The sequence below is a fragment of the Balaenoptera ricei genome, chromosome 6 (genome assembly GCF_028023285.1).
Source record: "Balaenoptera ricei isolate mBalRic1 chromosome 6, mBalRic1.hap2, whole genome shotgun sequence".
Lineage (NCBI taxonomy): Eukaryota > Metazoa > Chordata > Mammalia > Artiodactyla > Balaenopteridae > Balaenoptera > Balaenoptera ricei.
In genome coordinates this window covers 28,720,772-28,864,950 of record NC_082644.1, presented here as the reverse complement: position 1 = coordinate 28,864,950, position 144,179 = coordinate 28,720,772, and the positions used below count along the sequence as shown (strand labels likewise).

At 40.5% G+C, this 144,179-nt stretch overlaps 2 protein-coding genes and 1 pseudogene across 7 annotated transcripts; 1 reads left to right on the top strand and 2 right to left on the bottom strand.

Moving 5' to 3' along the window:
• Positions 1-10,372: 10,372 nt before the first annotated feature.
• Positions 10,373-21,515, top strand: LOC132367816 (NUT family member 2G-like). The gene is made up of 9 exons (XM_059926405.1): positions 10,373-10,388; positions 12,344-13,058; positions 14,012-14,140; positions 15,187-15,310; positions 15,863-16,108; positions 16,520-16,625; positions 17,147-17,677; positions 19,041-19,204; positions 21,369-21,515. Exons 1-9 carry the CDS (start codon positions 10,373-10,375, stop codon positions 21,513-21,515), a joined length of 2,178 nt encoding a protein of 725 aa, XP_059782388.1.
• A 9,115-nt stretch (positions 21,516-30,630) lies between these two features.
• Positions 30,631-36,237, bottom strand: LOC132367814 (V-type proton ATPase subunit B, brain isoform-like; annotated as a pseudogene).
• Positions 36,238-55,235: 18,998 nt separating this feature from the next.
• LOC132366913 (contactin-associated protein-like 3) lies at positions 55,236-140,177 on the bottom strand. Of its 6 annotated transcripts, none has more exons than XM_059924369.1 (4): positions 125,559-125,815; positions 88,687-88,797; positions 75,273-75,466; positions 55,236-55,738 (listed from the first exon to the last, which is right to left on the bottom strand). In XM_059924369.1, exons 1-4 carry the CDS (start codon positions 125,641-125,643, stop codon positions 55,706-55,708), a joined length of 423 nt encoding a protein of 140 aa, XP_059780352.1. In that variant the 5' UTR covers positions 125,644-125,815; the 3' UTR covers positions 55,236-55,705. The 6 variants fall into 6 exon arrangements, 2 of the variants coding, with proteins under 2 accessions (XP_059780352.1, XP_059780351.1); XR_009503593.1 differs by lacking the exons at positions 55,236-55,738; positions 125,559-125,815 and adding exons at positions 88,191-88,373; positions 125,003-125,116 and having other exon boundaries at positions 75,051-75,466; XR_009503594.1 differs by lacking the exons at positions 55,236-55,738; positions 125,559-125,815 and adding exons at positions 88,191-88,367; positions 125,003-125,116 and having other exon boundaries at positions 75,051-75,466.
• Between the last annotated feature and the right edge of the window lie 4,002 nt (positions 140,178-144,179).

The window sequence follows — 144,179 nt, the reverse complement described above, 5'->3', positions numbered from 1 at the left end:
CCAGGGAAGTCCCAAGACAATTTATTTAAGAAACTGACAATTCGTCCTTATCGTTTTGAGTGCAATTTGAATCCACCCTCACTTCTAAATTCCACTGCCACTTACTTATTGTGAGTCACTTCACCAACCAGAACAATTACTGTGATCCCCAATTCCACTCTTTCAATCTTGCAGTAGTGCCTCAGCTCAGCTTCTAAAACTGCCATTTTCTTGTTTAAAACCTTGCCTGGGAAACTGTCCAGCTACAGATTGTAATGGTGACCACCTGAATCTGAATCTCTTCAACCTTCCAAACCAGAAGATCAACAATGACAAGTAAAACAACACAAATAAAGAACACTAATAAAATTGCTATTGGCCATGTTTTAGATATACTAGGGTACAGAGAATACCACGAACTTCTAATTATTTACAAGTAGAGAAATGAAAAACAAGTTTCAACAGGCTCTCACTGAGACAGGCCTGGGACCTGGGACCTTTTGCTGCAGTGCTGCAATGCTTGCACCTGGACAAACCTCTCCTCAAGCAAAAAAATACAAAGAAACTATAAGGGGCTAAAAATAACTGCATGCATGCGCAGTTGGGACAAATTACGTACAAAAGATACAAAAAGAACAAAAAACCTCCCTACTGTCATTTCTGAAGACCTAGGAGCAAAAAAACAGGGTGTCCGGAGCAAAAGCAGGGTACTGAGCACGCCCCCTGCACTCAACACCACCAGAGGGGTGGACAAAACACTTAAGCCACCCCTCTGGCCCGACCCCTGGACACCCCCTATGCTCACCCCATATAAAGAACCAGCTCACTTCCCCCCCACCAAGTGAGCAAGTGAGCAAGGGAACCGGTAACTTGTTCTGGCTCCCCACTGCTGCAGCAGGGGCCCCAGTAAAGCCTTGCCTGAATTTCTTGTCTGGCCTCTAGTCAATTTCTGTTTATTGAGGAAGGCCAAGAACCCTGGTCGGTATCATCATGGCTGGTAAAAGTCTACAGGCATGAAGAATGAGGGAAGGCGAACTTAAGAGATTCTGTGAAAAAGAAAAGTGGAACAGAAGATGCAGATAAAGATAGACAAAATCACTTCCAGAAAGTGAGATTACAAGAGTAAGTGTCAAAATGTTAAACACAAGTTGAAGAATTGTCAATTTCTGGCATCAGCTATAAGAATTGGGCTTGAAAGTAAGCAGAACTCTAGGTATTAGCCTTTGGGAAGCATTGCTTCTTGGGGGAGAATCTGCCAAATGGAGAAGTGGTGGCAGTGAAAAGAAAGAAGGAAGAAAAAGGAAGAAGTAAAAGTTAAGGATCCTACAGAAACCAAAGACAAACATGTCACACCACCTCTCCTCTCTTTCTGCCGCCATCCCAACCATTACCAACATAATCAAAAATTTTAAATGCATTTGAAAATACTGGTAAAAGAGGGCACTCTTACACCAGGAAAATTATCAACAAAAAGCCTAGGATTGAAAAAAAATTAACTCAATTCAACATAAAGTACTACAAAAAGTAAATAGAAAATTCAAATTAAAATATTTCCTGTGATAGATATTCTTTCCAAAAATTAGTAAGGGAGCAGAAGAATACTGTAACAAACTTCTAAATTGAATTAAATATTCATAAACAAGCAATTAGTTTTAAAACAATAAGTTTTTTAACATTGAATGCATGCATTGAATCAGCAATTTTAAAAACTAATGACAAAACAGGACAAAACACACAAAAAATTCAATGAAAGTCAATCAAGTTCAGAAAACGAATTGAAGAAAAAGACAAATTCCACCAGGGAAGGAAGAACAAATTAGAGGGTGCCCAAGAGAGTACAGATTGGAATAAAATTTTAATAAGGGACTTTGAGGAAAGGCAGGAAGACAACCAAGAGTACATCTGAGATTTTTTTCAAAGAGTAAAAATGTTTAAGGAGAAAGTGGATGAAATGCCAGGCAGGCAAGAAAATAAAATCTGATCTTTATATAATTAGAGTTACTAGAAATGAAAAAGAAACACAACAGAAATAAATATTGATATTTAAATCTGTAAGGCAAGAAAACTACCTGGAAATAAAAGATAACTTAAATTGACATGTTGAGAGGGCCTACCTTGTACCCGGGAAAATGATTCAAAAACAAATCACTTTGAGAAACATGTTAGTAAAACGACTCTAAGGAAAAAAATCATCAGGTCCTCTAAACAAAATAATCAAATTACCTATAATGAGAAGAATATTAGTCTAGCACCAGCCTCTCAAGAGCAGCATACAATGCAAAGCAACAGTGGAACAGCATTCTCAAAATATTCCATAGAACAAAAGTTACCCAAGGTTTTTATATTCAGCCAAGCTGCCTTTAACGTATCAAGTCTATAAGTAAACAGTTTCGACTGTGCAAGAACCCAGGGACTATTGTGCAGGTGAGTCATTCATGAGGAATCTACAATAGGATGAGCTCATGTCAACAGCACACACTGAGGAAACCTTGGTAAATGATTGCTGGTGATTATTTAACATATTTAATTGTAAATCAAATACTAACACAAGAGTAGGGTAGTGGGTGAGAGAATAGTGTTTAATTGTTACATGTTCCGAGTATGTGGAAAGAATTCCATTAAAAATGGGAGGAGAAGAGAGGGAGAAGAGTGAAATTTGAAAAAGGTAACTGACTGTTGTATATATGAGTGTCAGTGAGTACCATTTAAAACTGACAGACTAGATAGCAAAAGCTTTTTAAGAAAAAGGAAAAGTAAGGGCACTGTAACAGGTATACATATAAAGAGTACTTAGAACAAAACAGAATCTAAAAACCTAATAAAATAATAAAAGGATATTTTGTTATATTTATTGTAAATAAAACATATCAATTATAGCATAAAATAATATGTCAGAATTGAAACAAAATGTACTTGTAACATTAAAAGTACATGGGCAAGGAAAAAAAAAAAAAGAATGCACCAACTTGATCGACCAGGGTCAAGGCACAAATACCAAGGCCCACAGCCCCTGAATGCCCCATTCAAAATTCTCATAGAGTCTCCCATATACGTACGCACTGATGCCTGAATATTCTTACTTCACACACACACACACACACACACACACACACACACACACACACCAGTGATAAATGCTGATGAATGCTTAATAAAATGCTTTCCAAGGGCAAGTAGGAAAGCTTTGATTTACGGAGCTTCACAACTTACGTGGTGTAACTATTCTCAGCATGACTAATTTCAACCTGACGTCACAGAGCTGGGAAGAGATATGCACCATTGACTATACCAAGCTAGTACGGGCCACTTCCAGCACACCCTATCCCCTTTCATGTGAATATGTGCACACAGTCTGACTGCACCCTGAGTAACACCCTGAACTCTCACCCCAAATATACAAACAAAACCACACTACATATCTCCAGAACATATCTCAGAACATACAATCTTTCATATACACTAAACACACCCATACAACTGCTACCTGAAACCTGAATGTACATACAAAACACCTCTCACTACCTGATTTTTACACAAAACCACTCACCTTGAATGTGCTCAAATACCAACATATGCAACCAACACACTACCTGTATATTCACAACAAATAACCTGTAGACACATAGGCTCTCAAAAAACACCAAGTATACAGTTGTTTCATGAACCACCAAAAAAATACCCACACACAATCCCACAGTCCCAAAATACATATACTCCACAATTCCTGAACACACAACCTATACAGCCTCTCTGTTTCCAAATACATACACTGAAGCTCTCCCATATCTCAGAATACACACCCCATAAGCCCCATGAACCTAAAGACACACACACAGGCACAAAACAACCAAACTTACCAAATATATACAGGACCATCCCACGAACATTGAAAATACACATATAAGCAACTCCACCAAGTTCTTCAACCAGTACATTCCAGAAGTGACACAAAGAGGATCCCTGAATACTTTAATACACACACAAAGCCCTTATGCACACTCTCATAAACTAACCATGAACATACACCCCTCATGCTCAGATACATACAAGACACAAAAACACCAACAATCCCTCAACTGTAGCTACTATACACTCATGACCTCCACACACTCATGGACACACACACCAGCAAATATTCCCAATCTCTAAATATATATATCCCCCCAAACACTATACATCATCCTTACATTTCCAGAATCCAACATTACCACCACAATCCCCAAACATTTCCAAACACAAAAATCCCAGCATTCCGGGAAACCACTGTGACCATTTCTGACAACCTCAAACCCTATGAATTCACCCATGCCCTGATGGATATACACACAAACCAGTACACACTCCTAAGACACATGGACACATCTCCAGCATATCATATATAAATACACATAAAACCCCTTCCAAGTCCCAAATTACACACCTTAAACCTCCATACCCCTAAATACTTACTTAGAACCATATCATATACTTCCAGTACCAATAAATTCTCCCATTCTCCTGTATACACATAACTCCATTACTATATCAACACAAAAATACTCACTTCCAGATACAAATAACCCCCAATGAAAAATGTAAACACATACTCTAGTAAATATTCATCTAATCGGCTACGCTCCTTGAATACACACACAAACTCAACATACATGTTTCTCACCACAAGCCCCAAATATACCCCCAATTACTCAGCATACTACACATATGGAAATATACCAACCTATAACCAAAAATAAACATAAGGCTTCACACTATCTGCATATACATAATCCCACACTCCCAAATACTCACACTGAAATAACACCACCTGCTTCCAGAACACAGATTCATATAAACCCCACACCAAACAACACATTCATATGCACATATACATTATACCACCAGTCCCATAAAATAGTCTTAAACCTGCCCTCACACACCCCAAAACACACAATTCCTGAAAACCACCAAAAGAAACGCACATAATACAGCATGCCCTAAATATACAAATGATCCCTCTACATTTCAAAAATAGGCAAAACACATGACCCTACACCAAAAATAATAAACACAAGTACTTTTTCCAACTTTTCCACTATGTACATGCAGCTAACCCTTCAAAACCCACCATCAGACACGCATTTCTAACATGCTGGGAGAAAACACACAAATAAACGCACATTCCCAAAGTCTTACACTACAAATACATAACCCAAACAACTTGACTACATCTGAATTACATCTCAAACCCTCTACATAAACTCAAATACATCCACTCTCACAACAACACACTCATGTCTTCCACTTAACCCCAAATATCCACACAGACATCACCAACCCACAAATACAAATACACTACTCAGATTCTCACCAACTCCATAAATACACAAATAAACCTCACGCCAGGAATTCATGGAAACACATTCCCAATAGACTCCCAAATAATGATATACATAAAACCACCCACTGCCCATGAGGTCCTACAATCCCTGGAAGATCTACAAATACGCATATACAACATGACACTTCCAGATACACATAAACACCCACAACTCCGCAACTGCCAAAAACAAGGATGTAACTTCTTAATATCCTTAAATACAGACACTGAACTCCAACAAGCCACAAACGCACATATATGTAATTCACACTACAAACACACCCACACAGTACTTTCACAACCTCAGAATACAAACATAAACTACCTTAAGCCCCATACGCACCTGCAGTGGTGTGTCATCAAGCAAAGCCTTAATAACCTGAATCAGCACTCCCTAAAGAAATGTGGAGATATATACCATATAATTAATTTTAAAGATATAATGGATGTGTGCACATAATTTACAAATAACTTAAAATGTACACTATTCTTCACTGTAAATTCTATATACCGAATTGATTCTTACCTAATCCTTTCGTTGATTTTTGCTGAACTTTTGCATCACCAGCCAAACTATGCTTGCAATTCCGTCATGATCTGAGAGTATCAGACTACGAATAAATGCTTATTGTTAGATTCAGGAAACTTACTCCTCTCATTGACAAAAGAGTACAGTTTGAACATAAGTGTTGATTGATATTTTTATGTTAAAAAGTTACTAGTGAAGCTGTGAGGATGTTCGCTAGATCTTCACTCATATTCCAGTGACCTGAGCTACACCTTTGGAACCAGATGAGGGTTTTCAACTCGCAAGAACGTCCCTCTAGCTTTTGTACTCTTCAGAACGCGCAGACTAGAACGGCACCTGTTTAATAGCTCACACACACTACTTACCCCCCACCGTAGGCCCCGCAATCACTGAACCCTTCATGCAGCCGGCTCCCCAGTGGAGCCAATAACCCTGGGGTAAACCCCTCAAGGGAATCGAGCTCTATGGGGGCGTGAATCCACATTGTGGGGAGTCTCCTTACACGGACAAGGGCACAAATAACCCACAGGGTGAACACCAGCGCAGAGCGGTGACACCTGAGGGGTGAAAAGTCCCCGTACCCCTTACCTCAGGGTTCCTGGAATTGACTCTCGAGGCCGCCATGACAGGCCCCGCCCCCGCCGGACGGCCTTTGGGGCCCCACCCTCTGCGCTCGCGCATGCGCTCCTGTCTTCTGGAGCCGACTGCCCCAACAGACGCCAGGAGCCATTGGAGGACGGCGGTCCGCGTGCCCGAGAGCCCCGCCCCAGTGGGCGTGCGCAGGCGTGCAGGCGAGGGGCGCGCGGGGATCTGTTCCAGGAGGTCTCTGCAGGAGAGGAGAGAAATGCAGGATCGGGCACGCTATGGAGCATCTCTGGCGACGCTCCTCGCCGGGAACCTTCGTGACGGTCTCTTCTTAAAACCAGCTCTTGTGAGATGTGCACTCCTGATTTTTATACTGCACACGTGAAACCCATGCACTTAGCTACAAATAGTTCTGGAGAGCTCCGCTCTAAGCACAGTAGCCTCAAATTGGGGCAAGTGCTTTCATGCCCTTTGGACTGCAGTTCCTTGGTTCTTCTTTATGCCTTTCAAAAAACAGTAGGTCCTTTTTCCTAGCAAGCCTGAAGTTTCCGTTAAAGAACAATTCTAGCAAAGAATTCAGACCTGGGAAACACTCTTAAGATACTGTCTCCTGACTCCGTTCCTAGAGTTTTTCCAAACGCATTTACTCTACTAGAATATTTTTTCTCAGTGTATTTAATACATGGAGGTTTTTCAATAAATGTTGATTCACAGGTGTTTCCTTTGTACGGTTTTTTTTTTTTTTTTTTTTTTTTTAAATAACTTTGAGAGAGAGTGGACAATCTGGGCCAATTTCAACACAGCAGGTAGTATGGGAACAATTTTACTTTCCCTCCCTCCTTTTTTGTAATATCTTGCAGACTTTCAGTTGGCATTAAAAACAACAACAACAACAAAAATAGTAGCGGGATCAACTTACTGACCTGACTTTGTAATACTTCCCAAAGAAACTTCAATCATCAGATCCTCTTTCTGGTCAATTGCAAGATTAGAGCATTTCTCACTCAACAGGATGCCTCTGAAGACCCCTCACATCTAACAGCACTAAGCGCCTCCAAGTGCCCAGACTTGAAAACTCCACAAGACACAAACATGGTATCTCTTCGTTTCTTTAATGTTTCGTGATTGAGTGGAAGATGAACTGTCTTCTGAGGCTTGTGATGCATGTCCAGAGTTGTTTTTTCTCAGTAGTCAATGCCTGCCCGCAGCCTCTGTGCAGGAATAGTCAGAGATCATGATCCAAAGGACTTTTAGATACTCCCTTCTGTGACTGCTCTTCCCAAATTACATTTGGGCTAATTTGATTATCTCTGTCCCTGGGGTGTAGGATTTTGAAGTATTACAAAAGTGATTGCAGAATTGGGACTGGCTAATTTTTGCACAGCGCAATTTTTGTATCAGTGGCCTTGAGAAGAGTCCTTCAAATACTGTATCAGAATTATGAGTGAGAATCTTGTAAATAATTGGTTGAATGACTGAACAAAGGGAGGAAGCAACAAGGAAGCCTGCCTTTCTCGAGTGCCTGGGTACAATATTTTGCCTCACCATCCCTCTAGTGTGAAGTTATTGGTTGACAATCATTTAAGTTTTCCTTCATTATAAAAGCTCCAGTACTGACCGATATTCCCAAATTGTTTATTTTTTTCAGTCCCCAAGAGGAGTTTCTTTAGGTATAAAGTTCACCATGCTGTTGCTTGAAATATTCTCACCTTATCTTCTCATCTTCTTTTGAGTCAATTTTTCCTGACAAGGGGCAAGGAACTTCTTAAGCACCAACAGGAGTCTCTTTCACACTGTGGAACAGTCCTTCTAAACCTCTGTTTCCTTCCAACACGCCACAATCAGTAGGAGTTGTACTGCTGCTACAGCAGTGAGTGAATCTCATCTCCCAAGAGATTTGGTTGCCATCCTCTGAGGTTTTCAGCCTTCATCTCCCTTGACAAGTTTCCTAACAGTCCTCTCCTCTCACAACACAAAACACAAATACTCTTTCATATCATTTTGATAGTGTTAAACTGACTGACATTGATTCTCAATATGAAAAAAATAATCAAACAAGTTTTTTAAAAGGAATGCTACCATGATTCCCGTGCAGATGGGACCATATGCAATGATGAGGCCTAGATTCTAAAGAGCAAGGGTAAGAAATGCAGACAGGAAATTAACAAACTTGTAAGCAGGGCTTGCAGGCTAGGATTTAGATGGAAGTGGGTTTGTCTGGATGGGGATTGGTAACTGGTAGATAAACTCTTGGCATTGTGTCAAAGTGGACATCCATTTCATGGGTAGTGGATTTTTAACACCTAGAAAAACCAGGGCACTAGGATGTTTAGTCCCTTTACCATAAGGAAAGAGAAAAAGATTTTCTGCCTTCTTGTTCCTTACTTCTGTCCTTACCCCTACTAAGCCAAGATATTCAGTGCTTATATGATGGCTCTTCCAAATCCATTTCATCCAAAGAGCCTGCAGCTTTTATATATGTTTACAGTTGTGTTTCCTGCTGGAGCCAATGTGCACACTTGAGTCTCTTTACTCCAAGTTCTCTTTCTCATAAAGATGAGTAACTAATAATAGCTTGGTATGTTTATACTTTTTTGGTAGTGTTGCCAGATAAAATACAGATTTCAAGTTAAATGTAAATTTCAGATAAACAGGGAAAGAATTTGCAGTAAAAGTATGTCCAAAATTTGCATGGGACACCGTTATACTAAAAACGAATTCATTGTTTATGTGAAATTCAAAAATCAAAATCAGTTAGGCATTTGTTATTTTTCTTTGCTAGATCGAGCCACCCTATTCTTTCAGGTACTTTGAAACGTAAGAGACTGTAGAAATTCTTGTTCTAGGAATCTAGTGCAGAAACAGAGGAGCCACGATACCCATACAATCATTGGAAATATCCTCAGATATATTAGAACATATATGAAATTTCAACTAGAAAAAAAAATGAAGGCATTTTTAAAAATGAAAACAGATTGCCTTCGTTTTTAGTTGCATGGCGTATCCCTGGAAAGATTTTAATGAAACAGGTAACACTGGTTTCCTCCGGGAAAGAGGTGGGAGGAGGACTCGCCACTGCATATTCCATTTTGCACATTTTAATTTTGAACGATGAGAAGGTGTTGCTCGCTTAAAATATTATACTAAAATCATTTAAAAGGTAAAAAACTAAATGTTTTACAACCATGGAATACTATGAGAAAGACATTTAGTGAATTCTGGTCTTGGACATGGGGGCTGCATGACGGTTTTTTGATGGACGGGGGCTTTCCAGCACAAAGGATCATTAGTAAGGCTGGTCCTGCTGGATGTTGGTTGGAGCACAAGGACCACTCCCTTAGGAGTGATGTACATACAGCAGTCAAAGACACTGGATCTGCTGAGACAATCCTAATTTCAAATACTCAGTTCCATGTGGCCACAAATACCCAAGTGTTTATCAGACTAACAGTTCTGAATTTTGTTCAGAAAGTCTAGTCTCTGTTGAAGTAAGTCAAGAGCCAGGTAGGAAGCAGAGTGTGTTGAGGGACACAAAACTAGGTTGATGGAAAAAGAAGTGAAAGGAAGGGACCGTCAAGTCCAACCTCGGTGCCGTGAATCAAAAAAACAGTTTATAAACTGCGTAAAGAGGCACACGCCAATTGTGTTGCCACTGTGTGAGGTGGAAGGAACTTCTGGTTCTTGCCTACCTGCCAGAGCCCTCGTGGAATGTCTCCCCACCCCCACCCTACCCAGACCCACGTGCCCTCTGCCCCTCCCCCACTGCAGAATGTTTCAGCCACATTCTACTGTTATGACTCAAACGTGCCCCTCCTTCAGTTGGATCCTGAGCGTCTGTTGAAGCAGGTCACTCTCTGGGTCCTGGTCTTGACTTTTCTCATTGAGGCTACCAGGCAGCAGTAGTCCGTGCCCAAGCCTGCAGGATGGCTTCAGCAGGAGGTAAGCCTATAGGCTGGGGGTGTGTTCTCAGAGACCCTGCCATCCCTCACATCCTTCGGGTTCACACGTGACACTTCACGGTGGGCACACAGTTGGACTGAAGTAGAGGGAGAGGAGAGCCCTGGACACACGAGGACATTTCACCTGGGGAGACTGGGGAGCCTGAAGAAACCTGAGACTGCACTGGGGAGGAGGGGTCATTGGAGGCGGATCAAGAGGAATTGCCCTGGCTATGGAGAAAGGATGGCAGCAGGCAGGTTGATTCTTTCTAGAAGGGAGACAAGCCACTTTGAAACGTGTGTGTAAGGATGTGTGTGATGTCCTGGTGGTGACACAGGGAGGGTCATGAGGAAAGCCTAGACCTGTCTTGTGTTCCTGAGGCACCTGAAGCTTGCCTCACCATATCTTTCTAAGGGATTTGAACAGGAGCATACTGTATCTAAGGGGGCCGTGGGGAGAGATGGTCTTGGTGAGAAAACTATTCAGTGGGGCTGTGTGTGGCCACACCTGCAGTGAAGTGTCCTCTCCGAGAGCTAGGCAGGAGGTTACTCTAACTGCCGCAGCCCACACCTCGTCCACTCCTCCCAGCCCAGAGCTCACTTCTCAGTTCAGGCAACTGTTGCTTTGGCTTCAACAGGGGATGGGCAACCGTGTAACTTCAGCCAAGAGAGGGCTCAGGTTCCTGAGTTGCTCTGAATTGTTCTTCCTTTTGTGGAATCGCAGTACTTCAGACCTACTTCATCTCGTCCAGTATCTCATGGTGGACCCTCAGGCTGCCTTGAGAGGAAGAGTTTGTTCATATTTCCTGTCACTCCTTCATGGACAGGGGACAGATGTGGAGTGGGGTTGTTTCGGGTGGAATGTCTGTGAAGGCTGCTTCCTCTTTTAAAGGGGGAAGGAGTGTAGCCCAGGGGCAGGAAGACGATCTTCTGTGTTATTATTAAACGTCCTATGACACCTGTTCTGGTTAATTAGGTGCACCGTGGTGTGTACCTTGTTCTCCTGAACAGGGATGTGATCCAGACAACTTGATCGCCATGGCAACTGGCTTCTGCCTGCTTCTCAGATTGTCTTTCCGTTATTGGGAGCTGGAGGGGGAAGGACCACAGGCGGTCTGTAGTCCCATGACCAATGTAACATGACAATTCCCTGGCCCTTGTTTAATCCTCTGCAGCCATCACTGGCTGTGAAATGACAGAATCTAAGGGACACGCGCCTACTTCTCACACACCACTCCCCCCACCCCCGCCACCTAGGAACAGAACTCCTGAGTGATGACAGTGACTCTGGGCACTGGGGAGGGGGTGGCAGGACCTGGCCCATGTTACGTGTCTGCTGTGGGTTGTTCTGAGATGCAGGTGCATTCTGGGCCAGTGTTATGGGTTTGTATCGGGATTCCATTAGAGAGATATTTTCCAGCATTTTGTTTTGTTTTGTGAGGCTAGGAAAGAAAGAGGGGATTTCTACTGAGCATCAGGAAAAGGAGGACTGAGGAGGAGGTGGGGCCCTAATATTTTACACAGTGCCTGTCCACAAAGGGCCTTTGGGTGCCTAGAACTTACCTTGGAGAAGGTCCCTATCTGCTAGTACGCCGGCTGAGGGGCATTTCTCACAGAGCGGATGTCCACACAGTTCCAGATCTTGGGAGACAGCCTGTGAGGCTTAGGTGCCAGGCGGTGCCTTAGGGAGGCTCTCCAAGTCAGTGCTTGCTGAGGCGATTTCTTCTCGGCAGACAGGGGTCAGGGACCTTGGTGGATGGGCACGGGGTCACCAGTGGAATAATTCTCAACTGGAGGTCAGGGCATGAAAATCACTTGAAGACATTTGCACGCTGCACAGTTTCCCTTGTCCAAGTGTCCCTCACCTGTGGAGATGTACACTCTGATGCCACAGAAAGCCTCAGTCCCACTTGCCCATTCTCCTCCTCCATTCACTCCTTTCCTTTGCCTCCACAGCATGGCCAGTGCTGGGAACGGATGTGACCATGAACCCCGGTGCCTCCTTGTCTACTTTCACGGCAGTGCCCTTCCCTCCACCCACTCCTGGCGCCCAGCACCGGCCACCCTGGCAGCAGCACCTGCCACGTCCCCTCACCCCAGCATTCCCTCCTGGCAGCAGCCTGCTGCTGCCAGCTTTCCCCAGGACGCCTTTGGTGGCTAATGGTGGCCGTGGCCCCAGTGCCCCTGGGGCTTGCAACCTCACTGTCCAAGTCAGGTCACAAGGGAGGACAGTGGAGGCCCCCCAGACTCAGACCTTTGTCGTTACTCAGGCCCCCCTCAACTGGAGCACTCCAGGGGCCCTCAGCAGGAGTGCTGCATGTCCTGCACCCGAATTCATAGCAACCCCTGTGATGGGGACCGTTGTGACTGCTCCAGCTGTTGGAGTTAGTCAGGCTGGCAAGGGAGGCTGGACCCCAGGCTTTCCTCCTCAAGCGCCACCACCAGCTGCCCAGCTGGCCCCTATCATTCGCCCAGTGAACTCTGGGCCATGGCCACATGGCACTTCCAGGGAGGGCCGCCTGGCCACCAACCAGCCCAACGCCTCGCAGGATGGCTCCTCTAACACCCAGAGAGAGTACAGTAACTTCCGACGTTGGCAGCGCTTCAAGCCCCTGGCCCGGAGACACTTTCACCTGAGTCCTGATGCAGAAGCTTTTTCCTGCTTTCTCATGTGAGTGAACGCTCAGGGGGTCCTGAGCTTATGGGAGCTTTTAGATAAAGAGGAACTGGGGATGGACTTGCACGTTAGCTTTCTAGGGATACTGGAAGGAAGGTGTGAGGGCGATGTCCATGCTATGAGAAGGCACATTGTCGGTCACATGGGTGGGCCTGCCAGTCCGTGACATCAGGACTGAAATGTGCCCTATCTCAACTGGCCCCACCACCCTGTGAGTCTGGCCAGCTTGCTCTTCCATGATTCTCATGGTAATCTGGACTGAAGACTTGCAGTCAGAGAGGGTCGTGGTGTAAGGTGAGGAGCCAAGGAGTGGATGCCGCACTGTCCTGTGGTGCCGTGTCCTTCATACAGGACTTGAGCGTACATGGCCAGGGGAGGTCACTTCAGAGGAGGGGGAGGAGCGCGGGGCCCAGGAGGGCGCTTTATGCATGCCTCCACTTCGTTGTGGAGAACTCCACGAGGAACAGGGTGATGGTAGAGCTCTCCTAAGGGCGTGGGCTCTCTCCCACTAGACTTGTGAGCCTGGCAGCCATTTCCATCCTAAACCTCCGGTCCCTCGTAAAAAGGGGACAATTACACTTTACTCAGAGGACTGTGCAGAAGACGCCTTGGGCTAATCTATGAAATGTTAGCAGATTGCTTGGCACATGCCATGCCTCATTGATGATGGTGATTTTTATTATGAAAATGCAGCCTTGAGGAGGAAAAGAGCTCCCCAAGGCACAATGTCCCAGCTCTAGCCTGGGAGTGGATGGTCATCCTTGAGTGAGTGTGAGGCGGTGACAGCAGTGGCCGAGAAGGCTTGTCTTTGCCCTCCCAGACGCCCGCCTCTCACCCTCCTGTTGCTCAGTCATGCTGTGTTGAATGATGTGTGGTCCACATGGGCGGGTGGGGTCAGGCAGGTGGGGGCTGGGCTGTGCCCAGAGACTGACCCCGAGGGCTTACAGCCCAGTGCTTCGATCCCTGGCCCGCCTGAAGCCCACCATGATGCAGGAGGAGGGACTGTGGAGGGCCGTGCAGGAATGGCGGCGCTTGAGCAACCTTGACCGGATGATCTACTACGAGAGGGCGGAAAAGTGAGTCAGCGTCCTGGGCCCAGGGGCTGCGTGGAGGGTGAGGCGAGTGGGTGAGAGCAGGGTCTGGCCGTGGGGGTGCTCATCAGAGAGGACAGAGGAGAAGGGCTGTCACCCAGCACAGGGTCCCTGCAGCCCAGGGGCCCTACTGTCCCCCAGAAACCCATCCCTCACCTTGAGAGTTTGAGACTTCTGTCCATCCTCCACCAGGAGCTCTGCCTTCCCCTGATTTTGACCTACCCTTGCCTTGACATGAAGGTCTCAGGACGGGGCAGGGTGAAGCTGTGTGTCCAGTAGGGGTCCAACTCCGGCCATATGGGCTGGGCCGGGGAAAGAGCTCCACCCGCCAGCCTGCTGCTTCCTTAGTGGTGGGTGACTGGCGGCCACTAACATAGATTTGGGACCACCTCTCCTCATGAAAAGTGCCCTGAGTGGGTACCCTGGCATCCCTGAAGAGGCTGGGGAAACCAGCTGTCGTCGGCCCAAGGGTCTCCGGCCCTTCCAGTGTTTGCTCCATGGTAATCCCCTTGGTTTAAGAAACAAAACCAAACAAACGAGCGCCTCTCAGAGGAAGGGAAGGCCTCTCCTCTAAGCTCAGCATCCACATCGTCCAGCCTCTCCTGGGCCCTGTCTCCAGGTCTATGTTCCAGGAGGCTCAGTCCTAGCCCAGGGTCCTGGATTCGGGCAAGGACCCCTGTGGGGAACACATGCCTGTTCCAGCCTCTGGCTGTCAGCCCCTCATGTGGTTCTGGATGGGGACGGGGGCATGAGGAGGGTGCCCCCTGGGTCAGCCATGTGTCCCGTTGACCTGGTTCAATTCAGCGACCTGGGTCTATGCTGTTGAATGCCCTCCAGTGCTGGTGAGGCAGGAAGGGTCCCAGATCTTGTTATCACTTCCAGGAGCAGCTCTCTGCTGTTCACAGCACCTCACAGGGCCTTGACGGCCCCAAGGCACATCCTCTCCCAGTGCCTCATTCTTGGCTGCCTTTGTTGGGCTCCAGAACCCAGGCCTTTTTCTCAGGGTGGCCTGTGCCTCCGTCACCCCCCAGGTTCATGGAATTTGCGGCCGAGGAGGAGACGCACATTCAGCATTTGCACTGGATGCAGTGCGCGCAGGACCTGCCTCCTCCAGCCCCACCGAAGCTGGATCCTCGGGGCCCCCCAGCCCCGAAAGTGGGCCTTCAGCCAGGCACCCAGCTTCCCACTGGAGCTGAAGGCACAGGTAACAGGGGCCTAGGCTTGGCCACCGTCCCCATGTGGATCCTTTTCTTTCAAGACAGGGGCATTGGTCTTTCAACCAAAACAGCCACCGAGGCGGGGGGTGGGGGGGTGGGGTCTCAGCTGCCCTTTGTCACTACGGGGTATTGACTTGGTCAGTTTTATAACTCTTCTCACACCTCCCTGTCAAAGGACCCCACACGAAGTCTGCCTAAGAAGTGAGCTTGATGGGGAGACCCCTAGAAAATTGGAGGTTCCCCACTTCCTTACTTGTGACTCTCTTAGATGACCCCCTAACCTCCCCTCTCCAACTGTGCATGAGGCTTCAGATGGTCCTGACCCCTCCCACACCCACATCAACGTCCCCCAAACAATGCCCTCACCAACGTGCGCTCGGTGGTCAGGAGGTGGACCGGGAGTCCCTCACCTTCCTTCCCTTCCTCCTGCTCTGCCTCAGCCTGTGCTCCCAGGATGTCCGGCCCCAGGGCCCAGCCCTCGCACCCGAAGCCACACAGATCCCAGTGGCCCCCGGAGCCCAAGGCGCCCAAGGAGATTCCCCCTGAGACTGTGAGGGAGTATGTGGACAGGATGGAGGCGCTGGTGGGGCACATCCACTCAGCCACAGGCAAGTCACATGCAGAATGTGGAAAGGACGGAAATGAGCTGAAGCAGGAAGAGGACGACACCTACTTGGACCCGTGTCTCTTGAGCTACACTGACGAGCTGCGTTCCCGGGAACACTCTGTCACCAAGGTAGGCTGGGCCTGGAGCCTGGGGTCTACAAGATGCCAGGGCATGGAACTCTCAGCACCCAAGATCTGGGTTCTGCTCAGGCCGATGGGACTTAAGCTCAGCTCCTTGTTCCTGAGCCTGGTGTTCGGGGAGGTTTACGTAGATGTATGTGTGTATATGTTTGTGTCTGTGTGTATGCCTTTGTGTGTCTGTGTATGTGCATCTGTATATGTGCTCTTTTGTGTGTGACTGTGTATGTGCATGTGTGTGTGTGTGTGTGTGTGTGTGTGTGTGTGTGTGTGTGTGCTGACCATCCCCGCCTTGTGGAGGAGAGTGGGGGTGGGTCTCTGCTTTTCACTTTCCCTCCTGGTCTTCTTGTGTCACAGGCCACTCCTGGCCAAGGATGCTCACAGCCTCTTCTTTCTGTCCGAGGTGGAGGCAGTCATTCATCCTCGATTCCCGGCAGAATTGTTTTCCCCGGACCCACAGCTGGATGTCTTGGCCCTTGCTGAGGAGCTGGAGCAGGAGGAAGGACTCACCCCTGAAGAAGTGAGCCAGGGGAGGGAGAGGGACACTTAGGGAGCCAGGGGACTCCAGGGGAGGGGGGACCCCAGGTGATCCAGGGGACAGGGGAAACCAGGTGGCCCAGGGGAGCCAGAGGAGGGAGGGATCGCAGGTAGAACAGGGGAGACAAGGGACACCCAGGAAGACCAGGGCACGGAGGGACCCCAGTGAGCAGGGGAGAGGTAGGGCCCCAGAACAGGAGGCCCACATGGCTCTGTCCGTCCCTTCCCTGCCTCGGAGTCCTGGCATGGGGAAGGGCCCTCTCTGGGGTGGGTGCAGCGCAGGGTGATAGGAAGGAGAGGATGGGGAGCCGGGAACGGAGGGAAGGACACACAGCTGGGAATAAGGTGCAAGAGGATGGCAGGAATGCCACCGTGTCTGTATTTGGAGTCTAGTCCTGGGGTCACCCGTCCCCTCCTCCCCCCCAGGGCCATTGTCCCACTGCCCAGTGCTCCTCCTCTCACACGTGCGCGTGGAGCCGTCACTGTCCTCCTCCCTCCTACCAACTGGTGCAGAAACGACTCCTGGACTTGAAAGAGGACGAGGGTGGGCCGGCAGCCCCGAGCCACAGTGCACCCGGAATGGGCTCAAGTCCATCTGAGTCCCACGCCGGCCAAGGTGCCCAGAGGCACGACCAAGACCGCCATCGAGGGGTCAGTGATGAAGCCTGCCCACCAGAGATTGATGTTGAGGCTCTTCATAGGCCCATCCGAACAGACACTGGCCCGTTCGTGCTCAGAGTCTTTGTTCCCTGTCGAGGACGTCAGGAGGTCTCTCCATTCCAGGCCGGACGGCCCTCCCCTCCCCAGGGTCAAAAGCGCACTGGCCCTCTACTGGGACCCAGGGATGCGTCTGTTCTCAGAGAGGCTTCTCCTGTTCCGGAGGCCCGAGGGCCCAGGGACGCGTCCAGTGAGAACGAGGAGGCGATCCCCAGCCTGGCCTCCCTCTTGGCCTCTCCGCAGAGCCTGCCGCCTTGCGGTCTGTCCCAGAGTCCTGCCCCTGCCTCAGGCCTGGCCTCCCCTGGAGGTTGGGGGGCCCAGAGTGCTCCCCAGGCCCCCTCCCCTCAGAGAAGAGGCCCCAGCCCAGCTCCACCAGCTGCTCCCAAGTCGAGGAAGCGGGCTCTGTGTGGGCGCCCAGCCGCTGCTGAGAAGCTGCCCATCCCCGGGGCTGGCCACGGGGTCTCTGCGAGGCCAGCCTTGGCTCTGGGGCTGGCTCGCCCCTCACAGCCGAGAAAGAGAAAGCGTGACCCGTTTGTCACAGGGAAGAGGAGGAAGAAGAGGAAGCACTGCAGCCAGTAGCGAACAGCCGGGCCGGCCCTCCAGGGCGAGCCCCCCAGGGCGGCCCCCACGGGAGCCTAGGGGCTCCTCCTCACCCCAGAGCTGATCCTGGGATTGTGGGGGGTTAGGGAGGTGGGGGAGGTGGGTGTGGGCAGGACCTTTGGAGTGATGTATGTAAATTGTGAATAAAGATAGTTTTCGTGGGAAATGCTCTCAGGCCACTGTCATCTTCTTCGTGTGGAGCTGCTCCGCAGAGAGCGATCCTGAGAGGAAGGAAGGGTGAGGGAGGTCACAGGAGCTATGGATCTACAGGTGGCCAAACCTTTCCTCCACATAGACAAGGACTCCTCAGGCTGCCCCTGGGAACGCACAGCTCTCACTTTCCCCAGGGACCCCCTCACCATCCCCTTCTCTAAAGCCTGCTTGGCTAGGGGCCTTCTGGGGCATCTGTAGCATCTTCTGCATCCCTGAACCGTCTGGGGAGGGAGAGCTGCTTTTGTGCCTCTCAGCCCTCTGGACACTAACCAGTTTCTAGGACGGAGCCTGGAGACGGCCCTTGTCTTTATGGAGCTGCTCTCTGCTTCCCTGAAGTGGCCAGGCGATGGCGCTGGGGTGACCCTCCGCTCATCCAGGGTTTCCTGTGTGGGTGGCCTGACCAGAGAGGAAAAGTCTTGGCCATGGGGACAGGACTGTCTGCCTCGTCATAGCGGGAGCGTTCTCTAGTCCCACTGGGATTATTGCAGTGTGGAGAGTGGTTGAGGCAGCTACCTCTTAATCCCAGTGAGGATGCAACGAGGGGAATGGGCGCGGGGAAATTCATGGGGCACCCGTTACAGGTGTGTCTAAGGGAAACGACAGTTGGGCCCCTTTGTGGAACTTGTGGGATTTCTGTGCAGCAGCATCTCGTTCAACTGAGGGAGGAGGACCCATCTGGCTGTGGCTGTGGGGACTGGCCTTAGGGGCCTAGGGGTGTGCAAAGACACCCCAGAACTACTGTCCCTTCCCTTTCCACCCATGGCTGGACATGTGTGTGTATTGGTATCCACACTGATTTGTATTCCCATAGAAAACAGTTCCTCCTGACAAACTATGACCGTGTTTCACAAGAACAGCTTGCTCACAGGAGCAGCAGGGGTGGGGGAGAGGTGTCTGCGGCCCCAGATCTGGGTGGGAGCTGGGATCCATGCTGAGGAGTGTGGAGGCCTCAGTCACCGTCCTGCGGTTGCCGGCAGAGACTTCGAATCATCAGAGCAGGGGAAATGACCCGCTCATAAGGGTGAGACGAGCAAACAATGAGGGGCAGGGAGCAGACCCCTGCTGTCTCCCTGAACTGCCCCCCCTCGCAGCCTGCTTAGCCCCCGTCATGGCCTGTGCTGGCCCACCTCTGAAGCCCCTTCCTCCTAATGCACTCAGATGCTCTGATCCTTTGTGGACCCGCCCTGGGCCTCACCCCCCCTTCCCTGCTGGCCAAAGCCTCTTCTCCCGGTTCTGAGTTCTGACTCCTTCCCCAGGACCCAGGCGGGGGTTGGGACAGCAGAGACTCCCTAATTCTCCCTCCTCCTCCCTGAGATCTTGACAATCACCTTTGTATGTTTCTATGATTTTAACTACTGTAGATACTTCATGTGAGTGGCTATGATATGTCCTTTGATGAGTGGCTTATTTCACTTAGCATAATGTCTTAGAGGTTTATCCATGTTGTAGCATGAGACATGGTTTCCTTTTATTTCAAGGAAGGAAATATTTCCTTGTGTTTTTAGACCCGCATTATCCCTTCATCTGTTGATGGACATTTGGGTTTCTTCACGTCTTGGGTATTTTGGATAATGCTACGACGAATGTGGGTGTGCAAATATCTCTTTGAGATCCTGCTTTGAATTCTTTCGGATACATACCCAGAAGTGGGACTGCTGGATCACATGGTAGTTATATTTTTAATTTTTTGAGGAAACTTCATATTGTTTTCCGTAAGGGTTGTCCCATTTTACACCTCTCACCAACAATGAGAAAGATAGCCACCATCAAGAAGTTGGTATATATCCATCTTATAAAAATGTTTATGCTTTTAGCAGAGCTGTAGATAATCAAAATTATGTATAATAACAATATTTTTGGTTATATATGGTGTCATGTAAATCATATTGCCTTTGGCTTCTTTCAACATTCTTACTTTAAGAAAAATGGATATATTAGATGTTCTTTAATTTCTTAATTATTTATAATTTTGCATTGTATGCATACATTAAAAATAATTTATCAGTTCCCTTGTTGGTGAACTTTTATAAATTATAATGTGACAGGGTAATCAGTTCCAGAGGAAAAGTTTTTCCTTTCAGAACTTTGAGTATTTATTCCATCGAATATGGCTTTTGTTACTGTTTTTTTCAAATTATGCCATCAATACACCCTTTCATGGTGGGTGATCAGTTTCCTTGCTAATTGTTTTTTGGAAGACTGTCTGTTGTCTTTGTGTTCTCCAGTTTCTTGACGTGTGATTAGTTTCAGGTTAAAAAAAATGTATCCTCCATGTGATCTATTTTGCTTCATTCACTGATAATACACATTCTTCATCTCATCTAGAACATAATATTATCTTTTTCATATGTTACTTCTACTCATTCTCTCCTGTCTCTACTTCTAGAACCCTGGATATATGTATATTAGACCATCTTATATATTCTCTGTGTCTTCATCAGCTTGGACGGCTATAACAAAATGCCATAGACCTGGTGGCTTGAAAAACAGACGGTAATTTCTTAACAGTTCTGAAGGTTGGAAGTCCAAGATCAAGGTGCCATATTCAGTTCCTGGTGAGAGCTCTCTTCCTCCTTTTCAGATGGTTGTCTTCTTACCGCGTCCTCACGTGGCAGAGAGAAAGAGGGATCTCTCGTGTGTCTTTTCTTTTAAGGGCACTAAACCCATTATGAAAGCTCCATTCCCATGCCCTAATTACCTCCCAAAGGCCCTATCCCCAAATACATTGAAGGGTAGGGCTTCAACATAAGAATTGGTGGGGGGGATATACGTCCATAGCATTCTGCCCCTGGTACCCCAAATTCGTGTCCTTATTGTATGCAAAATACATTCATTCTATCCCAACAGCCTCAAAAGCCTTAACTCATTCCAACATCAACTGTAAAATTTAAAGTCCAAAGTCTGATCTAAACACCATCTAAATCACATATGGGTGAGACTGGAGGTACTATTCATCCTGAGGCAAAGTTCCTCTGTAGCTGTAAATCTGTGACCCAAACAAGTTAAGTGTTTCCAAATACGATGCTGGGACTGGCATAGAATAGACAGCCCTACTCCAAAAGGCAGAAACAGGAAAGAAGGAAGGGGTGACAGTTTCCAAGCTAGTCCAGAGCCTAGCAAGGCCAATCCCATTAGATCTTAAGGAACGAGAATAACCCTCTTTAGTTTGATGCTTTGCCCTCCAGGCCCGCTGGGGTGGCAGCATCATCCCCACAGCTCGGTGGGGCAGCCCCACTCCTTCAGCTTGGTGGGGTGCCACCCACACTGCAGCTCTCTGTAGGGCCTCCACCTACACCATGACTCTCTGTGAGGGCGACAATCTCACACTTTGAAACTGAGGCCCCCTGGGCCTGTGGTGGGATTGACAGACCCGATGACCTCGGAATCACCTTTGGGGGTCCTTCTTCCCTTTTCGTCAAGAGGAGTACACATTCACAGCCAAATGGCTCTAGTCTCCCATTCTGTAGAATCCAAGAATTCTGACAGCCTTCCTCATTCTGCCTGGCTTTCTCTGTCCCCTTTAGTTCAAACTGGCAGTGTCCCTTCTCTACTCCTGGCCTCTGCTGAGATGACTAATTAAATTAATATCACACCTATGATCTCTTCTTCAAAGGGTTGCTCAGCTGCACCCTTAGAGTTTCTTCAGAACAAGCTTTCTCACTTTCAAATATGGATAGGCTGAGAAGTTTCCAAATCTCTAAGTTCTGATTTCTTTTTGCTTAACAATTTGGTCTTCAATTTATCTTTCTCCTGATGTGTTTTACTAGGAGCGGTGATGAGGAACCAAGCTACTTCTTCCAAACTTTGTTCAGAGATCTCCTCAGATGAATATTCAATATCATCACTTACAAGGTCTACCTCCCCCAAAACGCTAGAACACAGTTCAGTCAAGTTCTTTGCCACTTTATAATAAGAATTGCCTCTCCTCCAATTTCTAATAATGTGTTCCTCATTTCTGTTGGAGACCTCACCAGAATAGCATCTAACGTCCATATTTCTATCTGTTCATGATTATTTCTGTATTCTCTACAAAGATGGAGACTTTCTCTCCAGTGTGCCTCTTTGCTTTCTGAGCCATCACCAGAATCACTTTTAATAGGTATAGGCTGAAAGGACTTTATGGCGATATCAGCTCTTTTTTAGCATGCACTTCAAATCTCTTTCAGCCTTTACCTACTATCCAATTCCAAGGCCACTTCCACATATTTAGGTATTTGCTACTTCTTGGTACTAAAATATGTCTTAGCTCAAAGGGCTATAACAAACTACCACAGACTGGGTGGCTTAAACAAAAGACGTATATTTCTCACAGTTCTGGAGGCTGCAAAGTCCAAAATCAAGCCACCAGCAGACTCTAGGTCCCTAAATTTCTCATTCATAATTTCTGACCGTTTCTTTTCTGTGCTACATTTTAGCTAATTTTTCACATCTATCATCCATGTCATCCACTTCCTCTTTATCAGTATCTGATCTAACTTTTTCCCATTCCCTTTGATATACAGATGTGTGATGTTTGTATGTTGAATTTCATCATCCACTATAAAATATTCAATTTCAATGGTCAAGATTTACTAACATCAATCATTTTTACTGTTGAAGACAGAACATTCTTAACTGGAACTGGCACTGTTAATACAAGTGTATGATAGTGAATACAAGCCCAACTAGTACAGTTTGCTGCTACTCCTTGATTTGGGTTAAGGTGCCAGCACTTCTGCCACCTTTGCTTTTGCACCATCAGTACCTATGTCAACACAATTGTTCCAGAGTAAATCATGAGATTAAAAAAGTTTCACCAACAGTTTGAATATTACAGCATCATGTTGTTTGTGATCAAGCGTGAAGATCGTCAATATTATCTAGTGCTAGTACTAGACAAATTCAAGGAAAACGGCAAAGCCAGTCACTTTTTGTTTCCTTTTCCATGTGAAAAGCTGTAAGCAACATGTTTTTGCCCTTTAAAGGGCTCATATGTCTCTGTTTAAAATATTCCATTCCTCTCTCTCTTTTTTCAAATTCATTAATTGATTTATTTGTTTTTAGCTGCGTTGGGTCTTCGTTGCTGTGCGCAGGCTTTCTCTAGTCGCGGTGAGCAGGCTTCTCATTGCGGTGGCTTCTCTTGTTGCGGAGCACGGGCTCTAGGCGCGCGGGCGTCAGTAGTCGTGGCACACGGGCTCAGTAGTCGTAGTTCGTGGGCTCTAGAGCGCAGGCTCAGTAATTGTGGAGCACGGGCTTAGTTGCTTGGCGGCATGTGGGATCTTCCCAGACCAGGGATCAAACCCATGTCCCCTGCATTGGCAGGCGGATTCCCAACCACTGCACCACCAGGCAAGTCCCAATTCCTCTCTCTTTAAACATAAAGTGATTGGACTTAAAGCAGTGCTTAAAGTTTACCGGTACTATAATCCTTGTTCAAAATTGCTCTGTGGCATAAGCCACAATGCAGTGAATTGTTGACACCTCCAAATCCCAGGGAGGCCCCTGAGTGCTCTCTCAGGAGGAAACTGAGGTCAGGTGTATCTGATGGCCTGTGTGCTCTCTGTGCTTCTGGTGATATGTGGGGGCTTTCAGGTGAGTGCAGTGGGTAGACTCATGGACTCTTAGTCTTGGCTGGGGGAGACAGCACTGTCGGGTTTATGTTTCCACATTTGCCTCCTTTTGTGTTGCCTTTCTCCCAGTTGCATTTAGCCTGATGAGAGGGAAGGAGGACATGTCGGTAGCTGGGCAGGTGGTTCTCCAGGAGCAAATGTCAGGGACGGTTGTGTGGGCAAGATCCCTAGGCCCCGTCCTGGCAATCTTGCTGTGCACTGGGCAGTCCAGATGAATCGGGTCCTGGACCAGAAGTCCATGAAACTTTTGGCAATCTGGGCAAAATTTGGGATCTGAGGATGGGCTCAGAAATTTCAGCAAGGATTTGGCGGTATATTACCCTCGGGCTGTTTAAGAGCCCCTGGTTTTGAATGGCATGAAGCACCAGAGAGCCTTTGATCACATTCTATACAGCTGTCCTGTGTGTGGCCCTCCAGCAGCAAACCTTCTCTGCTGTGACCTCAGGGCCGGCCCCATCCCCCCCCCACCCCAAGGCTCCTGCCCTGTGAAACATGAGGGTGTAACGCAGGCTGCTTGTCAGTGCTTGGCTCCTGGCTTGCCTGACGCAAAGGATGGAGCATCTGTTCACCTTGTGCTGATGCCCTTCCCAGAATCAATGGGCTCACAGCCCAGACATTTATGCTGAGTCTGGGGGCAGCTGTGCCCTGAGAAGCCATGTCTTGTCACTTGGCCCAGGGAGCACCTCCTCAACAGACCACACTTATCATATGGGCCTCCTGCTCTTGTGCCTTCTTGTTTTGTTCTGAGGCAGGTGGTTGTGATGGCCAGTACTGTGGGGTCTTGTGATCTCAGAGCAGACACTGGAGGCTGACTGACCCCACAGAGGTGGACAAGGATGTGGGCTCAGGCGATGGGTCCTTTCTTGGGTTTCTGCCTCTCCTCCCTGCCTCCTGACCCTTGCTCTCAAAAGCTCACCTTTCTGTTGTAGTTGCCTCACCAGGGGGCAGTGACGGGCTTTGCCCCGCTGAACTATACCCTCGGGGTAGGTGGCCACAGCCTGGCTTGTCACACACTGGGGAAATCCTACACTGGGGAAGTCAGGATTGTGCCTTGCTGGGCTTGGAACCCAGGTAGAAAGGTAGATGGTGTGGGTCTGAGGGACTGATGCCCCAGCCCCAGGGCAGGTGACTTCTCCTGGGAGAGGTTGCCCATGGCCCCCTTTGGCCCCTCGACCCTGCAGAGGTGCTGATACACGCCCCCTGCAGGCCACAGCCTCTGTGCATAGGATCTGCCCCAGTATCACATGAGAAGCCGGGGCCAGGAGCCTCGCTCTCTCGGAGAGCAGCTGGTCATCCCACACTGAGGGGCGTCTTCTCGGACACAGGGCCCATAGCTGACCTGCAACTGACATATGGACTCTTCCCTGGGCTTTACCCCTGAATTTACCTCCATTCTTGTCTCCTGTCTCACGGCCCCTGCCTTTTCCCCCAGACACCGAGACCTCCAGGCTTGGGTGGAGTATGGCATGTTGTCAAGCTCAGTGGTGTCCACCTCACCAGCCCACTGGAATCAAGCCCCAGGGAGCCTTTGAGAGAGCAAGACCAAGGACTTTAAGAAGACTACGGTTAATGTTAAGGAGCATAGATTGTAAGATGAGGAATTTCACTAGTGTTTTTCAATCCGTAAGAAGAAGGAAATAGAAATTGCAGAATTGAAACTTGCACAGACATCAAGAAATAATAGTTTATAGGCCTCAAGAAATAATAGTTTAACAAATGCCCCATTCACAGAATCAAGGAAATGAGCACCATCCACAGGGTGTGCAAAGGAGGTGCCTAATCCCAGGAGCAGCATGGCCACGGCTCGGCTGAGAGCGAGGCATGTGCTGGGCAAGCTTTTGTATGTAATGTTCACCAAAGGGAACCTTGGCCAGTGATACCAGGGAAAGGCTATCATGGTGAAGGCCCACTCATCTCCACCACCCTCAACTTGAATCAAAGTATTGGCTGAAGAAACAGACTTGACAGAGACTTTGGCCACCTGGCCTGGGTTCTCCCTACAAAATGTCATGTTCCTCCAAGAACAGGGCAAGGAGTCACAGTTGTCCGAATCACAGACGGCATATCTTAACGGTACAGCTATTACAAAGTTGCACCTTTGTTTGAAGGGAATTGTTAAGTGGTGGGTAGGGAGTGATGTGTTCCAGGGAGGATTTGGGCCCTCTGGCTTGCAGGTGACCCTCTTATCAGACAGGGCAATTCTGCCAATAACTCATCACTGCCTTCATTCCTCAGGTGGTAGGGATACAAAGGGATTAAAAGGGGTGCGGGCAGAGGACAGCCCTCACTGACAGCACAGAGCCATCACCTACTGTCTCCTCAACTCCTCTGCCCATATAGCCACCGAGGGTGCCAGCTGCTTGCTTTCACAGCAGCTGTTGATAGCACACCATCATCCAAGGCGTTCTTGAGCACCAACTTTGCACTACTCAGCAGCATAATGGAGAAATCAAGGATGGTCCATGGAAATAGCTAAGGCTTTTGTTTTAGGGCAAACGAGCTTATTCTGCAATATGTGCTTCTTAGTTAATTGGGGTTCGAATGTCCTTTCTTGTATGAAATGATGTTGATAATGTTTGAAAAATAAAAGGTTGGCCACACCATGAGAAACTATGCTTTTATCTGAGTGGGGTTGGGGAGCAAGAGGGAGTAATGAAAATTTTGGTTGTTGAAGTAGTGACAGGGCAGGGCTAACTTGTTCAAGACTGCCTCCCTGCAGGAGGAAGGCCGGCCTTCCTCAAGACTTCATGGACACTACCCATAGCCAGGGCTTACGGCTGTCTTAGCTGGTGACTCAGCCATGGGCCTACTGAGCAATACAGCTGCAACCGCAGCTTGGCTCAGCCCTGACCAGCAGGAGAGAGGCTGGGCCTCCCTCAGCCTGACTGCTCGTTCCATGGAGAGGGACTGGACCTGGGTCCTGTGTGTCCCAGTGCTGGTCCTAGTTCCTGCCCACACGGGACCTGGGCTTCCCTGATTCTGCAATATAAACACCAGAGCCCAAAGTTTGGGTCCCTCTCCTGGACCCTGGATCCCTACTGGATCCCTGTGTGCTGGCCCAGAACAAAGTGTGCAGTGGGGACCCACAAACTCCCCACTATTCCTGTGACTGTGAACTGCCCCTGATAAACATGGCTCCAGCAGCCAGGGTTACATATTTTTAGGGAACTCTCTTATGGTTACAAGTGCAAAAGACTGAGAACTACTATGTAAAACTAATATTTGAAAACTTCACTCCAGTGATATTTGAAGAACCTCTATAAAATAACTAAACAAACATAATCGCATTTTATTCCACTGTGTCCACAGTCTAAGCTTTAAATTGTATAAAAATGAGAACGAGAAGTAGAATGCCTCCAAACATTTGGAAATTAAGATGCACACTTCTAAATAATCCATGGTTAAAGAGGAATTTCAAGGAAAAATTTTAAGATAAATAGAACTGAGTGAAAATGAAAATACAACACATAAAATGTGGAAGGATCCAGATAAAACATTATTAAGAGGGAAACGAATGGCACTAAATGCTTATAATAGAAAAGAGGGAAGGTCTCAGATTAATAATCTAAGCTTTCACACACGGAAACGGGAAAAAAATTGCACAATAAAATCAACACATGAAGAAGGCAGCAAATAACAATACACTCTGATCAACTGGAGTCTATTCTCGGAACACAAGCTTGGTTTACTATTCAAAAATCATCAGCGTAATTTGCCATATTAATAGATTGAAGAAGAAACTCTACATGGCCACATCAATTAATGAAGAAAAAGCATTTGATGAACTTCAACACACATTCATCTCAGAAACTCTCAGGAATAGAAGGGCTCTACTTCAACCCAGTAAAGAATATCTACAAAAAACCGACAGTGAACATCATACTTCATGGTGAGAGAATGAATGTTTTCCTCCTAAATTCAAAAGAAGGCCAGAATGTCCTCTTTCATCTCTCCTTTTCAACTTAGTACTGTAGGTACTAGCCAGTGCAACATGGCAAGAAAAAGAAAGAAAGACACACAGATTAGAAAGGAAGAAATATTACTGTCCATACTCATGGATAGCATGACTGTCTGCATAGAAAATCCCAAGAAATCTCTAAGAAGCAATTAATAAGTGGCAATTACTTTAACAAAGTCTCAGGATACAAGATCAACACAAAAACATTAGTCATATTTCCAAATATTAACAATGAACAACTGGAAACCAAAACTAAAAACACAATGCCGGGGCTTCCCTGGTGGCGCAGTGGTTGAGAATCTGCCTGCCAATGCAGGGGACACGGGTTTGAGCCCTGGTCTGGGAAGATCCCACATGCCGTGGAGCGACTAGGCCCGTGAGCCACAACTACTGAGCCTGTGCGTCTGGAGCCTGTGCTCTGCAACAAGAGAGGCCGCGACAGTGAGAGGCCCGCGCACCGCGATGAAGAGTGGCCCCCACTCGCCACAACTAGAGAAAGCCCTCGCACAGAAACGAAGACCCAACACAGACAAAAAGAAAAAAAGAAAAATTAAAAAAAACAACAACAACACAATGCCATACACAATGCTTCCAAAACATGAAATATTTGATTATAAATATTTTAATAGAGGATCTGTATGATACAACCAAACAAGACCTAAATCAATGGAGAGACATATCGCATTCATGGATTGGAAGACTCAACATAATGAAAGGTCAACTTCCAACAGAATTTTTTTGTCAACATGGACAAGCTTATTCTAAAATGTATGAACAAAAGGTAAAGGCAAAGGAACCAGAATAAGTAATTTTGAGAAAGCAGAATATAGTTAGAGGATATTAAGACCTACTGTAAAGCTCTAAGTAAGACAGTGTGGTATTGGTGGAAGGATAGATACATAGTTCAATGAATAGGATAGAGAATACAGAAATAGACACATGCCAATACAACAAACTGTGTTTTTTTTTACATAAGTTAAAAAGCGATATAAAAAGCAAAATCTCTAGTCCTTATAATAACCCTAAAAGGAACACAAATCTGTTAAATGACTAAGCAAGACCATACAGCACCAGAATTAGTGGCAGCACCAGAATCAGAACACAGGTCTACCTACTCTTGCTATGACTGAGCCTCTTCCTCTATATCTCCTAAATGTCACTCTGAGTTGAAGAGGGGAAAGAAATGGGAGACCACCGTGATGCCACATCCCTGTGCTTTAACCAGTATGTTTCCTTTATATACTGGACCATCTAGTTCAGATTTTATTTGAAGCAAGTTTTGGCTTGCTTCAGTATGTATTTCATTTTCTATTTATCACCCTCTTTCATTCATGGCAGACAGGCTCTAGAGGTCCTGAGAATGTCTGAAACAAAGAATGCTATAAAACACCTTAGTAACTCTCGAAAATGCTAAGTGGACCCTGAATCAAAACTTCAAGTTTCAGAGAACTTACAGCCACTAACGATCTGCAAAACAAACAAATAAACAAACAAACAACCCCACACCCTAGCAACTCTCAACCTTGGATCAAACTACAATATGTTGGAAGAGGTATTACTGAAAAGAGCTTGAAAGGGCAGCCTAAAAGGCAGAGGGTACAGAACATGGGCCATGTCCCTGTAAAGGGGACATGGTTCATAATATTGTGAATCAAGGGGCTGGTTCACAATATTGGTTATGATGTTCAAAACTGTCAATCAAAGAGAGGTGCATTATTATATATTTGCTTGTTGCTATTGCTTTTCTGATTAGAAGATACAGAGTCACTTTAGGTAACTTCCATTTAATTTAATATTTATTTTCATTTTATATCCAGGTCACATTTTCTACATTAAAATATAATCATGCTGACTCCCCCCACCCCCTATACCCTCAGAGAAAAAAAGTGAAGAACTTTACACAACTTGAAAGAAAGATGGAATGCACAGAGAAGTTGCTACTGCACCCAAGTAACAAAGAACACAGAGAGACCAAACAGTAGACATGTCAGAAGTGCACAGAAGACAGCTCAGGGCTCGCAGCAGGAAGGAGGAGGAATTAAAAGACTAAAGCTTTTAAATGCTATCACTTGTGCCACAAGATTACCCTGAAAAGGCAGATAGGTCAGAAAGCAGGACCAAATAGGGGATTTTCCAAAGGCTGCTATCTAACAGAGTTTAAAATATCCATAGATTATATATACATATAAAAGATTCCATACACAGAAGAGCTTTCTCTTCCCCACCTTGCCTTTAGCATCTGGTCAACACTTTAGAAACTTAAAACCACTGTTAGCATGTCCGAATGTAGAACCGATATAGGTTTTTTCTTTCTTAAAAAATTGTATCCCAACTCTTTCCAACCAAGAATTCTATTAATTATTTTCATTATGATTCCTCTGCATGGAAACCCAGTAAGGGATCATCAAGACAGGGCATCTCACTACTATCAGATCAATGCCAGTTGGGCAAAAGCTGCATGATTCTGTGTTACTCAGAGGGAGGGAGAACAGTAAGACACAGGAGTTGAAACTTATCCGCACCAAAGAGGAAAAGGAAACTCCTTTTCTAACCTATTCATTAAATAGGAAACAGCAGGTGGACAGGAAAAGCCATCTGCTTAGAGCAGACCCAGAGGCAGACCAAAATCTAAAAACAAGCACTCAGGAAAGCGTCTCGACTCGGAGAGGAAGCGTCTTTCAGACCCTATCTTGTCCCTAGTTTGGAGATCAAAGCATTGTAACTTCAGATAGTGATACTCTGGAGGGGGTGGACAGGGAAGGTCTGAGAGACCCAAATAATGAGGACACTAGGCAGCTAACTACACCACTACGTACAAATACACACATCAGTGAGAAAACTTCACCTCCAACCCTCAGCTACTTTAAACAAAGCACTGCAGTTCCAGGTTTTCGGAATAGGGGATATTTTAAAGTCTGTTAGCAGTTTAAAACATTGCAACACTGGCACAATATGTTACCTATTCTTTGTTTTTAATTACAGGGTAACACAGTAAACTCCAACACAAAGGTGGGGATGGGGGAGTGCAAAAGGAATAAAGAAAACAGAACCAGTATTTCACAAGAGCATCGAGCCAGCGATGAAGTAGCAGCTAATGCTTGGCAGAGTCTCGAGGGTAGAATTCGCTCAAGGTGCTCTGAGGGATTCTCTTCAGCATTTCTTTGGGGAAGATTCGGAGCAGTTGCCAGCCAATGTCCAAAGTCTCGTAGACAGTGCGGTTTTCCTAAGGACCTTACAAAAAATTGAGATTAGATGAATAAAGGCCAAGTACTTCCAACTTATCAGCGTTATTCAAAATTTATTGTTATGGGTCTAGCACTGTGAGCATGAAGTATAAAAAAGAGACACAAAGCAGTCAGGTCTCCCAGGACTGGATGTGACCAAATGTGGAAATGAGGGTCTAGACAGTAAGTACCCCTGGGAATCAGAGAAAAGGGAGAAAGCCCGCAGGCGAGACGTTGGGCTCGTGCGTGCGTGCATGCGTGTGTGTGTTTAACAACGGGTGGGATCTAGAAACACTCCACGGAATAATGGAAACTAGACCCAGAGTTTTGTCCAGAGAGTAGTGAGAAAAGCAGTTTCCCAGCAACACAGGCTGACCTGAAGGAGGCTAGTACAGATACTTAGAAGGCCTTAAATGCCAATTAAGCACCTGAATAGGTCCACGTGAAAGTTTTCAAACTTGCTATTGCTATTATTATTTTTAATAGCAGAATCATTCTTATCCTGCAAATAAATCTCATTTTCTAACTAAGGAGTTAGAGTGGCTAGAGTTCTGCATTCTTTTCTCTACCAGAATAATTTTTATCTTTTTAAGATATTAAGGTTCTGCATAAATTTTTTTTTTTTTTTTTTTTTTAGAAAACCCAACAATCATATGTTCTGGGGATTTTAATGTTACTTAAAAAATGTATCACACAAATAGAAAAGTGCACAAATCCTAAGTGTGCAGCTGATGCATTATTCCAAAATAAACACATCGTTTGTAAGTATCACTGAGGTCAAAAATAGAGTTTACCAGCATTAGCAGGGGAGGCAGGGAAGAGACCAAACAAAACAGCTTGAAAGCCCTACACATGCTATGTAATAAAAAACATTATAGACTTTTTAACAGAAGGACAATCAATAAAATTAATACTAAATTTACCCCGGCAATGGCACATAGAGAGTCAGGGAGACTGGTGAAAATGCTGGCACTAACGGCCAAGGATGATGGGACAAAGGCCTGGACTAGGTCTTGGGACACAAAGAGTGGTCAGAGATCAGCAGCTTCAACATCGCCCAGGAACTTGTCAAAATACAGGCTCTCTGGCCCCACCCACACCTACCGAATCAGAATCTGCACTTCAACAGGATCCCTGGTAGATTCAAAAGCATATTCAACTTTGAGAAACACTGGCCTAAGTTTTTTTAATAGGAATGAAAAGAGAACAGGATAAGATGTTTCAAAGGAGAACAATGCAAATTAGCAAATATTTGATGACTGGAGAATAAATGAAGAGGCTTAAGAATGCCCAATTCCTGAGCTTGGGCTAACTAGGGTAATGGTCATGCCAGAGGTAGACAGAAATTGAAAAGGGAATTGCTAGGCAGGTGGTCAGTTGGGAAAAGACTTTGGTTCTCACCACGCTGAGCCAGAGAGGATGGTGGCATAAACACAGGCTTCCTAGCTGGAGATGTGGCATTAGAGCTTCAGAAAGAGGGTAAAGGCTCATACATAGCAAGTTAGTCATCAGCATAGGGGAAAAAAGCACAGAAAGAACAGGTAATGAAGCCTTTGGGAACATTAACAATTAAGAAGCAGGAAGATAAGAAATCAGGAGGATGAAAACAGAGGGACTGGGAAAGTCCAAAACCCCCAAAGCCAGAGGAGAGCATTGCAGAGAGGTTAAGAGCGAGGAGAAGTGGCAGTGGAGGTAGGAGAGCAGAAGGCCGGTTGTAAGGAAGATATAAAATAAGACAGGAGCTAAATAAATGGATAAAGAAATTGAAGGTAGAGGGGAAGGAACCAGAGGGCTAAGAACAAAGACATGGCAGGCGGGCTGGAAGAACCTCTTCTCTAATCAGAAGGAAAATTGTATGGAGACCAATGTAAATTCTCTCAGACTAGGAAAGAAGTCCTCGAAACTACATATGATGCTGTTTCTATTCATAGGAAAATAGTAATCTTACCCTGAGCAATGAAGTTCCTCTCAAACTTCTGCAGAAATTCCAAGTAAAGCACATCATCTGAGGTGAGGGCTTCTTCTCCAACTACAGCTTTCATGGCCTGCACATCCTTACCAATAGCATAGCATGCATACTAAAGAGAAAACAAGGTTTACATGAACCTTTATAAATGGTAACGGTACTCTGGGCATTATAAGTGTATTGCTGTAGCTATCTTCACAGTATTTCACATTATTTCCAAACATAATTCACATATGCAAGTATTGGAAAGACTTTATTATACGGCAGTCTCACTAAGGAAGGAGTCTTCAGGCATGCAATACATAGACATTACTAACACTCTACAAAAAATACACTCCCTCAATATATCAATGAGCTTCCATTTTGTAGAGCATTTAAAAATCACAACTTACGCAATAGGAGAAATCCATCTCTAAATTCTATTCAAAAATAAATATCTGGGTTATCAGTAGGTTTATTTATCATTTCTACTTTAAGGTCAAATGTATTTTTCTTTAATTATGCTTGGTATACAATCTCAGGACTATAGAAACCAAGGATTTCATAGAATATACACAGCTGTATCCCTTAGCGTTCTGGTGATTGCCTAATATGTTAAACAAAAAATTAGTTGGAATAGTCTTTCAGAAATACTCTATAATAAAGGTTACTAATAAAAACTTAATCGTCTTATGCCTTTTTTATTTAAAAACTACCTCATACAGCATTAGAGGTGGGTTTCAAGCATGTGGTCTTTAATCTTTGTCATGAGCAGTTATCCTTATGAAAAAGACTGTTTGGCTCTAATGAATGTTTCTGTATTCCAGTATTCTATATTCTATATTAAAATTCTACTTTGATGGGGGGAGAAGAAAAGTGATATGGAAGAAAGACAAGAGGTATAAGACAGCAGCATGAACTGAGAAAGTATTCATTTCTTTAAACACAATCCTGGAGAAAACATACGTACCAGCTGGTTAGATACATCGGCGTGATCCTTCCTGGTCATACCTTCTCCAGTAGCAGACTTCATTCACCGAGACAACGAGGGCAGCACATTAATAGGCGGGTAAATCTTGGGTAAAAGGGGAAGGGGGAAAATATTATATTTAAGTACAAAATTCAAGCTTTACTGGTAGTAAAGGAGGATTTTGAAACTCATTTTTATTGCTTAAATTGCATAAAACTGCTACATTTGTTTCCTAGATGATTCCTAATATCTCTTCCTGGTAAGAAAAGGAAGTAAGAAACATTTTACAGGTTAAGATTTCTTTTTGAGAATCAAATCCAAAAAGTAAAATCTACAAAACAGTACAAGATTCTATTAAAAAACTGAATTTTCAACATCTGCCTACAACATCAAATCCAAATGGTCTTCTGAACTCTGACTCATAAAATCACACATAAAAAGATTAACAATAATTTCACCTAAAAGCTGATATCAGAAGCTGGCATCTACTAAAGAACCAATAAAAAATCTGTTTTTGATTATTCAGTCATAAAAAAGAATGAAATCTTGCTGTTTGCAACATCATGGATGGACCTTTAGGGCACTATGCTAAGTGAAATAAGCCAGACAGAAAAAGATAAATACCATATCATCTCACATATATGGGACCTTAAAAAACAAACAAAAAAATGTCAAGCTCACAGATAGAGAACAGACTGGTGGCTGCCTGAGGCAGGGGATGAGTGAGCCAAATGGGTGAGGGAGGTTAAAAGGTACAAACTTCCAGTTATCAAATGAGTAAGTCATGGGGATGGAACTTTCACAGCATGGTGACTATGTACGTTAATAATACTGTATTGCATATTTAAAGGTAGCTAGAAGAGTGGCTCTTCAAAATTCTCATCACAAGAAAAAAAGTGTTGTAACTATGTGAGGTGGTGGATGTTAAGTGGACTTATTGTGGTGATCACTCTGCAACATATACAAACATCAAATCATGACATTGTACACCTGCGACCAATGTAATGTTACGTCAATTATACCTCAATTAAAAAAATTTTAACAATAAAAGACAAAGAAAAAACTCTGAAAAATCTGTTCTTGTATTAATAACAAAAGTGTGTGTGTTTAACAACGGGTGGGATCTAAAAACACTCCACGGAATAATGGAAACTAGACCCAGAGTTTTGTCCAGAGAGTAGTGAGAAAAGCAGTTTCCCAGCAACACAGGCTGACCTGAAGGAGGCTAGTACAGATACTTAGAAGGCCTTAAATGCCAATGAAGCACCTGAACAGGTCCACGTGAAAGTTTTTCAAACTTGCTATTGCTATTATTATTTTTAATAGCAGCATCATTCTTATCCTGCAAATAAATCTCATTTTTTAACTAAGGAGTTAGAGTGGCTAGAGTTCTGCATTCTTTTCTCTACCAGAATAATTTTTATTATTATATATATTATTATTATATGTGACCTGGAGGGAGCCACTCACTCTTTGAGACCTTGTTACAGGGAAGAACCAAATCTGACTACACGGTGGATCTGTTTCTTTGACTTTAACCTTTGCCTTCCGCTGCTTTTGTTCACTAAAAGGATACTGTCTGTACATAATGGCCTGCCTCGGGGAACCCTGTTCCTCTGCCTGAATGTTAAACCAAAGTGCCTTTGTTCAGGGAAACATAGGGACTCTGCCCACCTGCGGATGGCTGCAATTAAAAAGAAATTAACACATCCCCTCCCTGAGGCTGGCCATTCCAGGGGATATTCGCAAAACTTATGGCCCTTTTACTTTACCCCCTCATCTCCTCCCCATCTCTGTGCTATAAAAGAAACTGGCATTCAAACCCCGATAAGATGGTTATTTTGAGACTTTAGTCCGCCGTCTTCTCGGTCTGCTGGCTTTCCGAATAACGTCGTATTCTTTCCCTCAATGCGTCATGTCTGATTCACTGGCCTGTCGTGCGGCAAGCACAGCAAGCTTGGACTCGGGAACAACCTTCGTTCATCCGGATGCGGGTGCTTTGTACCAGGTGAACTCTAAAGTTTTCCCTTCTGTAGATAAGTTTACCTCAACACGTTCCAGAAGGTAAAAGAATAATCTCTCCTTTTGCTTGATTAAAGTAAGCAAACATCTACTTAAAGTGCACTTAAAATATTTGCTTTCCAGACATTTATGTAATATATTCCGCCATGAAAATCTCAAGTTGTGGTCAATGTGTTGGAAAAAGTATGCACTTAATCAGTATTTCCAGTTTGGGTTTATGGCCTCTTGGTGGAAGCAAGTCAGGAGAGTCAAAAGCAGAAAGAGATAACCATCTCCGTGTGTCCCACCACCTTCTCCTACAGCAAGAGGGAACCCACCTGCCCCATGGCTGAGCACAACTACACCACACAGGAACTCACAGCGCCTGGCCCTGAAATCATCTGAAACCCAGGGCCAATGCAGATCTGTGAAACTGGGTCCTAAATGCTGCTTTTAATTGACATGCTTTTGTTACCTGTATTGTTTAGACAGCTGCAACGTAAGCATGATAGAAACATTGTTGAAATCAAGTCTTTTTCAAACACATTGCTAAAGTTATAGGCTTTTCCTTTTTTTTTTCCCTCCTGCTTGAAATATTATTAATCTAGGGTGGAACACAGCTCACCCTTCCTGTGCAGCAAAAGTACAGCTCAAGTTTCTCAATACTCTTTCTTTCCCAATCTTTCTAAATGATCAGGAAGAAAACATTTTAGAAGACATCTGGGAACATATCTTTTGCTGGCAAAGATGTTGAAAACAGAGAAAAAGTCAGAAAAAAATTACTTCCAATGACATCAAGACCGTATTTTGAAATTGTAACCGACCAGGGTTCTTGGCGTCCTTAAACAATAAAAACTGATCAAAGGCCAGACAAGAAATTCAGGCAAGGCTTTATTGGGGCCCCTGCTGCAGCACGGGGGAGCGAGAACAAACAACAGGTTCCTTTGCTTGCGTGCTCCCTTAGCGGGGGCGAGCTTGCTCCTTATATGGCAGCGGTTCCCAAACCTTTTTGGCACCAGGGAGCGGTTTCATGGAAGACCATTTTTCCACGGACCGGCAGGGGGTGGGGTGGGGGGATGTTTCAGGCAGTAATGTGAGCGATGGGGAGCAGGAGGTGAAGCTTTACTCACTCCCCTGCCACTCACCTCCTGCTGTGCAGCCTGATTCCTACCAGGCTGCGGCCTGAGGGTTGGGGACCCCTGTTATATGGCGTGAGGGCAGGGGTGTGTCCAGGGGTCGGGCCAGAAGGGTGGCTTAGGTGGTTTGCCCACCGCTTAGGTGGTGTTGTGTGCAGGGGGCACGTGCAGTACCCTGCTTTTGCTCTGGGATCTTCAAAAGTGGCAGTTGGGTTTTTTGGTCTCTTTGTATCTTTTGTCCAGAATTTGCCCCAACTGGGCGTGCACGTCGTTATTTTTAGTCCCATACAGTTTCTTTGTTATTTTGTTGCTCGAGGAGAGGTGTGTCGAGGTGCAAGCACTGCAACACTGCAGCAAAGGGCCCCAGGTCCCAGCAAAGGGTCCCAGGTCCCAGCCTGTCTCAAAATCAATATACGGCTGTTGAAAACAATACTAGAACACTGCAAATAAAAGTATGTTATTTGATACATGGCACAAATTTAGTTCTGACAAATGAATTGGCTTCTAAACTTCAAGAGTAACACAAAAGAAGAAAATGAAGTATGGTTGGTGTTATTAAGGAATGCCTCAAAGGAGTGCTGGGTAGTGGGCATATTCTATTAGCAGCTTCAAGGAATTAAATAAATCAATGAAATTAAAGGAATTAAAGTATTTAACTGTGAGTCTAGACTGTTTTAGGACTACTGGGAGAATAGCACTAACCCAGTGGCCTCCTGTATATGTTGAAAATAGTAATATGCAAATTGGGTCATTTGTACAAAATTTAGGAAGATTTCTCATTAAGAAGTTCCATTGACTTAAAGTGATACCAGTATGTGTTTAGTTCAACATTAAACTACTTCAAATGGTAGGGAATTCCTTTAACCTACTGTTATGTTGAAGCCCTAACCCCCAGTACCTCAGAATGTGACTGTATTTGGAGAAAGGGTCTTTAAAGAGGTGATTAAGGTAAAAGGAGGCCATTAGGGTGGGTCCTAATCCAATCTGACTGGTGTCCTTACTAGAAGAGGAAATCTGGACACAGAGAAGCACCAGGGAGGTGTGCACACGGAGGAAAGACCATGTGAGGACACAGCAAGAAGACAGTCATTTGTCAGCCAGGGAGAGAGGCCTCAGAAGAAACCAACCCTGCCAACACCTCGATCTGGGACTTCTAGCTACCAGAACTGTGAGAAAATAAATTTCTGTTGTTTAACCATCTGAATGTGGCATTTTGTTACTGCAGCCCGAGGAAAATAATACTCTTAGCTTCTGGATTGGCCTGTGGTGGCCTTGCTGAGTGACTTGGATCGGTGAGTCCCTTACAGCTCAGCCACAATCCGTTATACTCATGAACCTCAGGGTCTCACAAGGTTTGTATGCTAGGTGGGTGCCATGTTCGCCACCACTCTCTAAGTCTGCCTTATTTTCAAAGTAGTTTAAGTTTCTCCTCAGACCATCACTGACCAGTCTAGTTCTGGCAAGCAGAAGGCACTCGGTGGCATTGTTGAAATTCAGGAAGTTTTCAAGTTTAATTGTGTCTGCCAGTTGAATTCCCGGAAGAGTATGTGTCTGAGAAGGACCACGATGGTACCTCCTAGCTAACTCAGACCATCCTTAACCACATTCCACACCGTCCGTGCCTAACAGACACTTGTTCACTGACTCAATTTTCAGGGCCAATTGGTCATTTCTAGGCCTTTCCATTCTTTCTAGCGCAGGCTCCTTGTTCTCTCCTATAGAGAGGGCCAGTTCAGAGGTGTCCTCTATGAGTCATCGCTCTTAAGGACTCAGGGAAATTACCCTGAGTCCTTATTTTTGAAATGTGGCATCACTTATTTTTGAAATGTGACAGATTAAGCGCCTTACTAGGGAATGACCATTTCTTAGGTAATGAATGAAGGGCCTTGGTCGTGCCCTCCTCAGGAGCAGAGCCTCCAGAGCTTCAGAAGGACTTGGTGTGTTCTGTCCACCTTAGCGCAGGACCATGCTGGTATTTTCATGTAAGAAACTAAGGGTGTTAAATCAGATCATCTTATTAAAATAATAGAATATAAGATTGAAGGTAAGAAAGACTGAAGGAAAGGAAGAAAAAAAATCAGAACCAAAAGAGATAACAGTGATAACATCGCAGGCCTGAGTCACCATCCTGAGAAAGGCTTGCTGGTGTCTAGGCACCTGAATTTTGGGAGGGCTTTCACCACTCCCAGAATTGATAAGAGTGGCTCGCTGCTGCCTAAGATGTTTATGCAAACAATGTGGTTGGTGCTGAACACTTGCTTTCCTTCTGGAATCTGGGATTTTGATATGTACCAGGGAGAGGGTGCCTACATGACCATCCCCCATAAAAGCCTGGGCTCCTAGGCTGAGGCTAAGCTCCCCTGGTTGGCAACATTTCACACATGTTGTCCTCATGGCTGGAGGACTTAAGCGTGTCCTGTGTGGTTCCACTGGCAGAGGACTCGAGGGAGCTTGCCTCTGGTTTCCTCCAGACTTTGGTCCACTTGCCTTTTCCTTTGTTGACTGTACTTTGTGTCCTGCTGCTGTAATAAATCACAGCTGTGAATATAACCCTAGGCTGATTCCTATGAGTCCTTCCAGTGAATCATGGAGCCTGGGAGTGGCGTGGCGGACCCCAATACAGGAGTGATCACGGAGAACTGCCAGAGGCAAAGAACCCAGAGTGGAATGCAGCCTGGAGACATTCCCTATAGGACACAAGTCACCTCCATGAGAACTGCACAGAACAAGCTCTTAACATAGCGTCCTCCTTTCCACCTGTCACAGATGGGCCTTTCATAATAACAGGAGATCTGTTCTGCATTTCCACACTTTCAAGTAACAATCACAGGTCACAGGAAGACACGTGACACAACATACTTATATATTCCAAGCGCTTTATCTAGTAACAGGGCAACTCTATGAGGCTTTCTCAAGATTTGGCTCTTTTGGTGATTTCATTGCTTCTGAGAATGAGATTATTATCTTGCGCTCAATAAAACATACAAACAAATAAATGTGTTAATGTCTGTACTAACTGTTAGATTTGGGTAGACTAGTATAGGCTATGTGTGGTAGGATTAATTCTTAGATTTGCCAAAGTCCAAAAGAAGAGAACCAGGTAAGCATCAAACTTCACACTTGTCATCACAAGAAAAAGAATGTGTAACAATGTGAAGTGATGCTTGTTAACGAAACTTATTGTGGTAATCATTTCACAATATATACATACATCAGATCATTATGTTGTACACTTTAAACTTACACAGTGTCATGTGTCAATTACGTCTCAATAAAACTGGAAAATAAATTTCACGCTAATGGTAGACATCTTGAACAAAAACTCCATTTTAAAATAATTTGTGAGGAAGAGTGAAAGCCACTGAACAACTAAACCCTTCTGAGACATTCCGTATGGATTTTTAACCTCTTTCAAGAGGCTAACTGTCCATTTTAATATTAGGGAAAAGTAGACAATCCTGCAACAGTGGAATGAAAAATTCCTCCATTCAAAATTTTCTCCTCAAATCAGAATATTTAGATTTATCCTACACTATGTTTGTAAGGGAAACATACTTACTACCACAAGATTTTGCTCTCCTTTATGCAAAAAATAGTAGCTCTCTTACAGTGTTTGTCACAATTCCGATTTCAGAGGAAGTGTTAACTTAAATAGGATTTAGCCAAATATGTTTAAAAATAGGTCAAGATCGGGACTTCCCCGGTGGTCCAGTGATTAAGACTTTGCCTTCCAATGAAGGGGGTGCAGGTTCAATCCCTGGTCAGGGAGCTAAGATCCCACATGCCTCAGGGCCAGAAAAGCAAAACAGAAAACAGAAGCAGTATTGTAACAAGTTCAATAAAGACTTTAAAAATGGTCCACATCAAAAAGCTCTTTAAAAAAAATATGTCAAGATCAAACAGCTGTTTTGAAACTAATTGTGTATTTAAAGCTGTTTTGGTAGTTTTAGTGACAAAATAGAGATGCTTTTTTCTCAGCATTTTAAATTTGAGTTAGCAATACTGTTAAACCAAAATGATTAGGGTCATATGGTTCACACTGTAATTTCAAAATTAACTCTTACACAAGAGAAGTTAATCTTAGAATAGGACAAAGAAATATATATTTGAAAACTAAGTTTAAGTAAATGTGAAATAAGTCCTTTGCAACATATAATTGCCATTTCCTAAGAAAAGTAAAAGGCTGTGTGTTAGAGCAGAGGTAAGACAATTCTCCATGGGTTTCTCACATTTCTGCACATCTTACAAACAGAAGCACCGACAGCCCTTTATTCTCAGCTATCTTGCCAAGGATGTTTAGATAGAAAACAGCCTTGTAAGATAATGTCTTCTTCCAGAGGTAAGGGCAAGCATGCTTCCCTCCCAAAAGATTCTGATGCCCTGAACTCTTGTATTATAACCCACTGTGTGTGCAGGCATCCATCCGGGCCTATCCACACAGCCCCTGTGTGACTCAGGGTCAAGGAGAACCAAGGCAAATATTCGGATGCCCATGCTGGCTGCAGTGGTTTATGAGTAACCAAGTAAGTAATAGAGTCCTTTGTTTCTGACCCATAAGTCTTCTGTCTTCTACCTGCATCCATGGAAAACGGCAGCTTAACTTGTTGCAAATAGGGCAAAATCTCAGATACTCCAAAGTTCTGGATGGAAAGATTAAAGTTCATCTCTCAGAAGACTTACTATAGAATGCATATGAAAAGGTCTATGACTAAATAATCTATTTATTTCAGGTCACTATGCAAACATTTCTATATTTTAACAGATTGATCTGCTCAATATGTTAAAATATATATGTATGTTTGTGCTCTTTTGTTTTTTATTGATGCATGATTAGAAATTCTTCTTTGTTTCCTTTTTAAAAATGGTATGTATTGCATTGTTTTTTGATAGAAAATAACAATGGAAAAAAATGTAGTCTGTGGTCTCACTAGTCAGAAAATCCCTGGTGAAATAAAAAATAAATAATAGACATAGGCACACTTGGCTAGAAAATTCAAATAGTACAGAAAAGCTTAAAGAACACAGAAGCCACTCTTTCCCCCAGCACCAACTTAACCATTTTTATGGTTTATTAAAATTGTCTGGGCTTCCCTGGTGGCGCAGTGGTTGAGAGTCTGCCTGCCGATGCAGGGGACACGGGTTCCAGCCCTGGTCTGGGAAGATCCCACATGCCGCAGAGCAACTAGGCCCGTGAGCCACAACTACTGAGCCTGCGCGTCTGGAGCCTGTGCTCCGCAACAAGAGAGGCCGCGATAGTGAGAGGCCCGCGCACCGCGATGAAGAGTGGCCCCCGCTCGCCGCAACTGGAGAAAGCCCTCGCACAGAAACGAAGACCCAACACAGCCAAAAATAAATAAATAAATAATTAAATAATTAATTAAAAATGAATATCTGCTTAAAAAAAAATTGTCTTTTACTTCTGCATTTACTGCTTCCCATAAATCCTTTCTTTTCAGATTTTCTGGTAGGAAACTCCACAGTCTAAGACAGGGAAGGCATCAGGTTCCTGGTTTAGGCACGGTGGCCACCATCCCTCTGCCATGAGATCCTTCTCATCATTAACAATGTTCTAGGGAAGCTGCAGCTTAGGTTCCAGGCACTGGGGGAAACGTAAGCAAATTACTTCCTCCTTCCTCTTCCCAACAGGGAAGTGTGCTGGGCCCACAAAACTCCAGTCCCTGTCACCTGGGGACACCCTCCCCTTTTCTCTTCCAAAAGGGAAAGAGAAAAAGATCTACCATGGCCATAGTTAATCTTCTGAAGAGCAGATCAGGAGCTTATTTTTGCTTTAACCATTTAGAAGCAGGATCAACTGAAGTCACTATTGTGAACTGATTACCATTCATTTTTAATTAAAATGTGACATAATAAAAAGCATGCATCTCGTTAACTATATGTCACATTTGCTCAGCTCTAAATTTTGCTACACCATATTCTATTCATGTAATTTCAGTCTTTGAGTTTGTTTCTGCAGTAAAATTTCCACCTACATAAAATTTTACAGAATTGAAGAAACATGTTATGTGTACAGCCAGATCTTTATCATTTCGAAATGTTTATATCCATACTTCAGTATGCTTTGATGATCTTATTTTTAACCTCAGAGTACAGGTTGGACTCTTTAGATATGCAGATTAATCTATGATCTTGTGATTTCAGAGTCACAGGCAATGATGGTATCATTCACCAACCAATTGCTAGTGTCAGGAAGCAGACTTTGCTTCTGCCCTATTAGGTTTAGTAATTAGGGGCCTGCAAATTAAAATGACAAAAGATAGTTTAACAGGAGAAGAAGTTTATTCATATGTATGGGAGCTAACAAGAGAAGTAACTATCTCACTAAATGTTTAAAGTTAGAGGTTTATATATCTAACTTAGCAGAGAAAAGGAAAGTGGAAGAAAGGACTTCTATTCTTTTAGAAGAATAAATGAACGATAAGTAATTTTGTGATTATTCTGTGTCTGCACGTTCAAGGGGTCTTTCCTTCTTCTATGCGAATCTCCCCAGAGAGGGGATTTGTGGTAGGTTTACTCTTGAGTTCTCTCCTGGGAGTAGACCTGTCTTGAAGAGGGAATCATAGAAGCCTCATTTCTCAGAAATGTCTGCTTTTAGTCAAATAAGGAAAGCTCTTTCTGCATCTGTTGATTCCCAAATGTTTTGAGCTTAAAATAATCTCCATACCAACTCTGAGGGTCCAACTGGGTCTCTAGGCATTCCTCCCTATATGTCCTCACTTGTAATGCTGTGAGGCAGTGCCTACTCTACCTTGTACAGATAAGGAAACTGGCTCAGAAGGACTCAGTTACCTGCCCCCGGTGAACAACTAGCCAGTTTCAGAGCTGGATTATTACAAGGGACATCTGAATCCATAGCCCAGCCTCTTAGCCCTTTGAGACATGATCACTCAAGAGATCTTAGAGGGCTTCCCTGGTGGTGCAGTGGTTAAGAATCCGCCTGTCAAGGCAGGGGACACGGGTTCGAGCCCTGGTCCGGGAAGATCCCACATGCCGCAGAGCAACTAAGCCCGTGGGCCACAGCTACTGAGCCTGTGGGCCACAACTACTGAAGCCCACATGCTTAGAGACCGTGCTCCGCAACAAGAGAAGCCACTGCAATGAGAAGCCCGTGCATTGCAACGAGGAGTAGTCCCCGCTGGGTGCAACTAAAGAAAGCCCATGGGTGGCAACAAAGACCCAACGCAGCCAAAAATAAAATAGAACAACAACAAACGTTTAAAAAAAATAAGAGAGATCTTAGAGCTCATGTGATCCAACCCTCTTTATGCTATTGAAGAAATTTGTTTACCTCACTGTCAATCACTAAATGGGGGGTCTTGGACAATTTTCTCAGCCCATTTGTGTCCCGGTTTTTCCATCTGTAAAATGATTACAGTATTCACTTCAGAAGCATGCTTTGAGGAACAGTGCCAGGCACATAGTAAGTGCTAAGCATCTGCTCTTATTATTATTTACTTTATAGACATCAACAGATTCTTATAAAATATTCCAAGACTAAGTGTACAGAGTAAAACATGTAAATCATCTCTTACCCACCTGCCCACCCTCTTCCCAGGGGTCACCATCAGTGGATGTGTTTCTAGTCCTTTACCATCATAGTCATACATATTTTTAATCTGTGCAAGCACTCATGAGCTGTCTTCATGCATTTTAACAGAAATGGAATCATATTTTGCAAATTATTCTCCAACCTCCTGTTTCCATTTAAACCACTCAAGTCTTATAGATCTTTCCATGTCAGAACATCTCAGTGTTGCTCATTCTTTTTTAACAGCTGCATGGTGTTATACTGAATGGACTTAAAATGATGTACCCTTCTGATATTGATAAACTTCTAGGCAGTTGTGGGGCTTTTGGTTTTGTTTTTCTCATGTAGCTAGACAAGCCCTTAGTGATTATAGACATGTGGAAAAGCTAAAGAGAGCATGTTGTTCCAGAAAAGTTCCCATTAATATACAGCAGAGACTCTTCTCTCATGATCGGCTTCGTGTCTCTCCAGCTCTGTTAGATAGTATCATCTAAACAAACATTTGGGGTTTTTTTTTACCCATTTCTAGTGGGGCTGCACTTTTGGTTCCCTAACAACTTGCAGCTTCTGATCTGGGCAGAGTGAAGAACAAAAATAAAGGTGATGGTGGAGCTTGTGCCTAGGATGACACCCACTGGACTGAGATAATGAAACAGCCACTGAATGAGGCACGTTTGACCCTGGGGATGTCAGAGGTTTCTAAGGGAGCTTTTAATGGGCTAGTATCACAGGGTCACTTTTTAAAAACAGGTTCTACTTAAGTTGGACTGCATCTTTCTGCATATTTCTTTCTACCATCCTAGTTTCCTTCCAAACCAACGGGATGACAAACCATGCTACAATAACATGAACATGTCGGTTTACATGAGGGAGTAGGGAGTTTACCCTTATCTGGGGAATTCTGAAATAGAGACTCCTGGAGGCACTATTTCTACCTGAATGTTTTGCACACTGCTAACTAATCACTTCTTAACTGCATGAGAGAGGAGTTTTTCTATGTACCATTTCAAATCAGAATCCGATGGTATTTTACCATTAGGCAACAAAAGATCATCAGTTTCCAAAATTTAGTGAAATTTACAACAATTGAAAAAAAATTTTGTGCTAGCAAAAGTATCCAAGAGAGAAGAATCCAAGCCAGGAGCAAATATATTATCAAATTATTCATGAAATAATAATGATAATGATGTTGTGTGTTTGTGGAGAGCTTCCCATAAATGACGCCCTGAGCCAAGCACTTGGCTTAGATCACCTCACTTAATTGTCTCGACAGCGTAATCACTCTCACCTAAATATGAATTCAATCAGTCTGACTGGTTGAAATGCAAGGAAGAGTTCACTGATGTTCCCTGGTGTATAAAGAAAACTGCTTGTTATTACTTCTCTTCTGGATTATTTCACAGACATTAGATCGAAGTTTTAGAAGAAAATTCCCCATTTTAGTTTAGCAGATCTTCCCATGTGTTTATCATGTCTTAGCTATAAAAATTTCAGAAATGCAAATATATAATGTAATATAATATACTCTTTACAAATCAGTAAAAGCAAAGATTTATCTCATTCACAAAAATGCTAAAAAAGCAAGATAGCAGAATTAATGCTTTAAACTTAACACCTGACTACTACAGGCTACTACAGATGAATAAACGTCTATAGAAGACAAACTACAGGGACTCCCCTGGTGGCGCAGTGGTTAGGAGTCCGCCTGCCAATGCAGGGGACACGGGTTTGAGCCCTGATCCACGAAGATCCCATGTGCTGCAGAGCAACTAAGCCCGTGCGCCACAACTACTCAGCCTGTGCTCTAGAGCCCGCAAGCTCTGCAACATGAGAAAGCCACCGCAATGAGAAGCCCGCGCACTGCAACGAAGAGTAGCCCCCGCTTGCCTCACTATAAAGAAGGACTATACGATGAACAGCATCAAATTTATAATCACTGGGCAAACCATGAGGTACGATTTGAAATATACTAGAAATGGTCAGTGTCTTTCAAAATATCCCTTCTAGTCTTCCCCATAGTGTCTAAGGGGCCACCATGGCATTGAAATATTGATTTACTGTGAATCTCAAAGACTTTTCAATCTTAAGAAGTGTCTTTCTGAAATGGAACTACCCTTTGTGGCATTCTTTTTTAAAAAAATTAATTATTTTTTAAAATAGATCTTTATTGGAGTATAATTGCTTCACAATACTGTGTTAGTTTCTGTTGTACAACAAAGTGACTCTTTTAAGTCAGGGTCTCTCATCCGTTTATTCATCCAACAATATTACTTGAACCACAATTGCCAGCAGGCGCCGTGTAAGGCTCTGAAGAGGATGGGAGACAGAGGCAGAGCTTTCCTAGGAAAGCTCACATTTTCACCTCCTTTATTCTCACCTGAGAGCAGCTGACACAGAAAGAGCAGGAGAAAATGTTGATGTCTGAGTAGGTAAGAGAGAAAGGACAGAACACTCTCTTTGACCGCCTTACTGTGAGCTGCCATGGGCTGGCTCTGTGGACAGAACATAAAACATGTGGCAAGACTGTGCTGGGGTAAGTGGTTTCTACATGGACTATTTCTAAGACAGTGTTATGCTCTTACAATTTCTCACTTTCATTGTATAACTGTCTCTGCTCTGAGTACATTTCAGAGAAAAATCTTAGGTGAGCATTCAAGTAAAGCAATGACAATGTACTGCAGTGTGATCAAGCGGGTATTTGAGCGATTTATAATGATGCCTCTAACATATAAAATGCTCTACACTTCACAAGTTGGGCTTGTTAGGAGGCAGATAAATTCATGAATGTGTGCAGTCTCTATTATATTTCTATCCTGGACTATTTTTCTTAAAGATTTTTATAGCTGCATAGGAGGTGATTTTAAGAAAAATACTTTGACTACTTTTATCATGTTAAATACTCACTACAAATATTGTAGGAATATTCAAAGATAGAATTCTCCTGTTCACCTCCTGTCTTGAAGAAGCTTTTACTTTGTGTTTTTGAGTGACATAAAGTCTCTTTGACTTTGTGTTTGAAAGTGACATAAGTGTGGTAGGTGTCCTGATACAAGGATGGCATTTTCGGTTCCGTGCCTGTCTCTCAAAGGTTCAATGAAGCACAGAGGAGCAGGTGACTTCCTTACTGTTTCTGTGTGGGCTCTGCCTGTCCCATCACTGAGTCTGCTTGTCATCCTCGTGCAGATGGGCAGGCAGTTTACAGGCCCCATGGGGTCTGTGTCCTGGCTTCAATGTTGGACCCATTAGGAGAGCCCTGGGGGACCACATGAGTTGCCCGCAGGGTCCTACCTGAGCTCAGGGGAGCAAAGGGGGAGATTGAGGGCAGTGAGAGCTCTCAGCACCGCTGCCCCTGGGCTCCCTCCCTGGAGGTAGTGATGAATGCCCAGACCTAAGAGCCTTCTGTCCATGTTTGCTGCACATATAAACTTAGTGAGGCAGTGATGAATTTGTGGAGAAAACAATATTTTTTTAAGTCCAAAGAACTAAATTAGAGTTCCTGACCTGTTGTGATTCCAACTTTGTATACATCTCTTAATCTCCATGAACCTCCATTTTTCTGCGCAAAAGAGAGGTAACAGTGATTGCCCTGACTACCTCCACGATGGAAGATGTATTGGTGTTTTACGTACAATGAAAAACTATACAGGAGTTCCATGGCCGACGGTTTGTAGAATGAGGCAAGGTAGAATAAAAACAGTGACAGAAGGAACAAAAACAGAAAGACGGGGTGTTCTTTTCTTTTAAACAATAATGAATTCACTGAGGAGTCTGAAAAGCTCCAGGAGCTGGGTGCTGCAGAGCCCAGCGGACACCATGGAAACCTCAGCGGGATGTCCAGTGTTTCAATGTTGCATCACCGTTAACTAATAGGAAGCCAGTTTCCTCTCCCTAACTTTCGGAGAACTAAGGATTGTATATTTTGGAAAATAAGGTTGAAAATGAGAATAAAGAGTGAAGATGATTGGATTGTAAATTTTTTTTTTAATTTCCTATTTTCCTGCTGCCTCAACACCCAGGGGACCAGGTGCGTGGGTGTGCCCAGGCTGGTTCCTGCCGCAAGATTCCCTTTTTGCCCTCCCCGACTGTGACTTAGACATTCCAAGAAACAATGAAATCTCCTCAAGCCTTGTTTCTGCTCCACCCAGACTTGCCCAAGGTCCTCACTCTCTCTCGACTCCCCACCTGCTAGGTGGCTGCTGAATGGTGAGGTGCGCCCTGTCTTCTCCTCTAGGACCTGTGAGTATAATAAACCCTGTAATTTCTTCTGCAGAAATATTGCAGTGGCCCTTAAAGACCCTACAAGGGGGACTTACTCCCCCATTTACAATGATACTGGAAGCAAATGGAATTTTAATTCCAAATGTATGTAGTTTGGGAAAGCTAGAAGATTTCCTATACAGACTATCTAGAAGGTTCTGTTGGCTCCTAGACACCCAATAAGCTATTAGAGAGTCTGCTTCCTGGACCTTGGCTCACAATAGCTCAGTTTCTCAGGCCCCATCTTTATTTTCATTCTTCCCATTTACACTGGCGCTTATGAGTGTCAGCCATGGTTTATGACTAATAAAACCCTATTGTGTAAAATGCACTAGAGTGAGGACCTTGCACAACAGGTGATTTAGGCATAAGAAGCTATCCTTCTGCTATATTCTTTTAAAATACTGAATCATTTTTTAAAACATGAATTACACGCTATCAGGCATGTCAGTCATGTACACGCAGATATGCAACTAAAACTGTACAGGTATATCCCTCAGATTGTTTAGTGCTTACAATTTATTTTTGAAAGACATTTTGTGCTAAGTGAATGTAATCTAACATACAATTTTGGTATGTTTTACAAAAGGGACAATCGTACTTCTCATTATTATCATTTAATTAATACGAAAAGAGTTTGGCTTTTGCTCAATTTTGAATGTGATTTTTAAATCTCATTTTATTAATTTAGATGAACTATAGAACTATGGGGGCTTCCCTGGTGGCGCAGTGGTTGAGAATCTGCCTGCCAATGCAGGGGATACGGGTTCGAGCCCTGGTCCGGGAAGATCCCACATGCGCGGAGCAACTGGGCCCGTGAGCCACAACTACTGAGCCTGCACGTCTGGAGCCTGTGCTCCGCAACAAGAGAGGTCGTGATAGTGAGAGGCCCACGCACCGTGATGAAGAGTGGCCCCCGCTTGCCACAACTAGAGAAGGCCCTTGCACAGAAATGAAGACCCAACACAGCCATAAATAAATAAATAAATAAATAATAAATAAATAAATAAAATTAAAAAAAAAAAAAAGAACTATGGTATATCATAGTATCAGCAATTCAGAAATCCTCAATGCAGTTTAACTTTCAACCTGTTCCAAGAGGATTTAAGGGCATCATAATGTCCCAGGGCTGTAAAAATTTGCTTGTGGATGTAGTAACCATACGCTTATCTCACATACAACTTTTCAGTCTTGGAATTAATGGTTTTTGTGAATTAAAAATTATTCTGCAAAAATTAGCATAACTGTCCTTGCCTTTAAGCATCACTCTGGTGAGCTGGTATTAGGAATAATGAGAAGAAACTTGTATCAACCCTGCCCCCCACCACTGGTTAAACTACAATATGCTCTATACACCGTGAATCACTTCTTTTAAGAAAGTTATCTTATGAGATGGCAGGTGCTTATACCTGGAAATGTAGAAAATGCTTCACTCACAACGTTTACGGAGACTAACTGATGAGGAAACACCCACGGCAGAGACAAATGAGACGGAGCTGTGCGCTCAGGGATGCACGGGCTGGGATGCAGGAACCGAAACTAGCACCAAGGGGCCCCTGACCTGACGTGATTCTGCAGGGAACTGCAGCAGATACGATTGCTGGGAAATCAGGCAACGCTCAAGGAGGAGGAGGCTGCAGATTTGTAATTTAATAACGAGGAATTTAAACTGTTGCCACAAGAGGAGGGGCATTTCTGGTAGAGCAAACCTCCATGCAGAGGCCTGGACTTGGAAGAAGGCGGTACACTCTCCGGACAAGCAGGATGCTGGGCGGAACTTGGCTGAAGTTTAGGAAACAGGATGGTGAGAAGAGTCTGGGGAGTCAGGTCAGGGCCACTCTGTGAGGGGCCCTGAGTGTGAGAGTAAGGAAGGGAGACCGCAGTCCCCAGGCAAGGGGGTGCCCAGGGAGGCACGGGGGAGAGGGGGGCATATGCCCACCTTCTCTGGGGGGGAAGATGCCTCCCCTCTCCCCAGGCCCCACAGGGGTGGGAGGCGAGGCTGGGGGATTTGCTTCAGAACACAGACGGGAATCTATTGTTATAGACTGTATCTGAAATGAAGAAAATTAGTAATCAGTAATGAGTTAAAATAGAGATCATTTCATTTGGAATTAGACAAATCCTTAAAAGGTGCTACATACACACGGAAGTTCATTTATCTTCTGGTGCAGAGTCAGGTTTTGGTTTTAGTTTTGTTTGTTTTCCCTTTTTTCTAACCAGCCACAATGAAATCAGGGCTGGGGTAGAGTTCTCAGTAGCAGTGACTGCATTCCGGAGGGAGGGGCAGTGAGCAGGGTCTCACCTCCTCACCTGGATGCAGCTCACCGAGCTCTCAGGGAGGAGGGCGAGCTCCCTGCCGTCTTCCGCGGTCCCGAGCCCTCGTCCTTCTCCAGCCCGAGGTCAGAGAGGTGAGTGGTCCCTCCTTCCTCAAGGGCACAGCCCTGTCTTCCCCTCCTCAGGAGTGTCTCCTGGGATGAGCCCTGGGTGTGGGGCCCTGAGAGGCTGCCCCCGGCAGCTCCCTGCAGTACTAAGGGCTCCTCCCAGCGTTTGCCAGCAGCTTCTGTGCTGGTGCTTGTTAGGGCCGCTGGGCTGGGAGGACGTGACCCACAGAAATGTGTCATTTAGTGAATCCACAAAGTGGCATCACTCAGCCCGGGTTGTTAGGATCATATCCAGATGGCCCTCCGGAAACATCTGATAGAAATTGGTAAGTGTAGGTCACCTGAAATGCATCTAGAGAGAGGAGATCCTGGGGCAGGGAAGGGCTTAGGGGACCGGCAGAGCCAATGATAGCCAGACACAGGATAAGATAAGGCCTGGGTGGGTCAACAGGGAGACATTAGATGAAGTCATTAAGGGAGCTCAGGGTCAGGTCTGGTTTCTAACTGTGATACTAATTTTTTATCAAATCAAATCCTGGCCATGTACTTCCTATGTGGAGTGAAGGCTGCCTTAGAAACTGGCATGTTTTTATATCTACAGTACTTCTCTCACTTCCTGAACAAGTATTGGCCTGGGAGCACGTCAGTACCCTTTATTTTTGTGGGGTGTCCAGGCATGCAGTGTTCCAGTTCCAGCAGCATCGGGAGAGACTGACACCACCCTCAGCAGAGGGAGCAGAGCTGTGTTTGAGGGGAAGCATCTCCAGTTATACAAGGTCAATTGGTTCTCTGTAAAAAGTGACAGTGTCCACGTGCAGTCCTAAGGGCCCTTTGATCCATCACACGTGACAGGTTGGCAGAGTAAAGACTCTTTTCTTCCAGCAGTGACGAGAATATGTTCCTGTTTTGATTTAAGTACATAACCAGAAACAGACTAAAAAGGCATTATAGAAACTATAGAAATGAGTCAAAGATCTACAACAACCAAGCGAACGCACCATCAAAAAATGTCACATTTAAAAGGGTAGGAAACCTGTGGCATTTTTTAGTCACTTTTTAGTGCAGCTTGAGGAAAGTGGCAGCCAGATCCCCAGCCCCCTTTTGCAAACCTGAGAGAGAGCAGACTGATCTGCAATGTTCTAACCTGTCTGTGGGCTGCCTAAGGACTGGTCTTTTGACACCTAACTCAGAGTTCAGACAAACAAAAATGGCTCAGATCTCAGAATAAGGGAGCCATGGGAAGCAGCGGGTATGATTTGTAAAAACGGTTGCAAAGGTAACTATAGACCCACAGACACCAAGGACAAGAGATTACTGATTGAGGAGTACAATAGGACAGCTAAGGCCCCAAGAGTAAGCAAGAGTGAGACTCTTAGAAAAGACATTTAAAAGCAGATGTATAAATAGGAGAACTGGGGGAAAAAAAACACACGCACTGGTCCAGAGACAACACAGGTCTGAAAAGACCCTAAGACATCACATTAGGCTGATTACAAAGGTCTTCCCCTGTGTAGAGCAAGTATAAGAAGACTGGGACAGGTGGCTGTTTTTTAAAATGCCCAGTTTTCAACAAAAGATCACCAGGCATACAAAGAAACAGTAAAACTAGGCTCATTCAAAGGAACAAAATAAATATCCAGACACCATACCTCAAGAAACAGGTTTTGGACTTACTGGAAAAAGATTTTAGAACAACTATCTTATGTATGCTCAAAACGTTAAAGGAATACACCAACAAAGAACTAAAGGAAATCAAGAAAACAATGAAATGAAAATGAAAATGAAAGCACAGCTTACCAAAACTCATGGGATGCAGGGAAAGCAGTACTTAGAGGAAAATATAATGTAAAAGCTTACATTGAAACAGAAGAAACATATCACAATCAGCCACCTAACCTTACACCTTAAGGGACTAGAAAAAGAAGAACAAATTAAATTGAAAGCTCAAAGAAGGAAGGAAATAATAAAGATTAGAGCAGAGATAAACAAAGAGAGACTAGAAAAACAATAGAAAAAATCCATGAAACCAAGAGTCGGTTCTCTGAAAATCAACAAAATTGACAAATCTTTAGCTAGATTGACTAAGGAAAATAAAAAAAAGACGACTCAAATAATTGAAATCAGAAATAAAGACAAAGACATTGCTACATATTTAACAGAAATAAAAGGATTATAAGAGATTACTATGAACTGTACACTAAAAAACTGGATAATCCAGGTGAAATGGATGAATTCCTAGAAACACATAACTTACCAAAACTAAATCAAAAAGAAACAGAAAATTTGAATAGACCTAGTAAGGAGATTTAATTGGTAACCAAAAGTTTCCTGGCAAAGAAAAGCCTTGGACCAGATGACTTCATGGATGAATTCTACCAAATATTTAGAAGAACTAAGAAGAACCAACACCAATCCTCTCAAACTCTTACAAAACTTAAAGGAGAAGGAACACTCTCTAACTCATTCTGAGGCCAGCATTTCTCTGATACCAAAGCCACATGGACACTACAAGAAAAGACAACTGTAGACCAACATGCCTTATAAAGAATGATGCAAAAGTCCTCAACAAAATACTGGTAAATCAAATTTAGCAGCATATTAAAAGGATTATGCACCATGACCAAGTGGGATTTATTTCTGGAATGCAAGGGTGGTTCAATATATAGAAAACCAGCAATGTCATATACAGTATTAATGAAATGAAGGGGAAAAGCACAGGATCATCTCAACTGATACAGAAAGAGCACTTGACAAAAGTCAGCACACTTACATGATAAAAGCACTCAAGAGACTAAGAATAGAAGAAACTACCTCCACATAATAAAAAGCCATATATGAAAAACCCACGCTGAACATGATAATTTTTGGTGAAGGTTGAAAGCTTTTCCTCTAAGATCAGGAACAAGACAAGGATGCTAGATTTTGTCACTTCTGTTCAACATAATACTGCAAGTCCTAGCCAGAGAAATTAGGCATGAAAGACATCCAAATTGTAAAGTAAGAAGTAAAATTATCTCTGCAGACAACATGATTTTATAGGTAGAAAACCCTAAAGATCCACCACCCCCCCAAAATTGTTAGAACTAATCAGGGAACAATGTTTCGGGATACAAAATCAATACCCAAAAATCAGTTGCAATTCAATACACTAGTAAGGAACAATCCAAACATAAAATTAAGAAAGCAATTCCATTTACAACATTATCAAAAAGAATAAAATACTTTGGAATAAGCTTAGTCAAGGAGGCAAAAGACTTGTACTCTGAAAACTACAAAACATTGCTAAAAGAAATTAAGGACACAAATAAATGGAAAACCATTCTGTGTTCATGGATTAGAAAACTTAATATTTTTAAGATGTCAATGTTTCACAAAGTGATCTACAAATCATTTTCAACAAGGGTACCATGTATTCAGAAAGGACAGTCTTTTCAACAATTGGTGCTGGGAAAATTGGATATTCACATGTAAAGGAATAAAATTGGACCCCTACCTTACACCATATACAAAAATTAACTTGAAATGGATCAAAGTCCTAAACATAAGACCTAAAACTATAAAACACTTAGAAGAAAACATAGTATAAAAATTTCATCACATTGGATTTGGCAATGATTTCTTGGATATGAAACCAAAAGTACAGACAACATAAGCCAAAATAGATAACAATATAACATATAGCTATAAATGCTTACATTGAAAAAGAAGAAATATCAAAACATAACAACAGAATTTAAAACTTGGATACATCAAAGAACATTATCAACAGAGTGAAAAAGGCAACCAATGGCACAACAGAAAATATTTGCAAATCATATATATGATAAGGGGTTCATATCCAGAATATATAAAGAACCTTGTACATCTCAACAACAAAAAAATCAATCTGATTTTAAAATGCACAAAGTACTGCAATAAACATTTATCTAAAGAAGATACACAAATGCCCAATAAGCATAGAAAAAGATGTTTGTTAGGGAAATACAAATCAAAACCATAGTAAGATACTACTTCACTCCCTTTAGATTGGCTATTTTTTTTTTTAATGGAAAATAAGATGTGTCGGCAAGGATATATAGGAAACTTCGTGCACTGCTGGTAGGAGTGTAAAACAGTGCAGCCACTTGCAAGACCGTTATGGCAGTTCTTCAAAAAATTAAAAATAGAATTACCATATGATCCAGCCATTTCACTTCTGGGTATATATCCAAAAAAGTTGAAAGAAGGGTCTCAAGGAGATATCTGTACACTCATGTTCACAGCAACATTATCCACCATAGCCAAAAGGTGGAAACAATCCAAATATCTACCAACAGATGAATGGATTAAAAAAATCTGGGATATACATACAGTGGAATATTATTCAGCCTTAAAATGAAGGAAATTCTGACACATGCCACAGAATGGATGACCCTTGAAAACATTAAGTGAAATAAGCTAGTTACAAAACAACAAAAATTATATGATTCCACTTATATGAGGTATCTATTCAAATTTATAAAGCCAGTAAAATGGTGATTGCCAGCGCCTGGAGAAAGAAAGGAAATGGGGAGTTAGTTTTTAATGGGTAGCAAGTTTCAGTTTGGGACGATGAAAGAAGTTCTGATGGATGCACTTGGAGGGCATTGTGCTGAATGAAAGGAGTCAGACAGAGAAAGAGAAACACTGTATGATATTACTTACACGTGGAATCTAAAACCTATAACAAACTAGTGAATATAACAAAAAAGAAGCAGACTCACAGATACAGAGAACAAACTAGTGGTTACCGGGGGGAGGGGGGCAAAAAAAGGGTGGGGAGTGGGAGGTACAAGCTATTGGGTGTAAGAGAGGCTGCAAGGACGCATTGTACGACACGAAGAATAGAGCCAATATTTTGTAATCACTGAAAATGGAGTGTAACCTTTAACAATTGTATACAAAATATACACAGTAAATATTAGTTGTTTTACCTCTCAAAAAAATTCTGAAGATGAATAGTGGGGTGATAGTGACACAACAATGTGAGTGTACTTAATGCCACTTAAAATACTTCAAAGGGTAAATTATATGTTATGTATATTTTACCACAAAAAAAATTTAAACAAAGTAAAAGTGCATTTTCATTTAGGTGAAATGTTAGCAATGAGACCCAGACTGATACAATGAGAAACAGAAAGTTTCCTGCCTATGAACTCCCTGTGGTACTGGGAAACGCTACTCGTCCCAGCCACTGCTGCAGATTTCCTGGGCACTCTGGGTGGGTGCCACCACGCCCACCCTCAATTTCATGTCAGTGACACAAAGCCCATTGCGACTGTACCTTGTTTGGTGTCACGCGGTGGCAGGACAGGACAGAATTTCTCAGTTCTTACCAGGGAATAGAGTCATCATCAACTTCACACAGTGAGAGTCTCAAATTGCCCACAATCTTATCTAGCTCTTGCCAGCAGGAACACCTTTTTTATCTTAAGGTAATGAACTCTGAATCATTAATACAAATCAAGAGCTGAACGACGGAAAGTTACACACCCATGATTCAATCAAGATAAACGCCGAGAGGCCACGTGCTCCCACCCCCTGTGATTCGGATGCTTATATTACCCAGCTATGATGAGCGAGCCAGTTCTGACTGAAACTGCTTCCCACTGAAAACGGGTAGCGGAAAGTCTCCCAGGAGATTGTCTGTTAGGCAACTTCCCCACTGTTTCTTGGGGAACACAGTGCGGTAAACAGATCATCTCAGGGGGCTGTCAAATAGACAAAACAGGAGTGAAGGTAACAAAAGCAGCCCTTAGCTAACAACGTAAACTGGCATTAAGAAGAAGAAAATGGTGATTGAAAGAAAAGTGTTACTTGAAAGTAATAAAGCCAAAATCAGGAGAAAAAAGCAGAAAGCAAAACCAAAGTAAGTGTAAATGAGAAAATACATTAAAATGAAATTTGAAAATGACCTAACAACTTTCTAATAGAGAGAACTGAATCCAGTCAAGCTCTTCAGGCTCCAATCTGGAGGCAGGTAAAGTGAGGTGTGAACAATCAAGGCCACTTGCTTCTGTTCTGCAGGTGACAGCTGAGCTAGGACCCTTACCTGTGCACCTCTCCCCTGCATCCTCCTTTCATCCTTCCTCCCCTTCCCTGGTTGATTCTTGGCCTAAGGTAGTTCTTGAGGACCAAGCATTGGGTTCAGATTGATTTAGGGAATAATATACATCTTGATGCATCTTGAGGGCTTCCTATGACTGAGGAAAGGACCAGTAAAGGACAAAGACTCAGGAAAAACTGATGCTCAGAGAGGTTGTGTCCAGATAAGAGGGCAGAAAAGCAAAGCCTGGCCTGGAACTGCTCTGTCTCTCATTTCCCTGAACCAAGACACCCCAGGTCCTGAGCTGAGCAAGTCCACACCCCTTTATGAAGCAGGGAATGCGTTTTGTCCAACGCTGAACTCCTCATCGCTGGCTTCCAAACCTGGCAGGAACATCTGTGTCTATTCTACATCTCACTCCCAGTAGGGAGACAGAATTCACAAAGGCACCAAACAATCCAGCATCTTTGTTTCTATGTGGAACCTTGAGCAAAGATGGCAGATCCCTAAGAACAGAGCCACAGCCTGGGCTGGGACAACAGCAAAACCACAGCACATAGGTGTCCATTCAGGATCCTGAGGTCAGCAGTTCTCCAGGTCTTTTCTGACCACTGCCCTTGGGTGCACCCTCACCTCCTAAACCCAGCCCTAAGGTGACCCAGACTTGCCTCTGCCCCACCAAGAACACGATTGCGTTGTAAAGTCTTCCTCCCTCTCATCCTCTCTTTCTTCTGTGTGCTCTGGGAATCTATCTCACTGTACGTAATTAATCATAATAATAAACAGGAAAATAAAGGGCTACTTCAATCATACCTTAGAATATTCCAGAGTAACACAGAAATTGACCATTGTGTAACTCGGAGCCTCAGTTTCTTCGTCTGTAAAATGAAGACACTCATGGAGAAAGATTAAATGATATGATGCACCTGAAATGCTTAACACCATGCCTGGCTCACAATAAACACTCAGTAAATGTCAGACACCAACCACGGTTCTTCACCTTGACACAAACCCCAGCCTCCCTTTCTAGATGCCACTCCTTGTAGTACTCAGGGGTGTTGTTTGCTCATTTTCTCACATTCCATTTGCCATGGTGTCCAGAGCATTTCTTATCAATTTCTCATCAATTCCAGATTAATCTTCTTCTTCCCTTACAAAAAGTGGGCACAACAAACAAAATGAGAAAGTGCCTCTTTTCCTTTACGATAAGCATCGTTTGACTATAGCCACCTCTGTCCTTCCAGGCCACTGTCATGTTCACGTTGAGATATATTGGAGTTCTTACTCCGGAACCTGTGAATGTGAACTTATTTGGATATCTGGTCTTTGCAGAAGTCATCAAGTTAAGATGAGGTCATGACAGTGGACCCTAATCCAATATGACCTGGGTCCTTACAAGAAGAGAAGAGACATGCACAGAGGGAAGATGAAATAAAGACACAGAGGGAGAACACCCCATGACAGTGGAGGCAGAGATTGGAGTGATGATCTACAAGCCAAAGAACTCCAAGAATTACTGACAACATCATAAACTAAGAGAATGACCTGGAAGAGATTCTCCCGAGACCCTTGCCCTGCCCATGCCCTGCCAAGACACTGATTTTGGACTTCCAGCCTCCAGAATTATGAGAGAATAAATTTCTGTTGTTTTAAGCCCCTCAATTTCCAGTACTTTGTTACAGCAGCCCTAGGAAACTCATACAGGGAGAGATTTAATTCCTTTCAGTTTAAAGGTGCCCTGTACTGTTTGACAGGGGAGGGTTTTCAAAAGACCCTAGATATCACAGTCAGGTTCCTTTAATAAGTGACTCATGTATTTATTATTTATTTCATCTAAGGATAGAAAACTTATTGGCGATGTAATTCACTGACCATTTCACTTATTATTACTTGGGTACATATGGATGAAAGAGTGTCGCCACAGTAATTTTGCATTCCATTCTGACGATATTTTTTGGAAACTCTCAAATTTTCTTCCAATATGTAGGAGCTTTTCCTATGTCTGAATTTTCCATCAGTGGGAACTTTAGCTAATAAAGCATTTGCTGCAGCATACACAAGAGCTCCCCAGCGATCTCTTTCCACTGCTCAAGTGATTTTTCTCTTCTCTCTCTTCTCAAAAAGAAGGATACTGAATCATTAAAATGTTCAAAGCTCTGAGAGGAAGATAAGCCATTCAGGTTGAATGATTAAGAACATTAAAAAACACAAAAGAGAAGGCAGGAGTTCAAATCCAAATAAACTTCATTTGTCTAATGCACATCAAACATTATTTATTTTGAACTTCTCTCCCTTGGCCATAGCTGTAGTGTGAGGTTAAGTTCTGGTATTTCCACTACCTGCCCTTCTTTCTTATGCACAGCTCCTTCTAGAAAAATGCCCTGACCTTCGACTCTTCTTCAAAACTGCTCTTCCTTAGCTCTTAACTGATCCCTCCTCAAGGACAAAGTGAAAGGTAGAGTATGCCAATAAAATAAGCAGAGGTTTTCAAGCATACCACAGGGTAATTGGGAAAATGACTGGAAGATGAGTCATGTGCTTCAGGTCCGGAGCTCACCCTATAGGTATTTAGGGTGCATGGCAGACAGATGCACTCCTGTCCATGCATCCAAACCAATGTAATATAATCTCAGAGACAGCTTATCCTTTTATTTTTTTTTATTTTATTTTTTTTAAATTGAACTGATTGATTTTATCCTTTTTTTTTTTTTTTTATAAATTTATTTATTTATTTTTGGCTGTGTTGGGTCTTCGTTTCTGTGCGAGGGCTCTCTCCAGTTGCGGTGAGCTGGGGCCATTCTTCATCGCGGTGCGTGGGCCTCTCACCATCGCGGAGCACAGGCTCCAGACGCACAGGCTCAGTAGTTGTGGCTCACGGGCCCAGTTGCTCCGCAGCATGTGGGATCCTCCCAGACCAGGGCTCGAACCCGTGTCCCCTGCATTGGCAGGCAGATTCTCAACCACTGCGCCACCAGGGAAGCCCTAGCTTACCCTTATATATGCCAGAAGAAAGCCACCTCACCATAAAACTCTTAGAAGAGAACATAGGCAAAACAATCTCTGACGTAAATAGTACCAATGTTTTCTTAGGTCAGTGTCCCAAGGCAATAGAAATAAAAGCAAAAATAAACAAATGGGACCTAATCAAACATACAAGCTTTTGTACAGTAAAGGAAACTATAAACAAAATGAAAAGACAACATACGGACTGGGACAAAATATTTGCAAATGATGCAACCAACAAGGGCTTGATTTCCAAAATATACAAACAGCTCATACAACTCAATAACAACAACAAAACCCAATTGAAAAATGGGCAGAAAACCTAAATAGACATTTCTCCAAAGAAGACAAACAAATGGCCAACATGCACATGAAAAGATGTTCAACACTGCTAATTGTTAGAGAAATGCAAATCAAAACTACAATGAGGTACCACCTCATACCAGTCAGAATGGCCATCATTAAAAAGTCTACAAATAACAAATTCTGGAGAGGGTATGGAGAAAAGGGAACCCTCCTACGCTGTTGCTGGGAATGTAAACTGGTGCAGCCACTCTGGAAAACAGTATGGAGGTTCCTCAAAAAACTAAAAATAGAGTTGCCATATGATCCTGCAATCCCCCTCCTGGGCATATATCAAGAGAAAACTATAATTAGAAAAGATACATGCACCCCAATGTTCATTACAGCACTATTTACAATAGTCAAGACATGCAAACAACCTAAATGTCTATCGACAGATGAATGGATAAAGAAGACGTGGTACACATATGCAATGGAATACTACTCAGCCATAAAAAGCATGAAATAATGCCATTTGCAGCAACACAGATGGACCTAGAGATTATCATATTAAGTGAAGTAAGTCAGATAGAGAAAAAGAAATATCAGATGCTATCACTTCTATGTGGAATCTAAAATACAACACAAATGAATTTATCTAGGATACAGAAACAGACTCACAGACATAGAGAACAGACTTGAAGTTGCCAAGAGTGAGGAGGGGTGGGGGAGAGATGGATTGGGAGTTTGGGATTAGCAGATGCAAACTGTTATATATAGAATGGATAGACAACAAGGTCCTACTGTATAGCACAGGGAACTATATTCAATATCCTGTGATAAAACATAATGGAAAAGAATATGAAAAAGAATGTGTATATATACATAACTGAATCACTTTGCTGCATGGCAGAAATGAACACAACATTGTAAATCAACTCTATTTCAATAAAATTAATTTTTAAAAAAGAAGAAAGTCACCCAAAAAGGTTTTTCTTAAGTTGAAATAGTACTTACTCTTATCTATATCATCTAAAAGCCTGTATTAGGAATATATTCACTCTGGAAATGACTTAGAATCTACTTACATGAAGGAAACTTAAGTCTAAATCCCAATTTGAGCTGAAAATCTCAAGTAAGTAATGAGCATATTTTTATATTTTTCATGTTTAATAAAAAGGCCATATAAATGGTTTGACTTCTAACAGTTAGTACACAGATCTTATATTTGACATAATTTAGGTCGAGTGTATAATCTGGGAAACAAGATCAGCACAAAAGCACCATGAAAGAGAAAAGACGATAACTGAAAGCATTCCAAACACCAGCACAGAGAGACTGAGCGTCGTATAGTTCATGGTCATCCAGAAAGACATCTGAGAAATGGCACCATTTTGGAAGCTGTTCACGTGGCAGAGACACGGCTTAGTGAATACTGCCTCGGTTTCCCATGAACCTCCCTATGTGCTACAGGTAATGCAAAGGGTCCAGGACGGATGATGCTGCAGGCAGTGGGCTGCCTTAGAGGATCAAGCACCACGCTCGGGGGATTCACTGCTCTTGTAATGAGAAGATGCAGACCTGCTCCTTGCCTGGGGGAGGCTGGCCTCTCATCTCTCAGGACTGCTGTTTCTCTAGCACACCCTGAGAATGGCCTGGATAAAATGCAGCTAGAGCCTTCACGCTTAGCCTATCTAGAAAGAGCACACAAGCACTCAGGGTCCATGTGGATTGCATCTCCCCACATATCTTGAGGCTATTTCAGTGGGTAAGGGAACCAAATAAAAACACTATTTAGGGGAGGATGCAGAGAAACTGGAACCCTTGTGGAAATGCAAAATGGTGCAGCCACTATAAAAAACAATATGAAGGTTCCTCGAAAAAAGTAAAAATAGAATTAGCATAATAAGCTCCAGCAATTCCTCTGCCGGGTATATGTCCAAAACAACTGAAATCTGGATCTTGAAGGGATATTTGTATACCCATGTTTATCACAGCATTATTCACAATAGCCAACAGGCGCAAACAAGCCAACTGCCCGTAGATGGATGAATAGATCTCTTAGTCCATTCAAGTTGATACAACAAAATACCACAGACTGGGTGGTTTACAAACAATAGAAACTTATTGCTCACAGTTCTAGAGGCTGACAGTCTGAGGTCAGGGTGCCAGTAAGTTTGGGTGAGGGCCCTCTTCTGGGTCTCAGACTTTTTTTTTTTTTTAATTTAATTTTATTTATTTATTTATTTATGGCTGTGTTGGGTCTTCGTTTCTGTGCGAGGGCTTTCTCTAGTTGCGGCAATTGGGGCCACTCTTCATCACGGTGCGCGGGCCTCTCACTATCGCGGCCTCTCTTGTTGCGGAGTACAGGCTCCAGACGCGCAGGCTCAGCAATTGTGGCTCACGGGCCTAGTCGCTCCGCGGCATGTGGGATCTTCCCAGACCAGGGCTCGAACCCGTGTCTCCTGCATTGGCAGGCAGACTCTCATCCACTGCGCCACCAGGGAAGCACTGGGTCTCAGACTTTTGTTGCATTCTCTCATGTTGGAATCAGGTAGGGATCTCTCTGGAGCCTCTTTATGAGTCACTAAGCCCTTTCTTAGTGGAAGACTTAGTCACTTCCCAAAACCCCCTACCTACTAATACTATCACCTTAAGGGGTTAGGATTTCAACGTATGAATTCTGGTGGGATACAAACATTCAGACCATAGCAACTGATAAACAAAATCTGGGATATACATACAATAGAATATTATGCAGCCCTAAAAAGAAGGAAATTCTGTCCTGTGCTATAATATGGATACTCAAGGACATTATGCTACTTGAAATAAACCATCACGAAAGGACAAATACTGTATGATTTCACTAATATGAAGTATCTAAGGTAGTCAAAATCATTGAAACAGAGAGTAGAGAGATGGTTGCCAAGGGCTGAGGGGATGGGGAGGGAAATTTGTGTTTAGTGGGTTTAAGTTTGCTTTACAAGATGAGAAAGATCTAGAGATCTATTCCACAACAAGGTGAATATACTTAACACCACTGAACCGTACACTTAAAAATGGTAAGGATGGTAAATTTAATGTTATGTTTTTTTTACCACAATTAAAAAACTATTTTGTATTTCCTTTGCTTTCTTTCCTCTAATCCTTTCAAAACCTGGTATTGAATTGAACAGCAATATACGCATGTAGTTTAAAAATACCATTCATCGCGTACTCATGGCATATCTTTACCCAGAATGAGAAATACTATCAATAATTTATCTTGTATGCTTCCAGAAATAGTCTATATATATTTACATGCACATATACGTATATGTTCATCTTGGAAATTTCTAATGGAAGCACAATAAATACATCCCTTTTCCTAGCTGTAAAAAAAAAATGTTTCTTAAATCTCATTATGAATAAATGCATTTGATAATCTTGTACACATGAAACTTATATAATGTTTTAAACCAGCATTACCTCAAATAAATAAACAGATCAATTAATTAAATAACCTCATTGTTTTCAAAGGAATGAATTCCATATAGTACTATATTATTCCATAAAATGGAGTATCGTAATTTCCTTGTGTTCACCTATTGACAGAAAACTGGATCTTGACTGTAAACAATGCACTTAGTTTTCTTACAGGCACTTTCTGCGCACCTCTGAGTGTTCCTGTGGGACTAACTCCTAGAAGTGGAATTGTTATTTGGTGTAGACGATATATTGACAGGACTTAAAAGCATTACTCCTTTTGGGCTGTCATCTTCAGCGCTCTAAATAGCGGGTGCTTTTGAGCACTTAAGTTTATAGAAATTGTCCTCCAAGGACATGCATAATGCTGTGATGAACATGGGTGTACAAACATCTCTTCAAGATCCCGCTTTGGGTATATGCTTTGGGCATATCCCCAGCTTATGCCATTTTATGCTCCTACCAGCACTGTCTGAGAGTGCTTGCTTCCCACGCCCTGAGGAAGAGGATCCCCATCCTGTATCATCACTTTATTCACCTCCAACATGAATCCTCTGTACTGTGCTAAGGTGGTTTGAGTGTGGGCCCTGCAGCCAGACAGCTAGGGTTCAAACCCTTGTTACATCACTAACTAGTTCTGTGATTTGAGGATAGTGAACTTGAACTTTTCATGCCTCAGTGTCCTTTTCTGTAAACAGGGCATAAGAGGGCTGTTGTGAGGACGTGTTTAGTAAATATGTATAAAGCGCATGAAGCAGTGTCAGGCACTCACTAAGTACTCAGTATAACACTTCTTATTGGTTTAATAGTTTTCTTTAAATTGATTCTCTTTTTAACCTTAGTTTTATGCTAAATGCTATGTAACAATATCATAGATCAGATGTATACTATCTATATCTTATTCTGAAAGACATCAAATTACATGCATACATTTAAAATGAAAAGAAAGTTTTTCTAGGACACAGTTTGAAAAGGACTGTCCTAAGCGAGAGTATTAGCAAAGGTTTTGTGGAGTTCAAGTGGGAGAGGTTACATTGTGTCACACTGATGTTGTAATTTTCATTTCTTCATACTGAATCCATACATCATACCTTAAATAGATACAAAGTGGACTAGACCAGGGGTAAGCAACCTAAAGCCAGAACCAGCTGGCTGTGTGGCTTTTTAAATAAAGTTTTATTGGAACACTGCCACACTCGTTCATTTACATATTGCTTCTGGCTACTTTCACACGACAGCAGAGTTGAGCAGTCACAACAGAGACTGCATGGTCTACAAAACCAAAACTATTTATTATCTGTCCCTTTATAGAGAAAGTTGGCTGGCCCCTGGTCTAAACCAATATTTCTCTCTGTCTGAGACCCTTAAACATGCTTGAACAGCATCCAGCTTCTCAACTGCTGCCCTAATCTTAGCCACTCTGAAAGTTTGAGGTTTGCTGATCAGAAATTCTCAACATCTCAGAGTTTTGAGACTGTGATATTAATATTAAAAAAAGTACTCAAAGCCTGTCTTCCTGTTTTGCAAAATTTTAAACTTTCATCATTGCTTTTGTCTATACAAATATATAAAATGTGGTCTGCATCAAAGGCAGAAAATTGTTCTAAGTGTTAAGTGGCATAGGACTGCAGAGTGCAGAAACCATAGGAGTTATCAAGGGCTGTGAACACAGCAGTGCTCTAAACACTCCACCTCTGCTGGGGGCCATTTTCGCAAGATCCCAATTAGTTTGGTACCAAACCACTTGAGTCTTTTATGTCAAAACAACAGACCCAGGAAATCACCCATGAATAGCCTGAAGTACATACCATATCTGTGCCTTCTGTACATTTACATTATGTGTGCAAATTGTAGAATTTGTAGACTTTGACTGTCGTTCCCTATGAGACCCACTATTAGTACAACATCCTACGAAGCTAAGCTGCCAGAACTGCAGTCACGAGGAAGAATTTCCATGAAAGCCTGGTGAGATGCTCCCTGGGCTGTCCTGCCTTCCACCTTCCCAAAACTTGACTCTGCAGCACTTCCTTTCAATGAGTCTGCTGCCGGAGCACCTTTTTTGGTAAAAATTCACTTTTTCCATCATTTACTTTTCTTGATCAAAAACAATACTTTTGCCATCTCCCAAATGAATAAAAAAGTCTACTTCTAAAGCTATTTCCCCCACAACTCTGCCATACTCTGTTCATATTACTGTTTAAGATTTACCTTTTTCATAAAATATATCCTAATTTCCATATATCTCTAGTAACACCACTTCTGGAACTACTTCATTCCAGGAAAAGTAAAACTGTAATTTGTAAGATGTCTCAAGAGTTGCTATTTATCCTGCTGCATATTTAAAATTCTACTCACCACCACACCCCTCCCTCCCAACCTGATAACACCTGGCAATTCAAATGAGCAAAATCGTTACTTTTGCAAAGCAATAAAGTAGGTACAAAGGATATCGGGATAAACAAGCTGTAGTCCCTGATGCCAGAATTGATGTGAAATAAGCACGAGGTGAATAAATATGGCAAAAGAAAAGTAATACTTGAGAAATAAAAATGAACAATCCTAGGAGTAGAAAAAGAAGGGCGTGTCTACACAATTTTAGTACAGAGTAAAAGGGATTTGAGTGAAGGTTTTCAAGTTGGGAAGGATTGTAATCGACAAATGGAAGGAAGGACGCTCCACACCCACCGAATGCAGCTGGCCCTGGCAAGAGGCAGTTGTTACTGGATCCTGGGTTTCCAGGGACCCATTGGCTACTTTGTGGTAGCAGCTCAGGTGTCTCATTCACTTCTCTGCCTCAACCTTTTCAGCTGCTCTGAGAGTTTTCGACAGACCAAATCCAGCTTTTATCTCTATTGTCACTGAGACCTGCAATGAAGGGCAAATGGAACCACCTCTCTCTCAGGTTCAGTAGGGCATCGTCCTTGTACAACTTTGTGGGAAAGAAGTGTTAAGCCTCTTGTTACACTTAGGCTTGGCACCGAAAGGCTCCCATCACACAAGCAGCATCACACAGTTGGCTAAGTTTTAACTTAACTAACCATCTGGGTTGAGGTCTGTTTGAGAACAGCAACTTTTCCTTAACTCAATCTAACAACTCCTTATTGAGAATCTGTTATAGGCCTGGCCCTCTGAGGAGATTAATCCCTGACCTAATGGCTCTCAGAGCCCAGAAGGGGGAGACATGTACAGAAAATTCAACTGTGGTCCACAATGGTAAGTGCAACCAACAAGACTGTCCATGGTACAAAGTCACTGCCTCGGGGATCAATGCGCTTGACGTAATGAGGTGAATGGTTAGGAAGGAGAGGGCCGTGTCCCTGACAAGGCCAAGTACATGGAAGAGATCGATACAGAATCATTGAAATGCTGCTCCTATTCTGCCCAAAACCACCCAGTCTCAGAGCCAAACTTGAAATCGGCAAGCCTGGAGCTGGCACAAGCCTCAGACAGCCAAGGCACACTCTGCAGACCCTTCTTTGCAACCTCTTACCTGATGTGGTAGGATGGACTCTTCTTTGCAACCTCCTACCTGATGTGGGGCTTGGCTCTGTTGAGTCATCAACTCATTAGCAATAAATGTATTAACCTAGACCTGAAATAAACCAACATATATTTAAATGACTGAATTAGCAGGAATCTCTGTCAAGAGAATTTCTGCTCCTTCTACCAATAGAGCTTCACACTTAGCAGAGTGTCTGCTTCCTTACATACAAACCCTCCTTATCTCTGAGTCCAGTTTTTCTTATTATGATTTGACACTGTTCTTATCCCTCTTTATTCTGAAACTACACAGTCATATGATCTTTCTATTTATACCAAGTAAACGTAATTCTTTTAAACCTGAATCCAATATTCTTTATTAATTTGATTATGCAATATTTCAAACATCCCCCCAAAACAGATATGCACGTACTGATAATCTAGATTTATTTTAACAAGGTAAATATTTTGCCATATGTGCATCAGCTCTTTCTCTTAAATAAATGAAGTGGTGCAGGTATAACAAACAGTCCCCTTCCCAACCCCCATGCTTCCAGTATTTCCGTGTCTTTTTTCTGCCCTGCAAATTTGGGGTCACCTTTGTTGCTCTCTTAGAGCACTGTGAGATTGTTGTGAATCTTTCAATACAATATTAATTAGCCTTATTAATTAGTCTACTTGGTGTTCTAGGTTGGAAATGATCTAGAGAAGAACAAAGGTTCAAACGATTTGCTATGTCTATTTTATATTCATTTAAGGACCTACTGCTACCTATTTTTTCAAGGCGAAAGAAATCTATTAAATAGAATTATTTATACTAGAACTTATGTTTATTTCAAGTAATTTCTTTTCTTATTTTTCTCAAATGTATTTTGCCAGTCCTCTCCTAGAAGAATGCCTTTTTCACACAAAGGGCCTGCATAGGAAGAAAAATGCACTTAAATTCTAAGTTTAATTCAATGCATTTTGAATAACAATTTCCATCTTAAATTCATAAAGGATCCAACTTCTGAATTAGAGTTCTGATGAATTTTTAATATGAAGAATAAACTCCTAATGAATGCAGAGTATAGCGATTCAGGAAATATTATAGTTCTCAAAGATAGGACTAACTTTAACCACTTGATTGTTATTCACTGATAACAATGAGAAAATACCTGGGCTCCGCCCCCCTAGGTTGGTGACTATCAGGGAGAAAGAGGGTGTCTTGCAGTCAGAGGGCACTGGAGCAAGGTTCCTGAGGCCCTGTTACAGAGAGCATCACCTGTTCAGGCTAACACGTGCGTGGGATAAGCTGCATCCTAGAGCAGGCGGCACAGTCTCCTCTGATCCAGGCAGCTGGAGGATAGTTAAGGGGCAAAACAATTTCCGCCACAGATGGGACTTGGTTCATCCCAGTCAGTGCTTCTCACAATCTAGCTTGTACTGGAATCCCCTGCTCATCTTGTTAAAATGCAGATTCTATTCAATAGGTTGGGGTGGGGGCTGAGATTCCATATTTGTATCAAGATCCCGGGTGATGCTGCTGGTCCGTAGGTTACATGTTGAGTAGCAGGACGCATAGCAATCTAGGTCCTTTAATTCATAGAGAAAAAAGGAAGGCGAGGAGTAGAAAGGTAAGATGTATAAGAAGAGGAAAGCAGAGAAATAGAAAAGAAAGCAAAAGGTCATGGAGAGAGAGTGAAAGAGAGAGAGAGAGAGAGACAAAGAACACGAAATTTGATAATATGGCCCTCCCAGCATCCCTCCCTTCTAAGTGCCCCCATTAGGGTGGACATCAAGTCTTTACATGGCCCCACCCCCCAATCCAGGGGCTTCGGTGCTAAGTGTAGGGTGGCCTGGGAGCCGTCCTGATCAGATCAGCTCTTCACAGGTGGTGAGATCTGAGACTCCCCTCAGCCAGAGCCAAGTAAGTCCAAGCATTTCCTCAGATTTTTGAACCAATATAGGAAAATGAATGCCAGAAGCTAATCCACACAAGGCACAGGGCAGGGCTGCCTCTTAGTTACAGCCATTCCAGAGACCCAGCTAAATCCTCCCCTTCTCCGTGTGGTCGGATTCCCAAACTACCTAGACTGATTCAAGTGGATTTTCTAGAATTTGTAACAATACAGATAGAAGAGGGATATAGGGAAAAATGGAGAGAGAAGAGAGAAATAAGGAGAAAAGTATTTAATGATAGGTGAAAAAAATAGATAAGGAAAGAATAGAAGGATAGAGGAGAAGAGGGAGAAATAGTAAGGAGATGAGAATGAAGACAAAGTATTGATAAAATAGAAGAAAAAACACCCAGGAATTGCAGGAGGAAAGGTCCCCATGGCCAATAGGGACCCAGTGGTCCCTGGGCCAGATAAGCCTCAACAGAGGACACCATTGCAGTGGACACCATTAGGCACGGTCTCCCGAGAGGAGAGGTGGGTATTGGCCTGGCTCTCATTGAGTCAGCCCATTGTTCCCAAACAACTGGAACGGCGAGGGAGAAGAGACAGAGTCAGGGCAGGCAGGTGGTCTGGGAAGGACAAGGCTTGCTAGAGGGTCCCAAGAAGACCAAATAGGTGCCCAGGAGGGTGGTGATGGAGCTGCCCCAACACCCCTCTAGAATACTGCCAGCGCTCTAGGCTGCCCACTCACAGACCTCTCCTGCCCACCAGGGATGCTCACAGACCCAGACTCAGAGCAGGACAGTGGTTGGTGCCCACACCTCTCCCCAGCCTGGTCCAGAGGCCCCCAGGGAGCTCAGAGCTCACATTAGCTTGCAGGTAAGAATCCTGGTTCGCAAGGGCTGCCCCACAAAATTCTTGTAATGAATCTCAGAGTCACAGTAGATTGATGTAAGTGTTGGCTGACATATTCTCAGGGAAACAGTAGAAAATAAACATTAGTGAGCTCTGTCAGTGATCACTGATCTGCTGCACTGCTCACTGCAATGCTGTTCTATGATCCTCAGCATCCTAAGACTCTGGCCACTTCCTGATTTAGTTGGGCTGAAGTTGCAAACTCATCTTCTAAGTCCTATGGACGTTTAGCACCAAGCTTGGTCAAGCCACCTGGTTTACTAAATGACCGATATAAACCATGATTGTTCACATCGTATAGGAAATGCACCCCTTCTAAAGTTGTTCAAACAGTGATACTTCTTCCACTACATTTCAAGTGAGGACATTTACTCTGCACATCAAAAGAGTTTGTATGTCCTGAGATGTAGTGCATCCCTTGGTGAGAGATGGTGATGCCTTTTCTGTCATGTAAGACACATGCCTATATTTCCATTTAAATAAAACCCTTTTGGAATGTATTTCACAGATCTGAGTATTTGTTTAATTTTTTTGGTTATTTTCACATAGAAATCCAGTTCAGCCATGGAAGCAGTCACTCATTAAGAAAAAATATTAAAGTGGAACATATCACCAGTGAAGAACATAATTTCTTTTTTTAAGAAAGTCAATTTGGATAACTAACCTTCAGTAACTGGACCTGCAGTCCTCAAATCCCTTAGTCAAAGACTTGGTGGCCAGCCATGTCTCAATTTCATAATTTTGAGAATTTAGAGAGGTATACCTTGCATGTCACATATTAATTAATATTCCATGGCAAACATGTGGCAAAGCATATGGACAACTTGCCCAAAGTAACATAAGTAAAGATCTTCTGTCTTATTATCATCTCATGTCCATTTTCAGTAAGGAGTTAGGATTGACCTTTTTCTGAGAGTTTTCGGAATTTGGAAAGAGTTAACATGTATTAACGGACAGAGTTAGCACAGACAGCAGATAGACCCAGAAGAACAAGAAAAGTCACTTAAAATAATTATGACAGGGAGAACATCCACAAAACTTTTAAGGCCAGAGAAGGAGTGCTTGATTTGGACTTTCTTATAAAAGTAGAAGGAGGCTTCCTGAGGAGAAAGCCAATACACAGTCTTTCTTGCTGCTGGGGGTCAAGGTTACATCAGCGAGGCCACAAGCTGGGGACGCTGCTGTGGGTGAGAGCTACACTAGTGATGGCGGGGCAGCAGCCTCTCAGGGGGGACACCTGTGACACACCAACTGCGAGCAGGTGCTCAGATACCCCTGCAACATGACTTCATATGACTCTGGAAAACATCTTCAGATCCAATGAGAAATGTGTTTGCTAGGAAAGGATACCAAATGCAGAAAGAAAAAAAAATCAGAGATGTATAAATACAGTGGGGTGGGCAGAAAGGCCTCAAAGATGTCCAGGCCCTAAAGAAAGGAACTGTGAATATGTTACTTTGCATGGCAAAAGGGACTCTGCAGATGGGATTATGGTTAGGAAGACTGTCCTGGATTACCCAAGTCGATCCAGTCTAACCACAGGAGCCCTTAAAGTAGAGGACTTTCTCCAGCTAGAAGAAGAGGAAATCAGAGAGGTGCAGCAGAAGGAGAACAAGAACAAAGAGCGATTTAAAGATGAAAGGGACTTGACCCCTTGCTGCAAGAACAGGCCACACAGAAAGCATAAGGGATGTGGGAAACCTCTAGGAGCAAAGACCAGCCCCCAGCTGGCAACCTACAGGAGATCAGTGTCTCAGTCCTACACCCACAAGGAAGTGAGTGAGTGTGTATGCAGAAGCATCAGGAGGGCAGTCCTGACTGCTGCCCTCTGAAAGGCCTGCTTGCAAGGCTGGCCCATTCCCAAGACTCTAATGAGAAAGGTGGCTTACTGTGCCTAATGTTTGCTCAAACACTGTGGTTCATACTCAGTACCTGCCTTCCTTCTGGGAGCCTGGGATTTTGTTACACGCAAGGCAGAGGGTGCCTACATGACCAGCCCCCAGTACATGAGCTCAGCTGGTTGGTAATATTCCATGTGGGTTTCTATAACTCACTGCTGGGCGATTAAGCTAGTCCCGTATGACTTCCCTGGGAGAGGACTCTAGAAACCTGCGCCTGATTTCCTCTGCGCTTCACCCCAAGCACCCTCTTCCTTTGCTCATTTTGCTCTGTGTCCTTTCACTCTGCTAAATCATAGCTGTATGACTACACACTGGTCCTGTGAATCCTCCCAGCAAATCATGGAACCTGGGGAAGGTTCTGGGAATCTCCAGACACCTTGAAGGACAAGTCTTCCCCAGAGCCTCCAGGAAAAATGCCTTAAGCAGAGAACCCAGCCAGGTCTACTGTACTTTAGACCTACAGAACTATGACATAATAACTCTGTCTTGTATTAGGTCACTAAATCCATGAAAATGTGTTAAAGCAGTGATAGGAAATTAAGTAAATGGCACCATGAATAAACATATTACTTTCACTAATGAAGAGTATAATATCTCAAGGACATTTTTTAAAATTTAAATTCATTCTCAAGTTAACATCAGCAGTTCATATCTAAAACAAGCACGTGAAGAAGGGGTAGAACCTCTGGTAAAGTGTATGGTTGATTTTTAAGAGCAGCTGACATTTTGTGAGAGGTTTGGAAAGCAGCCAAACCAGCCCAATTTTTAAAGAAACTGTGAGTATAATGTCAGAATCATCAACTAGTGTGATTTACTGCTGTCAATGACAGTTGTGTATAGTCGGGCCCAGATTAGGAGATGAATTCACTTAACCCATGGTGGTGCACGCAGAAGATGTGAGGATGAGCCCTTTTCCTAAAGGAGCTCAAAATGTAAGAGAGGAGAAACACCTCCACTGGAGCTTCAAGGATCACTAAGTTGAGACCAAGGGCTACAGAGAAGCACAGAGCAGGGAGCTAAGGAAGGCATCCTGCCAGAACGTAGATTCCACTCATTCGTTTTAATTCAGCAAACATTTACCAACGTGCTCGGCCCCAGGCACCATGAAGTGCTGGGGACACAGGGAGGGATGCAAGCTCAGCAGGAGTGTAAGGCAGGCCACTTTACCCATGTTTATTGTGTGATAGGATGGATAGGATTGAGGGGTCCACTTCTGTCCTCACCTGCATGATCTAGGGTTAATAATGCCACTATATTCTTGACCCTACTTCCCCAAGGGTGCCTGACCTTTAAAGAAATCAGCAGAGGGTGATGCTTACATATGATTCCTCTCCAACCTGCTTAACTAAAGACAAGAATTGTTAGAGTTGCTCAATCAAATGGGATTGGAGCGGGGCGAAAATATGAACCTTAATTAATACAATGAAGAATAAGTAGGCATTAACTATTAGTTAACTAATTTTGAAAAATAATATTTAATTTTGAACAAAAGTTCTCTATGTAAGTAGATGTTTCATTAAGCTTTAACTCACTTAAGCAATATTGACCTTAACCCTGCTTTGGACTTGGTGTTCTTAGAATAAGCACAACATTAATATCTGCTTCGGATCATACACATGGCAATTACTTGTTTGGAAACCTTAGGTCAGCCAGCCCTAAAAACACTCACATAGCCCTTCCCACTTTGTTCTTTTATCTAGTATTAGACAACTAACTAGTTTTTCTTGATTCAATTTGCATCAACATTTATTGACTAACTAATAAAAGCTCCAGGGATAAGAAATTAAGTAGACCACAATCTATTAAGTTATAATAAGTTACAGAGTTCTAAGGAAATTCAAATGAGGGCAGTTTGTTACACAACGAATAGTATCATTTTGTTGCCTGTTAGTTTTATAGATAAGCTATGTGCTAAGACATAACGGCTTTTTAGCTGACAATTTTCTTCTTACTCTGACAATTAAGAAAAAAAATTTCTTAAGTTATACAACATTCTTAGCCTAAATTAAATGGAAGATACACTGTGCATTTTTTATTGTGGTAAGATATACATAACAAAAAGTTTAGCATTTTAGCCACTTTTAAGTGTACAGTTCTGGACATTAACATTCACATTGTTGTGCAAACATCACCACCTTCCATCTCAAGAACTTTTTCATCTTCTCAAACTGAAACTTTGTCTCCATTAAAACACTTACAGTCCATTACTCCCTTCCCCTGGCTCTTGGCAACCATCTAAATTATATTTTTAAGAAGAAGAAAAAAGTAATTTCTTCTCCACCTGATGAATCTTCTTCAGGCCACACCCCATCAGCCAATTGCAAACCTGCTGCAGACCTTTACAACACTCTACTTTTAGAGCTTCTCATTCACAGCAGACTGTGATTTAAAGATATGAAATGCTAAATATAGAATAAATTACATAAATTTTAATATTCAAAAAGTTAAGCAAACAAAATTTAATTCTTCTAAAAGAAGCATGGATATGTAATCAGAAGTAGAAACTATGTCACTGATGTAAAATAGTTATGATTCCAAAGAATCCTAGGGATCTATTGTCCATAAATTACAAGGGGCCACATGGTGCCCAAGTTCCTGTTGGAGCAGGAACTCAACATATCCCTCAACAAGTCCTCCACAGAGAGACTCTCCATTACATCTATTTTTACATGTTCAGGGTCTTTCAGAAATTTCAGTTTATCAGAGGGCACAGAGAAAATGAATTCGCTTTATTTAAAAATGCTGAGGCAATATAAACTATTGTGTTTGTTATAAAACAAAAATAAAATCAGTCGTATGTGACTTATTTATTCCTTAGACTTCACACTATTTAAAGGAAGAATGGGAAGACATTTTCAATATTTCGCTACATTATAAAATTGTTTTACTTATTTCATAAATTAGCCATGGACGGTGTATTCTGGAACGTCACATGTGGCTTACATTCAGTGGAAACATTTTCAAGTAACTTAGGAGGCTCTGGTTCTATACTTGATCTGACAGATGGGCAGCAACATGCAGTAACTGGCATAATTCATACTCCGACAGACTGCTTTTCAATAAAGCACATACCCAGATGCTTTCCTCTCGTCGATATTGCTTCCAGTTCCTCCCGCCATCGCTGAACATCAGGAGGTAGCTGGTCACCCAGTCGGAGCTCCCGTATCCTCCCTGGGTGGCCACAGCTGTGACCTCCATTCTTTCTCCAAGGTCAATCTGCAGCCACTGGTATTTATTTGACACCAGGGGAGACCAGCCACCAGCTCCTTTTTGTGGGAATAAAAAGAAGAAAACCGGTAAAGACAGAGAAATCTTTGAAATCTATATTAACCTGTAAGAATGGGGTCATAAATAAGATTTATGAAAATCATAGTTTCAAATTCTGCATTATGTAATGCCTCATAATTATACAAACACACTCACATACACACACACAAACACAAAATAAAAACACAGGTTAAATGTAAATGGATGAAGCCTATATTAATTGTTTTGTTTCTTAGTTCATAACCCCTGACTCTCTGGTATTGGGGTGTCCCGCTAAGTGAAATTGCTTAATGTAATAGGTGAACAACTAAACACCATGCCATTACATCAGTGCTTGGAACTAGTGTCTTTATTGGCTTCAATGCATGACTTGCCCTTTGCTGGACATAAACAAAGGGCAAACTTTCCTTGCTGGAAAATAACAAACTTTCCTTTGTTGGAAAATAAAGCTAGAAAACCTTAATTGTGGATTCCCAGCATGAGGAAGTACAATGTTGAATGTTGGGATAACAAAGATGGCTATGGCATAGCCCTACACTCAAGGTGCTTACAGACTCATAGGAGAAGCAGACATTTCGAAGAACAATTTGAAATGCAATATGGGAGGGGTGGAGGTGAAAGTGATTTCTGTGCAGGGAGGGAGAGTTCTAAAAAGGCAGCAAGGAGGGTGAGAGAGAACGCAGAGGAAGTGAATGAGGAGGAGTTTCTCAGGTATTCAAGACAATAGGCACAGAGTGGAAATTACTGTGCTTTGTTTTCTCCAGTGCCTGTGAGACACCGAAGAATTAGGGATACCTGTGAATGTATTATTGATATATTTTGTTCTTCTAGTTTAACAGAAACATGAGTTTTGAATTTGGATTCAGATGTCATATTAAATTTTCTGAATTTAAATTATTATGCAATATAAAAATTGGGAAACAGGTTTGAAATGCATTCTGGAACTGATATTTTGCTAATTATCCATGTCTAGAAAACACAGTGTCATGTAAACAGTCCCTAACACAAAAAAACTAGCTTTAAAAAAAATTTTCCCCATTGTCCTGACATCTAATTTGAGGCTCTCGTAATAAGGTCTGACACTTTAGACAACACTTATTATCTTTTTTATTAGGGGCTATTATTAACATCCATGTCCTGTTTACAAAAGCTGTTACGACCAAGTACATGTCAGGAGGTGTGTGACATGGTTACAAGACAGCTCAAAGGAAAATGGAAGTGGAGCGCTTACATCAGGGTGTGGAGGTGAAACTAGCAAGTGGGCACATCTGTTGCTTCACTATGTCCTCTGCTAACGGCACTACGTGTATAACCCTTAGCAAAATTTAAAGCTTACAAATTCTTTAAAACTCAAATTCTTTCTAAGATTTCCTCATTTCCTGCAATCTTTATTCCAAAATTCCAAAATTTCCTCTCAACCACAAGCACAATGTCTTTTCCTTTGATCCACATCTTAAACATGCCACAACTCTGGCTGTCCTGTAATGCATTATTAAACTTTTTATTCTGAAATAATTTCAGATTTACAAACGAGTTGCAAAGATGGGATAGGGAGTTCCTGTCTACTTTTTACTCAGTGTGTCCTAATGTTAATATCTGACATCACCATGGTATTTTGATCAAAACTAAGCTATTAACACTGGTACAATGGTAACAAAACGACAAACTTTCTTTTGATGTCTCCAGTTTTTCCACTAACTCCCTTTTTCTGTTCCAGGATCCCACATTGCATTTAGTCACCTTGTCTCCTTAGTGTCTTCCAACCTGTGATAGTTTTCAGTCTTTCTTTGTCTTTAATAACAAGATTGATCACCACCCAACACCTCCCTGCTACTTCTACTGATTTGTGCAAAGGTCCCATCTAATGTTTGATGAATGCTAAGTCCTTCTGGGTTCTAGCTGAGGGTTAACTAACAGTCCCAAGTAACATTACTCTGCAACTGCCTGTAATTTTATAATAATTGCCAAAAGAAGTCAGAAATTAGGTGTTGGCTTTTAGCTGATCACTTTACTTAAAGGTTCTACATTTGAAGTTTTATATGAATCAGTTTCAATCTCTGAGAAACTGCTAAATGTCCTGTATTCTTAGTATCAAGGTTGTAAAGAATGTACTGAAGATACTTCTTCTTTTTGCATTTCACAATCTTTCTCTGTCATCTTTAATCTCTCTTGAAGCGGGAAGTATCATCAACACGGGTACCACATGGACAGAAATGCAACAGAGTAAAAAGCGTCAGCATGCTTCCAGCATTTGCCTTGGGACCAGCCTCTCCCACAGATGCAGCCACATCTCTGTCAACCACTCTTCACCATCTGCAGGTAATCAACCTTGAACATTTCATATTCCTTACCTGTGGTGAGAAGGTGCTACTGGTATGCAAATTAAGCTATCTGATTAAGTAGGTACTCTGATAAAGTAATGAAACTGCAGAATTCCCTGTGCTGCAAAGCAATTCATTTCAGCTGGGTAACACAGCCACGGCGTAATCCCCAGACCCCTGTAGGGTGATGATGTTGAATTACTGTGCATTCGCCCATGCACGCAGTCCACCGGGGTAGATGCCCTTTTTTCTAATGACTGGAAAAAGTGGGAAATGCACAAATGTAACCTGAGGACTGTTAGGGAGCCCCGAACAGTTTTACTGACGGGTAAGGGAGATACTGTTCTGTAATGGAAAACAAAACAAAATACACTGAAACAACATTAAAGTGGGTACGCTTGAGCACAGCCATCCCACCAGCTCTTAGCTGCAGAGCAGTGGTTCTGAAACTGATCAGCCTGCATTATTCAATGTTGCAAATCTTCAGTAAATTCCCCCTGGGAACCAACACCCCCTGAAACAGAGCCCAGGGATTTGCAATTACTGTTTTGGAGTCACCAGTGCTGAACCCACAAGAAAGGCACTTGCCCTCCCACCCAGCTCTTCCCCTGACCACACCACAGACTGTCTTTTTCCATTGTCACCGTCCTGTCTCCTGCCTCAGCCCCTTAGTTGAATAAAGTGTCACAATTCATACAAAGGAAAACATGTCCAGAGGGTCTGACTTGCACAGAACAATGTTCCACAGCTTAGGACACTGAACACAAAACATCCCTCCCAGCAAAGTGTGATAGGTATGCTTTAGGGCTGCAATGAGAATTCAACAAGAAGCTGTGTTAGAGCATCTAGCACAATACTTTCTCTCCCACACACGATCGCAAGACGGGAGACAGTCATGGTGATAGAGGGGTGACATCCAGAGTGTGGGGCATTGCAGTCTTTTCATTACTGAATGGCCCGTTACCTGCCACTTTATACTAGATAAAGGAGAGAAAATGAGGAAAGCCAAAACTTGTCACAAGCATGTGATGTGTTCAGGACCCTCCCAGATGCTCTAAGTGCTACCTCACAACTCCTCCATGCACCCGGCAAGTGGGACGGGTGTTACAGTCTCTGCTTTGCAGACAAGCAAAAAACAATCATTTTAGGTTCGGGTGAGGGTATTTTATAAAAGTTTAGCTCCCTTTTCATTCTCTACCCCTTCTAAGAACATATCCCTGCGATTTGTCAGTTATTCAGTATTGTTTGCTTATCAATACCAGACTGTCTTTTATAGTGATATACTGGCAGATATATTGGAAGGTTTCTGTCTCTAGTTATCCCTGTGTGATTGTTTCCCCTACCTTTCGTTGGCTCAGACACAGGCAGTGACTTGTGTCTTTGGGGAGAGGAAAGGCTGAACAGGAAACTCTCAGCGAGGGCCTTAATTATTCTGGTCACTGATCAAGATGAAAATGACCCCTGCCCCTGGTGGCCACGGGGCATGCACTGTCATAATGAGTGTCAGCTTCGTGCAGAGGGGGAAATTAGCCAGAGGTAGAAACTACCCAGAGTTGAAAAGGAGAATAGCTCATGCCTTCTTCAAGTTGGAACAAGGTCCAGAGCAGAAAGATACCAAAGGGAGCAAAGTCAAGTGGGATAATTTGAAGTGAACAGACTAACCTATCTCCAGGGCATCTAAATGTCAAGCAAGTAAATGGCTAAATTGAAATTGTAACCAAGGGAAGTTTCCTCCAAGATCTTCATTACATTGTCTCAAATGGGAGCTCATCAAGCTCTGTGTATTTCTTTTCTCACTTAAATGCATCTTAATTCACAGAAAACTCATTCCAGATTCCAGGCGGGGCTGGGTGAGTGGGGAGAGGGTGAGATAAGCAGGAGTAACAGATGTTCCCAGGAAAAAGGGGCCATAGGGCGGCAGGCCCTGGGGATGCTCCCTGACCATCCCACTCAGAGATCTCTGGGATTTATATATTGGTGTTTTTGTCACAACCCTGCCTACATTGCTGAGGGAAATTTAAGCATTTGCTCCAGCTGTGATTTCTTAAGGAGCAATTCCAACTATCTACATATACCATTTCTGGCTATCAGGATGTAAAAAATGCAGAAATCCTCCCTCTGGACCTGTCTAGGTAACCTCTGATTCCCTTTCTGCTGTGCTTCCTGCAGTCTGCTAGCAGCCTGAGCAGGAGACAACAGGTAGTTTTCCAAAAAGTGCATCCATAATGAAAAAATCACACAGAGCTGCCTAATTGTAAAACAGATTCCTGTACTAAATGCAGACATACCCTATAATGGTTTTGTAAACAGACAATTTAAAATTAAATAAAAAATAAGTGTATACTTGTTAATTTGTGATTCAAATTAAATGCCAGTAATATTAAAGAAAAAAAGTACAGTGTGACTGTTCACACGTGACTCCCTTAAGTTCTGTGTGCAGTGTCCCGAGGGACAACTTTCAATGCCCTTGGCAATTAACATTCATCACTGCAGCTCTTTCTGCATAAAATAAACAAAAATCCATTGCTACTGTGTGTTTTGTTTTGCTTCTCTCATAGACACTCCTGACCAAGTTTTAAAGAAACACACAGTAGAGAGGCATTCAGATCTGAGTTGATCTCAGGCTTTGCAGTTCTTATGTGTTTGAAGTTCTGTATTGACAAGACTATAAGATGATTTTGCTCATTTCTCACCTTAGAAATAAAATACAAATTGCCCAGCAAGCCTATAAACCATCCGAACATGTACTAAATACCTCATGCATGACTGAATAAAATGTATGACCAAGTTTATTCATGCATCTCCCGTGAAATCTTCATGTTTATGAGAGATGCAGCTCTGAGATCTGGTCTAATTCTATAAAAGCATCATTGTGCATCTTTCAGAGGCCCCCTGAGTTATTCAGAACAGATATGATTCCAGATCATTGTTGAGGCCACTCAGAATAGCTGCATCTCCCTCTGACACGTAGAGAGCAGTGGGGAATCCAGGATGCCCAGAAGGGCAGGAGGCCAGGCGCTCTGCTCCAAGGCCCCCACCACTCCCCAGGGACACACCGTTACTCTTCTTAAGGCAAGAGCTCCTTTTTCTTTTTAATTAAATTCAGTGTAGGATCATGTCAGGAAATGCAAGGGTGACATGCTTAGAAATAAAACCATGAGTACTAAATTATCCATCCATACTTGACTGCTCAGTTAGCCAGAAGCCTTTGGAAAAAAAGTCCATTGATGGTAAAACTTACATTTTCTTTAGTGATGTTATGTAGCTGAATTCATTACAATTTGTAAGCACACTGTGGAAGCCTTGGATAAAAAGAGATATGTACAGACGAGCTGCTATACAAAATAGAGTAGTAAAATGAGAATGCAAAAAGGATGAGGTCTAAGCATCACAAAATGTAAATACTACTGACAAAGGTGCATTTTTTTGGGGTGTAGGCATTCATCGCCAGCAAAGTATGGCATTATTTTGTGTCGGAGAAAAGCCTGCTCCACTGGATTTCCTTGGAGGAAACATGGCAACAAGGGAAGAGTCTACTGCAAGGATCACAGGACAGAGAGAACAGGGAACCCCTGAAATACCATCTTCCAGTCAGCCCCTAGTCCAGAAGCTCCTCATTAATGTTCAGAGCAAAGGTGGGAGTAGCTGACCACAGAGTCTACTGAGATATTCCATTAGCCTTTGTCACTGGCTGTGGTCTTCCTGGACCAGTCTCTGTGCCACAAGTTAAACCAGAAGTTCAAGACTCCTGTGTGCTTTGATTTAACATAGGATCCATGTATCATCAGTGATCCCAGAGGCCTCATGAAAGGTTGCTAATTGAACCTCACCCCTTTGGCAGGATTGAAGGTCACCTCACTTGGTACGTCTTTCATCAGTGACTCCAAACAAAAAAAAGGGAATATCCCTACAAGAGGTAATGCAATTGCATTGGATGAGTAAAGCAATATGTGATGGGACAAAATATATCTCCATAGGGATGCCAATAATATTTATTAAAAGTGGAGTAAACAAAGACATCATGGTGTATGTCAAGGATACATACTGTTAAATAAATAACGTTCATGAACATTTCTGTATATTATACATGATATAAAAGTGATTACTTTGGTAAAGAACAGAGTAGAATTTGCTAGACAACTATTTTTGAATTTGGATAGTGCTTAGAAGGGCTTCCACATACCTTTTGGGAAGTTGCCAAGTACGTCATAGGCAGTACTGACTCTTGGAAAAATACTATGGCAAAATTGTGGCCACCATAAGATACTTACTGGGCAGATTATAAACACAGACATAATTTTGCAAGGATAAACTGTTGTGTTTTTCATTCCTCTCCGGTAAATCCTGTTAGCCAGTGATCATTATCCCATGAAGCCCTAGAGAAGCCAGGGAGGGCAAAGACCAACTGAGAAAATAGGAAACAGGACGTGTGATGTCTCCCTCTTTGGCAGGAAGAAGAGATGGGAACCCAGACGATCGTGGGAAAGAGAGGAAATGGAGGAAGGGTAAAAGGTGGTGGGAGGGTGATTCAGACACCTTGCTCAGGAACGAAGTCCCAGGGGGATCAGAAAAGTGAGAGGAATAAGCAAGCTGTGGAAAGGCTTTGTCTTGGCTTCCATTTGGAATTTTGGGAGATCACCTTGTAGGGGGCTGTGTAGTCATTACTAATGGTTGCCAACTATTTCCCTTCTTCTACCTTCCAGGCACTTGGAGGATTGCGATTTCCACGCCCCCTGGTGGTTGAGTGGGGCTATGTGACCAGCTCTGGCCAACAAGCTCTGAGTGGAAGTGACAGGTTACTTCTGGACTAAACTGCCAGGACAAAACCATTTGACGAACTTTTTCCCCTTGGCATGGTGAACCAGACTGCCCACAGGCCATCAAAAGGGGGCACAGAAGTGAGATGAGAGTCTGACTGGATCTGAACAGAAGGTCAACTTGGCAAAGGCAGATTAAACCTGTAACCAAGGCTGCTCAGGCTGGAAACCAAATGAGACTCATGGTCAGGCTTCAGGGAGGCAAGAAGTGACATCGCAAAGATCCCGGAAGGGACAATGACCTGTTCCCTGGGAACACGGTCTTACCAAGAGGTAAATCCGCCACAGGCTTCAGGAGCAGGTGCCAAGTAACCCTCAGCGTTAAAAGCAGACAAACTCCCTTCAGCAGATAGCAAGGAGCTGAGCCCCAACGTGAGAAGCCCCACCATCCAGCTCCATGAGGGCACCAGCCCTTCTGTAAACCCAAACACTGTCTTGGAAAGAAGCAGGAACAAAGAAATCTGAGCATCCCTGGAAGATGCTCACCCATTCAAAAGAGTCCACTGAATCCAAAAGAGACTGAGGATTGCCTTATTCTGGGGGTAGTGCTATAATTTGGGCTACTTGGTAGAGAGAAATGACAACATTGCCTCCCTGAAGGTTGTTGACAACGCTGAAAAACACGTTTGGTTTGTTCTGGTTTGTCTCATCTAGCATCTTAGGTTCTATGGAGGTAAACCGGAGACTCCAAACCTTGAAAAGGACCATGGGAAAACCTGAGCAGATGAGTTCTGTGTGACACCTGTACGGCAGGGTCTGCACGAACCCTGGGATTTGGGGGCTTCTCCTCTCACATGCTACCATCATGCCGTGATTTAATAAAGTTGCATGGTCACCAAGACAGTGCTCTGTGCTTTAGTACATGGGTGTATTTTACATGGATGCTATTACATTTGGCCTGTCCACTGCACTCAATACCCACAGTTGCATCTGCAGGATCATTTGTTAAGAAAAATCGGATAAAGAATGTGTCTTGGCCCTAATAGGTCTAAAAACTTTTAGGAAGCACAGATAAACAGAATGAAAAATCTGACATCCAGAGGCAAAAATTCCCCAGTACATTCATATGCCTTTATAAAAATCTGGTTTGCAAGCCCTTTTATTGCCATCTGAATTGCTCAGACTAGTATTTGGGAATACTGACCAGTTCTACCAGGCACCTAGCCTGTGAATAAAAGATAGAAAGACTGGAGAACTACGATTTTATGAAAAAATATGAGGGACAAGTTTATTATTATAAGATTTGCATCAAACATTTTTGATGTATTCAGTAATATTCTGATTTATATCAGGAGTTGATATACGTCTAGATATTTTAAATTATTATTCACTCTTTCCATTTTCTAACATTTCTTTGTAAAACACAGTGAATTTTACATCACAGCTTATTTGGGATATTGCAGAGTCCAAATAATCAGACGTTCCAGGTTATAAGAAAATATTTAGTGTCTGATGCCCAGGCTTAAGCACTTTCTGCTAATCGAATCATGTGTATTTATTTCCTGCTAAAACCTGGAGTATTAACTTGTACTAGTAAATGTACTTCCTAAAGTGAGAAATAAATATCTTAACGCTGAGAATTGTTGCTAATATGCTCAGCCATCAATTGTATTGGGAGCATTAGACAAAATCTTTCCTGGCTCCACCAACACATGTCTGTTGTGAGGAAATATGATCAATGTCTCGGTACGGGAAAGGTGAAGAATTACAAAGAGAAAAGAAAACATCCAGTCAGTTCAGCTTGTCTCCATCTACTTTCTGTTTGCAATACACAATATAGTAATCTGATATGCCATTTTTGATCAAGTTAAATTTAAAGCAGTCTCATTTGCACTGTCAGTGATGAGTGGCTTGCCGCATTAGAGGGCGTGATTTTCAGCATCTGGGCCATGAACGGAGTTGTCCCTCTTTCTGGGGATGATTGTTTATGCAAGCACTTTGGGGGAACAAAAAAGGAGAACAAAATGTGTGTACGCTTCCTCCTAATCAATCTCAATCAGCTCTGGCCAGACCACTCATCTCACCACCATGCCTGCGGTGACTAAAGAGGACACGTCACGTGGCTAAAAAGAACATGTTATCCGGGGTTGGAAAGCAGCATCTGAAATGCTAAAGCCAGTTTCATGAAGGGTCACCTACAGTAACAATAATTGTAAAAACAAAAGGTTATTTTCACATGCAAGATCTAGAATGAAAGTCCAGCGTGGTTTACTCTAAGGTAGTTTGTTTACTTTTGGTTTTGGTTTTTTAACTTTTGTTTTGAATAAACTTGGATAAACTGCATAAAGTTCATTTAGGAGATTTTTGAGAAGAAAAAAATGAAGTCAATATTATAGCATGTTCTTATTTAGAATACACAGATTTCAGCAATCTTGATTTTATATGAGAAATATTAGGTCACTTGTAATTCTAGGAAATATCAATTTAATATTGATGGAAACAAATTCAGCTAATATGAATAGTCAAACCCAATTTGACTGTAAAGATGTAAAGCCTCAAGAACTTTACATTTTTATCTAATGGCATCAATTTTCTTGAATAGGTATATGAATACATGTACGTGTCTGTGGTTTACCCCTTAAAAAAAATCCATCAGTTCTGAAAAATTATACATTCAGGCATTTCCAGTAATTTGTGTTTCTCTGTATAAAAAGGTAAGGTGTATGACCTCAGAGGGGATACTTTGTTAAATGTATTATCTGGAACCCAATCCCAGACTTCAAAATGGGAATGCTAGAGGAACCAGACTAGAAATTTCAAAAGTAAACTCCAGGAGCACTTAGTCCAATGTTGAGTGATGATACTAGCCCATTACTATCTCTACAATAACCAACACTTCCATTAGGGAGCTCACAGAAAACACTGGCAAACAGGTGGTAACATGCTCAGGAATCATGGTTTTCAAAGATGCAAGGTCTGCATCTCTCTGCTTTGGCCCACCTGTCCCTAGAAACGCCTGGATCCCTCCTAACTTCTCTGCTCATTCCTCTTAATATCCTTCATAGACTTCTTTCTTCTATTTATTGCAAAGTCTTTCCTAAGAAATATTTTACTACTTTTCATAAATTAATAGAAAACAAAATAAATACATAAACTGCATAAGTAAAAAATATGTAAAAGAGAAAACATGAAATGTGCAATAAGTTCTAGTCAATTAATTAACATTTGTTATGTGTTGAATCAGTGAAGTACTTTAAAATCATAAAATGCCTTAAAGTTTGAATTATTTGGCTTTGGGGGGTTAGACAGTGGGTCAAATTTATATATATGCACACACATACAATCAAAAATTATGTATAGACTATTCTCTTACTACCTTTATGTATCAGGTAGATGAATTGATCAGCTGCTATGTATAAAGTTCTTGGTGGAAGCTGTGGTATTTGAGACATTTCTAATTCTTAATGAACATTCTAGAAGCGCAATGCCTTATGGGCAAAATAAGAAACTAGGGGTGTAAGACAGACCACCTTCTTTAAAACTTCCAAATACCACAACACAGACCAAGGAAATTTTAACCATACAATCAGGGAGTCGAACATGATTTTCCTCACTAGATCATACACAAAATATTCCAAAACGCTAAAACTACTATATATGAAGAATCATCGCCCTCATTATATTCATCCACATTTCATACTATCCACATTTTACATCATAATCATCTAAACTAAAGTGAACTAATATGTTCTCCAGCATTTACCAAGGCAAAGGAAATGTCAATAAAGACTCTGGGATGCTGGCTTTTAACAGAAAACACATATAGATAATCCTTCAGAAGGAATATTGATAAATTGTGCTGTCTAAAGCATGCTTTAGAAATGGGTCCAGGGCTTCCCTGGTGGCGCAGTGGTTGAGAGTCTGCCTGCCAATGCAGGGGACACGGGTTCGAGCCCTAGTCTGGGAAGATCCCACATGCCAAGGAGCAACTGGGCCCGTGAGCCACAACTACTGAGCCTGCGCATCTGGAGCCTGTGCTCCGCAACAAGAGAGGCCGCGATAGTGAGAGGCCCGCGCACCGCGATGAAGAGTGGCCCCCGCTCGCCACAACTAGAGAAAGCCCTCACACAGAAACGAAGACCCAACACAGCCATAAATAAATAAATAAATAAATAAATAAAATTAAAAAGAAATGGGTCTGAAATCAGGTGGTAATATCTAGGATATTTAGTGAAATGTACACTATATGCAATCAGAGTAGCAACAACCATGAAAAAAAAACCCTCATCAGTTGATTGCCACTCTTAAAATAATTAATTTAAATTTGCAAAGAGAGTAGTTTAAATATAAAAGATAAGCTTTGTACTTACCATTTTATAACGATGGCTTATAATATTCTGAGTTATTAGTTTTTTAATTAAATATAATGGAAATAAGTTCATCTTAAGCTTCAGGATTTTCCCTTCTAATGTTTATAAACTTCCCAGTGCCACCATATTGATAGCACTGGAGGCCTGAATCATAAAGATACTCTACACATGCAAATTAGAAACACAACACACAAGCCCCTCGGGCCTCTTTAAACTAATTAAATATGGCTTATTTAGTTTTTACAATTTTAGGGAAACCACTGGAAAGTTTAGATGTTAAGCTGATATTAGAATAACCACCAGACCGAAAATGGGTAATTTGATAACTGATCTCATTGAAATCTGGTTTCAATGAGAATATATTTTTACTGGGGTGCTAAAAATGATTATGAATGATGCTTTGAGGAGTAAATATCTGGCCACAAAATGCTTTTTCCTGGGAAAAGACCATGAAGGTGGACAATTAATGGACATGCCTTCCCATCCTGAGCTCATTGAATTTCTTCACCTGTGTTCTTACTCTTCCCTGCCAATCTATTTGATCACTTACTAGGTTCCCAAATTTGATCCTTAAGGACACAGTAAAGTTCAAGCTAGACTTTAACTCTGATCTTAGAAATGTCAAAGAAAGGGAGGAAAACACTCAATTCCTTAGTAGTATCTCCAGGATTTACAGCAGTGCGTTTACATGGGACACAGTTAATTTTAACTTTTACTTTCTGAATTCATCTTTCATTTAAAAAATCTATCCCTTAAAACAGGAGTAAAACAAAAGCAGAAATAGAGACACAGACGTAGAGAACAAATGTATGGATACCTAGGGGGAAAGGGGTGGGGTGGGAGGAATTAGGAGACTGGGATTGACATATATACATTATTGATACTATGTATAAAATAGACAACTGATGGGAACATACTGTATAGCACAGGGAGCTCTACCTAATGCACTGTGGTGACCTAAGTGGGGGGGAAGTCCAAAAGGGAGGGGATATCTGTATGGGTACGGCTGATTCATTTTGTTGTGCAGTGGAGGCTAACACAACATTGTCAAGCAACCATACTCCAATAAAAGTTAATCAAAAAAAGTAGCAAAGCATTTGAATTTGAAGTGTATGTATTCACTTATTTAATCCACTGAATTAGTATTTGTGCAATAGAAGAGGTAATTCACTCGACAACATTCAAGTAGCAACAATGGACCATTCCAAAAAGTAAGTCATTAACTCCCTTCCCACTAATAGGAAGGGAATCTTTATTTTCAGTAGCAGCCTTCACCTGGTCTCCTCCCAGGCCAAGTCCTGGGAATGGAGTCATTTTCCCATGACATCCTTTGGCAGCTTCACATCTTGCAAACATCAGGCTTCCCCAGTGGCTGCAGCACTGGCTCCTTCTTGTGTTGTTGTAGTTATTCATGACCAGCGCACTTGACTAGTCACCCTTCTGTCGCCGGTCCTAAAACTAAAAAGGGATGATAACCTTGGAAAAAATCTAGACTCCAATAATTCCCTTCTCATAAATCTTATTGATGATCATTTGCTGGCAATCAATAGGGAAGGAAGATATCAAAACAAACCAAAAACTGGATCATAAGCAAGAAGAAAGCTAGCAGAGGAATACTAGCAGATATGATGAACCTGCTGCTTTCTTCAGTTTCATTAAACCCAATATAATTAAGTTTTGACCTATAAGAAGGAATATGAACTAAAAATGAAAATAATTCTCTCTGGGAAAGAATCAGCGTGGATTGACAAGAAGACAGCTGCAGACTCACCGTCTCTGCGATTAAGGCTTGCGAAGCCAGGGCCGTGGCTGCTGGACCGCTCTGAGGAGCTGCTGAAGGAAGCCCGGGCCAGGGCAGACGCCAGAGGAGCGTCACCGCTATCTGGGGGGAAACACCACGTGCGGGTTAATACACTGATTAAAGCTTTCCTGTCCTCTCTTCCTCTCTTCTTCCTTCCCTTTTACTTTCCTTTCCTTCCTATTTCCCTGCCACCCTCCCTTCTCTTCTTCCTTAATTTCCTTTCTTTTTAGTTAACAGGCTAGGAAAATGCTAGAGCCTGTTCCAAACATGGTACTCGTACCATGGCCAATTCAAAGCTATCAACGTGATGTCACTGACCAGGAAGTTGGAAAAAGAATCATTATATAGTATTTTCACCACGCAGACACAAGGTATGTAAATAACCTCAAGAGCACTGATAACAGCAAGATGACATAAAATAAAGTAGGAAGTGGTGAGTTATCAGAATGTATTACTTTTGTTTTAATATGATTTAATTAATTATGTTTATATAATTTAATTTTTAATAATGATTGTATTTTCATGCAAAATTCATGAAAAGTTAATGATTGGCTCTTGCTAGCTGCTAAAAATTGGTTCCAGCACATCACTCCTAAATGGGAAAATATTAAAAGTATTTCCTTGAAAATCAGAAAGAACACTTTCACAGACACCACTGTTTCTATTGAACATTGCACTGAAAGTCCTATCAGTACGTAAGAGAAAATTTAAAAATTAAAAGCACAAAATTGGATAAAAAAGAGCAACCGTTATCGTTTCCAGATGATATGATTATGGAGGTAGAAATTCTGAAAGTCATTGGCTAGCTTAACAATTCATTATACAAAAGCTGATAGTATTTCTAAACTTATCCATAGTTAAAAATTAAATAGAATAGCAAATACTAACAAAACATATAAAGTATCTAAGAATGAATCTTACAGAATTTGCAGGACATTTATGGAGATTATTATAAAAATTGTATTGAAAGACATTAAAGAAAAACTACATAAATTCAGACTACAATGATTGCAAATAGGAAGACTACTTTTAAGGTACTGGTTTTCCCTAGCTTGATCTAAAGATTCATTAGAAGTTCAATCAAAGCTCAGGAGGGTTTTTCACAGAACTTGAAGCAGTGAACCACACAGCTCAGGGGTTCTTAACGTGTGGTACAAATATGATATAGGGGGTCTGTTGAGATGAATAGAAAAAAATTACATCTTTATTTTCACTAACCTCTAGCTAAAATTTAGCATATTCTTCACTCACAAATGTAGACAAACCAGACTATATTCACCAGTGCCCGTGCATATGTTACCAACATAAGTTACAGATATTTTAATAGCAATCGTTGTCACAGACATCTAGAAATATTGTTTATGGTCCCCTTTACTTCAAAATAACAGTATTTATTAAAGTCACCACTAGATCTTGTTTTTGAATGCGCTAATAACTAAGAAGACACTATGTTACAATTTCTAGTACATTGATATCAGCATTTCAATATAACTATTTACTTTGTAACCCTATGTATACATTTTATGCATTTACAAGCATTGCTGTGAGAAGGGGTCAGGCTTCAGCAAAGTGCCCGAAGGGTCCTTGGCACAAGGAAGAGCAAAGAAACACCCGTTGTGAGTGTGTGCACTGCAAGTACAAAGCTGTTGAGACATTACTGGGGCATTATTAGCCATTCAGAAAATTCCAGAAGATTGGGATCATCCACAATCCACAGTCAGCTGTGCTAACTCGAATGTTAACGTGACAATTTCTCAGGGGACAATTTCTCTGCCTGTTGAGCAGACCAGGCCTGCATCATTCCCCCTTTAGGTAAAGGGGTCCCAGGGATCTAAGTAACCTGCTCAAAGTCACAGAGCTGGTTGAGGCTAAGTGAAGATTATCTCCATCAACTGTTTAGCTTGGGAAGCCTGCTCCTTTCCCAGCCTCCCCCACCCCCCCCCCCCAGCACGGCTTCCTTTCTGAGTCTCCCCAGACGCTCCCCACTCAGTCCCCTCTGCTCACATCTTTCTCATCTCACCGTATTGGGGTCTCTCCTTTCTGGGTTGGAAACAGTGAGGACCAAGTGTAGATTCTGGAGCCAGACAGGGTGTGGGCATGACATTTACCAAGCTGCCTACTCTTGGGAAGTCACTGGCCCTCCCTAAGCCTCAGTTACCTCATCTGTACAATGAGGATGTCACACAACTGAATCACACAACTGGACAAAGGGGAATCACACAATTCATAGGGTTTCTATGAGGATTAATAGTGTTTGCTTTTATTATTTTCAGTATGGTAAGACAAGTCATCACATAAGCTTCTTCAAAATATTCTAAGGACGTTTTCCCTATAGAGAGATATAGAAGGCAGCATTCAACGTTCCAAGCCATATTCTCATTTTTTATTCTTTCCTCAAAAGAAGGCATATGAATCTTAGTCTTTAAAAAAAAAAAAAAAAAAAAAAGAGTAAGATGTACTCGCTCTTATGAAGTCATCTTTGCCTTTGAGAAACAATTTTAAAAGTGATCATTTTCTTTACAACCCTAATTGGTTGTTCCAATTCACTTCCACACAGTCAAATTTGAGAATGCACGTGATCAAAAAACGTGACCATGTCCAATAAGGTACTTGGAAAAGAGCGGCTCTGTGTTTGGACAGTGTTTTCAGTACATTCACTGTGTTTTTAATTAAATTACATTCAAGTAAGGTGAAGTCTCAGATGCCACCCAAAAATCTCCTTAACCATTGTTTTCAATCTGAAATGTCTATATTTTATACTACGATTCCTGGAGCCAAAATTGTTAAGACACGATTTAATTTTCTTTTTCTGGAATCATTAAAAAATATTTGATTTCCACTGAATATTATTCTTATCAATAGTCTGATACATACTATTTCTATCCAAAAAAAAAAAAAAATGAATCCTGAAATGCCTCAAAGCTACAACAATTATTCATAAATAATTGTTTGTAACAAACGAGATGGCAAAACAACTGAAAAGTACAACTATTTACCACTTAGGGGGAAAATGAGGTGAGTACAAGTAATAATCTTATAAGAATTAACAAATGAAAATAGACAGATAATATTACCGTTCAATAGGCTAAAGCAAGTTTATTTCTCTTCATAATAACACTCATATTAATAAGAAATTATTCTATGAAATAATCTCAGTTTTGAAATGCACTTATTCCTTCAAAAGTTCAAATGTACTCAGAAGCTCAAATGTTCTCAGAAAAGCTTAGGAACTCTAAAGGGAAACTGAGGATCCATTGTAACGTGTCTTATAGAAAATACAGACACACCGTAATTGTTCATGATTTATGTATGATTCAGATCAGAGTGCTCGGAACATCCTTGTGTGCATGCTTCTATAATACGTTCTTATGTATTAAATGAGCAAACACTGTCTCAGTAGTTGTACCTATTGTAACATCATTTTAATCAATGGCCTATTGTTTGTCCTGCCAACAGAACAGCTTTATACTGAAATTATTAAACAATATTTCAGCTTCTGTTTTTAAAAATTATATATATATTCTTTTCTCCAGGTAAAATCTTAGAAATTTGGAACTTCCCATAGCTTGAGAAAACATAGTTGCCTTAATCCTCTCAATCTAAGTGACACTCTCTGAGTGTTTTCCAGACCCTTGACCTCCTCCTAAAACTACTTAAATCTACCCCCTCCATAAATAAAAAACAGTCCCAGACAAACCTCTGGATTACTACAGCTCCTTGGTGATGCATGCTCTTAGTTTCTTCAGAACTTTCAAATCCAGTTTATACACAACTGTATATAAATGGCATCTTTTCAATATGCATTATGTTCTAAAGTAGACTAAAAATTCCTCAGCAAAGAAAATGTCACTTTACTGAATTCATTGATGAGCTCTAGTAGTTATCTGGTAGCACCTTTAGGATTTTCTATGTCTAATATCATATCATCTGCAAACAGTGACAGTTTTACTTCTTTCTTTTCCAATTTAGATTCCTTTTCTTTTTCTTCTCTGTTTGCCACAGCTAGGACTTCCAAAACTATGTTGAATAAAAGTGGTGAGAGTGGACATCCTTGTCTTGCTCCTGATCTTAGAAGACATGCTTTTAGATTTTCACTGTTGAGTATGATGTTAGCTGTAGGTTAGTTGTATATGGTCTATATTATTTTGAAATATGTTCCCTCTAGGACCCTTTCTGGAGAGCCTTTAATCAGAAATAGGTGTTGAATTTTGTCAAAAGCTTTTTCTGCATCTATTGAGATGATCATATGGTTTTTATTCTTTAACTTGTGGTGGTGTATCACAGCCATTGATTTGCAGATACTGAAAAATCCTTGCATCCCTAGGATAAATCCCACTTGATCATAGTGTATAATCCTTTTAATGTATTGTTGGATTTGGATTGCTAGTATTTTGTTGAGGACAGATGAATGGATAAAGAAGATGTGCTACATATATACAATGGGATATTACTCAGCCATTAAAAAGAATGACATAATGCCATTTGCAGCAACATGGATGGACCTGGAGATTATCATACTAAGTGAAATAAGTCTGACAGAGAAAGACAAATATCTATTAAAAAATTTGAAACAATAATTCAAATAATTATTTTAATAATATAATAATAACCTTCCAAAACAGAAAGCACAAAGTCCAGAGGGCTTCCCTGGTGAATTCTGCCAAACATTTAAGGAAGAAATCATGCCATGTCTCCATAATCCCTTTTAGAAGATAGAAACAGAGGAATACTTTTTAACTTATTCTATGAGGCTAATAGTACCATAATACCAAAACCAATCACAGATATTACAAGAAAAGAAACCTACAGACCAATATTTCTCACGAACACAGATGCAAAATCCTCAACAAAATATCAGCAATCAAATCCAACAATGTATAAGAAGAATTACAGGGAATTCCCTGGCGGTCCAGTGGTTAGGACTCCATGCTTCCACTGCAGGGGGCCCGGGTTCAATCCCTGGTGAGGGAACTAGGATCTCACAAGCCACACGGTGTGGCCAAAAACAAAATAATAAAGTAAAATAAAATAAAAATTTTAACAGATTTTTAAAAAATAGAAGAAGAATTACATACTGAAACAAGTGGTATTTGTCCCAGGTATTCAGGGCTGGTTCAACATTCAAAAATCAGTTTATGTAATCCATCACATCCACAAGCTAACAAAGAAAAATCACATGGTACTATCAATAGATGAAGAAAAGCATCTGACAAAATCCAACACCCATCCATGGTAAAAACTCTTGGTAAACTAGGGATAGAGTTGAACTTTCACAAATTGATAAAGAATATCTACTGAAAACTTACAGCTAACACCACACTTAATGGTGAGAAACTGGGAACTTTCCCCACTAAGATCAAGACTAGGCAAAGATTTTCCCTCTCACCACTCCTTTTCCACATCCTACTAGAAGTCTTAGTTAATGCAATTAGACAAGAAAAGGAAATAGAAGGGATACAGATTAGGAAAGAAATGTCTTTGTTATGGATGACAAGATCATCTATGCAAAAACTCCTGGAACTAATAACTGGTTATAGCAAGATCACAGGATACAAGGTTAAAATACAAAAGTCAATTGTTTTTCTATATACCAGCAATGATCAAGTGGAATTAGGAATCTGAAACACTATGCTATTTACATTAGCACCTAAAAAATATAAAATACTTAGGTATAAATCTAACAAAATATGCATGAGATCTATATGAGGAAAACTACAAAACTCTGAGGAATTAATCGAGGAAGAACTAAATAAATGGAGAGATACTCCATGTTCATGGACAATACTCAATATTGTCAAGATTTCAGTTTTTCCCAATTTGATCTATAGATTCAAGGCAATCTCAATCAAAATTCAAGCAAGTTATTTTGTGGATATCAACAAACTGATTCTAAAGTTTATGCGGTGAAGCAAAAGACCCAGAATAGCCAAAACAATATTGAAGAAGAACAGAGTGGTAGGAATGACACTACCTGATTTCAAGACTTACCATAAAGGTACAGTAATTAAGACAGTGTATTGGCAAAAGAGCTGACAAATAGATCAGTGAAACAGAACAGAGAGCCCTGAAGTAGACCTACACAAATATAATCAATTGACCTTTGACAAAGTAGCGAAGGCAATACAATAGAGCAAAGATAGTCTTTTCAGTAAGTGGTAATGGAACAAATGGACTTCCAGAAGCAAAAACATGAATCTAGACACAGACTTTTTACCCTTCACAAAAATTAAGTCAAAATGGTTCACAGATCTAACTGTAAAGCACAAAACTATAAAACTCCTCGAAGATAACATAGGAGAAAATCTAGATGAACTTGTGTTCTGCAAAGACTTTGTAGATACAAAGCCACGATCCATGAAGAAAAGAACTGATAAGATGGACTTTATTAAAATTAAAAATTTCTGCCCTGCAAAACACAGTCAAGAGAATGAAAAAACAAGCCACAGGATGGGAGAAAATATTTGCAAAATACACATCGAACAAATGACTTTTATCCAAAATATGCAAAGAACTCAAACTTACCAATAAGAAAACAAACAACTCCAATTAAAAAATGGTCCTAAGCTGACTTTAACAGACACTTCACCGAAGAAGATATACAGATGAGAAAGAAGCATATGAAAAGATGCTCCACATCATATGTCTTCAGAGAAATGCACATTAAAACAACAATGAGATACCACTACACTCCTATGAAAATGCTCAAAATCTGGAACACTAATGACACCAAATGCTGGCAAGGATGTAGAGCAACAGGAACTCTCATTGGTGGTGGGAATGCAAAATGGTGCAGCCTTTTTGGAATACTGTTTGGCCGGTTCTTACAAAACTAAACATATTCCTACATGCAATCCAAAATCTGTTCCTTGGTATTTACCCAAAGGGGATGAAAACTTATGTCTACACAAAAACAGGCACAAAAATGTTTATAGCAGCTTTAGTCATTAAACGCCAACACTTGGAAGCAACCAAGACACCTTTAGTAGGGAATGGATAAACAAACTGTGGTACATCCATATAGTGGAACATTAGTAATAAAAAGAAATGATCCATCAAGCCATGAAAAGACACAGAAGAAACCCAAATGCATATTACTAAGTGAAAGAAGCCAGTCTTTAAAGGCTACATACCATACGATTCTAGCTATATGATATTCTGGAAAAAACAGAAGTGTGAAGCCAGTAAAATGATCAGTGGTTGCCAGTGTTTAGATGGGAGAGAGGAATGAATAAGAGGAACACAAGGGATTTTAAAAGCAGTGAAACTATTCTGTACAATAATATAATGCTGGATACATGTCATTATACATTTGTCCAAACCCACAGAATGTACAACACCGAGAGTGAAACATCAACTATGGACTTGGGGTGACTATCATGTGTCAGCACAGGTTCACCAATTGTAAACTAAAAAAAGTATCAACACCACTCTGGAGAAGGATGCTGGTAATGGCAGAGGCTAAGCATGTGTGAGGGAAGGGGGTATATGGGAAATCTCTGTACTTTCTGCTCAATTTTACATAAACCTAAAACTGCTCAAAAAATAAAGTTTATTTTTAAAAAAGGGCAGGGGGGCTTTCTCTTTATCAACTACCCTGAGTATTCACTTAAAAATAAGTGCTATGATTTAAATAACTTACTGAGAAAGAAGAGAAACTTTCAGGGTTTTTTTTCCCCAGTTATACATCCTGGAGCCCATTTATAAAACTTAGTTCTATCCCTTCATGGTTTTAAAATTGTGCAAGGGTGTGTGACTCTACCAGCCTTCAGAGGAATCAAATATCTGGAGGGAGAATGGCTGTAGTTTTTCATGGATTGTCCTGCTTCAGCACCCTAAGCAGACAAGGATTTAGATCTGTTTTAAAGGTCAATTTTAATTATCCCAATTATTATTCACTCGTGACTGCTGAAAAATTATATTCGACAAAAGGAACAGATTCCCAGTGGTGGGAGTGTTTCTAAAATTATAACTTGTGCCAGTTTAATGAATCATACTGCTTCTCATACAGGAACAGCACTTTTTTTTTTTTTAAAGAACCACTATTTATCGTTATTTCTTCAGCTTCTATCACAGTGCCTGGCACATGGTAAGCATTTGATAAATGTTTGCTGAATTAAGTTGATCACAAGTCCGAGAGCAACTTTCTTAAATCTCCATATCTAAGTTATATTTCAACCCTGACATATATTGAGCTTAAAACATTGAAACAGCCAAGTTCATCCTAACAGAAAAATCATGCGGTCTTAATTTCCAGGCTGGGTGTGGGGTAGGTATGTGATAGTGGGACCCAGGAAAATATAGATAGAGAAGAGGGGTTCTCACTAATAGGAAGGGACTGCCAATGAAGTATTCATTTCAGAAGGCGTTCTCATTCCTGCTTAAACAGGGCATGTCAGTAAAATTCAGCAATCCAACACACTCAGATATTTTTCAAAAATAATTCACAAATGGAAAGATGAGAACATGTCTGTGTTAGAAGTAACATCTCTAGATTTATCAAGATTGTATAATTTTGTGCAATGAAATTCAGGGGAGAAATAGACACAGAAGTTTTTCAGACACTGATACCCAAGGGGCAATTCCCCCATCCCTGCCCCTGAAATTCTGATTTAGTGAGAGGATTTATTTGTGTACTTAAGGCAGACACATTCTGTTCTTCAGAGAAGGAAATGTACAACACTCGGGACAGGAGCTGAGAGATCTCTGCAGTGGATGAAAACCTCAACTGTGCCAGGAGAGACCCTCAACGTGGCCACCAGGAGTGTGCACTAAATTGCAGTTTTCATATGAGTAGCCCTGGTATCTGTATTATGTTCTGTGGTTATTAAACCAGAATTGGAGAGTTGGGCAGTGTAAAAGACATACTTTCAAAAATCTGAAGCCCTATCACGCTAGTGCCCAGAAAGATGCACTTGGGAAACTCACCTGTTGACTCATATTAGTATTGATATTACTTTAGATATTTAGTTTAAAAAGACTTTCACTATCTATAGCTCATTAACTGAAAAACTTCCTTGCTTGTATATAAATCTGAAATATCCATTTAAGGGGCAAAGTCTAATATTCCACACAACTTACTCAAATTGTTGAAATAGTCACAGAGCAATGAAATATGCAGTTTTGGGGTGACGTCAGTATCATGATAGTGCGAATCGTTCCTTTTTTCTCTCTCTCCTTTGATTTACAACTATTAGGACGTCCATAACCAGAAGAAAAAAAAAAAGCACCTATCCACAGCATACAACGACATCCAAGAGATCCATCCACCTGTGCATCCAAAGTGGGTGGATTGGACCATGGAGTAGGTAGCAGGGATTGAGGTAAGTGGCTGCAGAGCTGGTGGCAGGAGGCTGTGACAGCACAGAAGGCGGCTGCGGTTCTGGCAGCGAGCCAGCACCACCTTTCTGGCAGAGGAGCTGGAGGATGAAGGCAGTGACTGGAAGTCTGCCCAGCCACGTGTGTTACAGCTGGCGGGACCAGTTGCTCTCTCTGAGGAGAGACTGCAGTGAATGGGCAGAGGGAAAGGAAAGGTAAGTAGACAGACAAAGAGAACTGAAGTAAAATGTCTCCTGCTGTCTGCCCCTGGAGGCAAGGGGACCAGCCACCCAAGGACCCCCGGGACACCGCCCCCATCCCAACTTGAGGATACCTCTACCAGGCCATGGACACCCACAAAGCCCCAAGTGCTAAGTACACACACCTCCCCCCTGCGCCCACATTCTGCCACCACGCGTTGTTTTTGTTGTTGTTGTTTTGTTTTGTTTTAACTGTGTGGGTTCCCAATCTTAGAAGCCGCTAGTTAACGCTGGTAAGAGAAACCAAAAACTTGTGCCATAGCGCCACCTTCTGGAAAGGAAGGCTCCTAACTGCCACCCTGTTGCATTCTTAGGATCAAAGTAAACAAAGTCTTACCTAAATAAAAATGGTGTTCCATTTTTTATTTAGGGAATCATGGTAATACGGTATCGCAAAAAAAAGCAAGACAATTTTCCAGTAGCCAAACCCAAAGGTATGGAATATTGTGATCTAACTGATAAAGAGTTTTAAATAGCTGTTATGAAGAAATTCAATAGAAAACTCATAAAGGCAATGCAATGATATTAGGAATGAAAATAACAAGCACAAGGAATACTTTACCAAAGAGATTAAAATTCTAAAAAAGAATCAGACAGATTTCGGGAGCTGAAGAACTCAATAAATGAGATAAAGAATGCATTACAATGCACTGGAAATAGAGCAAATCAGGTAGAAGAGGAATTAGCAAGCTCAAGGATAGAAATATAGAAATAATTCAGGTGGAAGAAAAGAGAGAGCTAAGATTTTTAAAAAGTGAAGCCTATGAGAAATATCTGATTCTATTGGAAAGGGAAACGTAAGAATAATGGGCATCCCAGAAGGAGAAGAGGGTGGGAAGGGGACAGAGTTTATTTAAAGAAATAATAGCTGAGAAATTCCCAAATCTGGGGAAGGGATGAATATACAGATCCACGAAGCTAACAGAATATCTTGTTATCTCATCACAAACAGACCTCCAAAACACATTTTAATGAAGCTGTCAAAATTCAATTATAAAGAAGCAATTTTAAAGGCAGCCAGGGGGGGGAAAAAAAAAAAAAAGACAGCAACCTACAGAGGTACCCCCATTAGGCTACAGTAGATTTCTCAGCAGAAACTTTGAAGGTCAGGAGATAAGATAGTGGAATGACATATTCAAAATATTGAAAGATAAAAATTTCCATCTAAGAATATGTGGCAGTTATCCTTCAGATATAAAGGAGAATTAAAGCCTTTCCCAGACAAACTAAAGCTGAGGGAGTTTACCACCACTAGACCTGCCTTATGAGAAATGTTGAAAGGAGCTCTTCAAGCTGAAACAAAAAGACAAAAGTACACAAAACTCTGATTAAGATGATAAATACTCATAATTAGAATACTGTAAATCTTTTCTAGAACAGTATATTAAATTCTTAACTATAATATAATGGTTAAAGGAAAAGAGCATTAAAAATAGCTATAGATAGTACAACTTGGTAATGAAATCACAGCATAGAGATCATTTCTAACATTAAAAATAGAAAAGGGGAAGAGTAAGCAGATGAAACCTTTATAGGTGAATGAAGATAAACTGGCATCAGCAGGAAAGGGGCTATTTTACCTGTAGGATGTTTCATGTAAACTTCATGGTAACCACAAGCAAAAATCTAGAGCAGAAACATAAACATAAAAAAGGGGAGAGTGAGCAAATCACCATGGAAAACCACCAACTTATAAGGGCAGACAGAAAGAGAAGAAAAAAGGAACAACAGAGACACAAAATAAGCAGAAGGCAAAAGATAAAATGGCAATAGTAAATTCTTACATATCAATAATCACCCCTAAATGTAAGCAGATTGAACTCACTGATCAAAAGGCACATAGTGGGTGGATGGCTGAAAAAACAAGGTCCAACTCTATGCTCTCTACAGAAGACTCATTTCAGCTCTAAAGGCACATAGGCTCAAAGTGAAAGGATGGAAGATGATATTCCAAGCAAATAGAAATGAAAAGAAGGTGGGTATAGCCATCCTTGTATCAGACAAAACACACTTCAAGCCAAAAAAGGTAGAGAAGAGACAAAGAAGGTCAGTACAGGGGTCACTACAACAAGAACATATAACAATAATAAATATGTACGTTCCCAAAACCTGATCACTGAAATATACAAGTATGCAATAATAGATATTAAGGAACAAATAGACAACAATGCAGTCATTGCAGGAATTTCAATACCCCACTATCAGCAATGGATAGATTGTCTTGACAGAAAATCAACAAAGAAAAGTTGGACTTGAACCACACCTTAGAACAAATGGATTTAATAGACACATATAGAATATTCCATCCAACAGTAGCAGAACACACATTCTTCTCAAGTGCACACAGAACATTCAGGCTGGATCATATGATAGGTCACAAAACAAATCTTAGCAAACTTAAGAAGACTGAAATCATATCAGCTATCTTCTGTGACCACAATTGGTATGAAACTAGAAGTCCACAACAAGAGGAAGATGAAAAGATCTACAAACATGTGGAAAGTAAACACACGTCGAAACAACCATTGTGTCAAAGAAGAAATCAAAAATGAAATAAAAAATATCTCAAAACAAATGAAAATGAAAACACAACATATCAAATATCGTGGCATGCAGCAAAAGCAGATCTAGGTGGAAAGTTTATAGCAATAAATACATTAAGATGTTAGAAAAATCTCAAGTAAACAACCTAACTTTATACCTCAAGGAACTAGAAAAAGAAGAAAAAATTAAGCCCAAAGTTAGCAGAACTAAGGAAATAGTAAGTATCAGAATGCAAATAAATGAAATAGAAACCAGAAAAACAATAGAAAGGATCAAGGAAACTACAAAATGTTTCTTCAAAAAGATAAACAACATTGACAAACCTTTAGTTAGACTCAGGAAAAAAAAGAAGAGTCAAATAAATAAAATTAGAGATGAAAAGAGAAGACATTACAACTGATACTACAGAAATACATAGAATCATAAGAGACTACTATGAACAATTATATGCCAATGGATTATGCAACCTAAAAGAAATGGATACATTTCTAGAAACACACAACCTACCATGACTGAATCAGGAAGAAATAGAAAGTAGGAACAGACCAATAATGAGTAAAGACACTGTATCAGTCATTTAAAAATTCCCAACACAGAAAACTCCAGGACCAGAAAACTCCCCTGGATAATTCTATCAAACATTTAAAGAAGTAATACCAATCCTCCTCAAACTCTTTCAAAATATTGAGGGGGAGAAAACACTTCCAAACTTGTTCTATGAGGCCAGCATTACCTTGATACCAAAGCCAGATAAAGATACCACAAGAAAAGCAAACTATAGACCAATATCCCTGATGAACATAGGTGCAAAAATTCTCAACAAAATATTAGCAAACCAAATTCAAGAACACATTAATAGAATTATATACGATGACCAAGCGGAATTTATGCCTAGGATGAAAGGATGGGTCAACTTATGCAAATCAATAAATCCAACACATCACATGAATAAAAGAAAAAATAAAAATCACATGATCTTTTCAATAGAGAAAGAAAAAGCATTTGACATAAAACAACATCCTTTCATAATAAAAACCCTTAACAGACTGGGTATAGAAGGAACATACTTCAACATAAAGGCCATGTATAACAAACACAAGGGTAACATTATACCTGATGGAGAGAAATGGAAAGTGTTTCCTCTGAGACCAGGAACAAGGCAAGGATGCCCAGTCTCACTATTCTTCTTCAATATAGTACTGGAAGTCCTAGCTAGAGCAATTATGCAAGACAAAGAAAGAAAACAGATCCAAATCAGAAATGAAAGAGTAAAACTGTCAGTATTTGCTGATGATATGATGGAATATATAGAAAATCCCAAAGAATCAGCCAAAAAACTATTGAAATTAATCAACAATTTCAGTAAATTGGCAGGATACAAAGTCAACGTACAGAACTCAATTTCATTCTTCTACACTAATGATAAAGCATCTGAGAAAGAAATAAAGAAAACCATCCCTTTCACAATAGCATCAAAAACAATAAAATACTTAAGAATAAATTTAACCAAGGAAGTGGAAGATCTGTACAATTAGAACTGCAAAACTGCTGAAAGAAATCAAGGACACCAACAAATGGAAAGACACAAACAAAATCAAAGAAATTGAAGACACAAACAAATGTTCATGGATCCAAAGAGTTAATATTGTTAAAATATCAATAGTTCTAAAGCCATCAACAAATTGAACATAGTCCTCACCAAAATACCAAAGGCATTCTTCACAGAAATAGAAGAAACAATCCTAAAATGTGTGTGGAACCACAAAAGACCTCAAACAGCCAAAGCAATCTGGAGAGAAAAGAGCAAAGCCAGAGATACCACACTTCTGGATTTCAAGCTATACCACAAAACCATAGTAGAAAAACAGTATTGTACTTGGGGGGAAAAAAGACAAATTGACCAATGGAACAGAATAGAGAGCCCAGAATTAAACCCTGGCATATACGGTCAACTAGTGTTCAACAAGGAAGCCAAGAATACCCGGTGGAGAAAGGATAGCCTCTTCAACAAATGGTGCTGGAAAAATTGGAGAAACATATGCAGAACACTGAAAGTAGACCCCTATCTCACACCACTCACAATAATTAACTCAAAATGGGTCAAAGACTTAAACGTAAGACCTGATGCCATAAGAATCCTAAAAGAAAATGTTAGGGGAGAAGTTTATTGATATTGGTCTTGGCAATCATTTGGTGGGCATGATGCCAAAAGAACAAACAATAAAAGAAAATAATCAAAACATGGGACTACATCAAACTCAAGAGCTTCTGCACATCAAAAGAATAAATTAATTAACAAAATGAAAAGACACCCTACAGAATGGGAGAAAAATTTTGCAAACCGTTTATCGAATAAGTGATTAATATCCAAAATATATAAGGAACTCAGTCACCTCAATAACAAAAAACAAACAATCTGGTTAAAAGATGGGAAGAAGAAGTAAATAGCCATTTCTCCGAAAAGGACATCAAAATGGCCAAGAGACACATGAAAAGATGCTCAACATCACTAATCCTAAGTGGACTGCAAATCAAAATCACAGGGAAACATTACCTCACACCTGCGAGAATGGCTATCATCAAGAAGACAAGGACCAACAGATGCTGGTGAGGATGTGGGAATGTAAATTAGTCTAACAACTATAGAAAGCAAGATGGAAGCTCCTCAAAAAATTAAAAGTAGATCTATCGTATACTCCAGGTATTCCACTTCTGGGTATACAACCAAAGAAAATGAAAATAGGATTTTGATGAGATATACGCACCCCCATGTTTATCACAGCATTACTCACAATAGCCAAGATACGGAAACAACCCAAAAGACCATCAGTGGATGAATGGGTAAAAAAATATGTGGTATACATACACCGAGGAATGTTATTCAGCCATGAGAAAGGAAGAGATCCTCCCATTTGCTACAACATTATGCTAAGAGAGTAAGTCAGATAGAGAAAGACAAGTACTGTATGATGTCACTTACATGTGAAATCTAAAAGTTAAACCTGTGAAAAACAGAATAAAACGGTGGTTACCAGGGACAGGGACAAGAGGGATGGTCTTTAAGGGTACAAACTTGTAAGAATTGGTAAATGAGCCATGAAGATCTAATGAACAGTATAATAAATAGACAGTAATACTGTACTATAATTATATAACGTGATCATGTGTATTATAATTATATAATGTGATATTACTTCAGCAATCACATTAACAATATGTAAATGTATCAAAGTAACATACTGTATACCTTAAACATATGCAATGTTACAAGTCAAATTTACTCAATAAAAAAGTGTGCAATTTTATATTTTTCTGTTCATACATTGTTCACGTGAATTACCAAATTACTGTAATTGCCAAAATCACATAATTTTCTTCTACAAATGTTGCTGCTATATAAATTGCTTCATGGAGCAAGGACCTAATAAATTTTTTTTTTTTTTAATTCATTTTTGGCTGTGTTGGGTCTTCGTTTCCGTGCGAGGGCTTTCTCTAGTTGCGGCAAGCGGCAAGCGGGGGCCACTCTTCATCGCGGTGCACAGGCCTCTCACTATCGTGGCCTCTCTTGTTGCGGAGCACAGGCTCCAGACGCGCAGGCTCAGCAATTGTGGCTCACAGGCTTTGTTGCTCTGCGGCATGTGGGATCCTCCCAGAGCAGGGCTCGAACCCGTGTCCCCTGCATTGGCAGGCAGATTCTCAACCACTGCGCCACCAGGGAAGCCCCCTAATAAATATTTTTTGAGTGAATAATTTATTTTGAAACTTTAGAGATTTTTTTTATCCTTCAATTTTCTCCACTAAAAATTGGAGACAAAATTATGTATTTCTTTCTGTATTATATGATTGTAGAAGAGTTAAAAACTGCTGCACAAATTTTTTAAAAACCTGTGATGAACGTGAAAGGGTTAGATGTTCCTTTATATTTACAGGTGTGCTTCTTCTGAAAGTCCATGTAACTTTAAAAACTTACAAAATTTAACAAAAAAATAACACCTATACTATAATATTTGATCCATAAATACTATAACAATTGTTAAAATTTTAGGACAAGATTTAAGTTACACAAGAAATTTTTACACTATGTTTGGTAATTTGGGTATTTTCATTGGAAAAAATTTAAAATAAAATAACCAACATACTCCAAAGCTAAAGATTCACTGCTTTGTGGTAGAATGAGAAAAGAGAATACACATCATTGCAAAGAAATGTGTATTTGGTGCTTTAAATAATCAACTGGGAGTTTCAAAAAGCTTGTCTAACTAGGATAAAACTCCATTCATACGCTGTCTTGCAATTTGGAAATACTTTCCTTTTGTCCATCCATCCCTCCTCCTCCCACCCTCTCCTTCTTCCTTGTCTTCCTCCTTTCCTCTCTTCCTTCTTTTCTCCAAGATATTCAACAGGGGACAGTTGTCAAAAAGATATTCATAGCTAAAGGCAGCAAGTAGAATCAATCCATTCAAAGCACAAGTACCTGTTAATGATCCCTCCATAAAATACCCCTTTTCTCATTTTGCCAGAGGGGAAAAAAAACAAGACAGTAACTTCTTTGTAGAGTTCCAAGAATATACACAAAATATATAGGGGAAAAAGGAAAATTTTATATTTTAGAATTTGGATCCAAATGACACCTAAAGTTTTAAAACAATTAATTCCTGGTAAATATTTTCAGCTTTAATCTACTGAGGTACACTATTACAATATAGCATTGCTGTTTAATGTAATGTTTACCTAAAAATTATTTAATTATTAATAGCAACAGTTCACTGAAAACTTGGGTCTCTGACCAAAAAGTTTCCATAAAACAATCATTATGTTTAATTGTTCATGTTTATTCAAAAATACAGGCCACTGCTGTTACAAGAGTAGAAAACCCAATCATTTTAGGAAGTGTGGGTGTGTGTGTGCGCATGCACACGCATGCGTGCACGCACATATTTAACAAGTAAATAAAAAACTAGATTACTATTGAATAAAGCAGTGCATTCTCAGGTATCTCATTAGATACATATATAAAGATAAAATAACTATTTGGACGTGAAAACAAAGACTATTACAAGAGACAAAGAAGCACACTACATAATGATCAAGGAATCAATCCAAGAAGAAGATATAAAAGTTGTAAATATTTATGCACCCAACATAGGAGCACCTCAATACATAAGGCAAATGCTAACAGCCATAAAAGGGGAAATCAACAGTAACACAATCATAGTAGGAGACTTTAACACCCCTCTTTCACCAACGGACAGACCATCCAAAATGAAAATAAATAAGGAAACACAAGCTTTAAATGATACACTAAACAAGATGGACTTAATTGATATTTATAGGACATTCCATCCAAAAACAACAGAATACACTTTCTTCTCAAGTGCTCATGGAACATTCTCCAGGATAGATATCTTGGGTCACAAATCAAGCCTCGGTAAATTTAGAGAAAATTGAAATCATATCAAGTATCTTTTCCAACCACAACGCTATGAGACTAGATATCAATTACAGGAAAAAATCTGTAAGAAATACAAACACATGGAAGCTAAACAATACACTACTTAATAACCAAGAGATCACTGAAGAAATCAAGGAAGAAATCAAAAAATACCTAGAAACAAATGACAATGAAAACACGATCACCAAAAACCTATGGGATGCAGCAAAAGCAGTCCTAGAGGGAAGTTTATAGCAATACAATGCTACCTCAAGAAACAAGAAACACCTCAAATAAAAAACCTAACCTTACACCTAAAGCAATTACAGAAAGAAAAACAAAAAAAACCCCCAAAGTTAGCAGAAGGAAAGAAATCATAAAGATCAGATCAGAAATAAATGAAAAAGAAAGGAAGGAAACAATAGCAAAGATCAATAAAACTAAAAGCTGGCTCTTTGAAAAGATAAACAAAATTGATAAACCATTAGCCAGACTCATCAAGAAAAAAAGGGAGAAGACTCAAACCAACAGAATTAGAAATGAAAAAGGAGAAGTAACAACTGACAATGCAGAAATACAAAGGATCATGAGAGATTACTGCAAGCAACTCTATGCCAATAAAATGGACAACCTGGAAGAAATGGACAAACTCTTATTAAAGCACAACCTTCCAAGGATGAACCAGGAAGAAATAGAAAGTATAAACAAACGAAACACAAGCATTGAAATTGACACTGTGATTAAAAATCTTCCAACAAACAAAAGCCCAGGCAGGACCAGATAGCTTCACAGGGGAATTCCATCAAACATTTAGAGAAGCGCTAACACCTATCCTTCTAAAACTCTTCCAAAATATAGCAGAGGGAGGAACACCCCCAAACTCATTCTACGAGGCCACCATCATCCTGATACCAAAACCAGACACAGATGTCACAAAGAAAGAAAACTACAGGCCAATATCACTGATGAACATAGATGCAAAAATCCTCAACAAAATACTAGCAAACAGAATCCAACAGCAGGATCATAAACCACGATCAAGTGGGGTTAATCCCAGGAATGAAAGGATTCTTCAATATATGCAAATCAAACAATGTGATACACCATACTAACAAATTGAAAGATAAAAACCATATAATCATCTCAATAGATGCAGAAAAAGCTTTCAACAAAATTCAACACTCATTTATGATAAAAACCCTCCAGAAAGTAGGCATAGAGGGAACCTATCTCAACATAATAAAGGTCATATATGACAAACCCACCTATCTCAACATAATAAAGGTCATATATGACAAACCCACAGCCAACATCTTTCTCAATGATGAAAAACTGAAACCATTCCCTCTAAGATCAGGAACAAGACAAGGATGCCCACTCTCACCACTATTATTCAACATAGCTTTGGAAGTTACAGCCACAGCAATCAGAGAAGAAAAAGAAATAAAACGAATCCGAATCGGAAAAGAATAAGTAAAGCTGTCCCTGTTTGCAGGTAACATGATACTATACATAGAGAATCCTAAAGATGCTCCCAGAAAACTACTAGAGCTATTCAATGAATTTGGTCAAGTAGCACAATACAAAATTAATGCACAGAAATCTCTTGCATTCCTATACACTAATGAGGAAAAATCTGAAAGAGAAATTAAGGAAACACTCCCATTTACCATTGCAACAAAAAGAATAAAATACCTAGCAATAAACCTACCTAGGGAGACAAAAGACCTATATGCAGAAAACTATAAGACACTGTTGAAAGAAATTAAAGATGATACAAATAGATGGAGAGATATACTATGTTCTTGGATTGGAAGCATCAACATTGTGAAAATGACTATACTACCCAAAGCAGTCTACAGATTCAATGCAATCCCTATCAAACTACCACTGGCATTTTTCACAGATGTAGAACAAGAAATTTCACAATTTGTATGGAAACACAAAAGACCCCAAATAGCCAAAGCAATCTTGAGAAAGAAAAATGGAGGTGGAGGAATCAGGCTCCCTGACTTCAGACTATACTACAAAGCTACAGTAATCAAGACAGTATGGTACTGACACAAAAACAGAAATATAGATCAATGGAACAGGATAGAAAGCCTAGAGATAAACCCAAGCACATACGGTCACCTTATTTTTGATAAAGGTGGCAAGAATATACAATGGAGAAAAGACAGCCTCTTCAATAAGTGGTGCTGATAAATAACTGAAACATTTTCCTGTAAGTGATTAAAATATTTGTCGATTTCTCAGATTTTTAAATAGAAAAGAATGAAATTAGAACACTCCCTAACACCATACACAAAAATAAACTCAAAATGGATTAAAGACCTAAATGTAAGGCCAGACACTGTCAAACTCTTAGAGGAAAACATAGGCAGAACACTCTATGGCATAAATCACAGCAAGATCCTTTTTGACCCACCTCCTAGAGAAATGGAAATAAAACAAAAATAAACAAGTGGGACCTAATGAAACATAAAAGCTTTTGCACAGCAAAGGAAACCATAAGCAAGACGAAAAGACAACCCTCAGAATCGGAGAAAGTATTTGCAAATGAAGCAACTGACAAAGGATTAATCTCCACATTTTACAAGCAGCTCATGCAGCTCAATATCAAAAAAAGAAACAACCCAATCCAAAAATCGGCAGAAGACCTAAACAGACATTTCTCCAAAGAAGATATACAGATGGCCAACAAACACATGAAAGAATGCTCAACATCATTAATCATTAGAGAAATGCAAATCAAAACTACAATGAGATATCATCTCACACCAGTCAGAATGGCCATCATAAAAAAATCTACAAACAATAAATTCTGGAGAGGGTGTGGAGAAAAGGGAACACTCTTGCAATGTAAATTGATACAGCCACTATGGAGAACAGTATGGAGGTTCCTTAAAAAACTAAAAACAGATCTACCATATGACGCAGCAATCCCACTACTGGACATATACCCCGAGAAAATCATAATTCAAAAAGAGTCATGTATCACAATGTTCACTGCAGCTCTATTTACAATAGCCAGGACATGGAAGCAACCAAAGTGTCCATCGACAGATGAATGGATAAAGAAGATGTGGCACATATATACAATGGAATATTATTCAGCCTAAAAAAAAGAAATGAAATTGACGTATTTGTAGTGAGGTGGATGGACCTAGAGTCTGTCATACAGAGTGAAGTAAGTCAGAAAAAGAAAAACAAATACCGTATGCTAACACATTTATATGGGATCTAAAAAAAAAAAGAATGGTCATGAAGAACCTAGGGGCAAGACGGGAAAAAAGACGCAGACCTACTAGAGAATGGACTTGAGGATACGGGGAGGGGGAAGGGTAAGCTGGGACAATGTAAGAGAGTGGCATGGACATATATACACTACCAAATGTAAAACCGATAGCTGGTGGGAAGCAGCCGCATAGCACAGGGAGATCAGCTCAGTGCTTTGTGACCACCTAGAGGAGTACGATAGGGAGGGTGGGAGGGAGGGAGACGCAAGAGGGAGGAGATATGGGGGATATGGGGATATATGTATACGTATAGCTGATTCACTTTGTTATAAAGCAGAAGCTAACACACCATTGTAAAGCAATTTTACTCCAAAAAAGATGATAAAAAAATGTCCATATTTGCAAAAAAAAAAGATAAAATAGCTATTTGGTATTATTTTCACAAGGTACAACTAAACATTTCTTTAAAAATTTTTCTGAAGAGGGTGTTTTTTTCTCTTTCTGTACAAAACTTCCAAACTGTGCTGGTGTACAGCACTCATGTCAAATAGAAGGTGAAACATTTTAATTCCGCAGCAAGTGGAAATTAAAAATTCACAGAATTTGTTGAATTATACCAGGTATGGAAATGGCCTTCTCTTTCGTAAACCTGACTATATGTATATTATACATAAGACTACATATAAGCATTATATAAGATTATAGAACTTAAAATTAGTTTATAAAAGATACAAATCTGTTAACCTAAAAGGAACTCCAGATTTTTATAGAAAATTCATAAGATCCAATTTCATTCTATTTAAAAATCTGAGAAATCGACAAATATTTTAATCACTTACAGGAAAATGTTTCAGTTATTTATCAGCAACAATAATTGGTGGAAGTTTCTATGTATAATAATAGTAAGATGTTACGGTCATGAATTATATTGTGTCACCCAAATCCACCCAGTGGTGCTACTCATCATCCTTAACAGTTTTCACAGGTCTGCTTCGCAAGCCAACAGTAGTCTATAAAAAAAATAGATTGGGTAAAAAAATCCACATGCTTAAACAGCCTCATACACCTATTCTAAAGTACAAACAAACTTTCACTGTTTAACCAAGAATATTCTCACTATCAGATGAAAGAACAATGAATGAAAAAACATGCAATCATATTAAAACATGAAACAGAAAACAGGACTTTTTCTGAGGAGGAAAATCAGTTTCATGATTTTGAAAAGCACACAAAATATCACATTTAATTTATTTTCTACTGATCATCCTTCTATTTATAACGCAATACTTTATCTCAATTTTTAAACAATGTCCATGGTTAAATTCTACTTATGTCTCAAAGAACATTAGCAAGATTTTAGTCTCCCTCTTCATCCTCTCCACTCATGTTTTACGATGGTTTAAATAATAGTTTCTAGTACAAAAGTTATTTTCCTTCAGAACTTATACTTGTTTCTATATTTCTTTTTGCTTCTTGTATTACAGCTCTGCTGAAGTTAAACTAGCTCTCATTCCATTATAGCAAATAAGTTTATATCATTATTTTTGGTGGTTTAAAATGTGACCATGTTTCTAGGTATTTTTTTTTTAATTATTGTTTTCCATTCATCTAACTCAGCACAATATGAGCTTTTATAAGTGAGATACATTATTGCTTTTCAGTTTTAAGAAATTTTATTTTTATGTTACTAATTCTTTTAAATTTATTGAAACTGGTTTTATGGTTAAGTAAAAATGTCAATATTCCACATGTAATTGAAAAGCCTGCATAATATTTTCTAACTGTTATATATATATCCTTAAAATCAAAGTTGGAAATAATTTATTCAAATCTCTATATCCTTATCACTTCATTTTATTTTATTTTATGCTTATTTGTCTCTTTTTCTCAGTTATTTTCTCCTCCCCTCTCTTCTTGCTTTCTGTTGAACAGACTGAAATCTACCCCCATCCCATTCCATTTTTCCTACTGGTTTGAAATGTATATGTCTTATTACTCTTCTTTAAGTGGTCATCCTTAAAATTTTACACTGCATTCTGCTGAACAATTTAACAAAGCCTAAAATTAAACAAAATAATGCAGGGACCTTAGAATGCTTTAAGTCTGGTAAGCCTTTTCCAACTATATTTTCAATTGTTCACTTAGATTTATCTTGTCTTCTTCCTTTGAATTCCATCAACTTCATAAAGATGTTGTTGTACAAACAGCTTTATTACTGTTCAAATATGTGATTCGACCTGAGGACCTGCCATTTGTCTCTAGCTACTAGATTATAAGTACTCATAACTGCCCTCTGTAATAATTTTCTTTCTTGCTAAGTATATCCAGTAACACTTCTTTAGTGAAGGTTAATTGGCCTTAAATGCTCTTTGATTTTATATTTCTGTGAATGGCTTTATCGTACCTTCATTCTTCAAAGAGAAAGAAAGAGAAAGTCAATGAGTCTACAATTCTTGATTGGTAATTATTCCCTCTCAGAACTTGAACAGTTCTTGTCTCTGATTTTGTTTGTTTATTTGTTATACTTATCTTTTATCTGCTTTTAACACCGCTTGATTCTGGTGTTCTACAGTTCCAATATAAAGTGTTGTTTTGGGTGGGAATTTATTTTCCTTTTTATTACTAGGGATTTGAGAGGTTTCCTGAATCTAAACATTGGTGATTGTCTTCAATTCTGGGCAATTCCCATAGATTATCTCTTAAGTATTTCTTTTTCCCACATGCTCTTCCTTCTAGAACTCATATCAGATACAAAAATCAGTCACTTTACCCTGTCCCCTAACCTGGCTTTCATATTTTCCATCTCTTCATCTCTCTGTGGTGCATGCTGGTTATTTATTTCAAATGTGTCTTCTAATTTGTTGAGTCTCTCTTCACCTGTGTCTATTCTGCTGTTTCAGCATTCACTAAATTCTTTATTTCAGTGATTACATTTTTCATTTCTCAATACTACTCTTTTTCAATTCTACTTGATCATTTTGATAGTCCCTTATTCTTTCCATTCTTCTAATCTTTTATTTCTTTATACATATAAAACAAATTTTATATCCTAAATCTATTTCAATATATACATTTATTTTGGTCTAATTCTGTAGTTTATTATTTCTGATGATTCTTCCTCTTGCATTTTATGTTTTTATTTTTATTGTGAGCATATGTTTCCTGGAAATGGATCTGTAAGAGCCTAGATGACTATATTCAACAGGAAGACAAGACATGGAGAGAAAGTGCCAGAAGTAGAGGGAGGGGTAACTGAAAGTCCTGATGGAAGAATGCCAGTGTAGCTAGGTGGTGGTTGTAGTATAGGGTCAGTTAAAGGAGGGACTAGGAACAGTAAGTGAAGGGAAGGGACCTTTCAAGGAATAAATGTGTGTGTGTGTGTGTGTGTGTGTGTGTGTGATGTGAGGGAAGATTCGAAAAACTTTACCCAGAAAAGCAAGATCATCAGGTAAGTGGTCTTTAGAAAGATTATTCTGGCAGCAGGATAGCAAATGGATCAGAAGGAGGTGAGGTAGAGACAGGAAAATCATGAAGACAACAATAGTAAATGCCAGAGATTTAGAAGGTTTGAATAAGTCAGTGATGGGATGACTGAAGAAAAGGGGACATGAGAAAATTCAAGAGATGGGGCTAAACCTAACCTTTCACAATCAAACAGTAATGCTCTCTTTCCAAGGATCCACACCAAAGTTTTCATACCCATTCTAAGTGAGAGGACATTCCAAAGCATACAAAATATGTTTGACTTGGACACTAACACTCATTTCACTATCATAAATGTCAAACAACCCATATTGATGGTCAGATACTATATGTCTCAGAAGACTTCATAAAAAACAGCCAGATAACAAGCAGTATATGTTTCAGGAGCATATTGTCTTGATCTGGGGAGTCCTTTTCAGCTAATGGAAAAATATATAAAACCGAAAGAAGTCAAAGTTGCTAGTGACAATTTAATCCAAATAGCTTAATCTGAAAAGCTTTATTGCTTAGAGAGATATAATATTACAGAAAGCTGAAACATATCAATGTACTGTTAGAGTTTCTAATTCTATGACATAAACTTATTTTTAAATATTCTTCTTTTGTAATATTGTCTTAATCTTGCAGTATTAGTGATAATACTTTGAATAATGGAAATACCCAGTATAAATGCCTTTCCCTAAAATTCCTTATCTGATTATTCTACCCAAAGTCATGGACCAAAGTCACATTTCTGATTTTACACTTGAGATCAACAGGAGCAATAGTAATGGCTAAAATTCACTGAGGACTTACTATGTTCCAGGCATTATTTATATATATTAATTAATTTAATCTTCATAACAAGTCTATGAGATGGGTTATAATTATAACTTATATTTTTGGAGACAAGGAAACTGAGACACAGAAAGGATAAGCAAATTACCCAGGGTCACACAGCTGGCATTAATCAGTGGAAGCAGAAACCTAATCCAAACATTCCTTTCATAACCACTCCACTCCACTGCCTATCTGAAAGTGTGACTCATTATGTTAGTACATCTTGTTGAATTTTATAGTTTTATGCTGTTTGAAGGAGTGCTGCTGGAATCATCTTCATTTATACACCTCCACTGGGCCCTTCTATGTAATTCTGAAAATACGAACGATCTTTGTTTGAAAATAGAGGTAGTCTTTAAGTGATAGCATGTGCATTTTGTCATGCCTTTGAGCTAGCTAGTCATAAAACTTCTCAAAGATAGTAACAGGTTTTGTTGACAATAATGGCCAGCCATAAACAGACTCAGAAATGCCTCACCCTAGACCAGGGGGTCAAGTCTGCAAGCACAATGGGAGCGTCCACTTGATGGTGCAGGTTACTGGACACAGAGTCCATGGTTCTCACTCCCAGAGGCAGCTGTGACCCAAATGAATTTAGCCTCATGGGTGTCAAGGAGACAACTGGACACCTACACTGAAGTGCAATGGCCACCTGTGCACCTGCAGGCCCTCTGCCCTGATGTGCAGTGAGCCTTTCCCACCTGGATTAGATGCTGCTTCCAGTATCAGGTAGACACTGTGAACCAGGCTTGTGGAGAATGCCAATTACACACTGCCCCCAGGCACCTCTGTTTCAGGTTCCTCCTGAATATGGAGCCTTGCTGAGATCAGACTTGATCAAGAGCTCCCTAGATAACAGTCATCTTGCCTAATAATACCTGCCAGAAGGCCTCCTCTTTGCTGCTTGTTGGTCTTTGGTAGTTCCCCTGACACCTGGCCTTTTCAAGCTCTCCCTCAGGGCTTCCCAGCAACTTTTAGAACAGGCACCATGCTTTTTATCAAAGCCTTGGGTCAGAAGTTATGTCAGGCATTTTCCTACTGGAAGAAAACAAAACACTCAAAATCAGCCAATGGATCCTTCCATGAACAAATCAGTTGGCTAGTAGAGAGCTCAGGGATAGTCACATAAAAATTCATTTTTATTAGGCCACCTAAAAAATGATTATAAAATACACAGGGGGATTCTGCAGATATTCTATATACTTTCAAGGTAGCATATTTAAAATATATTAATTTCTCCATTTATTTGGTACTTACTGAGTACCATCAGCAAAGCACTGCAGGAACAAAGAAGCGTGATTCTGTTTTCAGGAAGTTTAAAATCTGATTAAGGAGGGAGACATGTAACCAAGCATCTGTTCTATGAAGCCAGTAAGAGCCTGAAAGCTAGTGCTTTTCATAATAGATGTTAAACTAATTACCTAAATGGATTGTGCATTTTGCTTTCTTGTCAAAGTGATGCAGTCAAAGCACCTGGTCAAGGATCAAGTTGCAATCACTTCCTGGCTCCACCACTGGTCATGAGGGCCAACCTTTCCTGTCACAGTAGCTGGATAAGAGCAGTCACAACACAGACAAAACAGTGGAAGTCAGATCTGGGGATCTTGCTGGATGTTTGGGGAAAGAGAATCATTCACCTTTTTACTTATCCAACAAATATGTATTGAGAACCCACTGTCTTCCAGGACCATCCCTGTGCTCTGGGGATTAGGAAGTAGGAATAACAACAAAAAAGAAAGAGGAAGTCTCTGCTTTCTTGGAGCTTGAGTTGAGGGAATAAACAAATAAATACATGCTTAGTGCTTCAGGGTAATAAGGACCAAAGTCCAAATAGAGGAAAGCATTCTCTCTACCACTGTGATTAGGAAGGTCGACCTTGGACATGGAGCTACCAAGCAGATTCCTGCCTGAGCATCAAGCTGACACTGGGAAGACAGAGCAGAAACATGAAGAGAGGCTGATCCTGATGGCACAGCCTCATCTGGATCTAACCTTGCATGAAATGCAATGACGTGAACCAACAATTCCCCGTTTTGTTGAAGTCACTTGCCAATACCCCAGTCCTTCACACTCCCATTTCTTATTACTCCACATAGAATCAAACAACCATTAAGTCCTGAAAGTGTTCTTTGTGTGCAGTGTCACGTTTTCATTCTCACTGCCATCCTCCCACTTCAGTCCCTCTTACACCTGGGAAATGGAATAACAGTGGAAGACCTCAGGGGGATGGATCCCACAGGAAGTAGTGAAGGAGGAAGGACACCTCTTTGGCTGGCCAAATCCACGCAAGTCAACCCAGGAAGTCATTCGGCATCACCTCCATCTAAGAAAATGGAAGAAGATGCTCATGAAGGCTCTGGGCATGTTGATGCTGGGGGTTGGCAAGGAGGCCTTGGGAAGGTGGGTAAGCCAGTCTCATCCCTAGGGAATTGGGATGGTGATTAAGATACAACATATGTCCTTTTCATGCTCAAATGCGCAATAGCCTGCAGGATGTATCTTCCCACTCCTGCTTCACCTTGCAGCAATATTCATGAGGAAAAGGAACTTTTCCTAGGCAAACATGCAGCCTATCTTCCAACAAATGAATCCTATCACTTAGAAGAAGAACAAGTGAAATCAGTCCATAGCGATGCAAATCTCCCAAAGATCAGGTTTTCAGGTTTCTTAAAATAGATCAGTAGTTCATCATGACAAAAGAATAGTAAATAATTATGATCCAAAATTTGTTCTTCTAAACTGGAAAATCAATATTATGTTTGTTAACCTTGTACCATAGTTCAAAATAGATCATTTGACTTACCTCTAATAGGTAATTGACTCTGAGATCTGTCAATTCTACTGTGTTTTAGGCCAGAAAAAATATTTTTCAGAAATGTTCCTTGTCACTTTAAGAAAGCAAAGAGTAATTTGGCGTTTGCTCCCTTAAACTCTCTTATAGTACCTTAACTAAACTCTAGTCAACATATCCTCTTTCAGTCCCCCAATTTTTTTAACCCCTCGCAATGACGGCATGGTTCACACCATAGAAAAGGATGTGCTCTGAAATGTCAAGGCTCACAGGTTTTCTTATCAGAACTTCCGTGAATCGAGACTTCCCTGGTGGAGTAGTGGTTAAGAGTCCGCCTGCCAATACAGGGAACACGGGTTCGATCCCTAGTCCAGGAAGATCCCACATGCCGCGGAGCAACTAAGCCCACGCACCACAACTACTGAAGCCCTTGCGCCTAGAGCCCATGCTCCGAAACAAGAGAAGGCACCTCAATGAGAAGTCCGCGCACCACAACAAAGAGTAACCCATGCTGGTCGCAACTAGAGAAAGCCCGTAGCCTCAGTGCCGCCATGAAGACCCAACACGGCCAAAAATTAATGAATGAATGAATTAATTAATTAAAAAAAGAAAACTGCCATGAATTAACACAACGTTGCAGAGAAGCCTAAGAATCACAGACACACAGCAGCTAGCCAGCTTGGTGACTTTACACAGCTATATTTTTCTTTTTAGGTTGTATTATTATACTTTTAGTGTATAGCCATGTCCTTATTCTCAAGTTTCTGATCATCAAAGACACAGCAAACGTAAAGCTGTATGACAAATCCTTAATTTTGATAATCTCCAAACATTTGAACAGATGTCTATAGAAACATATTATTTTTCTTACATCAGCCAAATCTGAGACATTAAAATAGTTAACAGTTCTTAAAATATTTTCTTCCATAATAGAAGTTTATATGAAAATTACTTTCTTTGACCTGAATCAAATTACTGAATTATTTTCGCATGCTAATCAGATTCCCTTTATTATATCTACTCGCCTTTAAATCAAAAGCCTACCAGCCATTCCTTAGAACTGTAGTAACAGGAACCAGGACCTGGCAAGGCCTCAGAGGCAGGTTAAGTGCTGCTGGTTCTAACGGTGGCTGCACAGCAATATCCTAGAACACAAAACCCCTCCGACACGTGAAGCCAATAGTTTCAACTGGGCTTCAACTGGGTCAGGGCAGATGGCTTTGTATTTCCTGATTGCTCACATGCTCAGAAATCCAAAGTGGAGAATATCCGTTCTGCATGGTAACAAGTAAGAAATAGCTCAATCCCACGTAACTGGATCGTCACCTAATCCAATCTGTGCCTCTCTTACAACTATTGACAGTGGTTTTTAATTCCTTCAGCAGGTCTCTCTACCCAACCAGCCTCCCTTAAGACACACAAACCTACGTACACACACATGGTTCATTCTGCCACTTCTCCCACCAATTCACCACTCCGAGGAAGAGTGTATTTAGCTAAACTTTAGCAAGCTCTTTGGCTGCCTGAGGATTTAGAAATGTTAAAATAAAAACTAATTACCACCTTGAGAACTGCAGGTGGCACCTGGTCTTATGTCTCAAGGCAGCAGGTCGCTCCTGCATCATCCAAGCAGCAATGTCACTGCTTGCTCCTAAGCTCCAGAGAAACCCTCTGTTGGGTCTCGAACACCCCAAGTAATGAGATGCTACTGAAACGAGCATGTGGGGACCCTAGGTCTACGCCACAGCGTTAAGTGGCTTCTGAGGTTATCGAAACTGCCACTGATTCCAAACAAGGTTCACCAGCCCCTTCCTCCCACAGTGGTCCAGTGAACACGTGGCATAAAAATTCCTTCTCCACAGGTGACAGCCACTAAGGCCAGAGATGGAACCACAGGTGATACAACTTAGGAACACATAAATTTAAATATCTGATACACCATTTACCATATCCCTAAAATGACTCATTCGAAAGGATCATTTTTGCCAGTTTAAAAAACAAACTTTTTTCTAGTTTCTCTCCATGAGTTAGCTATAACTAGCACATCCTCCATGAGTATCTTTTCCTGATGTACTACTGAGTAAAAACTTAATAAAAGCCATAGCCTAGATAAAATATATCATTTTTTCATTTGTGATTAACAGCCTTGGAGGGAGGTTTTTTTTTTTAAACTGGTCCATTAAACGGGCATATATTTAAATAAAAATTATATAGTTTCTAACTTTAAACTACTCAAAATTTCAAGTACTTTATGTTTCAATTCTATTTCAAATCAGTACACTGAAAATACCCATTACCTGGAAACTAAGGAGAATATTTTTATTTTTTATGGCGAGCCAGACTCCCTATATTATTATTGAAAAGTAAAGTTTCTAATGAACCAGAAAGGAAATTTATTGTAAAGCAACACTCAAACTAAGCACATGTATTATCACACAAGGTTATGTGTACACCTACCAGACATGTGCAATCTCTATGTCAAAGCATTATTTTCAAAAAGTTAAAAACACAACACGTACAAATATAGAACAAATGCATGCCAAAGAATCATAAACTCATTAATGACTAATCCAGTAAAAGAGCATTTTGAGAAACTAGGAATTTACAGGCATTTATAGAAGAACATTAGAATGAGATTGCTAGGTTACAAAAAAACTGATCAATGTCCTACAGGGCAATAAAACCTTTGTAGTTACCATATGTACCTGAAAAAAAAAAAAAAAGAAATCATCAATTTCAGCGTCTAAACTCCAATCAAAAGGTAAATGACCAAGTCAGACATGGGTGTATTCTTCTAGGTAATTAAACAATCATGTGGGCCTATTAAACAATGTTCCTGCACAATGTCAAAAGGTCACTCTATCATACCCTCTCTTTTTTTAACTTTTTATTTTACATTGGAGTCTAGTTGATTTACAATGTTGTGTTAGTTTTTACAGTATTTACAAGTTGTGTATAACTTTAATTAGCACACAGATTTTAACCTTATGCCATAGAACTCAAACTGGAAAAAACAAGTATGATATTTTGAAGGAACGTATTACATATGGTTTCCTGCCTCTCAGAAATAGGTAGACATAAATAATTCAGTTTTTAAAAGTTATTCAATATGATGCAACAGAGCCTATAGCAATCAGCAACGCAACGGGCCCCAGGTAGGCAGACTGAGTGGGGACACTTTGGAAGTTACTCTGAAGAACTTTGTATGTTGAAGCCAAGCCTTTAAAGGCTCTGAAAAGTTAAGTGGGAAGAAGATCCAGAGGTTAATTTCATATGTTTTTCAGGATTAGAATTAGAATTGCAGGCAAACCCTGGATCTATTCATTCCAAATTGTTTGAACTCTTTTATACTTTTATAAGTATACTTTTATATTCAAATTCTGATTTTGATTTAAAGGGAAAAATTCAAATTCAAATTTGCTCAGTTAATTGAGATTTTTGCCCGTGAATATGTCCTTTATTTTAGTACTCTTGAATGATTTGGGGTTTTTTTTCCAAATCAACTCAAAGGAGCAGACATTCTTGAGCTCCAGTCTTCTCCCCAGAACAGGCTTTCAGGCGTGGGAGGGCCACTGATAATGTGTCTTTAGGGTCATTTTGTTTGTTTGCTTAAAGAGTCTCCCCCAGTTGCATAAGCTTCAGGACCCTCACAGCTCTAGCCTTGCCTGTCACTCTGTGTTGATAGTCACATGGACTTTGTAAGTTTTTTTGGAGAAAAAAATGTTGTTGTTTTCCCGAAGTTTTCAAAAATATTCTGACCTCAGTATTTCTGGGAAGTTTATTCAAATATGATTTTTTTAAAAAAACGTTCCGTTTACCAGTTTGTTGAAGACTCTTTCCAACAAGTCCAAGCTCCAGTGCTTACTAAATACCTCTCTCCATATTCTATGCTCATTTTCCCCAACATGTTTCACTAATCACGAATGGATTCCCCATTCACCTGCTCCAGGGGCACATCTTCTGATAGGCTCCCTCCCTAAACCAAGGAACATATTACATATGGTCTAATGCCTTTCAGAAATAGGTAGACATAAGTAATTCAATCTAAATATCAACCAAAATACTGACATTTTCTTATTCAGATTATATCTCTTCTTCCTCCCCAAAGATCTGAAAATTCATAAAGAAACAGTAGATTCACACGGATAATCCTGATTAACTTGGAGGATTCGACTCACTCTAGAAAACCACTAAGCACACTATTGAGACAAAAAGAAGCCTGCACCAATTAAAACAGTAGCAGGATTTTAGTCCATATTACCCAAGGTGAAAACTTCTTTATGGACTGTATTGTCTTAGCACACATGGCATTACTTGAGATTGACTGTGCTCACATAGCAATAGAATATGTTGATGACACTTAGCAAATAATTACAAAGAATCTGTGCCCATTGAAATGACAGGAGTTCTGACAAACAATACCCTTGAGAAGAGACATTGGATAAACACACTATTAGACATTCACTTAAATCAATTCTCACGATTTTATACTTCTTAGCAGTTGTAGCATTATGTTCAGTTCCTCCATTCTGCAACTCATGTATTTTTATCCCAAATTCTTAAGGTTAATCATGTTATTGGGTTAGGATAATTTATACAACAAGTGTCTCACTATTATACTGTGTATGTTATTTTTCTTTTCAAAGAATAATATTGTGTGATAATATCTATTAGAGGATCATATTAATAAACTTTCATTAAAGATGATACAGTAACACTTTAGCACATAAGGAGCCATTGCTCCAGTGAAGAAAGGATTCAAATCTGATACAAATCTTCAAATTGAGGTGCTAATATATTTGCCTAGATCAAGCACTAGGTATTACATGAAGAGCACATGTTTGTCTCCCATGCTGGCCAACAAAATGGGCTTGATCTGCTCCCCCAACCAAGGGCAGAGACCTCTCATACATATGCAGGACATAACAGGGAGGAGACATTGTTGGATAAAAACAAATCCTGATTACCACTCCTAGAACAGTGATTCAAGTTGTGTGCCCCACCTGGAGTGGGCCAGAAATACATCTTTTATTCTCACAACAAGAAGGGCACTTTTGACAGGGGAAGGAAACAAAAGAAGACTTCTAGAGAAAATTACAAGTACTGAGATTTAACAAGGTGCGGATGAGTGTGTAACACTCACTAAATTGAACCCCTGGGTCTATAAATATCATCATTTACGTCAAATAATCACCATCAACAGCGGCTGAAATGTCTAACACTGGCTTCAGTCCTTTTCAGAGACTTCAGTCCTTTTTCTTTTCACTGGGGAGTAGAGTTAGGGAGGACAGCAGCTACTAGCTATAGCTGGTACTTTACTTATATGGGGAAAATAATTCAGCTATAAATTAACTTCCAATTGTGTTGTTCCTTAATCGGGAAAGAGTGAACATTACTCCTTAAAGTGACATGCGATCCAGGAGACAGATTTACAATACTAAATATGCAATCAAAATACTGACATTTTCTTATTCAGATTATATCTCTTCTTCCTCCCCCCCCCCACAAAAAGATCTGAAAGTTCATAAACAAATAGTAGATTCACAGGGATAATCCTAAAACAGAGAGCTACTGCCCTCTTCCACTTGTGGCTCATGGTAGGAAGTGAGCAAACCAACCACTGTCTGCACAACAACTTCTGGAAAACAGGGCTCTAACTTGGAGTCTATATTCTAACTTTCCTCTTGCATTCCATTTAAGAGGATAACTCCATTAGAATAACACTTTCATGACTAAGTACAAAGAGTTCTAGAAGGCAGACCAAGTAGAGATGCACAATTTTTAAATATCAGGTCCTAGAGGATGCTGTCCATTCAACTTGTTTTATCTTCAAAAAGACAGAGAATAAGAGAAAAAAAAAATAAAGCCCATGTTTTTGGCTATTTAGAAACATTACTCTCGCCCTGTGTAGACTCCTCCGGACTTAAAATTTCCCATTAATTATAAAGATTCATGTCAAAACATGGATAATTTCTGAGATGTCAAATGTTTCAGCCAAGTCCTGTATGAGAGTATGTCTTATGCCAGAACCTCACCCAGGTTGACCCCCACCCGCCCCCCCGTCTGACTAATTTACTACTGAGAACCAGTTGTAAATAGAGGAAAAATGTCACTGTATCCTTTTGGGGAGAAGATCTTTACCTTTTTAAAAATTTACATACAGTTCTCATTATTTTATCAGGGCTTAAGAATATTTCATTTTTGTTAGTTTTAAAGTCTTGTCTGAAAAGATTACTTGAGTTCTTAAAACACTTCTTAGGAATAAAAGGTTAGCGATCAAAAGACTTGAGCAAATGCTGGTGTTCGTGATTTCTTGTTGGTAGCCTAAATCCCATCCTGCTGGCAAACTCCTCTTTAGAATTTCTCAAATGATGGGACAGGACTAAAAGAACCCTCTACCTTGATTTATGTAGTAACAAATTTCAAATATGGGTTTGAAATACCTTGCTTGTATATACATCTACACATACAAACAAACACCTCCCAAATATTCGAGAGTTAAGGAAAAATCCAATTGGTCAAATTAGCTAATCTAGACTATAATACGATAGTATTATATGTAATATTATAATAATAATAATATATGTAATATATATAATATATATATTATATATATAATAGTAATTATATATGTAATCTAGACTATATAGACTATCTATCTAGACTACTACATATATGTAATATATATAATATATATATTATATATATAATAGTAATTATATATGTAATCTAGACTATATAGACTATCTAGACTATTACATAATACTATAATATGTAATCTAGACTATAATACGATAGTAATATATGTAATATTATACTATAATATAGATTATTATAATATAATAATCTATATTATAATACTATAATATATAGAATATAATAGTCTATAATCTAGACTATAATTACCTCTACTGCCACAAAGGATACTGTCAAATGAGATCAGCAAGCAATTATCAAACACAGTTTGTGTACCCTCTATGAATCTTTAAGTCTGCAAAGACATTTAAATATATACTTGACACTTGAACAACTATAGTAGCCAGCTTTGCGGTGATCAAGGACTCTATAGTATCTAAAATGTTCTTAGCCATGCAAATTTACATAGGTACTTTTAACTTACTGAACTTTTCATCAGAGTACTAAACACATCTAAATAAAACAGAGGCTGAAAAGTGAAAACTAGCATTGACATTTGAAGAGTCAGCCAGAGACCCAGACGAAATGAGCTTAGAGATATATTCAATTCAGAAAAGGATATCTGCCTGGATATTCAGACATGGAGCACCTCAGAGCATGTGACTCTTAAAAAAGATGCTCAGTATGAAGAACATGATACCTCTGTGGATTTCAGGGAATAAAATACAAACAGAAAATAAAGAAATATCAAAATAACTGATCTTGCAATATCCTGTAATCACAACTAAGGAGACAAGAAAGGCAGCACAGCACTCTGCTTCTCTTATACGGGAAGGATTTTTGAAGCCATGTTTCCTTTAAGTAAGAGTGACCTCTGGTGACTTTTTAATTGCACCTCAGTGTACTAGGTTAAGTTATTCTACAATTCTTTTATACTAGCAAATCATTTAGTACTACATTTTTAATTTCTTAGCAAAGTGATAAATGCTTTACTGCAGGACCTAAGGCTTTCATGTAAATGCCTCCATTGTAATTAATTCATGGAAACTGTGCCCAAAGCTAAATTAAAATTCTGTCTGAAACACGGGGCAGTATTTTCTTAAAGGAGACTAAGGCTCATTTTCAGGAGTGACTCATATAATATGGCATTAAATGAGCTGAAACTAAATGATGACAACACAAACTTATCACAGCCTCGGGGCATATATGGATGAATGCTGGAAGGGTAACTATTTGTACAAAATGCTTTTCACTTTAGCACAAACTTCCTGGTAAGGGCAGAGTTCCCCAGCCCACCCCACCCCCAGCAGCAAGGTCGGTTTCTAACGTGCCTACTAGCACTTTCTTGAAATGCATAATAGCTTGCCTTACTCCCTACAACCTGATTTTAAAAAAATTCTTGAGGGGGATGGGGTGTGGATGTAGGACTAAGGGGGCTTTCTTCCAATCCCTCAAGGAAAGAAAAGCCCTATGATGGAGATTTCAATCTGAATAACACTTCGAAAACTTTTTCCGATTTCCAGATTAAAATGCCTTGAGGTCGGCTGAATCAATTTGGCTAGCATCTTTAGATCAGACTCACATTGCCAGTCCAGAACTGAGAGGTTAATACATCTTCACTGAACCAACAAAATGAGAAACACAGCACATCACGATATACAAGCATGTGCACTTGCAAATGAACCTGAATGGCAGGGTATGTTTTTCCTGTAAGCAAAAGCCTTCTAATTCTGAGGGGTCGATCCTTCTCGTAATTCTGCGGACTCACCAGGTTTGCCGCCTGGGCTCTGCTGCGGAGCCTGCCCGCCGCTGCAGCGCCCGACTTCTTGGTACCCGATTCCGCAGGGCGCCGACTGCAAACATCTACGCTAATGCAGGACCCGGCCAGGTCGGCCAATGATTTCCTTTCTGACATAAATCCTCCAAAATGTATTCATAGTAAAAAGAAATAAATGACATATTGGCATGCTCTTCTCTCCTCATCTCCTGCTATTCTCTCTCAGGTCTCTCTCCGCCTCAATATTCTCATGCTAATTTTAGGTTTTTACTAGAATTTGAGCTTTCTCAATGAATATTCAAAACAACAGCACACAGACAAAATTCAGCTCACAGACAAGTCAAAACAGGCTTTGTGTATTACAGACTTGACAAGTGGAAAAACCATTGTAAACCATCCTATCCAAGCGTTGGGACTTTGCGATGTTTTTTAAATGCCTCATTTTCAGAAGCAGACCAGTGATTCCATTTGTAAAATTCAATTATTTTTTTAAAAAACACGAATTCTCAGTTGTCAGTATAAGTTTTAAAAGATTTGCTGTACTCACAAGTATTCCCTGCTGCTAATGTACTCCAGGGCTGGGCAGACAAAAGAAAGAGCATCCTGAGACAGGCTCCAGCGGCGGAGTCCATGTTCACAGTCGCCGGGGCTCCCCACCCCAAAACCCAAGGTGTCCAGACAGCTGCTCTGAGCCGGAGTCTGCAAGCTCCCTCCCGCTCGGGGTAGCTAGCGCTCCCTCCTCCGGGTTCGGCGAACCCGCGCAGCCGGCGGGGCGGGAGCCCCAACCTGCAGCCACACCCCTACCCGCTCCCGCCGCGCTGCGAGCTCCACGCGTCCCGGGCGCTCCTGGCGGTGGCGGGAGGAAGTGCGAGTCAAATCGGTGAAGGTCTTCAACCTGCGCTCGCTCTGAATCCGAATCCGCGGTCCTAGCTCCTTCACCGGCAGGTTTCCCACTCTGAACAGCTGAGCAGTTCAGTGGACTTAAGTCTCAGACCGAGCTTCACCACGCTGATGATGCTTGAGCATTAACACTGATGCTAGGAAAAATGTAAGTTTTTTTTTTTTTTTTGGTTGAAAAGAACTTAGGACAAGTAACTAATCCGGTTTGAAGAAAATATTTACATGTACTGAGAACTGTTGTAAAAAAGACTGCTTTTGTTTTCCCAACTCATTTAATGATTCATATTTAAAAATAAAAACCTAAAGAACCTTATTATGGTAATCATTTCGAAATATATACGGTTATATATACAGTGTTATGTGTCAAAATACATCTCAATAAAGCTGGAAAAAATTAAAATTAAAAAATAATTAATTAAAACACCGACCCGACTTCTACTATAATGTCAGCATTTTATTATGTATATTCCTACTTGGAGATTTGAGAATTGTGGTCAGCAGATATATAAAACTAAAAACTGGCATCCTGGGAGAAGGAATCTTACTCCAAATATCATCACGGAAGTGACGTTATGTTAAGTAGGTAAACTGAATACACTTAATTGAAGAATGAAGAGTTTTGAATCAACTTCTATATACTGTATGTGTATTCCTTTCCATTCAAATTCTTTAATACAATTACCCAAAAGTTCATATTGAAAAATGATGGAATCTAAAAGGCATCTTAAATAAATAAATAAATGGATAGATAAATAAATGGATAGATAGATAAGCAGATAAATAGATAAATTGTTTCAGAGTATACAGATAGAGGCCTGATGGCCCATGGAGGAAGAAGGATTTCAAGATCCATGACCTTGAGGTAAGTCACATGGCCTCCTCTACTTCCTAAAGAGGCTGCCAGCAGATGTAAATGAAGGAGGTATGAGCATGGCATCACTAGGATCAATACTCTCCTAAAACTGTGACCAGACTCATGACAAATGTGCTGAGACTTAGGAACAGTGTCCAGGCATTCTTGCACCATCCAAAGTGATCAGAAGATGAAAGTAACTTTAACCTTGAGTAGGGCATTATATGCCTGAGAACAAAGCAGAAAAGCTGTTTTTATTATTTCTATTCTGCAACCTGGGTAAAAAACAAAAACAGGAATAGAAAATGTAAATAGCTTGGCAAGGCCACAGAATTTACAAGTAGAATTTGACCCAAATATGTAGATTCTGATCCCAACTTTCCAGCTTTCTCCACTCCTACTCAGGGCCCCTGGGAATCAGGAACTCTTCCCACCCACCCCATCAATCAGCAGTCCTGGGAAACACTGAGCAAAGCTTGCTCGGAGGGTGCATTTAGAACCTTGAAAAAAGCCACAAGCGGTAGAGTGACCTTCATTTATTAGTCAGACATTTTCCTAGTGCCTAATACATGTCCCAGAACCTGAATATGGTATTTCTAATTTTTAAAGCAAATATAAATTAATGATTTACATTAAGTGTCTAATATTTTTTAAAGCCTATACAACAGACAGTCTGTGTGTGTGTGTGTGTGTGTGTGTGTGTAATCTAAATAAATGGTCACAGCATTCCTTTGAAGTAAATGTTACTCTGCCCATTTAATGGATAGACAGACTAACCTCAGAGAGTTTAATGGATGTGTCACAAAGCAAGCCAGACTTGGACCAGGTCAGCTGAGCTCTGAAACCCCTTCTCACTGGCCCTCAGGTCTCTGAAACAGAAAAGTTGTCACCTGGGAAAACTCTATTCAGTTGTTCCTGGGAAATCCATTTCAAATGGGTTAGAAGGCGCCTCAATAATTGATGTCAATTAAAACCAAAAAGGACAATGCTGGTAAATTACTTGAGCAGACATTCAGGATGGATTTTCCAAGTCAGAGATGAAACAGCCCACGAGGGATTGAGATTTGCAGGCAGATGTCCTTGTGCAGTGCACAGCATTGACCACTGGACAGCACTGGGGCTGTTACATGATCTTCCAAGACAAGGGCAGCCCCAGGTGAGGAGGCTTGAAGAGACCAGGCAAAGCAGGGCCCAAAGCAGGGACTTGCCAGCAGACAGCTGAGGCGACTCCTGGTTTTACCCCTTTCCAGCTGCCTTCTTTCGCTGGAGACTTCGTGGCTTTGTGCTTCACTTTTCTTGTTTGTAGAATGGTGATGATAGCCAGTCATAGAGCCATGATGAAATTACAGGCCTGAAACCCCCACAAAGGGATGGAAACTGCTGAGCATTCCACGTACCAGCCCCAGAGCTGCCCTGGGAGTTGGTACCCACCCGTGAGACCCCCGGCAGCTGCTCAGCATCTGTGATCCTCAGCTTCGTTGTCTGTTTCATAAGATAATAGAAGTCTGACCAGCAGAGAACTGATCCAAGGGTTACAGGAGAAAATGAATGTCAAGTACTTAACACCATGCTCATCCACAGGGCGCTGGATCAGGTAGGCTGATGCTAGAGCTCCAGGCTCAGAGGAGAAAGGATGCCTAACGGGACCGCCAAGGCCTCCAAGCTAAATCCCTGCAGGTCAGGGGCAGTCCGCTGCATTCTGTGACCTGTTTCCACAGCCCTTTGCTCTTTTATATAAGAAAGATGACAGATAATCAACAAGGACCTACTGTATAGCACAGGGAACTCCACTCAACATTCTGTCATAATCTATATGGGAAAAGAATCTGTAAAAGAATGGACACATGTATATGTATAACTGAATCACTTTGCTGTACAACTGAAACTAACACAATATTGTAAATCAGCTATACTCCAATATAAAATTAAATTAAATTTTAAAAAATCAAAAGAAAGGAAAGGTGAAGAAAATGTGTAGATCTAATCTTGCACATTTCTATAAGTGATGATTCAAACCCCACAAATCACGCACGCGCATATATGTATGTGTCTGCAGAGTTCACACCAAACACAAAAGAGAACTTGAAATCAGCACACGTCACAAATAAAAGACAAGAAATCAACTGCCGATGTTCAGAAGTGTGTGGACCCTCATATGTGTAAGTGCAGACAGGCTGCCTAGGAAAGTATATTCTAAGTGAAACTACACCCTTGGCATTTCCTGACCAAAGTCTTCTGTTTTCCTGCTCACCTGGGAGCAGTCTGTGCACTCAGGATTCCCTACCGAGAAGAGGAAGGATCAACTCACCCCACCCAAATGAAATCCTTTCTCAATGCTCTCCATAGATCAAAACATGACTCCATTCATTTTTCTTCTTTATTCAGCAGTTTTCTCCCTGTAAATTATTTCTGCGTGTTTTATCTAAATCTGGGAATACATTTAACTTTACTCCTGTAATGGGAACAGATTTATCATTAAATCCTCTGAAAGAACACTGTGAATAAAATATAATAGTATTTCTATTAGGAGTCATGTTTCCCATAAGCCCCCAGGCAACAAATCCTGAAGAACAATTATGGAGAGACAGACTGCAGGGAGAAGAATTGTCACATGTGTGATAAAAAACACACTGCACGGTGTCTTTGCAGGTTATCTCTGATGAGCTATGTTCCCTATAACTAGCCCTTGGAAGCCCTGGTTTTAACAACCAAAGGATTATGCATCTAATTACATAAATCTCAGCTAGAGAATAGTCAGCCTCATATTGTTATCCGAAAAACTAGGTTTGCCTCTTGGTGGGTGTCGAGCCAAAAGACACAACCAAGACAAAGAGTGAGAGAAGGAAGGATTTGTTACTTGCAGCAAGTAAGTAGAACACCAGGGATCTTTCCCAAAGCAGTGTCTCCCCAAACAGCAAAACTGGGGAAGTTTTAAGCTAAGGGTACATGTATATTCATGAAAGGACTTGGGAGGTAGGCAGAGCCCAGGCTTTAGTTGATTGAAATCTGGAGGATCAGAAAAGGTCAACGCCATCATCCCTTAGGTTCCGTTTCACCTGGTGGTTGAGTGCTTCAGGCTCATCTTTACCATGGAAACAGAACTGGAAGTCTTTACAACTGATACATTATTACTAGTGCTACTTCTCTTGCCTGATAACAGTCAGCATTCTTGTTTTCCCTTAAGATCCTTAATTACTGAGACCTGTTCAAGGGCAAGCACTCTGGCCAGGCTTAGATCACAAAATGGCTTGTACTAAATTAATAGGTGTTCTCTTATGTCCAGAAAGCCATGCCTGGTTTCCTTTCTCCATAGACCCCCTACCTTATCTGCTTATAATATTTCTTTCCAATTCAGCCCATTTCAACCCAGGAGGACTTTTGGGGACTAACAAACACTGGTATCTAAGATAGAACAAACCACAACTAAGAACTTGAAGTATAAAAGCAATACTGCATGGTATTTCCAAAAGTGCTTAATAAACATTTCACAGGATTGCGCATAAACAACACACTTTTCCTGACATTCTGGCACAAGTAGAATCAGAGAGGCTTAACGTTAAAATGAAGTGCAGAGTCAGCTGTCCAGCATTCTACCCAATTCAAGCACCACAGTCTCCAATATCATCTTGCACACATGTCCACTGATGGCAGCAGCTGAGGTGCATACATATAGAGAAAAGGGAGATTCTAGAACTTCCTTCTATCATATCACAAAGAAGGATAAATTCACAGAATCAACTACATGAGTGTCCAGGAAAAAAAATTCTTTTTTTTTTTTAAACTTTTTAAATTGAGATATATTATACCCTTTAAACAAAATTTCTAATTTTATGAAAGGCATAAAAGGTCACAATTTTTCTTTACTTCTTTGGGGTAGGAAGAGGGAGGCAGAGTTGAGTGGATCCTTAAAAGTCCTTTTCTAATTTAAAATTAAAATCAACATCTGATCTTGACCTAAGAATTTTTCTATTGAGGTATAATTGACATAGAACACTATATTAGTTTCAGGTGTACAATTCAATGATTTGACATTTGTGTGTATTGCAAAATGAACATCACAGTAAGTCTGGTTACCATCAATCACCATACACAGTCACAGATTTTTTTCTTTCTTCTTGTGATGAGAACTTTTAAGATTTACTTGCAGCAACTTGTAAATATGCAATACAGTATTAATAACTATATTCACCATGCTATACATTACATCCCTGTGGCTTATTTATTTTATAACTGGAAATTTGTACCTTTTGAACCCCCTTCACTCATGTCACCTACTTCCCACCCCCATCCCCACCCCCCCAGTCTGGCAACCAACTATCTCTTCTCTGTATTTATGAGCTCCTTTTTTTTCTTTTTAAGATTACTCATATAAGTGAGACCATAGGTTATCTTTCTCTAACTTATTTCACTTAGCATAATGCTCTCGAAGTCCCTCCATGTTGTCACAAATGGCAAAATTTCCTTTTTCTTAATGGCTCACTAGTATTCCAGTGTGTGTATCACATTTTTTTAGCCATTCACCCATCAATGAACACTGAAGTTGTTCCCATGTCTCAACTATTGTAAATAATTCTGTAATAAACATGGGTGTGCATATATCTTTTGGAGTTAGTGTTTTCATTTTCTTTGTACAAATACACAGAAGTGAAATTGCTGGATCATATGGTAGTCCCAGTTTTGATCTTTTGAGGAAACTCCATGCTATTTTCCATACTGTCTGTACCAATTTACATTCCCACCAAGAGTGCACAAGTGTCTCCTCTCCACATCCTTGCCAACACTTGTTATTTCTTATCTTTTGATGATAATCATACAAACAGGTGTGAAGTGCTATCTCATTGTGGTTTCGATTTGCATTTCCCTGATGATTAGTGACGTTGAGCATCTTTTCCTATACCTGTTGGTCAACGTTGGAATGTGTTCTTTGGAAAAATGTCTATTCAGATCCTTTGCCCATTTTTAATTAGATTGTTTGTTTGCTATTGAGTTGTGCGAGATCTTTATATATATTAGATATTATTAGCCCATTATCAGATACATGATTGGCAAATATTTCTCCCATTCAATTGGTTGCTTTTCATTTTGTTGATGGTTTCCTTTACTGTACAAAAGCTTTTTAGTTTGATGTAGTCTCACTTGTTTATTTTTACTTTTATTGCCTTTGCTTTTGGTGTCATATCCAAAAAATCATGGCCATGACCAATGTCCAGGAGCTTACCGTATATGTTTTCTTCTAGGAGTTTTATGATTTCAGGTCTTAAATTCAAGTCTTTATTCCATTTTGAGTTAATTTTTGTATGGTGTAAGGTAGTAGTCTAGTTTTATTCTTTTGCATGTGGCTGTCCAGTTTTGCCAACACCATTTGTTGAACAGACTGTCCTTTCCCCATTGTATATTCTTGGCTCCTTTGTGATAAATTAAGTGACCATATATGTGTGCGTTTATTTCTGAGCTCTCTATTCCGCTCCATTCATCAATGTGCCTGTTTTTATACCAATACCATACCATAGTTTTGTAATATAACTTAAAATCAGGAAGCATGATGCTTCCAGCTTTGTTCTCTCTTAAGATTGCTTTGCTTATTCAGGGTGTTTTGTGGTTCCTTACACATTTTAGGATTTTTTTGCTCTGTTTCTGTGTAAAATGCCATTGGAATTTTGATAGGGATTGAATTGAATCTGTAGATTGCTTCTGGTGGTATGGACAGTTTAACAATATTAATTCTTCTAATCTTTGAGCCACAGAATATCTTTCCATTTATTTGTGTCTTCTTCAGTTACTTTCATCAGTGTCTTATAGTTTTCAATGTACAGGTCTTTCACCTCCATGGTTAAATTTATTCATAGGTATTTTATTCTTTTGATGCAATTGTAAGTGGTATTGTTTTATTACTAGCATATAGAAATGCAACCAATTTTTGTATATTGATTTTGTATTCTGCAACATTACTAAAGTTGTTTCTTAGTTCTAACAGTGTGTTTTTTTGGTGGCGTCTTTAGGGTTTTCTATATATAATATCATGTCATCTGCAAATATTGACAATTTTACTTCTTCCTTTCCAGCTGGGTGCTGCTGATTTCCTTTTTTTTTTTGCCTAATTACTCTGACTAGGACTTCTAATACTATGTTGAATAAAAGTGGCGAGAGTGGGCATCTTTCTCTTATTCTTGATCTTAGAGGAAAAGCACAGAGTATGACATCAGCTATGGGCTTCTCATATACGGCCTTTATTGTGTTATAACCAATTTGAGTTTATTGCACAGAATTGAATCTAAATTCAACCATAAGCATTTTAATGATTATCATTAAAAGTCTTTTTAAATTGAAAACAAGACTGAGAACTCGTAATAGTGCTGGTTAATTAAAAAAATACACCCTTAAGGATTAAGTTTATTCCATAATTCCAGTGATATTTTTTTAGGCTGAAATACTGATGAATGAAGTACTCCAATGTAGAGGAATCTTGAAAATACTCTGAGTGAAATTAGTTAGTCATAAGGAACCATATATTATATGAGCCCATTGATATGAAATGTCAAAAAGGACAAACCTATAGAGACAGAAAGTAGATGAGTGTTTGCTTGGGGCTGTGGGAGATGGGACACTTGTAGGCTAGAAAAAGAAAGATTTCTTTTTTTGGAAATTGATAAAATTTCCAAAATTTTTTTTATCAATAAAATTGATAAAATAGATTGTGGAGATGAATGTACAACTCTGTGAATATACAAAAAAACAATTGAATTGGACACTTTAAGTAGGTGAATTGTACAGTAGGTGAAGTATATCTCAAAGCTGTTTTTAAAAAGGAATACAGAAACTCTAGAAAAACACTGAATCCATTGACATCTACTTTACCACACTATTCCAAATAGAAATGTAACTGAAAAATGGGAGTTAAAAAACATAAGCAGCAATATCCGTTATTTACTGCCATAATAATGCTGTGAATCAACCAGAAACCTCAGTGGCGGACACCACATTACTGATCTAAGGGGTCTCAAGACCACACTCTTGGCTCAGCAGGTGTTCTGGTCTCCTGCGCACCTGCCTTGGGGAGGCTGTTGTCCGCTGGGAGAATGGCCCCATCTGAGATGACTGGACTTGTGTATCATTGCGCAGCAAACAAACCCAGGCACCTCTCACCGCGGTGGCACAGAACTAAGAGAAGAAGCAGAAAAATACAAGTCTGTTCTGATCTTCGTGTGTCACATCAGCTGGCATTCCATTGACCGAAGTAAATCTCATAACCTAACTCGGGATCAAGGGGTCGGGAGAACAGATTCTGCCTCTTCAGTAAAAGGAGCTGAAAAGCCATGTGGCAAAGAGGGTGAATCCAGGAGCGTGAAGAATGAGGACCATTTAGACCTCAGTCTCTGCCCAGCACAGGGTATTCGTGATGGAAGAAAACTGAGCAGAAATTAAATATTTGCCATCTGGCAGCTTCACTTTCTCACCATTTTCACTTAAAATTGTATCAGAGGGCTTCCCTGGTGGCGCAGTGGTTGAGAATCTGCCTGCTAATGCAGGGGACAGGGGTTCGAGCCCTGGTCTGGGAAGATCCCACATGCTGCCGAGCAACTAGGCCCGTGAGCCACAATTACTGAGCCTGCGCGTCTGGAGCCTGTGCTCCGCAACGAGAGACGCCACGATAGTGAGAGGCCCGCGCACCGCGATGAAGAGTGGCCCCCGCTTGCCGCAACTAGAGAAAGCCCGTGCACAGAAACGAAGACCCAACATAGCAATCAATCAATCAATTAAAAAAAAAAAAGACTCCTCATTTCCTCCTCTTCCCCTTTAAAAAAGAAAAAAAATTGTATCAGAAACTTTGAAATATCTTTGTTTCATCTTGATTTAGATAATAGAAACATTTAACATTTTTGTAATTTAGCTCAAATAATGGCTGCATAATTCAAGTAGATTCAAAAGCAAATAGAATCTAACTTATAATAGCAAGTTTTGATATAAATGCCACTGGATGATACTGTGAGTATGTGACATGAGCTGGATGACTTGCTTTTTAATTACAGGAACTTTTAGCTTTTGCAAAGATAACTACTTTTTAAAATGCTTTTCTCGATGTTCTTGTCTTATCACAGAAATACATTCTTATATGTACATGTATAATTCGCATAGAGAAGTGTTAATAACAACTCCCTACACACACACACACACACACACACACACACACACTTCCATTGCTCTATTGTTATGTCATTGACATAACTGATGAAAACTAGTTTCCTTCATGTCCATACACACATTTATAGGATTAGGTTCATTTTCCTTGTATTGTAATTACAATATGATGTTATTCCTCAGCTTGAACTAGATTAAAATTTTGCATTTGTATTTTTCATTTCCATGTGGAAAATGAAATCTTACTTTTGCCTGTCAGTCTAAAACCACGTTGAATAGTAAATTGGTCTCCTATGGTAAACCTTTAAGACCTCTTTTTTTTGTTGCTGTAACCTTTTCTACATGGTGGACTTTATTAGTTACATTAATTAAATAACAAATGCCCACCTTATTGAGCTGGGTATGCTTTAATCCACAGGCACAAATCAAAAGAAAGAAATGATTATAACATTAGAGTTAAAAAACAAAAAGCTTTGGTTGATGTTTTTGTAAAGAATGGTTTAAAAGGAACCTAAAGTCGTTCCTTTATTTGAAGGCTTAAGTAATTGTACCTGCCAGGTAATAGACGAGAGGGAGGCCTCTCACTTACCACCCCCTTTTGTGTGTTTCAATTACTGGGAAGGTTAATGGTGCTGAACAGCTGAGGTATGAAGGCACCTTTCATTATCTTCCCCATCAGAAGTCCCCAGAGCCCGTTCACCTTCCCTCGTGTTCATGGGAAAAGACACAGTGTTCTCTCACAGCCCAGAGTACATGAGAACCAACTTCTCACAGCCTGGCAGATCTTTGCCAACATTTTCTGGAAAATAATTCTGCCCCTTTCAGAGCCAGCGTGCAATGTAAATTGAACTCAAATACCAACATCATTTAGAATGACTGAAATAATACCTTGATCTTGTGACTTGTATAGTCTCATTCTTCTAAATTTTAACTTTAATGATGCTTATATATTAAGCAAGTACAGAGTATATGGGCAGAATTTTTTTTTTTTTTTTTTTTTTCACACACACACACTGTATTTTATTTTTACAAGAGATAAATCGACTTGGGCAGAATTTTTCTTTGAATATTTTATATTGAATGAATTGAAATAATTGGGATGTTAAAGGACTAGGGAATGATAATGAACATGTATGCACTGAAGCATTTGCTCTGTACTAGGTAGGTTCTCTTCTGTATCATATCCCTTTAAGACCCCTCCTCTCGGAATATCGTCCTCCATGTTGACTCCATCAGGATTCACTTACCTAGAAACAATAGGTAACCTGTGACCAGGGCAGATGTTCAGGGAATGGAAAGGAAATTACGGCTCCACCAAACCTCTCTTGCACAAGTACAGATGTGTTTGTATTTAGCCTGAGACAAAAACTTTGTTCCTTTTCCTTCATTATTGTTCCTAACATGCAACAAAGGCAATTGTAGGAAAGGCAGTGTGGCCCTAAATTCCCCCTCAGCTGATCTTTAAGAACTTCAGACATTTTCCAAAGAAGATTTTGATCTAGGGAAGGACATCAAGCTCCAAATTAAGGTGGAATATGTGGGAAAAGGGTCACTGGGATAGGGTTGCCAGGTAAAATACACCATGCCCAGATAAATTTGAATTTCATATAAATATATAGTTTGGGAGACATACTTACAATCAACAAATATAAATCTGGCAACTTAACATTGCACTGCACCATACAGATGGCAGATGATTTTAGAAAGGAGGGTCATGGGGATATAAAAAAAGAATGTGAAACTCAGAGTTTTTTCTAGGGTAAGGGTCAACAAACTGGCATGAGGTCCAAATCTGCTCTGTTCCTGTCTAAACAATGTTTCATTGAAACACTGCCACACCCATTCATTAAGTACAGTCCAAGGCTGCTTTCACTCTGCAGTGGCAGCGTTCAGTAGTTGCAGGCCCACAGAGCCTAAATATTTACTATCTGGCCCTTTAACCAAATAATAAAAAATAAAAAGTCCCAGTTAAACTGCTAAAATTACAATCGTCATTCTAAATACTCACTATTTCCCCTCTCTGATGAAAGGCTTCTTTCCATAGGCATGCCTGATATGATAAAGCTGAAAATATGTAGGCTTTTAAATAAATAATATTATTCTACTCAATGGATTTAAACATAAGGCAATATTGTCACTTCAAGAAAAATAAAAAGAGCTTTGAGAATTTTTTCCATATGTCCACATTTGTGTTTCACAACTCCAGACCACCTAATGCAAACTTTCATTTCTCAGCAAAATGAAGCAGAGGATATTACAAAAGACTCAGCGATGTCAAATCCAGCCACCAGTTAGATCTTCCAATTTTCAGTACAACATTTCCTGTCAGATGTGGCTCAATGTGGCTTAAAGAAGCAATTGTTTAATTCTCATGTGGAGAACTATTGTTCTGGAAGAATGAGGGCATTATAGGATTAATCTCCAAGTAGTAAGAAGAAAAGCTAGGTTTACAAACTCTGTATGACTCTGTATGTGCCAGTGAGTAGCTGGAAGTAAGCGTTCTATTGGAAGATAGGATTTTGTTCCTCAGGAAACCAGCACACTCCTGGGACCCTGGGTTGAAGCCATTTGATGGGTGGATAGCATGAGAAAGGTCTGGCAACCAAAGTCACCCCATGCTGCTGATGCAGACGGCTGGCAGAGACAAGATAAAGTTCACACAGTCACTTGAGGCTTTAAAACCTAGTCTGCAAACGAAAAGTAGAGAAGAAAATTCTATTTCTAATCTACCAGTGAAAGATGTGCATTTCATTTTCAGATTATGAAAGTATCAAAGGAGAAAGGCTGTGCTGTCATGAGTGACAGTGCCTCGGCCGCCAGGACTCCAATCAGAGGCTCAGTGATAAGTGAGAGTGAGCCCAGACTACTGCCAACGCCATGGCCAGAGACGGAAGAACACACGGGGAGGGGTTTCCTAATTGTGGATGGTAAATAACCCTGCATACAAATCCTCCAAGCCACGATCTGGGTAGTGTATTAGAGCAAACAAGTAACAAAGAAAACAGGCAGGTTGACATTGAGGAGAGAGGACCAAATCAGTTTCAATAGACTTGAGGCTCTGTGGACCTAGGGAAGGAGAGGGTACAGAGCCCAACAGGATAGGAGACAAGGAAGGCGTTGGAGCTCTGCTCCTCACCAGAGCTCTCTAAATCTCAGTATGCACATTTTTTAAAAAATTTATTTATGTTTATTTATTTTATTTTTGGTTGCCTTGGGCTCGTGGGCTTTCTCTAGCTGCAGCAAGCGGGAGCTACTCTTTCTTGCGGTGCGCAGGCTTCTCATTGCGGTGGCTTCTCTTGTTGCAGAGCACGGGATCTAGGCGCGGGTTTCAGTAGTTGTAGCTTGCAGGCTTAGCTGCTCCGCAGCATGTGAGATCTTCCCAGACCAGGGCTCGAACCCGTGTCCCCTGCATTGGCAAGCGGATTCTTAACCACTGCGCCACCAGGGAAGCCCTCAGTATCCACAGTTTTAATATGAGAATAAAATCACGTGTATTTTATAAAAACACTTCCTGGAAAATGGTCACGGCTAGAAATATCATGAGACTTCAATAAATGGCTTATATTTATAATTACTAACAGAAATAAATACAAGAATCTAATAAGAATATGTTTTATAACCTAATGCATTTTGGATCACTCATTTCTATCCCAAAGATTTAATCTATACCATCGTGGTCTCTAAGCCGTAGTTTATATTATGTTTGCCACGAGTTGCTGTGACCAAATGTTACTCTTTTTAGTCCTATAGTTCCTGTAGTTTCTTGTTGCAGTGTTACAAACTAATGTTTCCCAAAAGTAATTTTTGTATGAATAAACAAATAAAAGTGAGAAGCACTCCTATGAAGCCCTTATTAAATATTAAAGGATAAACAGTTCTAATTTAAAAATAAAAGAATTATAATTTTAAGTGCAAATTTGACTAATTGTGCTTTTCAAAAGCTACTGTCAAATATTTTTCACAACAGTAAATCTTAAGTTATGATAAAAAATTCCTTGTGAAATCACACCTGACAAAATGAACCCTAATTATGTATAATATCTCCTATCTAAACACATTCTTAAATAATTATTTCAATTTAAAATAAAGAAATTATCAGATTGGGTTGGAATTTGTCAGTTGGTTATCTCTCCATGAAGCACCGCTAAGTTTTTTAAACCTCCATCAGCGAGTGAGAACACCACCTTGGCAGAATCTTAGCAGTTATCAGAAGCAGGAGTTGTGGGAACATATTTACAAGATTAGGGGTCTGAACTCCAATGGTTTAAGGTGGATTTTCAAGATGGGAATCTGACTGGGTCTGGGCAAAACTCATGACATAATAGTTTTGATTTTGTGCTACAAAGGCAACTCAGTAGAGAAAAGATCGTCTGTTCAACAAATAGTCCTGGAGCAATTTGATCCTTGTGTAAACAAAAAATAAATTTTCATTCATATCTCACACTTTATACCAAAGTTAGCTCAAAATGGATTGTAGACCTAATTGTAAAACCTAAAATTATACAACTTTTACAAGAAAACATAGGAGAAAATCTTTGTGACCTTGGGTTAGGCAAATATTTCTTTGATATGACACTAAAATCACAATACATAAAAGAAAAAAATCAATCAACTGGACTTCATCATGATAAAAATGTCTGCTCTTTGAAAAAAGCATTCACAGTGAAGAAAATCGAAATAGGAGCCATGGACTGGAGAAAATACTTGTAAGTAACATATTTGATAAAGAACTTGTATCTATAAAGAACATAATAAAGAACTCTTAAAACCCAATAATAAGATTTGAACAAACCAAGAAGAGATTGAATTAGTGATCAAAAATATCCCAACAAAAAAGTCCAGAACCAGATGACTTCACTGGTAAATTCTACCAAACATTCAAAGAAGAATTAATACCAATCCTTTTCAAAATTTTCCAAAAAATGAAGTGGAAACACTTTGAAACTCAGTTTAGGAGGCCAGCATTACCCTGATACCAAAACCAGAAAAGGATGCCAAAAAAATAAAATCAATAAATGGCTCATATAATTACTAATAAAAATAAATACAAGAATCTAATAAGAACATGTTTTATAACCTAATCATTTTGGATCACCTATTTCTTTCCCAAAGATTTAATCCCTGATGAACAGTAAATATAGATGCAAAAATCCTCAACAAGACATTAGCAAACAAGATTCTACAGTAATTAATAGAATCACATACCTGAGCAACTGGGATTTATTCTAGGGATGCAAGGATTGTTCAATATCCACAAATCAATCAATGTGACACACTGCATTAACAAATTGAAGGATAAAAATCACATGACCATCTCAATAGACGCAGAAAAAAAGCACTTGACACAATTCAACATTCATTTAAGAAAAACTCTCAACAAAATGGGCATAGAGGGACCATACCTCAACATAATAAAGGGCTTATATAACAAGTCCACAGCTAACATCATACACCATGGTGGAAAGCTGAAAGATTTTCCTTTGAGATCAGGATCAAGACAAGGATGCCCACACTTTTATTAACCAAGGAGGTGAAAGACCTGTACGCTGAAAACTATGACATTAATGAAAGAAGTTGAAGAGGAAACAAAGAAAAAGATATTTTGTGCTCATGGGTTGGGAAAATTAATATTGTTAAAATGTCCATACTACTCAAAGCAATCTACAGGTTCAGTGCAATCCTCATCAAAATTTCAATGGTATTTTTCACATACATAGAACAAAAAATTCTAAAATTTGTATGGAATCACAAAAGACCCCAAATAGCCAAACCAGTCTTGAGATAGAAGAACAAAGCTGGAGGCATCATGCTCCTTGATTTCAAATTATATTATAAAGCTATAGTAATCAAAACTATGATATACATTGGTATAAAAAAAAGATACATTGATTAATGGAACAAAATAGAGAGACCAGGAATAAACCCACATGTATATGGTAAATTAATTTGTAACAAAGGAGCCAAGAATATACAATGGGGAAAGGACAGTCTTTTCAAGAAATGGTGCTGGGGAAACTGGACAACCACACGGAAAAGAATAAAACAAGACCAGTGTCTTCCGCCATACACAGAAATTAACACAAAATAGATTAAAGACTTGAATGTAAGCCCTGAAACCAGGCTTCCATAAAACTCCCAGATGAAAACATAAAAAAAATCCTTCTTCACAAGGATCTTGGCAATGATTTTTTTGGATATGACACCTAAAGCACAAGCAACAAAATAAAAAACAAACAAGTGAGTCTATATCAAATTTAAAAGCTTCTGAGCACCAAAGGAAATAATAAACAAAATGAAAAGGCAACCTATGGAATGGGAAAAAATATTTGCGAACCACACATTTGATTAGGAGTTAATATCCAAAATATGTAAGGAACTCATGCAACTGAATAGCAGAAAAGTCAAATAATCCAATTACAAAATGAACAAAGAATCTGAAAAGACATTTTTCCAAAGAAGGTATTCAAATGGCCAACAGGTAGCACATAAAAGATGCTCAATATCACTAATTACTGGGAAATGGGAATCAAAACCACAAGGAGATATCACTTTACACCTGTTAGTATGGCTATCACCAAAAACATAAGAGATAAGCATTGGCAAGAATGTGGAATAAAGGGAACCCCTCTGCACTCTTGGTGGGAAAGTAAATTGGTATAGCCATTGTGAAAAGCAGTATGAGGTTACTCAAAAAATTAAAACTGGAACTCCCATGGGATCCAGCAATTCCACTTCTGGGTTTTTAGACAAAGAAAATAAAAACAATAACTCGAAAAGATATATGCACCCCCATGTTCATTGCAGCATTATTTACTATAGCCAAGATATGGAAACAAAGTGTCCACTGATGAATGAATGTATAAAAAAATATATATATATACACAATGAAATATTATTCAGTCATAAAAAAAGAAAGAAATCTTGACATTTGAGATAACATGGATGGACCTTGAGGGCATTATGCTAAGAAAAATATGTCAGATAGACAAAGACAAATACCATATGATCTTACCTATATGTGGAATCTAAGGAAAACAGAAACAAACAAATAAACAAAACAAGGTTATAGATTTAGAGAACAAATTAGTGGTTGCCAGAGGTGGGGGATGGTGGTATGCATGAAATAGGTAAAGGGGATCAAAAGGTACAAACTTGCAGTTATAAAATAAATAAGTGATTAGAATGTCAACTACAGCACTGAGACTATAGTTAATAATACTGTATAGCATATTTGAAAGTTGCTAAGAGTATAAATCTTATAAGTTGTCAATACAAGAAAAAACAATTTTGTAACTATGTATGGTGACGGATGTTAACTAGAATTATTGCAATGATCATTTTGCAATATATACAAATTTTGAATGATTATGTGTACACCTGAGACTAATATAATGTTGTGTGTCATTATACTTTAATTTTTTAAAATAATAATACAAATTTAAAAACCCACCTTTTGAAAAAGTGGCCAAAAATTTTGAATAGACACTTTACCAAAGATATATGTAACACAATTTAGCACATAAAAAGCTATTCTATATGATAGTCATTAGGGAAATGCAGACAAATGTCACAATGGTATTCTTCTACACACCTGTTAGATGGCTAAAATTAAAAAGATTAATGACAGCAAATGTTTTATTTATAAGGCCTAACCTGGAAACAACACAAATATTTATCAGTAAGGGAAAGGATAAACAAATTGTGGTAAATCCATATAGTAGAATAGTCGATAATAAAAATAAATACATTATAGATAAGTGCAAGAATGTGGATTAATTACATGATAATTATGCAGTGGAAGAAACCAGGCAAAAAACAATATATACTGTACGAGTCTATTTATATAAAATTCTCTATGCCAATTAACCTGATGTCTAATGGCATCATGTCTAATGGTCAGTTGATGGGAAGAACAAAGAGGGGTGGGAGGGCAAGTTTATAAAGGAACAATAAAAATCTTTGGGGAGGGCTTCCCTGGTGGCGCAGTGGTTGAGAATCTGCCTGCCGATGCAGGGGACACGGGCTCGAGCCCTGGTCTGGGAAGATCCCACATGCCGCGGAGCAGCCAGGCCCGTGAGCCACAACTACTGAGCCTGCGCACCTGGAGCCTGTGCTCCGCAACAAGAGAGGCAACGATAGCGAGGGGCCCACGCACCGCGATGAAGAGTGGCCCCCGCTGGCCGCAACTGGAGAAAGCCCTCGCACAGAAACGAAGACCCAACACAGCCAAAAATAAATAAATAAATAAAAAAGAACCAGGCAAGGATACCGCCTCTTAACACATTTTTTCAACATTGTCCTAGAATTCACAGCTAATATAATTAGACAAAAAAAGGAAATTAAAAGTATATAAATTGGAAAGGAAGAAATAAAACTGTTTTTGTAGATGACATGATCATCTATGTAGGAAATCTCACAGAATCAACAAAAAACTTTGAGAACTAATAAGCAATTATAGCAAGGTTGCAGGATACATTTTTCACATATACAAATTCATTGCTTCCCTGTACACCAGCAATGTACAACTGGGTTTTGAAATTAAAAACACAATATCATTTACATTAACACCCAAAAATGAAATACTTAGGTATAAGTCGAAGAAAATATGTGTAATATCTATATGAGGAAAAACTACAAACCTGTGATGAAAGAAATCAAATAATTTAAATAAATGGAGAGATACTACATGGTCATGTATAGGATGATCAAAATTGTTAAGATGTCAGTTCTTCCCAACTTGATCTACAGATTTAATTAATCCCAATCAAAATCCCAAGTGATCTTGTGGATATTGACAAACGGATTCTAAGGTTTGTCAAAACCCAGAATGGCTGACACAGTGTTGAAGGGAGAGAACAAAGTTGGAGGATTAACATTACCCAAAATCAAGACTTACTATAAAGTTAACAGTAATCAAGACAGTGTGGTATGGGCAAAAGAATAGACAAATAGATCAATGGAACTGAATAGAAAGCCCAGAAACAGACCAAGACCAATACAGTCAACTGATTTTGATAAAGGAACAGAGGCAATATGATGAACAAAGATAGTCTTTTCAACAAACAATGTTGGAATAACTAGACATCCACATGCAAAAAACAAAAAAAACAAGTGAATTTAGAAACAAACCTTACACCTTTCACGAACATTAAGTGAAAATAGAGCACAGACCTAAATATAAAACACAAAGCTATAAAACTTCTGGAAGATAACACGGAAGAAGATCTTCCAACTCTACAACACTCTGGAAAAGGCAAAACTATGGAGACACTAAAAAGA

What these genes read in the sequence shown, in the direction of transcription:
- LOC132367816 (XM_059926405.1), top strand. An exon ending in GGAGCAGGAGGAAGGACTCA is followed by an intron (nt 16,626 to 17,146) that starts CCCCTGAAGAAG and finishes ACTGTCCTCCTC; the next exon opens with CCTCCTACCAACTGGTGCAG. An exon ending in GAAATGACCCGCTCATAAGG is followed by an intron (nt 19,205 to 21,368) that starts GTGAGACGAGCA and finishes TTTGCCCTCCAG; the next exon opens with GCCCGCTGGGGTGGCAGCAT.
- LOC132366913 (XM_059924368.1), bottom strand. Translation starts at nt 125,643, where the DNA reads ATGGACTCCGCCGCTGGAGCCTGTCTCAGGATGCTCTTTCTTTTGTCT. An exon ending in ATTAGCAGCAGGGAATACTT is followed by an intron (nt 88,798 to 125,558) that starts GTGAGTACAGCA and finishes GTTTCCCCCCAG; the next exon opens with ATAGCGGTGACGCTCCTCTG. An exon ending in AAGCCTTAATCGCAGAGACG is followed by an intron (nt 75,467 to 88,686) that starts GTGAGTCTGCAG and finishes TCCCACAAAAAG; the next exon opens with GAGCTGGTGGCTGGTCTCCC.